The sequence below is a fragment of the Centropristis striata genome, chromosome 6 (assembly GCF_030273125.1).
Source record: "Centropristis striata isolate RG_2023a ecotype Rhode Island chromosome 6, C.striata_1.0, whole genome shotgun sequence".
In the NCBI taxonomy this organism is placed as follows: domain Eukaryota; kingdom Metazoa; phylum Chordata; class Actinopteri; order Perciformes; family Serranidae; genus Centropristis; species Centropristis striata.
The window spans coordinates 13,296,190-13,436,129 of NC_081522.1; the positions used below are offsets into that span (position 1 = coordinate 13,296,190).

At 38.9% G+C, this 139,940-nt stretch overlaps 4 protein-coding genes across 7 annotated transcripts; 2 read left to right on the plus strand and 2 right to left on the minus strand.

The window, feature by feature from the left end:
* The first annotated feature begins 1,343 nt into the window (after window positions 1-1,343).
* st8sia2 (ST8 alpha-N-acetyl-neuraminide alpha-2,8-sialyltransferase 2) lies at window positions 1,344-13,470 on the plus strand. Its single transcript, XM_059335033.1, has 6 exons — window positions 1,344-1,629; window positions 3,015-3,071; window positions 3,812-3,952; window positions 4,047-4,304; window positions 8,529-8,822; window positions 13,024-13,470. The coding sequence occupies exons 1-6, from the start codon at window positions 1,532-1,534 to the stop codon at window positions 13,334-13,336; spliced, it is 1,161 nt and encodes a 386-aa protein (XP_059191016.1). The 5' UTR covers window positions 1,344-1,531; the 3' UTR covers window positions 13,337-13,470.
* Window positions 13,471-16,135: 2,665 nt separating this feature from the next.
* On the minus strand, window positions 16,136-21,177 carry fam174b (family with sequence similarity 174 member B). Its single transcript, XM_059335034.1, has 3 exons — window positions 20,607-21,177; window positions 19,706-19,837; window positions 16,136-18,497 (listed from the first exon to the last, which is right to left on the minus strand). The coding sequence occupies exons 1-3, from the start codon at window positions 20,882-20,884 to the stop codon at window positions 18,494-18,496; spliced, it is 414 nt and encodes a 137-aa protein (XP_059191017.1). The 5' UTR covers window positions 20,885-21,177; the 3' UTR covers window positions 16,136-18,493.
* Window positions 21,178-27,391: 6,214 nt separating this feature from the next.
* chd2 (chromodomain helicase DNA binding protein 2) lies at window positions 27,392-56,053 on the plus strand. Of its 4 annotated transcripts, XM_059334269.1 has the most exons (43): window positions 27,393-27,552; window positions 28,951-29,011; window positions 29,156-29,224; window positions 32,106-32,162; window positions 33,590-35,543; window positions 37,040-37,074; window positions 39,403-39,640; window positions 40,611-40,697; window positions 40,903-40,964; window positions 41,429-41,557; window positions 41,869-42,048; window positions 42,442-42,581; window positions 42,692-42,917; window positions 43,009-43,109; window positions 43,215-43,256; window positions 43,410-43,588; window positions 44,057-44,181; window positions 44,278-44,494; window positions 44,579-44,668; window positions 45,320-45,510; window positions 45,614-45,802; window positions 45,923-46,085; window positions 46,256-46,408; window positions 47,734-47,805; window positions 48,158-48,307; window positions 48,400-48,551; window positions 48,636-48,732; window positions 48,823-48,915; window positions 49,018-49,191; window positions 50,199-50,368; window positions 50,477-50,518; window positions 50,660-50,799; window positions 50,884-51,022; window positions 51,118-51,268; window positions 51,420-51,542; window positions 51,647-51,769; window positions 52,232-52,372; window positions 52,475-52,591; window positions 52,699-52,877; window positions 52,967-53,066; window positions 53,151-53,343; window positions 53,827-54,067; window positions 54,154-56,053. In XM_059334269.1, the coding sequence occupies exons 8-43, from the start codon at window positions 40,611-40,613 to the stop codon at window positions 54,437-54,439; spliced, it is 5,157 nt and encodes a 1,718-aa protein (XP_059190252.1). In that variant the 5' UTR covers window positions 27,393-27,552; window positions 28,951-29,011; window positions 29,156-29,224; window positions 32,106-32,162; window positions 33,590-35,543; window positions 37,040-37,074; window positions 39,403-39,640; the 3' UTR covers window positions 54,440-56,053. The 4 variants fall into 4 exon arrangements, with proteins under 4 accessions (XP_059190251.1, XP_059190252.1, XP_059190249.1 ...); XM_059334268.1 differs by having other exon boundaries at window positions 27,392-27,552; window positions 33,590-37,074; XM_059334266.1 differs by lacking the exon at window positions 37,040-37,074 and having other exon boundaries at window positions 27,394-27,552.
* A 1,679-nt stretch (window positions 56,054-57,732) lies between these two features.
* rgma (repulsive guidance molecule BMP co-receptor a) lies at window positions 57,733-70,786 on the minus strand. The gene is made up of 4 exons (XM_059335443.1): window positions 69,913-70,786; window positions 65,486-65,601; window positions 62,979-63,496; window positions 57,733-60,705 (listed from the first exon to the last, which is right to left on the minus strand). The coding sequence occupies exons 1-4, from the start codon at window positions 69,924-69,926 to the stop codon at window positions 60,001-60,003; spliced, it is 1,353 nt and encodes a 450-aa protein (XP_059191426.1). The 5' UTR covers window positions 69,927-70,786; the 3' UTR covers window positions 57,733-60,000.
* Window positions 70,787-139,940: the final 69,154 nt, after the last annotated feature.

The following is a 139,940-nucleotide window of genomic DNA, read 5'->3' on the forward strand; positions in this document are numbered from 1 at the left end:
AACAGTTAGGTAGACTGCAAGCTACAACCTGATTTTCATCAATGTCATAAAATGAGCAATAAACACAATATCTAACGTGTAAACATAAATGAGCTATTCTTGGTAGTAGGTTACCACAACGATTGTTTTGGGAAAATCTGCTTTCATGTCATTTATGTTAATTTTTTAGACATATTGCAGTCTACTTTACTGAACTCAAAAGGTTGACTTTTATTCTCATCATTTCGCCTTTTTCTCAAAGTGCATAATACATTTTTTCCTCCCTCCTCGCATTATTTTTTCTCCTACCTGGCCCTAATCCTCTTCCGTGATTCAAGCCCTTTGGGAGGAGTTATTTTTACTTATGTATGTAGGTTAACTTACATAACGTACTTCACTTATGTATACAACTTAAGTTATATAGCGTATTTATTTTACACCCAATCCTGATCTTTTCCTAAACCTAACCAAGTAGTTTTGTATCCTTCAACATTCCAACTTGCCCCCCGAAACAAAATGAAACCAAAGCCCAGATTTACTCTTGTTTAGGAACGAGCTTTGTCTACTTGGCGTTTTTCAGCGATCTGGAACTTTGTGTCCAAAGGTTCATGCCCAGAATAACTTTTGTATCAGTCCATACATTGTTTTACATTTTCTCAATAAAATCGTGCAAACTTTTAACTATGTGTTTAACTTCGACCATAATTGGAGAGAAAATACCCCTCGAAACGCAATTTAAATTTTGTTGTAGGGGAACATCTTTTTTAGGAGGCAGGTTTAGTAAAATTCTAATATGAAAAGTAGGCCTAAGTGTTCTCTCTACAGCTGTCGGTTAGGCTAAATAAAGTGAAGTGTACAAAATTTCTCTCTGACAGGAAGTGGGGTAGAAGAGTAAAATTTCACTTAGGTAGAATGTGCTTTGTTACCCTCCACCACTGGTGACCAGAGCTATAAAAAGATGTCCCCATTAAAGTCAGTGTTCTGGGTCTCACTCACTATTTGGTGGCCACATGGGTTTTGTTGAGGCTTTGACCTCTATTTTGAAATGTAGGCTATAAGACCACACATCCCACTTTGGATAAAACTACACTCTCTGTGTTTGAGTCTACTTGGTGCAAGCCTCTTTACACCTGTCTGCTTATCGCCACACTGCGGTCTCAACACCTGGTGGAGGAAATGAAACCGGCTGGTGTAGAAGATGGAGTTGTTGGCCGCTGCGCCTTTAAGACTGCATGTGGTCTTCATCTCTCTGCTCCCATGGCAGGCTGTGTAGGTGCACGCTTTCAAAGTTTGACTGGGGAATAGAGGGGGGACAACAGTGGAGACGGCAGCAGCATCGCCCCGCCGGGAAACAGACACCAGGAAATGATCATCTGAAGAGGGGGGAAAGGACCGCAGCTCGCCTGGGAGTGTCCAACACCGGCGATAAGAACAATGGGAGAGATGGCTGAGCGGATTTTCGATTAATAAATGGGAAACACAAGAAGGTTAATGTAACACAGTGTTTGCTGGAAGGAGGGACTCCCGGCTGCAGCGTCCCCCCTCTTTAGCCATGCCGCTTGTATTCCGCACGCTGTTGTTCGGCTTTGTAACCCTGCTGGTTGTGGTTTTGATAATTGATGATATTGCAGAAGTGGAGGAAGAAACTGCGTAAGTAGCCCGCCGTAATTTACCCATACATTGTGTGTATGTGTCCATTGTTTTTTTTTCTCCAGCAGGTTATTTCCACACAGGACTGAATCAGCAAGAGAGAAAAAAGCAGCCTAAATGAGTGAAATAAATTAGTTTATCTGAATTGAATTCAAGTTTGGAGTAGATTGTGGAGTGTGTGTGTGGTTTGTTTCTACATTTGTAACACTTGGGTGCAGCAGTAGCAGCTGTTCCGACAGCAGCCTGCCCAGGGTCTCCAAGGATTAGGCTATTTGTCTTGCAGCAGCCTGCATGCGGGATAGGATACATTTACACTATAAGAGAGTAGAGTGTGTGTGTGAGGGTGAGACGGGTAGAGTGAGACAGATAGAGGAGAGAAAGGGGGGGCAACAGATAGGAAACAAAAGAGGCTTTCCTCTTTTTTTTTTCTTTTTCATATTCAGACTTTGAAATGTTGAGCAGTGCAGCAGAAATCTTCCAAGTCCCACACATGCCCCACTTACATTTGACCCGCAAGAAAATCCATTCTTAATTTAGCACCGAAATACTTCAGTCACATGTAAAAAACCACCAGATCAGTACATCCTCCTCTTCCTCTCATCATTATCAGTGCAGCTCTAAAGATGCTGTGCTACCTGAATGCCAGATATGACTTTTTTTTTCTTTTTTTCCCTAATTTTCTATGAAGCTTTTGGATTCTCACATTTCCCTTTCAGCAAGAACATTTTGTTGTGAATGCAATTACCCGGCTGTGGCTCATGTTGTAATGAGGTCATATTGGTTTGTGATTCGCCGTGGGAGAAGAACCAGAACCAATTCCACTTCTGCATAAATGCAGCTTAACACAATTATAACAATATATTTAAAGCCACTGGGATTGTAAAAATGAGTGAGAACAGCCCACCTGCCTATTACAGCAGCACTCCTCCATTTCAGCTTCTCTTTCCTTCAAGACAAGCTGGCAGCTTGTCACGATTTTATCACATGTGACCAAGGTCATGATTGCAAAATAGACCGATCTGAATGCACATACAGTACGTGTGCTGTAAGTGCATATTGTCTGGCTTATTCAACGCTCCTGTAAAACCATCCTCACTTCCCAGAGAAAAGAAAACCTCCTTTCAGTATAATGGGGCTCCATTAAGGCCACATTTCTCCTCATTACATCAGCAAATGGGCCCACAGTGGGTTGCTTTAAAAATACCTTGATGCACGCTTTCCAGCTTCATTCAAAGATGGAAGTACAGTACGCCTGCTATTGAATACAGTGGTGCATTATTGTTACAGGATATGATTACAGAAATGATTTGAAGCATCAGTCTATTATCAACCACGGCTTCAGGTATCGGATTATGATTCATAATTCAATCTTTTTTTTCTTCCAGAAATACTGGACATTCAAAGAAGATGACCTTGCACAGACTCATCCCTAAGCCACACAGGTCTGAAATCCAATTATCTCCACACACACACACACACACACATACATAAATAATCGTATACATATGCAAATAGCTGTAGACCACCAGTGGGGAGCTCACTGGTCTTCCCATATCATTTTTATGGTTGGCATTGGTCATTGGATTCCTTTGCAGCCTTGATAGTGAGTCATTCACAGTGAGCCACTTATTACTTTTTTACAGCGAGAAGGCAGCAGCTATAAATACCCATCAGTGTAGTTGTATCCATGTGATAATGAAAACATCTGCCATACGAATAAAGCTCAATTAAAAATGCTGTATTTCAAATAACATCAACTTTATTGCATTTAAATGAGTCTCTGCCTCATTGAAGCCAAGGGAAGTCAGCTTTGTTTATATGCAGTGGTGGAGGACTTATTAAGATCCTTTGATTAATCAGGAAAATACTCAATTACAAGTAAAAGTCCTGAAAAATGAGGTATTATATTGTCATTAAAAGCAAAAGTACTGATTATGCAGTAAATGAGTGTTCTATTGTGTTCTTAGTATGTCAAATCCTAACCTAGATGTAGTTAGTAGTTAAAGCTTTGGTGTATAGGAAAATTATAAAGTTGCATAAAAAAGTTAAGCTTTATAATAGTGGAAAAAGAGTGAGAAATTGACAACACGTGGAGCAAATATCATGACTTTTGTTTTCATTGATCAGTACTTTAAAGGTCAACAACAGTGTGCCAGTAACATTATTTCCCATTCTCATTTAGAAAGGCTGCAGCACACGTGGATCCGACTGCTTTGACAAGACTGAGCAAAAATGTGAATCCTCTGGAACAGAGCTACAACACCACTGTCAAGCTCTCGTCGAACAACTGGAATTTCAACAAGACCCTCTCCAATCTCATCAGGCAGGCTCATCACTCCCCACAATTATCTCGACACATTTTCACTCTCCACCAAGCACAATCTTTCATAACCATCATGTATTTTCTCTTCTCACAGGAAGAACATTCTGAGATTTCTCGATCCGGAAAGAGACATTTCTATTTTGAAAGGCACACTGAAACCAGGAGACATCATCCACTATGTGTTTGATCGCCACAGCACCACAAACATCTCAGAAAATCTCTACCGTCTTTTGCCAACTGTATCCCCAATGAAGAACCAACATCACAAGCGCTGTGCCATCGTAGGGAACTCTGGGATCCTGCTGAACAGCAGCTGTGGACCCGACATCGACTCTCACGACTTTGTTATCAGGTATTTTTTTCCCTGCAGAAACTGCATAAGTGATTTCGGGGTTGGAAGTCTTCCACTCGAAATAAATCATAAAACATGCAAGTCAAAGTGGACCGTAATTGAAATGGATTAGCACATTAGTTTCAGTTTTAGGTTTATCTCACTTTACTGAGAGTATAATTCACATTGGAATGATAATCGCTGTCTCGAGTTCCTGGTTTAATTCAGGTTTAGGGTTGGTGCTCACACAGCTGGAAATATATTAATTGCACTTTTGAAAATGCTCTCAAAGCTTTTTAATGATTGAAAGTTTGAAAAAGAGCTGCCGGACAAAGAGCAATTAAATGCATGATTCTACATTAAAGTGACATTTTGAAAAGCCTTTGCATTCAGCAGAAACGCATTGTGCTTTTGAGAGAAACACCGGCGCTCTCAGGGGTCCTGCTCTCATTTACCACAGAGTTGTGTTTGTGAAGCCATCAGCCCGCTCTGTTTTGTGTTTAAGGAGTCGCTGAGTGGGTTATTTATCACTATTCATGCTTGTCATTGGACGAAAATAAATCAGTCTAGGGTTATATTATAATGGAAGATGCAAAAAAAAACCCATTCTGGCCGGTGTTCTGCGTACAGCCCGGAACAATCTAACAAAACATCCACTGTCTGCGGAGGTATCGGCTGTGAGGAACATCCTCTCATAAATCAATGACTTTAATGTTGTTGTATAAATGGAGCAGGAAGTAGCTGTCCGTCGCAGCACCTCATTGAGTTGATTGATCGATAGCTGAATAGGCCTCAAAATCCTTGCATGTTCCTTTTTTATTCTGAAATGGATTCTGTTGTCGTCACATTGTTTCTTTTCCAAGTGCTGTGATGTTATGCTGATGAGGGAGAGGTCATGATTCCCAGACCACGGCAGCATGATAATAACTCCGGCCGGGGCATGGCGGCAGCAATGGTTGGCTGAAGGCAGGCAACAGGGAATGTGGCATTTTGAGAAGCTGAGGAATTTGCTCTGGTATACACGTATCAGAGAGGGAGATAATGCCTCAGCTAAATATAGTTCTGTGACCTATGTGCGCTTTCCACAAAGTAGGTTGACGGTATTTTGTATTATAGATTATTTCAGCTCAGTGTGTGTGATGATTTAACAAGATAATTTTGGTGCCCTGGAGCAATTTATTGGAACTTATAAAAATAAATCAGCAGCTGATGCACATTTGTCACGTGTTTGTCACCTATTTGCATGTGATCTTTGAACCAGCTGTTTACTAAAACAGGTGCATCAGCTGTCATCAGCAACCGTTCAAGGGATACTTTTTTAAAAGTGGGATTGTATGAGGTACTTATCCATAGTCGGTGTATTATCTACAGTCGGCACATAAGTTAAGCAATGCACTGCTGAGGACAGGGGCAGCAGCTAAACATAGATTTTTTTTAGGCTGGCCTCTTTTTAGGAGGCTGTAATATATCACTTCAAGTGTATGACGTATGACATATTTAGAATGTTTTCACTGTTTTACTTTGCTGTCAGACAGCCCTGTTTAAGTTACAAGTTGAGTTTAAGTAAAGCTGTTATGTTTTCCTCAAATTACCAGACTCCATTGACAAAAACATCATCATTTTTACGTCACAGAATACAATCACTTGTGAGTCTGGTGACTGAAACCTACATGAACTGCATATGATTCTCATCATCTTCTTATTTATCTAACCATTCACCTCATGCCCTGTGTTAATTTCATCTGCATTAACCCTTTATATGGCAAATAACTATATTTGGCATTTTTACTAGATTAAAGTGGCAAATCTACAAGAAAAAAAGTTGCAGATTTATGAGATTTAAAGTGGTGAATCTGTGCGAAAAAAGTCGCAGATTTACGAGAAAAAAGTGGGGGGAAAAGCAACTTTTTTCTCCCAGATTCACCGCTTTAACCCTTAATAGGGCACTCACTGAAATACTTGCAAATTTCAACCCCTAGAGAATATTGGAGGATATTACACACTGCCAGAATGTGTAAAAAAAAAAACATACCAAATAATATTTTGAGAAAAAAGTTGCTTTTGTGTGACTTTGGTGTTAAAAAGTGTAAGTTCAGATTCGCCAAATACGTTATCCTGCTGCCTCCAGAGCATTACATTGCTTAGCTTTTGTTTCCGTACTCGTGCCTGCTTCTCCAAACTGGGGGCATGCCAACTGCCATCTACTGTAAGTAATACACTGACTACAGACCTCATGCAGCCCCACTTTAATAAATCCAAACCATCCCTCTGCGAAAGAACACAAAGTCCCAGCATGCATTCTCAGATGAAGTGTTCTTTGACTCCTTTGTATTCAACAAACCGAAACATTGGATTATCTGAAAAAAAATTATTTTTGAATGCTTGCTTTTCACTAGACACCGGTCATCAGTGTATGTGTAAATTAGAATATGTTCAGTTATTAAAAAAAAAAAAAAACAAGCACTCCGAGTTTGTTTTCCTGCCACACTGCAGGGAATAGAGATGCTTCATTGTGAAGATAATTACTGGCTTTGTGTTTTCTGCTATTTATTTGGAGGCCGAGGTTAACGTCAATAAACAAAATGCCATCCTGCTTTTCTGGTGAATTTCAATTGTTTTTCTGCTCTATTTCACTCTAGAAAGAAATGTCTGCCGGGCAAATGGTTTGACTAGCTCGAGGACACAAACAGATGGGTGGTAAATTGAAGGGAAGAACTAAATAAAAGTATCCTACTAAGGAATGAGCTGAGAGAAGATTTAAGCTTTTTGGAATAGGTATACATCTTCATTTTCTAACCATTGTGGAGTGGCAGCTTTAGTCGCTGTTATCAGCTCATGAAATTAAAGAGTGTCCTATCGCAATAGTGCTGGTGCGTATCATCATTTGGGGCGTGTTTTGGTTTTTATTTAAACTCACTTGTGAATCTGGTGACTGAAACCTACTTCTTATTTATCTAACCATTCACCTCATGCCCTGTGTTAATTACATCTGCATTAACCCTTTATCAGGCAAAGAACTATATTTGGCAACTACAGGAAATATTTCGAGAAAAAAGTTGCAAATTTACTAGTTTAAAGTGGCAAATCTACAAGAAAAAAAGTCGCAGATTTAAGAGATTTAAAGTGGGGGAAAAAAGCAACTTTTTTCTCCAGATTCACCACTTTAACCCTTAATAGGACACTCATTGAAATACTTGCAAATTCCAAATTTCAATCTCTAGTGATTATTGGAGGATAGTACATAGAATGTGTTAAAAAAAACATACGGAATAATATTTTGAGAAAAAAGTTTACGAGATTAAAGTGGCAAATCTACGAGAAAAAAATGCGTAGATTTATGAGATTTAAATCTGGGAGAAAAAAAGTTGCTTTTTTCCCACTTTTTTCTCGTAAATCTGCAACTTTTTTTCGCACAGATTTGCCACTTTAAATCTCTTAAATCTGCTACTTTTTTTTCTCGTAGATTTGCCACTTTAATCTAGTAAATTTGCTACTTTTTTCTCAAAATATAACGTGAAGTTACCAAATATAGTTCTTTGGCTGATAAAGGGTTAACTCTTTTATTCAGGTTTTCCCTTTAATTTGTCACCGTCTTTATATTCAGTTTCTGGAATTCTTGAGTGAACTAGCAGCCAGGAGCAACAGTCTGTTGAATTTTCTAAATTCCTCTGAGTTTTTCTTTTTAATTAAATGATTAACAACAGTCCACTACACACACAGGCTCCTTCTAAGCACATGTGTGTTAATTCAAATAAAATGCAAGAAGAATATTTGCAAGTGCTCGCTCTAGATGGCCTTTCATTCAGTCACTGAGTCTGAACGAAACGGGGAAACTTGAGAGAGAAGTTGCAGTGTGAACTATATGATTGACCTATCTCCTTCAAATAGATTTGTTATTAACTTTGGTTACCCTAGAGGTTAGGAATTATGCTTGTAACCAGAGGGTTGTCTGTTCGAATCCCAGGACTGACAGGTCAAGGTCTGGAGTGCCCTTGAGCAAGGCACATAACCCCCGCGCACACACACACACAACACACAAACACACAGCTCCCCAGGCACGCAGAAATGTGCTGTCCACCGAGGCATGGTGTGTTCACTGGCATGTCAAAAAAGATGGGTTAAATGCAGTGGTTGAATTTCCCCATTGTGGGACTAAAAAGGGAGTCTTAATCTTAAAGAATCTCACATCAAAAGGAAAGTAAGGAAATCATTTCATGTCTGCGGACACTGTGTGCTTGTTTTAAGGTGTAACCTGGCTCCGGTGGAGGAGTACTCTCGGGACGTGGGCTGGCGGACCAACTTGGTGACCATGAACCCTTCAGTGGTGCAGCGGGCCTTCCAGGACCTGATCAGCGAAGAGTGGAGGGATCGCTTCCTGCAGCGGCTGCAGAGCCTCAGCGGGAGCGTGCTGTGGATCCCGGCGTTCATGGCCAAGGGGGGAGAGGAGCGGGTGGAGTGGGCCCTCCGACTCATCCTGTTGCACACTGTGGACGTGCGCACCGCCTTCCCCTCGCTGCGCCTTCTCCACGCTGTCAGAGGGTAAGATGTAGCTCAAGCTGGCAGCTGCTGCTCCTGGTGTGCTGCGTCTCTTAAGAACACCTGTGCGCAGCATAATGAAGGGGTTGGCAAACTCTAATCTGCAGCCCAGGTGGCTATTTTTATACCGAGCATTAAAGCTGATCTCCAGGGCCAGTCTGAGTGAACGCTACACGGTCTCTCGTCACTCTGTGTGCACCTGGAGTCGCTCCGCCAAATCCGTCTTGATCAAGTGTGAAATGTGTCTTTGTGTGTGTTTGATTCTAAAATGAAGGACATAGTTGAAGTCGACATCAGTCTGTTTAATAGTTTATTTGTGTGCTGGGATCAGTCGTTTCTCCTTTTCTCTCTCTGTCACTTATTTGCTTTCTTGCAGAGAGTTCAGGTTCAATATCCCTCTGATATTTTTCTGTTTAAAGTACAATCTAGAATATCTCAGTTTCATTTCCTTTGGATGCACCTATGGCAAAAAGCAGTAATTGCAGCTGTATTTGTGGATCTCAATTTCAATAGTTTTTGAAATTTCATCATCTGTAGTCATTGCTCTTTTCTTTTTTCGTCCAGTCACTGTTTACTCAAAATGCTAGTAGAGACCAAAAAAATTACGTGCTGAGTGAGTTGAGGAGCAATTCTGTTTGCATTAGCGCCATCTAAACCTCAATGGACCAACCATACGTACAAGACACGAGGTTCTAAGTTTAAAAATACGCCTACCAACACTTCTAAAGCTCATTAATCATCACATTGTTTCTTTATTTAATCTGCACACAGGCAGATATGTAACGAGACCAAGAACCAACTGTGTGTTGTTAATTTGTTAATTGGCACTAAACACAAAGTGCAGCTGATGAGTGTTAGTTCTGCAGCTCATAAACTAAAGTAGTGGACAAATTAAAAGTAGCCCTAAATTCATTCTGGCAATCAGTGGTGGAATGTAACTAAGTACATTTACTCAAGTACTGTTCTTAAGTACAATTTTAAGGTACCTGTACTTTACTTTAGTAACTTTATACCTGTAGTCCACTACATTTTAGGGGCAAATATTGTAGTTTTTACTCCACTTAATATAGCTGACAGCTTAAGTTACTTAGATATAACTGATTACTAAGATTTAACATGAAAAAATTATGTATTAAGTAGTTAAAACGAGCCCTACCTGAACAACAGTAAATGCTGCTTACATAAATGCATCAAAAATAATAATATATTTGAATATATAAAACAGAGTACTTTCACTTTTGATACTTTAAGTACATTTTGATGCCGATAAATTTGTACTTTTGCTGAGGCAAGTTGTGGATATTGTAGTGAAGTCATTTCACAGTGTGATATTAGGGATTTGAATTCTTCTTCCAACCACTGATGATAATCCAATAGTTGTTGAGACATTTCAGCCATATGATGGAGGAAAAGTCAGGGGACCACAAAAGTCAGTAGTGCTTATCCTCTCGGGACCGTAAACGTCTGTACAAAATGTAATAGTTTTTAAGATATTTCAGTCTGGACCAAAGTGGTGGACTGACTGACATTTCCTTCCCTCGAGCTGTGCCAGCTAAAAGCAAACAAGTAATGTTTTTACGGGGAGTTACATGATTTGATCAAGAGCCGTGTCTTCCCAGAGTCTTGTCATCATGGTGAGGTTACCAGGCAACCAGCAGAGATGCTACATAGAAGTGCTAAGGGGAAGGATAAACTGCTGTTAATGGTATCGATCCTCTCATTTAACTCTGCAAGAAAGCAACACGTTTCTCAAAATGTCCATCCCCTCCTTAAATTAAACTTTTAGCTCTTTAGTCTCACCTCTGTGATCAGGAGTTGAATCTCAGCTTTTGTGCATTGATTTGACACTGATTTTCTGCCAACTTTCATGAAAATGCATCATGAAGGGATCAATTTTGCTTAAATTTTATGGAAAGTATTGCTTACTTGTTTGCTCCAGTTGTGCTATGTAGATACTGATGCCGATAGTCTGCTGCAGTGGCTCAGTAGTAGCACAGATAAAAAGTAATGATGTTAAGCTGTGGTATAACAGGACTTTTATGTTCTTTTAATCCTTATTATTTGTGTTGATTTATTTTTGAAAGATGTTTTTAGAGGAATGTGTTTCGCAGATCTGTCAAATCAACCTTGCCTGCCTTCGGGCTGTTCTAAAATCCCTCTGTGCATTTTTTTGTAGCTGTCCTTGCTTCTCTCTCATCACAGCCAGACTCTGCTCGAGATCTTTCCCACTTTGTTAAAAGCTTAACAACCGCTGCTGGTCAGTGACCAAATTATGCCGTTTTGTATGCCTCAACTAACACTCAGTATTGCGATGGGGTACAACTGGGCCATTATTTTGGTAGTTAATGGTCTGTTTCATCAGTGTTTTACAAGACAAAATAATTTGCCTGAAATCTTCTTGGAGACTAAACATGTGCCTTTGTCTGTTTTTATAGTGCAGTCTGATAAATGCTCCCCCTGACTTTGTCTTTTTTCCTCATAAGACTGAACTTTAGATCCCCATCATGTGCAGCAGAGGAAAAATGATCTGCTCATATTCACTCCAAACTAAATGCCACATCAGATCATTTCACTCATAATTAGACCATCTCCCCTGCTTGTTAAAATGCTGATCACCTGCTCTAGTGTTTGCTTGGACTGTAAACCTGCCCTCTGGAGTTTGCCCTTCATGGCACACCAACTGCTTTAAATAGTACAACCTCTGCATCCTAACACGACCTTCCACACTAACCGCAGAGTGCACAGCCAGAGGAGGCAACAATAGCCTCGAGGGCTGGAGAACTGGGCGAGTGACTGGAAAGGAAAATGAAGTTGGGGCAAGTGAACGTCTCACTGCCCGTCCCAGGAGCTGCTCCTGAGGGGTAGCATGTGGCTCCTAGGTCACCCAGAGGAGAAGAATGCAATTGTGCAGAGCAGCGCCAGTGTGCAGTTTTGTTTAAAGAACTATGTACTCAGCAAACATATCAACCCGAACAAATGCTTAAACTAACATTCAGTCTTAAAGAAGAAAAAATGTACAGTCAAAGCTCTACCAATGTGGGGAGAGAAATCTATTTTTTCACAGTGTAGTTTCCATTACTGCAGGAGTGTCTTTGTCTGGAAAACAGACAAATAGAAATTGTTTGTTTCCTGTGCAGATGGCTGCACTAGACTGAATATTTTCGAGCCAGGGAAAGTGTGGAATAATCTTGTTTTGCTGTGTTAAGAATAGTGCTGCAAGAAATCATTCTTTTCATTGTCAATCTGGGAAAAAAAGGCTTCTTCAGATTGCTTATTTTGTCCAAATAGCAGTGCAAAACCTTCCTTTTTGAGTGATATAAAGGAGAGAAAAGCAGCAAATTTTTACATTCCACAAGCGTGAACCAGAGAATGTTCGATGTTTTTACTTGTTATAGTAAATTACAAACAATTAATTTCCTGTCAGAACTGATCCGTTAATCAACCAATGCTTCAGCATTTGCTAAAACAAAACAAAAACTACTAGACTAAATGAGTTGTTAAGAAGGAGATTGTTTCAGCAGGGCAAATAGAAGAGACAAAAAGGTCACTTATTGATTATCTGTCCTGCAGACGGTCCTTGAAGTGCAGAGAAACATATCCGGCGAGCTCTTAATCTTTACATCTTAGGATTCAGCTCCACTCTGTGTGCTCTGGCATACTGTATATCCTGATTAATATCGAAACCAGTAGGGAGGAAGGTCTTACTGAAAGAGGTAAGAGTTGCTTCGTTGTGAATTCTGACCTAAGTTTGCTACCTCTAAAAGAGCCATGAATATTTTTCCTTTTGCTCAAAGTTTTGTGTCCTTGGATGCAGCTGTTCACACACTACTTGTATTTTTCAACAGATATTGGCTCACTAATAACGTCCACATCAAGCGTCCTCTCATTTAACTCTGCAAGAAAGCAACACATTTCTCAAAATGTCCATCCCCTCCTTAAATTAAACTTTTAGCTTTTTAGTCTCACCGCTGTGATCAGGAGTTGAATCTCAGCTTTTGTGCATTGATTTGACACTGATTTTCTGCCAACTTTCATGAAAATGCATCATGAAGGGATCAATTTTGCTTAAATTTTATGGAAAATATTAGATTAATATTAATATTAGGTTTGCTACCTCTAAAAGAGCCATGAATATTTTTCCTTTTGCTGGAAGTTTTGTGTCCTTGGATGCAGCTGTTCACACACTACTTGTATTTTTCAACAGATACTGGCTCACTAATAACGTCCACATCAAGCGCCCGACCACTGGCCTCCTCATGTACACGATGGCCACTCGCTTCTGTGAAGAGATCCACCTTTACGGCTTCTGGCCCTTCCCGCTCGACCCTCAGGGCAAACCAGTCAAATACCACTACTACGACACTCTAAAGTACGAGTACACGTCCAGCTCCAGCCCTCACACCATGCCTTTGGAGTTCAGGACCCTGAGCGCACTGCACAGACAGGGGGCACTCCAGCTCCACACTGGGACCTGCGATGCAGAGAGGAGACCGCAGAAGGAGCTCCAGAGCAAGTAGCTTAATGAAAACCACTCTGAGCAGACTTTGAACAAACACTTTTCTTTTTACCGTACTTTTCCGAAACTTGAATTAACTTATTTTCTGTAACTGGAATGAACTTTTTTCTATTACAAGCTCTTTTAGTGACTTGTTTCACTGGTGTGTTTTACCTTTAATGAGATTTCTATGGCAACCTTTAAAATAATGAGACCCTTTTTCTGCTGGTGTACATGGAGATCCTGTCATGTCCATCTGCTGGCCCCTTAGTTTTCTCAAACATTTCAGCATTTCAAATGTCAATCCAGGTTTCCAGTAGGGTTACAAGTTATAAAGTAAGGATTTAGAACATATTTGTGTGTTTTTAAAAATTGGTCATGAGACGCCATCAATATATATAATACCAGTTTATGATATAATAGGGCTCTATTAATTGGACAGTTCACCCCAAAATTTTAAATATATATTTTTCCTCTTGCCTGTAGTGCTATATATCAATCGTGAGCTGCCATATATATATATATTTTTTTTTTTTCTAGAATATGATGGCACTTGCCTTGTGGTGTTAAAAGCGTTAAAAAATACATTTTAAAAACTCAAAAGCAATGTCTCTTTCCAGAAATCATGACCAGGTTACTCAATTACGTAATCCAGAGACAGGTTATATTGTTGGTGGGTGTAGTTCGGCAGAAAGAATATAGTTCCTACTTAAAACTGCTGACAACAGGGTCTTTGGGTTATCTTTTTTTCATTGATTGGCCCCAACCCATGATGACCCGAATTAGGATAAGTGGTTAAGGATAATGAATGAATAAATTAATATTCAAGAGAAGGCAGACGCCTCTACAAACTATATCTCCATCACTCGCCAACTCACACCAAAACAATCTAAACTGAACACTACAGGTCAGAAGAAAAAAAAAAGTATCTTTAATTCTGGGAACTGTCCCTTTTTAAAGATTCAAAACATATTTGTGTGTGTTCACAAGACACCATCGATTAATATTCCTGTATGAATATTTATGATATGATAGGGCTCCATTAATAATTAAGGGTGTGTTGTAATTTACCCAGCATGTTGTGAAGAGCTGTTGAATTAATGGCTCTTGTGAGTCACTATTTGGGCCACAAGATGGAAGCACTTAATAATCAGGGAGAATAATGATGACAGAAAAAATGTTGGTCCAACATTTGTTGTTTTTCTTAACATGATGTTCAGCTCGTGATAAGAGATTTCCTTGTGATCGAGAACATGTTTTGCTTTTGTAGCTTCCTTATCGTACCATCATAGGCTTTCACAGTCAAACAGGTTATTCATGAGCAAGAAAACTTGAGCTGCCACGTGATGAAGTTAAGTAACTATGAGAGCCAAATAAAGAAATGGAAGCACGCTGAATCATATTCAGCTTCTGTGAGGATAAAGAGGGAGTGTACCAGCTGTTCATATAAGAATGTTTACACACTTAGCCGGCAGTAAAGTCACTTTGTAAACTTTTCTCCCAGAACACCAGCCCTGTTCCTGCACTGGAAACATTAGTAGCAAGGTCAGACTGTAGTAGGAAGAGCTTAGCTGTTATTATTATGAATGTATTAGTGATATTCTTCCAAATGCTGCAAGAAAGTAGCCCCTTGATGTGCTTTAAATGAATCCCTGGGTTAGAAACTGTTTCAGTGCAATAACACTGAGAGGAGGACAAGCTTTTATGCCTTCATTCATTCTAAATGATGTATTATACTTGTACAGTGTGTTTGGATTAGTTATAGGTTGGTACAAACTTTAGTGGATTTTGATCGAAGTTGCCAGTATTTTGTGTTTACAGCCAGTAAACTGGACCGTTCACATGCACAGAAATATAACTGTTCAGGGATTATCCAAGTTATTATCAACAGGATGGAAAAAACAGAGTTGCATGACTCTCTTAATTGTTTTATTAACTTCTGAAACCTAGATATGAATAAATGCAAAAACTTGTTAAGCAATTTCAGTCAGGAAATGGGTCAATATGTTTATTTTAAAGCAAATACCAGACTGATTTGTCAAACCAATGCATCACTTTAATGCTCGTTTGTGCTATATTCTTGTACTTTCAAGCTCCACCTCAGCAAAAGTCATAAAGTTCAGTTGTGTTTTTCTGTTTTTTTCCCCAGAGTTGTCATGTTACTGTGTTTTTTTGCCAAACACTTTGGGTATTTTTCTGCAGCAAAATGCCTCCTTTAATAAAAATTAACAGAAGTATTCGAATGATTCCAAAACCTCTGCAGCCAAACGAGTAGCCTCTCATGTGCTTCCAGCCATGTGATTTGTCCATAACAGTGTTGTTTTGACAGGATGCCCCCGTTGACTTGCATGTTGGCTGACGCAGAGAGTCAAGTTAAGAATAGACACGAAAGTTGTACTAGAGACGTGGGCAGTCTGAGGCAATGAAAGGTTTGTTTGTTAAAGCTCATCAGAGCTTGGCAAAAATAGAAACATTCTGTAACCAACACAATTAAGTTTATTAGCCCAGAATGTGGAATTTGTGGAACTGACATGTAGTTTCTGTTGAAAAACTAGGCATTGTGCTGTATAGTTCATGCCATGTATACTGTATGTTATTATATGTTTAATGTCCATATTACAGCAGACAAATGTACGATTTTGCATGTTCTTGTCTTGACACATACAACTTGAGCATATTTAATTTTTTTGGTTCGGAAAGTATTCACCGTGGCTCAAGGACACTTGAATTGTGCAGGAATGACAAATTGAATGTATTTTTCTGTTAGAGAAAACACAAAAGCTCAGAATGGAAAAAAAAACACTTCAGGCCTCTCCCTTAAAACGATTTAACACTTCAAAGGAAGTAATTTTATTTCAGTAGTGTTTCAAAGAAATGGAAACTGGGGGACAGTTGTGGGTACACATAACATTTCTGTGTCAAAAACCAAACAGACTTGTTTTCAATAAACTTCCAAAACAGTTTGAACATTAAACTTTTTTTTTGGTTTAAACGTGGGATTCGGGAAATTAGCTGCAGTCCTCAAATAGCTACCACAATGACTTTGATTCATTTTACGACAGGAACTGTCTGTAGCAGATGATGCAGTTCTAATAAAAGTCCAGAATTAGCATCTTTGATGAGCAGGGTTTTTCCACAATTTCACGCACAAGTAAAGATAAAAGATGTCAGCATGATAGAGGAGAACTGTACAAGGGTGAGATTCTCGCCTGAGACAAACTGAGCAGAGGCACAAAAATGGATCTGCAGTTTTCTGCACGTACAGTGAAAAACTACTATGAAACATGACAATACTGCAATAAACAGTGGTCAATATAGTCTGATGGAAAACACAGGAAATAGCCAGCAATTTGCTAAACAACATATCAAAAATATGGTTAAAAGTTTGACTTACATATGATTCATTCACACACACTCCACAGTGCTTGTATATCTAACAGTGACAATAAATGTATCCAGTCTTCTGTGAATGTCAATAACTTTGTTAGGAACAAAGATTAGCACAATGTTCTTTCTCCTGGAAACAAAAAAACTGTTGGGCATTGCAATCTTTTCTATTCTCTACATGTACAGAGGTCATTCAGAAACAGCTGCCACCATTGTGCACTATCAAGTAACAGTTTGGATTAAAACAGAAGGTCACCTACAACACCCAAAGTCATGTTTCCTGCTGAAAGCTAATCTAGCCGTACTCCATGCCATGTTGTTAGTTTACTGTAATTACATTTAGGGCGCAGGAGGAAGGTTGTCAGCTCCTTCTTGCTATTTCTTATGTCTACTTTCTACCAGACTTTTGGTTGATTAGCCTGTATTTGTTATTCAAATGAAATATATTACAAATTTGACAAACCAGTGATGGGTTTCATTGTTTTAAATGTTACTTGGCTAAATTGTTTTTATTGTTTGTTTTTTCAACCCACATGTCAAATAATTTCCACCAAGATACGGACACTTTTTAAAACTAGAATCTGTTGGTCTCATAGAGGAAACTCCTCAGGGGGAAAAACAGCAGTATTCAAGTTAGATATTAGAAGAATCAGTGAGCCATTCATGGAAAGTCATTGCGGGAGGTTTTCCTCAATACTTAACTAGCTGTTCACCATCTCAAACAAGAGATACCAGATTTTAGGGATCATTTTTAATCAAGTAACCATCTTGACTAAGGTGACATTACATTGTTTTGATATATAAAATAAGACACTGGGTGCATGTTGAACATGTTAAATACTGTAACTACATCACTATTGATGTCATTCACTGGTTACTTGATTGAATGACATTGTCATGATTGAACATGTCCGATCGCAACAGATTACAGCGTTCACATTCATAGCAAATGGAAGTATTCCATAAACACCATACAAATATACCCTGACTATATTCTTTGAGCTCTTAATCAAATTGAAACTCGAAAACGTAAAAATTCAGCTGAGATAGCAGCAAAACAGGAATGTCTACAGCAACACACTGTAAAAAAATATACGCTTACTCCATACATAAGGACGGACAACAGTATATATATGCACAATAAAGTGGTTAGTAGGTAGAAATATATTTGGTATGAAAGTTTAGTTAAAAATATCAATTACTGTATATTTATAGATTTTTCAGAGTGTGCATTTTTTTATATTTGATAAAGTTATCTCTGCACAATGTGTTGCATTTTAACATTTTATGCATTAACTGTTGGTCTTTAGTTTTAATATGGGTTTATATCGTTGCTTCAAGCAGTCATTGGTTCCTTCTATAAACTCCTCAGCCCCAACATACTGTAGCTCAAGAGTACAAATTAAATGACAATAAATGTCAGAAAATATATGTAAAAAAAGAAAATGTTATTTTCATATAATTCTTCTGAGTTCTTATAAAGATGATTGACCTCAAAGTCACTAGCAGCCTGATTACTGCGTGACATTTGCGGATAACATGAAGCATCCTGATCTTTAACATCAGGAAGCATTGTGCAGGTTATTTGTGCCACATGATAGAAGCGCCAGTCAAGCAGCAAACAATGATATCCATGCGGCTCCAGTCCTTTTAACACAGATAAAAGCCATGCACAAGCAGCTTATGAAGTTGCTGATTTGATAAGACTTGAACAAAACAAAAAAAATACAGGAAATCGCTTGAGTTGTCCTGGGTGCAACAGGAGTTCAAATATTGATGTTCATGCTGGGATTCACCTGCAAAAACATGAAAACTCACAGTTACTAGACAGAACAGTATCTGGTGTAACTGATCACTAAGTTATGAGGAAACATGTTCGCCTGCAGAGTCCTGTCTAACTTGGAAGTCAAGAATGTCAGGTAAACAGGACATATCTCCCTTTGAGGAAGTGGTTGTGTGTTAAAGAACAATGGAAAGGACGGAAGGGTGAAACCTTGTGTAAACATCAGATCCACTAAAATAATGTTTCTTCAAAATTGTATTTTTCTTCAAGAAGAGAAAGCAGCAAAAAACACATTTTAAATGTATTCCTATTCTGTCAGTGTGGTTTCATACTGCGTATAATTAATTATTATTATTATTATTGCATTAATGTTAAATGCAATAGATGTTTACTAAAAGCAGCAAGATCTACTTTAGCGTCACAAGCTAACTAACTGTGGTGCCTTCTAACAACGTTTAATAGTCAAAACTGAGTCACAAGTTCCTTTATAGATAAATAAAAGCTAAAAAAAAAACATTTTATGACTTCAACTGTAGTGAGATAAGTAGAAGCAGTGAGGAAAAACTAGGATAAGCAAAACCAGGCAATAAAAAACCCACAAAGGGTGCAGTATTTTTTTTAAATAGACACAAATATTTCAAATTTAAGTTTGACAGTCAACCCCTTACAAAGAAACCCTTAGAGCTGCAAAATAAAGAGTTGATTTACCAAAAAACACTAAAAAGTTTTTTTTTTTAATGCAGAACAGGCAAAAATTGCTGTTTTCAGCCTCTAAAATTTGGATTTTTATCACTTTTGTGAGCATTCTGTGCAGGTATATTTCTGTATTAATAAAGGACCAGACCTCATATTTTTTTCTGTGGCTGAGCTCTTTACTGTTAAAGTCACTGTATCCACTTCTCTCATAGAATATTCTCATTGGGATTAGAAAGGTTTCACTTAGTCTGACTCAATGACTTTTCACACTGCATATTCATAACTCAGTTAGTCTGAGTCCTTGATCACACACATGTTGTTTAACCAGGTTAACCAGAGCCCAGGGCTATATGTTCACGGAACAAGCCCTAAGTTAATGTCTGGGTCAGCCCACTGTGGAATATACAAGGCCTGCTCCAGTGTGCATACTTTCTTATAGACCCAGGCTAATGCTGTTAGTCCAGAGTTAAAGGGGTGTGAAAAGCCCTTATATGTGTTTTCTTTTTTTTTTTTAAAGCAACAAACCTGTATTTGACATCAAAGAGGGTTGAGTCATCCTCATCATCGTTCTCCTCATTAAGAGGGGCCATCTCCACACGCTCTGCAGGTGTCGTTATAATGTCATATTTTCGTGTTTTTCTGATCCGTCTCCCAGATCTGTGTGGGGAAGAAAACGTTGCCAAACATGAGACAAACACAAGACATATAATCTCACCAATCAAGCAGACAGACTAAACCACCACATCAGCTGTAGACCTATTTTCCAGATGGTGAGGATTAAAGTTGGAACATTTTTGAGTCCCTACGACCATGTTAAGGACGAAACTAACGCTTTCCTCAAATTAAATCGTGCTTAAACGATTATTTAAAGGACACAAATTGTGACAAATTCCCAGATCATTCTCTGGTTAAACCTTTTTGAGTGTACATATTTGCCTTTTTCCCTGTTTTATATCTTTGTAAAGCAATTTGAATACACAACACTGGGCTCTGGGAACTTTTGATAGCCACTTTACAAGATGCACTGACTGATCCAAAAATATCCAACAAATATATTAGCAATGAAAATTATCATTAATTGCTGCCCAAATAGGAAATATCATCATAATATATCCTTTGTGATAATTGCTAACATTATGGTTATTATCAGAACTGTAAAACATATACTTAACACAGCTTAAAGACAAATAAAGGCACAAAATAGCCTACATAAGGTTGCTTCCTCAAATTCCCTGTAGGGACATCATTAATAGGCCGAGACCTAACACAACCGCATGCTCCTAATCGATTAATTTACCAGGAACACCACAAAGAGCGACATTTATACCGTGATCACACTGTGACTGCATCACTGTACGGCTGTTTATTACAGGCCTTATAGAGCCATATAAGCGTCTAAGGGACACATTTGCTTCAACCTGCCTACCTGATTACTTTGATGACTAGGCATGTGATGAGAGCAGCTGTTAGCACGCAGATGAAAATAACAATGTTTTTCAGAGTTGGAAGATGCGTCATTAGAGGTGAAATCCTGGACCCCACGGCGGCATCTGTGACATTATGTGTCGGTTCATCTTCGCTGATGATGGATGATGATGATGTTGTATTCAACTGCGTCGCGGGTGAAGAAAGAGTTTCTGGTTCGCCACTGACCCGCCAGAGAGCCGCGATGATAAAAGTTAAAACCAGATTGTATGCCACCATGGTGCTGAGATAAAGAAAAGGCGAGCAGTATGTTCTTTCAGTTCTCCAAACTAAATGAAATGCGACAGCAGCTGTCACATTATCGGCTTATCACTGACAGTTTGGGCTGTTTACACAATAACGTGAAACGCAAATATCCATCTCCCTCCGCGTCCAAGCTTCTCCTAAAGGCGGACTTCTAGGTCCTAACTTGCATTTGCTCCTCAAATGTGTTTCCTTTAAGGTTAGTTGTAGCAATTCCTTCCTGATTGCATTAGGGCTGCGTGTAGAGATGGGGATTATCCGCCTCCGGAAGATCTCTGCAGGCTGGCCCACTGTTCCCGGTGCTGAAGAGGAGCATTATGTGGGCTTGTGGTGCATTCAAGGCAAGCTCGTACTTTCTAAGACATACAAACCTGCTGTCAACAGTAATGTATATCCATTGGAATAATTTGGCAAAGCCTTTTCTTTTCTTTTCTTTTATACTTCTGTAGTCTTAGCTATGCGAAAGAACAATCCAAAAAAAGTATTAGTAAGATTTAGACATTAATTTAACATATTTGCAGATTCTCAGAGTTATATATTATTATTATATTATAGATCTGTTAGATTGAATAGTAGGATGAACTATTATAGATTCAGAAATAAAATATTTATATATCTTATATGCATATTTTACCATTTTTATATCACAATAGTTTAAATACATGAGTCTGACACTTTTCATGGACCTCACTCTGAAAAACACAGGACAATGTTTTTTCAGTGGCCTATGCTTTATTACTCTTTTAAAGAATACTACCATTATAATAAAAGTATCACAAAGGTGTATTTAAAATGTAGATATCTTAAGATAACAAATGGTCTAGGCAGTGGTGGAAAAAGTAGCCTACTTGGATCTTTTCCTGTATTAAAAGAAGAACTACCACAGTGTATAAACACAAGTTTAACACAAAACTCCTAACTTCAAAAACTAAGTAGAGGTAAAAGTAGAAGAAGATGTACTAATATACTTCAAGTACCAAAAGTTCTCATTATGCAGAATGTCCTTTTCCCAAATGTATTTGACTGATATGGATGGATTATAATTGATGATGCATTATTAAGTAAACATCATTACAGTTGCTGGAAGCAGGAGTGGGGCTCATTTTTATTATGCTACCGGTAGTTTAATGCATAATTCATTAGTTAACTTATATTATGTATTATTAATGTGAATCTAGAAAGTAACTAATGATGTCAAATAAATGTAGTGTTGTGAGAAAATACAATATTGACTTCCAAAATGTAATGAAGTATAAAATGGCAAAAAATGGAATTCTTTGGTAAAAGTGCCTTAAAAGTTATAGTTAAGTATACTAACTGAGTTAATTTACTTTCCATCTCTGCACCTCCCTTTGAAGTTAGGCCAACATGTTTAATATTTACTCCTATACTCGCATTGCAAAGCTTACATGAATATGTACCAAACGGTTGTGGGACAGCAAGTTAACTGTAAGACTGCCCTTATATTGTGTAATTTGTAGTTGGCATGTATTTGATATGTGTGTATTTAACTACTGATTACTTGGTGGTATCAGCCTAGCATCTGTTAGTGCTCAGCTGCACATTTGGGCTCCACTGGTAAGTCATAAATTTACAACAGCATGTGAAGGCAGCATTTTTCTGTTTACCCATGGGCCATAGCAAACACAATTTTCCAAGGGCAGCAGACTTCACGGGTCATGACCGCACATTCCAGAGAAATTCTTGACCAGACAAGACACTGATAAGCAGTCAATTGATCAGTGATGGAGATGATCATTTAGCGAATCTATAGGTATAACGCAAACACAGAATCCATCTTTGTCTCATTCACACAGACACAGAGGGACAAGTGATGATTTATCTCCATTTATACTATCCTAGGCTTTGGGTTTACAATCTGCATACTCCTATTGAAAAGTAGACCAACACTTATATTTACTACTTAAAAGTATCCCTCTTAATGCTGGTGAGTATAAAGGACTTGCTCTTAATATTGATCAGAGGACATCAGACATTTCTTACAGTGTCCAAGCCTGTAGGGGCTACCTTTATCTGAAATAAAAGACAGATTTGTCTGTTTTTGATATCTGGTCTTATTTCTGTATAGCTACTACTGCGCATGTGGGCCCTCTCCTGTGCTTCTTTATGTGAGAGCTATTTAATTTGATCAAAGCCCACCAGATGGCAGTACAAAATAACAACGGGAGCCTGCATTGTCCTTCAGTGCTGAGGTTGAAATTCGGCACTGACTGGTTTGAGTAGGCCTTAATGACCTGTAGCCTTACACTATTGACTGTGTAGGTTAGTTTAAAGTGGATCTTTTATAATACTACAATTTTTAAGAAAGTGAAGAACATATTATCCACGGACAAAATCATAAAGTGCCACTGCATTAGCTATGTCCAGGTTTTGCATGGACTGGAGATTTTTTGCTCATTGAGGATGTTCATTTTACCTTTTCCCCACAAGGGAAGATAAAAATGTTAAGCTAAAGGGGATTATCACATTCTGAGAGGCTGGCCTGAACTTTGCACACAGAAGCAGCTCTGAATGTGACCACAGTGGTCAGGTTACATTTCTTTAAACTGGCTTACACCACGGTTTGTTGTTTTTCAGTTCAGTTTCAGTTTAGCTACTATTATACACACACATAGTAAGAAAAAAACTAGGTTCAGACAAAAATACAGTCATGAACTTTAGGCAGGTTAATTACAAGACGTGTAATTTGTGTGCCTCCAAAGAACTCCCTTGGCAAACTTCACCATTAATCTCTACTATTTGTTGAACAACATTACCACACCACTATACTGAATCATTTGTCATGCTAATTAAAAAGCAAACATAAGAACATAGCCTTCCTGTTCTTGTGTCAACTGTTAAAGGTTATTTCCAATGTAAGATGATGTTTGGCATAAATGCTTTCATGTGAAATACAACACCCATGAATGCAATCCTGCCCCACCCTTCTGCAACAGTGGTTTATAGTTTTCTTGTTGCAAAACCTGTTGCTGCTTTTCCACCTTCCTGTTCTGACAAATAAATGTTTTATGTGACATGCTGATCCTTGCTGCAGGTTAGTGTGAGTCCAGACTGTGCTTATGTGTGCTTAAGTGGTACAATATTGAAAAATATAAAGGGCATTTTTAAAACCTCTACTGCTGAAGACTAACTGATTCTCCACTTCTATATGAATTGGTAACATGCATTGGTGAAATACGTATTCACATAATGTATTTAAGTACAAGTAATAATGCCACACTGTGAAAATACTCCACTACAAATAAAAACCATGCATTTAAATCCTTACCAAATAAAATATGATATTTATTCATTGATTTATTATCAGCAAAATGTCCTTAAAGTATGAAATGTAATTGTATTCACTGTGCAGTAAACGTTCCTTTTCTGTGATTTAATATTATACCATGTATGATGATTTTGGATTAATAATACTGCTGCATTGATTTTTATTTGTGGTTGTGCTAAGTTTAACCCCTTTATGTATTGTTGGGTAGTTAAACCTACAGAAATGCATCATATGTAATAAGATCATAGTATGTTTGTTGTGTTGCTGTCCTGTCAGAAACCACATATTTCTAAAAAGTAATCTTTTCTTGGTGTCATAAAACAGTTTGCAGCATTGTGATAATGTATTTTCCAGCTGATTTCAAAGGAGTTTTAAATCACTCAATACTTTTTCAACACACACAGGAATCCTTGAGTTTATCTCAAACATTCAAAATCAACACATCTAGAGATACATGGTTTTTACTGGACAGCATGGCTAAATTGTAATCTGTAAAGTAATTAAAGCTGTCAAAAACATGTAGTTGTGTAAAAAAAGTTGGCTAAATGATTTCCCTCTGAGATGTAATGGAGCAGATGTATACAGTTGCATTAAAATGGGAATACTCAAGTAAAGTACAAGTACCTCGAATTTAAACTTAAGTACAGTTTTTGAGTAAATGTACTTAGTTATTACACCACTGTCTATATATTAATGCCACATTTGTTTACAGTGACTACAGTGTAGGCCTAAGATAATACTTAACTTAAGATCAGTTGAACAGCTGTTTATTTACCTCTACCTTTCTTTTTTCGTTCATGCAACACCAACAGTAATAACCTGCCTTAAGTTCAGCAGAGTACATTTCCAATTTTTAATCACAAAAAACAACAAAACAATTTTAGATTGTACTAGATTGTATTTTAGGTGACATGGAAATATAAAGGTAACAGATACTACTGAGGTTATTTTGGGATCTTAACAGATTTGTTGCGTAAGCACTTCCCTATCCGAACCAATATAACCAGTCAGTCAATATAAGGCTGTGTTCACTTCCCTTGTAATGTCTGGTTTTGTACTGCACTTGCAGGGTTCTCCTGTTGCTAGGCTGAGGATCTTTTTAAAGACATCTTCCACTGCAGAGAGCATGCGCTGTTGAGTCAGACATCTCATTGGTCACTGATGGGGGGTGGAGTGCATACCACAGACTGCAGAGACTATCCAAGAAAGGCTGCACTGACTGAGCAGCCAAAGTTTGCTAAATTTGGTTGTCCCCATTAGACTTCCTTCAAACTCCTTCAGTTATAATAAATATTGCATACCTTCTCATTGATTTTGATTGATTTTCACAGGTGGGTCAGGCAGTCATGGTTAGTTATTATTATCCTTATTCAGAGGAGCCTTAATGGTGCAGCTCTACAATATCACTTTCAGCACACATGTTTGTATATGTATGTAATATACAAACATTAAAAACAAATAATCTCTCCTGTGCATGGCATGTCTTCATATTTTGTAAATTGAGTAGTGCATGGCCCCAATCAATCCATTATTGTGAATTGGTGGCACTCAGGGGCCAACTCAATGAAGCCAGTTTACCAAATAAAATTATATTTTTGGTAGCCTGTCTCATTTATAGTTGATTTGGTTCCAAATCTTAAGGGAAAATAGTTGAATTTGCTACATTGAATTAGTCTTCATAACCAGGAACAACGCCTGATCTCTTATTATGTTATACTGTAAGCCACATAAACATGTTATTGATAATTTATTGACAGTGCTGCACATAGGCCGACTTCATTATTGAAAGAAGTGTGTTTATAAAGCAAGACACAGAAGTTACTACACAGAAAATAAGCCTAAACTTGACAAAAGTATGATAAGGAAGTCTGAAAGCAGGTAGCCTACACCAGTGCCATGAGAAAGTGTTTTTCTACCCCTTAACAAACATCAACACCTATATTCATATTTACAGTAACATGTACCACTCAATGTGACAGGTATGTTTCACTGTTTCATAAAATTCTCTTTATTTTTTTATTAAAATGTCCTAATTTCGTATCAGTAGGTCACAGAGGTTAGTTGTTTACAATAATCATTGACTAACGTCCAATTCAAGTTTCAAGGTTCATACACTTTTTCAGTGGTCAAATTCAAGCACTTTTCAAGCTTTTCCAGTACCTTACAATGGTTTTAAGTCTCATGTTTTAGATGAGTACTTGCATGCTAAAAGGGGTAATTTCACTCAACCATACCAACAGCTATGGTATTACGCTTTTAACAACCAAAAGTACAGTTTGCTAATCTCAATATTCAATTTAGTATTTTTTTTATTGAACATGTGATTATCTATAGTCAGATTGCACGAGAAATACAGTAAGAATTTCAAGCATTTTCAAGCACTTTATCCAAAATCCAAGCACTTTTCAAATCTTGAAAATACAACATTAAAATTTAAGCATTTTCAAAGATTTCAAGCATCCGTATGAACCCTGTAGTTTGATTTGATTGGTTTACTGTGCAGGCTACGGTGATATGTGTAGCAATTCCCCCATAGCCAAAAAACAACATACAAATTGTTTTGTTAACCGCACTAATTGTGTCGAGCAAAACGTTTCAAATGTATAGCCGTGAGTTTGGGCTCAGGAAAGAAGGGTTTCAGCGGCAGGGGTGCACGATCTCAAAACCGACCTCAAACCGATCTTATCTACCTCCTCAAAGGTCTGAAAGTGCTCCTGCAGGTACGCGTCCTCCTGCATGACTGTGTTGTATGTATGTTGTACTATAACGAAACCAAAAACTCAGGACACTTTATTTATGGTTGCAATTCTTTTGTTAGTTTGTCCTGTAAATTGTTGCTATTTATTTTAAGTTCAATATTTTATTAACTAACTCCGACATTGTGATTTCCTTTATTCTTTTAAAGAAAAATACTGCTATGTTATTGTTTTTCAATAAAAGAAGATTCAAACATTGAAGGTGTATGCTGTCAGTTATAAAAAAAAAATCGGTATCGGCCAAAATCGGAATCGGCAGGTCAGGCTTTTTAAAAATCGATGATCGGCCAGAAAATTGCAATCGGTGCACCCCTAGTTTTCAGGTTCAGTCGGCTGCTTAGAGCTAGCTCGATGGGGCTGGAGAGGAAGTGGAGTTTGGCTTACGTTGAGAGGAAAGTGGGCAGAGCCGCTGAAGGATATGAGCTCAGGCAGAGGCAGAGAGGAGGACACACACAACAGAGGAGCAAGGCGTCGAGAACGGAGAGGAGAGGAAGGGCGGAACGATGCGGCCGAAAGACCCACCAAAACGACCAAAATCGCCCAAAATCGCGACACCGACCGGGGTAGACGACGGCGGATAGACACGACATCCGAAATGGGTAAGATCTTCCGAGTAATCGTACATTTGTAGCTGTAAAATACGATTCGGGTGTCTGGCAATATGGTGGATAGAACGACAGTGAGACGCAGTGTTGTAAAAATGGCCATGGTGTTTGTCAGCGAAGAATACATAAAACGTTGAAGAGAGTGCAAACTGCATTGAATTATGTTTAAGTTGATGGAATTTGGATGTTTGTTAGCGCTGTTTCGAGTTAACTTAATTTGTATTTGAACAAGTACATTTATTCTCGACCTGTTTGGAGTTATTTCAACCTACGCATTTAAAATTTGCTTTGTCCTTGAAAGGGCAAATGCCCTTGTATGAATTTAATCGACAAAAACATCAAATATAAGCAAATGTTTTGTCTTTATATGTTGTATTGAGAGTGATTGGCAACAACAAAACAAGCTGAAGCATGTTTTTTTTGTTTCTTTTGACTATATTCGTTTTTTTAGGTTTTTCATCGAACTGTAAATCAAAAAATATTTTCAAAATGATCTTTTTTGCATTATCTTACCACTGAGTGTACACATGTAGTTACTAAGAAGATTTAAGTAAGTGTAAGATGCTTCATACTTATTAATTAAAAATAGTTATATTAATTAATTGTGATAAGTGGTCTAAAAGCTCAAAATATTACTATTTATATCAATTCTTCTGTTGTAGACACTGTATATAAACTATAATTGATTTGTTTGCCATATGAAGGTTCTATATGTGATAAAAGCTTAGATATACTTCGAAATACAAAATAGGGTGTTGGCTTTTAACCCTTTCATGCACTGAATGGAGAAGTAATTTAAATATGTACATGAATTTTATTTTCCATTTACATTACACCTGCAAGACATGTAAAGAAATAATTTTATGTTAAAAAGCCTTACTACAATTAGTATTAGAATTTGAGGAAGCTCAAAATACTGTATTTAAAATTAAATAAAGAAATAAATTCATCTTTATATCACAGTCTCACGGACATGGTTGTGGATTTCTCATACATGAAGGCAAACACTACATTTAATAAAACTGATTATATACAATCTTTTATAATAGATAGTTATATATTAAGCTACATTGTCAAATCCAAAGGATTAGCACCACCCTACACATTACAAAATGTCTTTTTGGGGCTATTCTCAATTGGATGTTACTGTTGAAGATTCATTTTGTTGCATTTTGACCAACAAAAACAAACGAAAATGAAACATTTTTTCCAGACTTAAAATGCTATGACTTTTAAATGATTTTCTTAATATGTTAATGAGCCCTGAAACATTCTCAAAATATATATTTTTAAATACTTTAGCCAGTTAATTTAGGCTTTCATGCCAACGTAAGTTGCGATTTTGTTAATTGCGACTACAAAAAGATCATAATCGTGTTTTGTATTTTGCAGGGATTCCCTTGATGTTTCACGAACTGCGTCAAAGAAGAGATCATCTGACCCAAGCTTAATGGTATGTTGTTTTTTTCTAAGCAGTCCAGGCTTCAAGTGCGTGCAGTCTACATAGCTTCATTGGCTTTACTGCCACATACATGTAGCCAGTAGGGTGTGCTGTTGTTACATTTAATCTCTGAACCTTTATTTTTCTATTTTAAAGGGTTGAAATGTAGCTGCCATGGAGTCGTGAATTGCAAGATTTGGGTGATTTGCACGGCAACGGGGAATTGTAAGTATAATTTTAAGGTTGATTGACTGTGTGCAGAAACATCAGTTAACTGTGCACTGAACTCTTAAAATCTGTCAAATTAAATCAACAGTATTTTATTAACTTTTCATACATAACCGAATAAACGGCAGAGTAAATCCTGCATTTCATTATTATTATTGTATAAAATAGTATTGTCGTAATTAGGAAATGCAGATTGACATTATGTATTATGTGGGGGTTTTTTGCATTAGTGGTCAATTTCAACTAAAATATGTGTTCGAAGTTTGGACATGACTGCCCCCTAGTGTATAACGTGGCAAAAAAAAATATGTGTCTGTGGTCAAACACCAGACTATGCGGGAGATGGTTAGTATTAAATAATTATGTAACTGCAGCTCATGTAAATTTTAGACTACTTCAACTGTCAGAACTCTGTCTAAACTTAATTGGACCACTAAAGAGTTAAGCATACACTAAAATCATAGGATCCGCCCATTAGTTGTCTTCAGTATCAAACTCTTCATACAGTTTTTTGAAAAGTGTTGAATAAAGTTTTAGACTCATCAAATTTAAATGTGTTTATATTTTTAAAGACTTATCGTAATAAACATTCAGTTGTTTAAAAAACAACAACAACATATTTGTAATATGTACATGGTGGTCTTTAGACTAGCTTGCTAACCTGTAAAGCACACAAATTCTTTATGATTATTCTTTTTGTCAGAACATATCCCATGTAATAAACAAACCCAAAACTGCCCATCATCACATCACAACTATCAGTCATAAGTAAAACACAGAATATATTAGAACATCAAACACAATGCAAGCGGCATGTATTTACAAAATGCTACAAACGCCAGTGCCGCGTTGAGGTACAGAGCGCTGCATGTTTGCGCCTTTTCATTTTTTTGGTCGCCAAGACCAGATAAGTTGAAAATGCCAACTTTGGGTAAAACACTGCGTTTGTCACTCTCACCTTCACCTAGCTGTCCAATCACAGTGGAGGAGGTCAAATCCTGTACCAGCCCTGAACAATAGTGGATAACTAATAGCTTAATGCTGGGATGTTTCTTAACCCACAAAATCTCAAATACACACATAGTCCTTCGTCTCTCCTTATGTCCATCAGCCTTCCGTTCCTCCATCCAAACCAATGACCAATGCCAACATTTTTACTTCTGCAGATTTTATGTATCATAGCAACCGAAGCGTTTCAGCAACAACAAAAAAAGTGGAACCTAAGCACTCTCAGCAGGCCGTATTCAGTTGAGAGTCTGGTGTTTTAAGCTGGGGGTAAAAACCCTTTGGCGGACACACCCCAAGTTGTGGCTCCTCGCCAACAATTTGTGGTTTTGCTATCTCAAAAGATGCCTACGATCATGCTTCCATTTCCGCCATGTGAAGAGACTAACTATTCAAGCTTTTGGCACAGCATCATTCATTACTGCTTTGACCAATTTACTACTCAAGAAACTTCTGACATTACTTCTCCTTGGTAGAGTTTACTCAAATGAAAGAGTTGTACTAAGACTCCACTAGTACAAGTCAGCTTTGACGGACAGCGCTAAACATAAGTCGTACTGCCATATCTGTCAGTACAGTTTGAAATCCTGTGCAAACATTCCACACATTTTTTGATTACATTTTGTAAGTTGACAAAACAGTGGCATTTCGTAAGTGTATTTGTAAAATAACTATTGGCTAATTTGACTACACAGTTGCACTCTAGAAATTTAATTAAAAAATTACCTGTAAAGTGCATCATGAAAACGGCCAAATTAATTAAATTAATAACAATTTGTTCAACACAATAAAATAATTAGGTGCCATGGGGTGCATCGGACCGTGTTGTTCATTATTCCCGCGTGCCAATTTTGTTGTGATTAGAATTACATTTCTCAGACCACCCCAAAGTTTCAGCCGAATCAAAGTTTGATATTTGGTGCCCAACTAACGGCATTGTAAAAACTTTTGCATTTATATATAAGTAAGAGAAGAATTGTCTTCACTTGGGACATAAAAACAACAATTTTCTAATAGTTCAGGATGCACCAATAAGGAAACTCTGGAAGACTAAAATAAAAAACCTACTTGTTTTGATCAATATGTATAGCACAACATTTACACTTACTCATAATGCGGAAATTTTAAAATAATCTAAAGATGGATCATTGATTATTTTCCATGGACCTTGCTCAACTAAAAAAAAAATTTTCTGAAACTTTTTCTTTCTAAAATGTAAAAAGTAGCCATAGAAACTTTCAGGAGTCCCGACAACAAAAGGCCTCAGGATAGAAATCCCCTCCCCAAAGAACTTGCAGGCAATGCCATCCAGTTAGCAATGTGAATTGCTCAATTTGAGAGTACAAATGCAGTCAAGGGACAACTCTGAGAGACACAAATTTCCCCAAGGGCACAAAAATGCACCACAGCACATGGCCTGTCAACGGCAGTTAAAAAAAACACTGACGTATGTTTCAGTTCACGTCTGCACAAGTTAAAATGCAGGTAGTCTGTTGCAAAACCCCTCAAAAGACTTGAGGACAAATTGTAGTAATTATTGTAATGAGTTGTTATTATTGGTCAGATTCCATTAATGAAGTAATAACGGTTGGTTTGTATACTGTATTTGGCTTCCCATACACTGTAAAGTCCTATGGGATAGTTTTAACCAAACAATGTTGATTTGACCAAGATAACATGTCACGTAGGTAACAGTGAATAGGGAAGTTGTAGTATTGAAACTTGTAATGAATGTATCCTCATCATCTTTAATCCATTGCAATTACCATTCAAACACCAATTTAGCCACACAGAGTGGTCCACTAACTATTTCTTTGTAAGTATGATGTATGTTGATATGGGTATGATTCAATGTTTCTTATTTTTTCCACAGTGGAGACCACGACTGGGATGAAGATTCTCGAATTTGGAAGAAAAAGAAGTCAGCTCTGTAAGTTTACCATATTTGACTTGAATTCACATGCTAACTGAGCTCATTGTAATGAATAGAAATTTTGATTTGTTCCCTATAACCAATACCGATATGTTGAGGATACATGCTCTTATTTTAAGTAGACCTTACCCTATTTGGAATATTTATTGCTGCCATTCACTTTTAGTTCTAAAGGCTAGCCAAAGACCTAGGTGTTAACTTTGTAGAGTGCATAAACAAGGAGTAGGTTTGTAAATGTAACTTAGAGTGGTAGCACATGTGCAACAATTTCCAACATGTTGCTACTTTCATTATTCAATAATATAAGCTAATATACTATGGCTTTATAATCACATTGGTTGCCATGCCTCCTGTTGGTTGTCTACTGATGAGCCCAAATTTCTCAAAGAGGTTCTGTATTCTCAATTTTGGCTAAAATTTCTGATAGTTTTTTTGCCCTCAAAACTAAAAACATTTTAAAACATGGCTGTGTTACAATTTTAGTTTACCGCCATATTTCAACACTTAGAGAGTTACACGGGAAATGCTTTCTGATTTTATTTTTTTGAGCAGCAGATATGTGAAAATTGCTATTGTTTGGTGGGTTGCTTTATAGGTATTGGATGCTATTATGTTATTCATTTGTTGGTTTTTCATGTATTTTTTTGTTGACTTGGATAAACTTCTTGTCAATTACGACAATGGACCTTAATTTGCATACAGCACTGTTGCTCACATGCCAGTGTTTTGTTGTTTTGATTGGAATTTGTTTGAACATCACCACTATTGCTGCATAATTAAGTTTTATGCAAAACACATGTTGTGAATAAGGCTAACTGTAGGCTCATCGTACCCCTGGTGGACAGTTGAAGAATTTATTTTTAAGTTGTTGCAGCATTTAGCCAACTCGGACATTTTGCTGATTTCTCAAATTTACTAAACAATGCATCAATTCAGAGCCTTACAACTCAAAACCATTTAACAGATCTTACATTGTCAGTATAGCTTCCTGCACATTTCGATTAATAACTTAGAACTAAGAATTCCTATGGGCGAGATTCCGACAAATCTCTTCCCCTTATTATGTGATGCATAAAAAGTTGTATATAATGTCCAATTGCAAAGTATACCAGCTTTTGTTTGCAATATTGCAACAGCTTTGATTCTTAAACAGTTATGACTCTGGAATACAATAGCAATTTTGTCACGAAAAAAACCCAACAACAACTAACGGTGTGGTTACACAAGCTTATATTTCAGAATCGCACATGTACTTGCCGATGCTAGCTAACGCAACTGAAAGCTATCCGTATATATGTTACGAAACGATCATAATTTTAGTGTACTTTAGCATGCCTTCTCTAACTGCTGGACAGTGAATCATTACGCATTTCAGTTGCACTGTGGGCTTACAACTTTTCCTTGTTTTTTTTTATCCTATCAAGACGCCATTCAAGTGGATATTGCTGAAGTGGAGACAGCGTTGTATAACGTGAAGATGGCAAAGTCATTTGGCAGTTAGCCAAATTTTGTCAAGACCAAACCTTTTTCTGACTGGACTTTGGCGTTTGGAATTTTTTTTTTTTTTTTACGACAACATGGACACTGGAACATCTTTGCTGGCTGTGTAGTGGACTTTAAAAAATTACACTGTTGTTTTTTGGAAAACACAAATTCAGCCTTTGTACGATTGATATTCAAATGTTGTTTATAAATAAAGTGTATGTCCTCGTATTTTTTTTCCTGGCTTTGTTTCATTAGCTAAATAATCAGAACACCACAAGTGGATATTTTGCGTAATATTTTAATAACGTTAAAGTCCATTAGCTCGGTTGTTGGTTTTAATATTTCAGCTAACCCGTACAACAAATAAATTTGATTAGCACTGACTTCGTACTCATTGATGTTTGCTAATGTATAGGCTAGCACAAGTGCTAATGATAAGCTTCGTATTGGGTCGATTAATCTCCTGAAGTAATGCTCTCTTTTTCGTGTGTTTTTACAAACAAAATTTGACTCAATGAATAAGAAAAAGGAAAAGTGGTTGAAAATGAATCAGTCTCGATTAGTCACACTAGAAAACCCTTAACATACCCAATTAAAACAGTGAACAATACACTTTTTTTTGCAAAGTACATTGCAACTATAAAGGCTTTTGGTCAGAACAGAAATGGTTTCCAAAGGCTGTCTAAAATGGCTCCTGGTTGTCCTTCTTCCTGTCTGAGCAGGAAGTGATGCAATTGGTGCAACAAAAATTATATATACTTTTAAAGCCTCTAAGTGTTCTTACCTTTTTATGAAGTGTGAAGTAAAGGTCTCAACTTCAAGCCTAAGGCAGAAAATAATTGTAAATTTATATAAAAGCAAAATTTAAACATAATAGAAGGGGTGGGACTTAAACATCACCTGAGTGTGGGGTAAATGGAAATAACGTCAATCAAAGGCAAAGCTTTCAGAGCTAGGAAGGAGCTCTAGATGGCGGCTGAGCCTTGGGAAGGGTGCCATGGGCTTTCGTCAGACCGTTTTTCTCGCCCGTTTTTCGACCGAGACCGCTTGATTCTGATTTAAATTGAAGTGTAGTGATATTACGATCGGTGTTTTAACGGGAATTTAGGCGTTTTGAGTGGTTTTTGGGCTGATTTGTCGAGCCGTGCGAGCCGTCTGTGCTGAGGGAGTCCTTGTCGTTGTTTTCCATACTGGGCTCTGGCAGCCATGGCGCGCCTCCATTTTTAGTGTGCTGCTCGCCTCTGTCGCTCTGAGTCTGACAGCAGATGCAGACTTTACAGGCCTAAAAGCTTTACGAAACAAAGCTATTTTTTGTTATTTATTGTTAAGTTATTATTTTTACTGTTATTTTTATTCGAGTCGGACAAAACCCTGTGATAGAGCGAACGTGAATCTAATAGTTCATTTATAGGTTACCACCTTTCTTTGAACTGAATTGGTCTGTTTACATTGTGCATTGCTTAATTTACTCATTTTCTCATGCTTAAATCTTATTTTTCTAACCCTTCATGTGATGACGCAGTTAGAATTAATTGCATGCGGCTTGATCCGAGGACTATGATATAAGACATACGTTGGATATTTAACGTATTGTAGCAGCACCTGTCATTTTTCCTAGCTATATTTTAAATTAGCGATGTAAATAATGATACTTAAATCTTTCGATTTAATGCCTTTTTCTTAACTCGTGTCGCACCGCCTGGGTTTTAACTGCCACCTGAGCAAAGGCAGTCTTGTGGGACTTGTATGATACTTCATGCTCCCTCTAACTTTTTGACAGTAAATACCAGGACAAAAGATCATCCTTTCAAAAGATTTTCAGGATACTACCATGATGAAGAATAAAAGTAAAAAACAAGAGGATGAAGGATCGGCTCAAAGCAATGCATCAAGGTATGATCCTTATACTTTTTCTTAACTTCTTCATATTTGGTGTGATTGTTTACCTTGTCAAGCATGGTTGATCACCTGTGTATACATTTACGACGTGGTTTTGATGAAGTGCACCACTGTCATGAATGACCTTGCTATTGTTTAATAGCCACACCCTGATTTTCCTACCATTTCTTTCACTCAATACTGAGGTTTCAGGCCTGTGTTAACAGATCATTGCCCACAAGATGTATGTGTTAGACCACGGGAAAACTCATTTGTCTTGCAGTATGTTGCTAGTTATTTGTCACAAATGTTTGATGTGCTATCGCTATAATGTAATGACCTTGTCTAACTAGTTGGTACTGCATTGCACCATTTTTTTTATCAACGTTGTTGCTCGTTTTTTTTTATTTATTTCAAAAACAATGTATTGTTTTGGTGTTATTTGTGGTCAGTATTATGCCCAGTATTTTAGATGGCTAATATATAACATATGTTGTCATGAGTAAATAAGGTTGCATGTGCTTTTAATTAATACATTTTTATATTAATATGTACGCTTTTATCTGGACCTGTGCTTAAAGTTTTGACCAAGTTATTGACTTTTAGGAAATACAAGTTAACTTGCACTTCATAATTTCTGCTTATTTAAGCCCTTTATTCCAAATATTTCAATGCTTTGTAAATACTTTCGTTTTGTTTTAGATGGAAAGCAAAACTTAAAACTACTTCACCCCTGTGTATTCTGACATTATGTCACTGCTCACATGCTTATGTAATATACCCTTTTAACCTCCAGCTTTACATTTGTTTTCAGGAGAAGTTTTTGTTTTAGGGGCCTTATTTCAATGGAAAGCTTTGATTTAAATATTTATCTTGACACACGATTGTTTAATATAAAATTATTCAATGATTGCTTTCACCTGTCAAGCAAGATATTTTATCCATTGATTGCCCATATCACATACATTTGCTATAATTTTTAAGTAAGTTTAAAATGCATTTGTATTAATATTAGCTATATCAACATTAATGGTGTTAGTTTAAGCATCTGCATTGAACATGTTTTATGCTTGTGAATATTATAACAAAAAAATGTTATTTTTAAATTAAATTTGACTATGTGTATTACTTGTCAGGCAGATTATAGGCCTACAACAAAGACTATTTACACTTTAATATGTTTTTGTCTGCTGTTCTTTTTCCAAGAAAGATGATAAATATTTGCAAATGTGTATCTATCATCCTCAGGTATCTGAATCTACAAATATCAAAACGAGTGGAAACACTATTCTATTTTCATCAATAAAGATGTTTTTTAAAAACTAATATCAGGTGCATTTGCATGGTGTCAGAACAATGCAGGAATTCAGAAACACCACAAGTGGCTTGCCATTATTTAAAAAATGTTTGTATTTATTGCATAGATTTATTGCATAAATGCTATGGCCAATGCTGCCATGTTGTCACAACAAATAATGCAGCCTGATCACAATAGACTGTTGTGTTTTTAGATAAAGACACAGAGAAGTTTGGATACTAAATGCAGGTAATCACCCTCACAGCATTTTACTGACTGTACACTGCAGCAGGTTACATCACACTTGTAGTTTTTCTGTGTGATCTTGTGGCAGCCATTTTAGTACTTTCAGCTGTGTGTGTAATATGTCCTCTGCTACTGATGACAGCCCAACTTTCTCATACTGATATATGAGCACAGTGGGCATGCACCGCAGCAAAAAGGGCTACAAAAATCTGGTGACTGAGTGCAACATTGCATCTTACTAAAGTACTATATACATGCTCTCATGAGTCACAAAATGGCCCTTGCTTTGTGTGCCCAGCTTGCTCACTTATCTGTATTAAAACTCAGCTCAGAACTACATGGAGGAGGAACAGGAAGAGTTCAGACAGTGGAAAGCCTGCACACTGCTCTCCTATAGGCCGGAATTCCACCTAGCAACACACCAGCCAATGATAATTCGAGAATTTGTATATGTCCCGCCTACTTTTGACCTCATTTAAAGCGGAAGGAGCCTTGCACTTCCGAGTTTGATCTCAGTCTTGAGGAAGAAACGTAGAAACAGTCATAATATAAACATTAGCACCAGTTAAAGACTTGAATAATGAAGTGCCAAAAAATTAGATATAGTTCTTATTCAAAAACATTCCCATGTAATTATAAATATCAATACATATATGGTTATTCTTCACACAGCGAGGCAAATAAAAACCTTATTCATTTAACAACAACCACACAATAGATAAAATAATGATAAAGCCTGTCTACTAATTTTAATCTTTGCAAGACGAAAAGTCATGTAAGGCAGTGATTCCTACAGATTTATTTTGAGTGAGAGCAGCGCCCCCATGTGTCCAGACGAGGTAATGCACACAGAGGAACCCAGACAGGAGAGGTCATCATAAAAAAGGATGTTTTATCCACTGGTGACCCCCATCACTTTCATGTATTGTCATCTCACATAATCAGCTAATGTCTTTTGTATTTATAGTGAACAAATTATACTGTTGTATCTAAGTTAAACTTAATTCCCTCGGAATAAACCCCTTGAGATTTACCATCTTGTTTTCAAACGGATCACAAAAACATTTAACAGGGTTCCTATAGGTGCTGGAAAAACACTTGAATACTAATGTTGGCTTGGATTTTTAGCCTATATTGGATGCCAAGTCTACAGGTGACACATTTTAAAACATGAACCGTGTCACCCTGCTGTAGTATGCTGTCATGAAACATAATTTTGGTTGTTTATTCCACTTCATCACATTAAATTATTTGTTATTGTGCTGTAATCAGTGTACTGTATAGAAATATATAATTCATCACAGCTGTAATGTGCTGGAAATGCTTGAAAGGTGCTTGAATCTCACTTTGGGAAAAGTTATAGGAACCCTGTTAAACTGTTTAAAGCTCCTTTTTGAGTAAACAACATGTCCCAGTCATTACAAACCAGGGGGTTTTGACATCCAAAAAAGCCCAAGATTAATCTGAGGGGTCATAACGTGATTAATATTGCCTCGTCTTTTTAAAGTGTTTATTTAACACATACTTATGGTAATTTTTGAGACATTTATCGATAGTTTTCATTTTTTCTGAAACAATCAATGCTTTTTACCTCTAAAAAGAATCCTAATAAAACTACTTAAGTACAGATTTGTTTAACTGCTCACAACTAAGGCAATAACCTCTGATGAGGGACCACGGATGCTTTGATTAAAATAACTATTTGTTAAAATGGTTAAACATTTCCAAATCTTAAGATTCTTATTCCTCCATAAAAAGTATTAAGTTTACTGAGGATATGAGTGGGGATACCAAGTGTTCTTCATTTATTTTTGTTTTATTCCACTCAATTAAATAGAACTTCATGTTACAAATAATTGGAAGATTAGCAGAGAGGAAAGATTTTAATACAGAGTAACCACTCAAATAAATGATGTCTTGTTAAATTACAGTTTAGCTCAGTTTGAACTTGTTATTTTAGTGGTAAGCATATCTTAAGCTTTTTAAAAGGTCTCTTAAGAGGATTTGTGTGCCTTAGAGAGAATGAGGTTATAATTAGACTGTTAGCTGACTAAGGAACATGCTGCATGATGTAATTAGGTTTCTGTTTCCCCTCGGCCGACAGTCACACCTTCCTCATGCCATCAAGCTCTTGTAGTTTTTCCATGTCCTATTGAGAGTGTGTGCCCTTTGAGTTTCAGTTTTTAAAGACATTTTTAAGTTTGTGCCACAATTCCATTCACATTTTTGCCATATTGTTGTTGCTGTTGTTGGGTGTACAATATTGTGTAAAACATAGTTCAACATATGCACTGCAAAATCGAAAGAATGAACATGTTCTTGTTCCTGTAGCAATTCAGCCTCAGAGGAATCCAACCGCTCTGCCTCGGAGTCGGGGAGTCAGTCAGAGAGCGAGCATGGCAGTGAGAGGAGGAGATCCCACAACTCCGAGTCAAACAGCTCCTCAGAGTCAGAGAGTCACTCAGAGTCAGGCAGCGAGTCCGCAGAATCCAAGTCACAGCAAACCACAGCAGAAGACAAGAAAGACAAACCAGTTAGAAAGAAGGAGCGTCTGGCAGATGTGAAGAAGGTAAAGGTCACTGAATGTTTAGAGAAGGAACCCAAGTCTTCTGTGGCAACTTGCTGCTGTTTCCAATACACACTATGCTTCCTATCCTCTAATCATCTAGATTGAGTTAACTTTGTTTGCGTAATCAGGCTCCTGATGAGATTATGAAGGTTTAATTTTCAGAACAGTTGTAGTTTCAGCCTGCTTCAGCCATTTTGTCTTTGCATCAAAGGTAGATTGTTGCTGTTTTTTTAGCAGGTTTTGAGCGTGTAGTGTGTTTAGAAAAGCGACGAGAAGTACACTTAGCATACTAGAGAAATCTATACGCTATGGGTTACAGCTGCTGGGATAGTGGGCCAGTCACGTCACATTAAATCAAAGAATACTTGTAATAGGCTGTGAGCAAAACCATATAAGTAGACTTAAATAGAACTGGACGCAAAAAAGATGGAACGCAGACATAATTTAAGTGGACAAATTTCAATAGAACTTGGTGCTGGGTCATAAAGGTATCAAATACTGATACCCAGCACTAATGACAATAAGTATACAGTAGAATAATCAATTGAGGGACCGAATAAAGAATATTTTGAAAATCGATTACTAATTTCATTGTCATTTCTCAAGCAAAAATGCCCCAAAATACCAACTTATAGCTCCTCAATTGTGAGTATTTGTTGCTTTTCTCTGTTTGTAGATGTAAACTGAATATAGTCTGTTTTTCAGACAAAGTATGATATTTGAAAGCACCACCCTGGACTCTGGGGAAACGGGCCACTCACTGTTGTCCTGTGTTTCGTAGACTTAATGATTAAATTGATTTATTGAGACCACAATCGGATGTAAAAAAAAAAAATATTATTATTATTATTTCGAACCTGATAGCACATAGTTACAAATTAGAATGCAGAATGAAATTGTGACACATTACATTTGTACAGTGATACAGATAGTCAGCAGCTCTCTCATAGCTGTTGCTCTTTGTTTACAGATGTGGGATGAACATCCAGATGTGTATGGGGTCAGGAGGTCAAACCGCAGTAGACAGGAGCCGGCTCGTTTAAACATTGGAGCTGGGGTAAGCAGATGTGAACAAAAGACTACAGACAATGAGACTATGAAGACAAACGATAGTGCTATGCCTCCTGGCTATGGCTTTGCTCTGCATAATTATTCTGTTGGCATCAACAAGCCGCTTGTGCCACCTAGTGGATGTTATAAAGAAGTGCTGCTATCGAAAGAAAGCTCTTACTGAAATCTGCCGTGCTTGACTGTATTTGCAGGGCAGCAGTGACTCTGAGAGTGAAAGCCCCAAGAGAAAAACATCCAGAGCCAAGAAAAAAGAGTAAGTGTACTGACTGAGAACATCTTTGGGTATTTGTGTGACTTTATTATTCTATTTATTTATCATTTATTTATTAGTACAGCACCATGTTCTTTCAATCCTGCCATGTTTAGACACTTGAACTGAACTCTTTTGTTGTTAAACACTTGATCCATACAGTAGTTTTGCACAATTCACGTGTGTTTTTGTCATCATGTTGCCAGTCTGTGTTCATATTGTGATTCTTATCATTTTGAACTTGTTTGTAAATGGGTATCTGTTTGTTCCAAATGGGCTCAGTTAGTTTCAGTCAGCCAGGTGTTGTTCTACATTTACATCAAATTTGATTGCTCCGATCATCGGTTTATCCCGGATAAAATTGGGTTGTGGTGACCACCCTGTGGCCAGAATTACATGAAATTATAATTTGGTGATAGCAGTGATGGGGCCTTGAGGGTGAACTTGTGGCATTTCTTTGTTGTAAGAAATATCTGGAAAGATGATGACTCAAATGATGATGAAGAGGAGGAGGAGGAGGAGGAGGAGGCTTCCGACAGTACAGACAGTGAGCAGGAAGAGAAAAAAGTTAGATCCAGAAGACTTCCTGCTAGAAGGTAAGAGTGTAGCGAAGCCTGGCCATCAGACAGCTACCCACTGGTCATCTCCAAATCATTCCATATTGTGTGAGATGTTTTTTTCCTCCTTTACTTTGGTGTGAAGTTTACACCTGAATGCTGCAGCCTGAAGCATTTTGTCTAAAGCACTAAAAATTTAAATCTAATCGGAAAAACATGATACAAAATATTTTGAAATTGTAAAGTCAAGAGAGAACAAAATCGCTGTGATGATGATGAATATGATGATGATCCAGAAATTGGATCCTTATCTCTCCCTGTGCTTCTGTGCTTAACTTTGTGTTTTACAGACCTCAAACCAAATCATCAACAGCCAAAAAGCAGCTATCGCAAAAAGGCAGGAAGTCAAGGAAACAGGACTCATCTGCTGAAGAAGATGACGATGATGACGATGACGACGATGATGATGAAGATGATGAAGGCACTCCAAAGAGGCAGACTCGAAGAAGGGGTGCAACAAAAGTCAAAAGGTGCTTTCCTGAACCCAAAGTGTTGTGTTACATTGAGTTATTAGACATTTAGTCTGTGTTTACACTGCAAGCCTAAGTGCTCAATTTTGTTTTACTGCTCAGATCAGATTTTTGTTTGGCTGTTTGCGTTATTTTTGAAATGTCGGCACAATCAGATTCCAGTGTGATCCACATGTGCTAAAAAAACAATTATAATGTCACGGGGCCACAGCCAGCACGTTATCGAATGGAAGTAAACACTGAGTCCATGTGATATGTGTTGTTCACACTGTTATGAAAAAAATGATCTGAGTACATGTGAGCAAAAGAAACCCATCAGATTTTGCCTTTGTTAGGTTTTTCAGGATTCCAGATTACTGTTTTCCATTTATCCCCTGTTCTGTCGTGTTACAGTTACAAAGAGGACCAACATGACTTTGAAACCGACTCTGATGACCTCATTGAAATGACCGGGGACGCCGGCGAGGAGCAGCAGGACGATGACAGTGAGACCATTGAGAAGGTTATGGACACCAGGATAGGCAAAAAGTCAGGTGAAGTATTTTCACTTGCCTGTTACAATTTCTGAAACCATGTTAATTCAAAATACATTTTTTCATGACCTGTATAAAGTCTAAAAGTGTTTGTTTTTTTTGCTCTTTAGCCACCGGGGCTTCCACTACTATATATGCTGTGCAGGAAAATGGGGACCCAAATGAAGGTTTTGACCCCGAGAACGATGAAGGAGAAACTCACTATCTGATCAAGTGGAAGGGCTGGTCCTACATCCACAACACGTGGGAGAGCATGGACTCTCTGACCCAGCAAAAAGTCAAGGGACTGAAGAAAATGGACAACTACATAAAGAAACAAGATGAGCTCAATTCATGGTAAAGATCTTTGTCTTTACATTAACATTTTTTTTAGGAAAATGTACATCTTTTACATCATTTTCACTGTTCATTCTGTCCTTGTTTGTAGGTTGAGGAGGGCGTCACCTGAGGATGTAGAATTTCACAACTGCCAACAGGAGCTCATATACGACTTGAACAAGCAGTTTCAGCTTGTGGAGCGTGTTATCGGTGAGAATTTATTACCATATGTATTTGCTTTTGTCTGGTAGTGCTGCAGATAATCTTGTTTTATTTTACTAAAATGTATTTTATTATGCACTTTATTTTTAACAGCAACAAAAACAGGAAAGACGCCAGGATCCTCTGACTTCCCCTGTAAGTCCCTTTTCTAATTTTTCCCCATCACTGTTTTATTCTGTTGGCTGTCCTTTTTTTTTTTTTTTTTTTTTTTGAATGACCTCCTTTGCTTTTCCTTTTTATCCCAATCATCCGTCTCCTTCTAATCATTTATCTGCTTTTTTTAAACAGCTCATAGTCACAAGTTACCATCCTCCAATGAGCCAGAGTATCTATGCAAGTGGATGGGCTTACCTTATTCAGAGTGCAGCTGGGAGGATGGAGCTCTGGTTGGAAAGAAGTTTGGGCACTGCATTGAAAGCTTCATAAACCGAAACTCCAGCAAATCTGTTCCCTCTAAAGAGTGTAAGGTAAGAGTCAACTCAGAGTTACACACCATGGTTTAATCTTTATTCTATATTTTTAATTTCTTTACTTTTATTTGATACTGTTGTATTTCCCCTAGAGGTGGGGGGGAAAAATCGATGCAGCATAGTATCGCAATATTCTGGATATACTGAAGATACTGGTATATGAAACTAGAAGATCTAAGGAATCTATAGACCCCATGTGTGTCAGGATATCGTGTCGGGAAGTTCTCGAAATAACGCTCAAAGTTTTTATGTTTCATTCAAAAAAATTCAGAGCAATGAAGCTCTGTATAGTGTAACAGTTAAATCTCAATATATTGTATCGCAATACTCACCATATCCCAAAAAGCTTAGAGTTGCAATAAAATCGTATCGTGACTCAAGTATCGGGATGAAATTGAATTTGTTTACAATTCCCATATCTAATTCCCCCCTCATAGTTGAAGACATTCGTTCATATCATTTCAGGTGTTAAAGCAAAGACCAAGGTTTGTCGCTCTGAAGAAGCAGCCATCATATATTGGAGATGACAACCTTCAGCTGAGAGATTACCAGCTGGATGGGCTGAACTGGTTGGCTCACTCCTGGTGCAGGTATTGTGTAAATAAATGTAGACATTTTTGTTTGCTTTGATTTCCCCATTTTAAAATGTGAGAAAAATTTGCCTTTTTCTTATCCTTCATCCTCAGGTGCAATAGTGTTATCCTGGCTGATGAGATGGGGCTCGGAAAGACCATCCAGACCATCTCCTTCCTGTCGTACTTGTTCCATCAGCATCAGCTTTTTGGACCTTTCTTAGTGGTGGTGCCTCTGTCCACACTCACCTCCTGGCAGCGGGAGTTCGTCACATGGGCCCCGGACATGAACGTGGTGGTCTACCTCGGTGATGTCATGAGCAGGAAAACGGTGCGTTGATTCTGCTTTTTTTCATACTGTCTGTTCGTCTCTGAGTCGGTTACATAAACTGAAATTGTTGCTCGTGTTTTATAGATCCGTGACTATGAGTGGGTGAACCATCAAACGAAAAGAATTCGCTTCAATGCACTATTAACCACTTATGAAATTCTACTTAAAGACAAGGTAGGTGCAGTGAAAAACATTTCTTTGATTGTGTTTATATTGTTATTATACAGTATGTTAGAGGGTGTAACGATACATAGAAGTCATGGTTTGGTTCATACTCTGGTTAAGGAGTCACGATTTGGTGCAAGTCTGGTGCAGCCAAATGCGTAAGGATGTATTTGTTTTTATTCATTTTGAACAGAAAGTAGTGCAAGTGTCAAAGACAAAAAAAATCATTAATAAAAATTATTATTAATAAAAAATAAGAAACATTTCAAATACATCAGAGTAAGAGGAGTTGACAATGGCAATAAAATAAACCGTCTACAGATATAAAGCAATGCCGACGATTATTTTTTCTCGTAAATTGTCTGGTGTAATTGATTGGCACAAGTTTACTTACTTGAAAATTTCCTCACCAGGGCATCCCTAATCTAGATGATGCTGTCAAATGTGTGCAAATTATGTCCGGACATGATTCTCTGGACATTGTCCGAAAATTTGGTCCCACATTATGTGCAATCAACCTATATTCCGTTTATTCTGCATATGGCTGCATGCACCAGACCGTGACCCCTATACCGTACAAATACACAAACTGTTACAGCTCTAGTGTGCATGAAGAGAACTGATCACTTTGGCTTACAAGGACTCAACATTTTTCTCCAGGGGGTGCTTGGGAACATCAACTGGGCGTTCCTCGGAGTGGATGAAGCTCACAGGCTGAAGAATGACGACTCCCTGCTGTACAAAACCTTAATGGAGTTCAGGTCCAACCACAGGCTGCTCATCACTGGCACTCCACTGCAGAACTCCCTCAAAGAGCTCTGGTCACTGTTACACTTCCTTATGCCTGACAAGTACGTCCTGGTTTTAGACATTTAATATGAAAAAAGCAGCTAAAGACCCATCAATTTGAATTCCATCCAGTGATGAGTGACATTTGTTATCTGTCATGCTCAGGTTTGATTCTTGGGAGGATTTTGAAGATGAGCACGGGAAAGGAAGGGATAACGGTTATCAGAGTCTTCACAAAGTCCTAGAGCCCTTCCTTCTGCGACGTGTCAAGAAGGATGTGGAAAAATCTCTCCCTGCCAAGGTGGAACAGATCCTCCGAGTAGACATGAGCGCACAGCAGAAGCAGTTTTACAAGTACGATCTGATTTCTGTCTTTTGCTACCCCTTTTTTACTACATCCGTCTTCACAAACCTCTTGTACAGTTGCTGCATTTCTGCTCCCCATTAACTTATTTTGTTCCTCAATATTTCCAGGTGGATTTTAACGAGGAATTACAAAGCTCTTTCTAAAGGCACTCGAGGCAGCTCCTCCGGCTTCCTGAACATCGTTATGGAGCTCAAAAAGTGCTGCAACCACAGTTTCCTCATTAAACAGCCTGAGGATGGAGAGACTGAAACACAGCAGGAGCACCTGCAGGTACTGTATGTCTCCTTATCAGCCTCCTAAGCTTACAGCAACACCTCAGGATGTCTTCGCTCTTGAAAGGAAACTAGTTGTGACAAAACAAAGATGAAAAGATAACAGTATTAACAAAGGGTTCAGTGCTACTTCATTTTTCTTGACACCCTAACTTTGTACCTCTTCAGGGTCTAGTGAGGGGCAGCGGGAAGCTGGTGCTGCTGGACAAGCTGCTGACCAGGCTCCGAGAAAGAGGAAACCGAGTCCTGATCTTCTCCCAGATGGTCAGGATGTTGGACATTCTGGCTGAATACCTCGCCAAGAATCGCTACCCGTTTCAGGTAAGATTTGCACAATTTTCAGGGCTGCATTCTTCATTTCTTATACTACACAGGACCTAAATCCACATATAGGCTCTCCTGAATACTGCTGTGTGGCTTCCAAGCTTCCAAGTGACAATTATTGCATTGCACAGAGCAGATTGAGCTTGTCAGGTACTAATCACAAATCCATAACTAGATGTTACTTTGTCTGTAGGCAACAGCACAACAAATAACACTAAACATGATAAAAAATCGAGAAAAAAAAAAAAGCATTTAATTATGAAGCCCTCTGTCTTACTTGTGGTAGAAGCACAAATATCAAGGAAAATGGCAAAATCAACAAAACCTGCAAGTCAACAAAATCAGGAAAGGCAAAATGCTCAGTTTTTAAAACGCCTCCATTGTGGTTTGGAGCTGTGTGGAGGTCACAGCCAGAACATGGCGTAGCTGTGCTCGGTGGAATCACTGTTCTGCTTTTTAAAAGTACTCAATCCTGTGACCATTTCTCCCTCTCATGCTGCTATGTTGTCATCCATGGACAAAATTAGCTTAATTTAACAAGTTCAGAACTTTTGGGTCAATCCTAGTTTACATAGAAAACAATATGCTGTGTCAAAGCAACATTCAGATCCAGTGTGTGGCACAGTCGGGACTCTGAGTGACGCTGTAGTTTCCATCAACAGGAAACCAATTCAACCTGATAAGAGTTTGTTGTTATTCAAATGTAGACAGAGGAACAGTCTTGTGTGGAAAGACATTGTGCACACAGTTCTCTGCTTGTTAAGTATTCATAGGGATAAATCATCAAAGGGATAAATGTCTGTCATGCATGAAGGTTTTGTCAAAACATAAAAACTGTTTGTTTACCATTTTTCCCGTTATTATTAGCAGTAAAATGTTTAATTTGGACCATAACATCCTGAAGATCGAGTGCTTTTTCCACTAACCGTTCCTGAAAAAGTGTAAACCACTGCAACAAACTGTCTATACTGACAGTTTGCAGAAAAAGTCTTTATTTTTGTTTACAGTGCAAGGGGCGTTTGGGGTGGTTGTGTTGGGTAGGTCGGACTCCGATGAGGATCAGATGTCAGAGTTGTTGCACACATACTCTGCCAGGCTGAGCGATCAGCCTGTGGTTATTTATATCAACAAGTTATTTTCTGCTGAAGACCAGGCAGACTCCTGCAAGTCATTTGATTTAGGATGTTTTTGCTGACTTCTGTCATGAGTCTGAGCGTATAGACTAGTGGCATGTCAAGCAAAGAGATGCCAGGGTTATAGCAGAGAGTTGACTGGAAGTCTTCAAAAGCTAATTTCTCTCCATTTGTCTGTGTCCTCTTCAGCGGCTGGACGGCTCCATAAAGGGAGAAATCCGAAAGCAAGCACTTGACCACTTTAATGCAGAAGGCTCAGAGGTATGCATTCTAATAATATGTTATCAGTAATTAATTAGGTCATATAAGTCATTCTTTGTTACTAAATAATTCATCTGAGTGTTCGTAATAAGTCAAATATATTTTCTTATTGAGAAATTGTAATCAACCATGTGGTATTTTTTCTGATTGTTTTAGACTATTTGAGAGCAATAGCAAATGCAAAAATTATAAAATATACATGATGAGTTGAAAGTCTCAGTTTGAAGTGCATTTATTTTCTAATCACCATTTACCCATTTTGCTCTTATTATTAAATGCTAGATGTATTTACAAATGTGTGTGTGCGTTGCTCCATGATATCTGTAATAACATTTTTTTCTTTGTGTTCCAGGACTTTTGCTTCCTGTTGTCCACCAGAGCTGGAGGTTTGGGGATAAACTTGGCCTCAGCAGACACCGTAGTTATCTTTGACTCTGACTGGAACCCTCAAAATGACCTGCAGGCACAAGCCAGAGCTCACAGGATCGGCCAGAAGAAACAGGTAATTAACTCAAAACAATTTGTTTTCACTGCCGACAGAATATTATTGATATTATTGCTCAACAAATTGACATCTATGGTTTCCTTTAACAGGTGAATATTTATCGACTTGTCACCAAAGGAACAGTGGAGGAGGACATCATCGAGAGGGCAAAGAAGAAGATGGTTTTGGACCATCTTGTCATTCAGAGAATGGACACCACTGGTCGAACTGTACTGGACAGCAACTCTGGCTCAACCACAAAGTAAGATGTCAGAAATCATCTTGTTTGATATTGAGATGCTGATGCTGACTATGTGTTTAACGTTGCTCTTTTATTTGTGTGCAGTTCAAACCCATTTAATAAAGAAGAACTATCTGCCATCCTCAAGTTTGGTGCAGAGGAACTCTTCAAGGAGCCAGAAGGAGAGGAGTCTGAACCACAGGTATTACTGCAGCTGATTATCTCCTGTGCAGTAAAAATACTTGTGTTTATATAGTTGGGAAATTAAACCAGAGTTTCTTTGTGTCCGTAGGAGATGGATATTGAGGAGATCCTGAGGCTGGCTGAAACAAGAGAAAGCGACCAGGGCTCAAGTGCAACAGATGAACTTCTTTCTCAGTTTAAGGTAGCAGGTCGTTCCTGTTTTGTACTGTTGTTTTATTATTGTAAAGTATCTAAAGATACTAAAATATATTCAAAATATTTTCTTTCTTTCTGCTTTCTGCAGGTGGCCAATTTTTCCAGTATGGAGGAGAGCACTCCAGATTTTGAGGACAAGCCCTCACGTGAATGGGACGATATCATCCCTGAAGATCAACGGCGCAAAATTGAGGAGGAGGAGAAGCAGCGGGAGATGGAGGACATCTTCATGCTGCCCAGAAGCAGGAGCTCTAATAAGAGGGTAAGAGCAGCATTTTTACACATCGAATTAATAAAGGAGAAATGTTGTTTTGTTTGTCCATTTCCAGCACTAGTCCTTTCAACTTTCAACTTTCAAAAATGGGCATAAAAGTTTTTTACGCTCGCCGATGGTGTTTTTTTGTCTTTTTTAGAAAAATAGTTAATGTGCTTAACAGGAGATGGAAACGATTTTTCAAAATAAGTGGCTCTTTCCGCTCTGCCAGTCAAGACGAGCTGACATAAAAGAACAATTACAAGTTGCCCAATTGAATCCAATTCCTGAAGACGTCTGTCCATTTTCTCTTCTGGGTGGCTGAAGATGTCTGATTAGCAACCTCTTTTTTGTTTTTTCTCTCTCGCACAATCTTATACTGTTTTCACTCACTTCAAAATTTGCTTCGACTTTCATGGAAACACGGCTCCTGAGAGCTTTTGGATTCTCTTTCGACCCCATTTCAGCGACGGCCCAGAATCCAACTTACAACACCACAGAAAAGCAAACCGTTTAAATGCCCCAAATTTCCCTCAGTCATTTAAGTAAGGAAAAAAATTAATTGACTCAAATGTTCACCAAGACCCATATACCTGTGGTGTAAATGCATTTCCTAAATTAAATTGTATGTTTTAACAATGCATTTATGGTATTAATTTAGCTGTGATAACAAATCCTTCAAGAAACTGGAAAAAAATGTTCTTGGTACCTTGAAAGTGCTTGAATTTTACTCTTATAAAGCTGAGGTTGAATTGTTTTTTTTTTTTCTGTTTTTGTTTGTGCATTTATAGACGAGAGTTAAAGGAAACCAATTTTTTTTAATTTTTTAAAAGTCATTGAAAATAAAAATAATTGTTACAGCATCTCTAATAATTAGGTTCACTCAACTATTGCTCTAATTAGTTGGAGTTGAATAATTGAAATCAGATTAATTAAAAATCATGTCAAATATCTACTTCAAATGCAGCTTAATTGAATGAGATCATAAGGCTGCTGTGGTTCCCCTTCTCTTTCAGGCTCAGGCGAATGATAGTGACAGTGATGCGGGCTCCAAGCTGAAGCACCGCTCCTCTGGCTCTGAGAGTGAGACGGATGACAGCGATGACGACAAGAAACCAAAGAAGAGAGGCAGACCCAGAGCCCGCAAAAACAATGTGGAGGGCTTCACTGATGCAGAAATCCGGAGGTAAAACATTACATTTATCTTCTTTTTTTCTGTTTTATTTTTGTATTCCAGTGAAGTTTTCTTTTCATGAACACAATTTAAGTGAATTCATAATATTATCATTAACAGGTTCATTAAGGCATACAAGAAATTTGGATCTCCACTCGAAAGGTGAGCAAATTATATATTTATTATATATTTTTATATTATGATATATTAATATAATATCTGTCTACATTGTTTGCCTGCATGGTTTGTAGGACAAATTAATTGGTCATACTTTAATAGTCAAGTGCTCCTTTTTGTGTCCAGGCTGGAGGCCATAGCCCGAGACTCTGAGCTGGTTGACAAGTCCATCGCAGACCTGAAGAGACTTGGTGAACTGATTCACAGTAGTTGCGTGGCTGCAGTGCAGGAGCACGAGGAGCAACTGAAAGAGAATCCAGTTGAAGGTATGTTGCCCTTTTTTGCTCATAGAGTTCTTTCAATAATAGTATTTTTTTTCACCCAGATGATGCATGTTGTTATTGTTCCAGCCAAAGGTCCTGGGAAACGAAGAGGGATTAACATCAAGATCTCGGGAGTGCAGGTCAACGCCAAGTCCATCATCCAGCATGAGGAAGAATTTGAACCTCTGCACAAAGCAGTGCCCTCAAATCCTGCTGAGAGAAACAAGTGAGACCACTGCAGATATAAGGAGGGGAGCTGGCAATGTGTTATGATAAAGATAAGATTTTGAAGATTAAATTTGACATGTCTGTTTCCCACAGGTTCAATCTAACATGCAGGGTCAAGGTAGCCCACTTTGATGTAGACTGGGATCTACAGGATGACATTCAGCTTCTGCTTGGCACCTATGAGCATGGCTTTGGCAACTGGGACCTGGTCAAGACGGATCCTGACCTTAAACTCGCTGATAAGGTAAATGTTTGATTTCTACCTTAAGAAAAAAAATATTTTTCAAGTCAAGAACTGGTCAAAAATGCAATAATGAAGCTATAATTCTCTTGTGACCATTATCAGCACATCTGTTAATCACGCATCAGTCTAACATTCACTTCCCTCTTCATAGATTCTCCCAGACGATCCGAGCAAGAAGCCTCAAGCCAAGCAGTTGCAGGCGAGAGCAGAGTACCTACTCAAGCTGCTGAAAAAAGAACAAGACAATGCAGACCTGTCCAAAACAGGGGAGGAGGTATGTCGCCGTGAATCAGAGTAACTCATGCATACTGCTTTCAACATGAAGTTTGCTTTTGACCTACCACCCACACAGCTCACCCAGTGTCTCTTCCTCCAAAGGTCAAAGTGAGGAAGAGGAAGCCTCGGGTGAAAAAGGAGAACAAGGTTCTAAAGGATGAACAGGGCAACGACATCTCCTCCCCACGTCTGTCTGACAACCCGTCAGAGGAGGGCGAGGTCAAGGTCAGTGTGGCCTGCTACTCCGTAGGGTATAAGCTGAGTTATGCTTCGGGTTTTCTACTGCCTACAGTACATGTATTTGTGTGTAGTGTCTCATTGTAGCTGATGTGCTCCTTCTAATTTGTTTTTACCACAATTACTAGTTACCTTTGGCAAGTGCAAGTAATGTTCATTTAGATGAGAAGCAAATTCCAACTGCAAACCTTGTCCTCAGTGGATAAATATCATACGTATATATCAGGCCCAGTATCAGTAGGAGAATACAGAGAAATCACAGCAACACCTTTACAAAAACATTTAATTCACCTTTTTCTTTCAATAAGTGGAGAAGTAGTACATTTCTTTAAATAAATTAAATTACTAAATTACTTTAAATAACTAAAACAGCTAGATCCTTGTCCTTTTTCATTGTGTGACCTTCTGTTATATAGTTTAACGCAATCTTGTCTTGTCTCCTTTGAGCAGGATGATGGAACAGAGAAGTCCCCCGCCAAGAAAAGACAAAAGAAAAAGGATAACAAAGAGAACAAAGAAAAACAGGGAACTCCTAAAAAGGAAAAGGATGGGGACAAAGAAAAAAAGGGCGCCAAGCCCAGAAAAGAGAAGGTATTTTCAGGACCTTATCTTATGTGTTTTGCTGAAAACTGTTGCACATTTCAGAGCTTCAGTCTAGTATTAATATTCATGTGTGGTGTTTTTGTATTTCAGGCTAAAGGAGCCAAAGGGAAGAAGACTCAAGGTCCCGTTCACATTATGGCCGGGGCTGACCCCGTTCCCATTGAAGGAAAGGAGGATGATGAACTCGACCAGGAGACTTTCAGTATTGTGAGTTTCTTTTTTCATTCAGGTGCAAAGATTTAGCTAGTGGTGTTCGATAAGTATTTTGTGGGCATTACATTACAATAATATCGCAAATTTGTGCATGTGTCTAGTGTAAGGAGCGCATGAGGCCGGTGAAAAAGGCCCTCAAGCAGCTGGATAAACCAGATGAGGGCCTGTCTGACCAGGAGCAGCTCCAGCACACTCGCACATGCCTACTGAAGATTGGAGACCGAATCACAGAGTGCCTTAAAGCCTACAGTGATCCCGAACATGTCAAAATATGGCGGAGGTAACATGATTAGATATAACCTTTTGTAAATTAATCATGATTCTCACCCGTGATTCTGGTCATCATTATTTCTTCATTTTTTTTGGCAGAAACCTCTGGATATTTGTGTCAAAGTTTACAGAGTTCGGTGCAAGGAAGCTTCACAAACTTTACAAAATGGCACAGAAGAAGCGATCGCATGAGGAAGAGGCAAGTAGTGTCTATTTCTAATTGTCAAATCTTTGATTTACCAAGTGTTAAGAAGTTGTAGTAAATATTCTGTGACATTTCCAGAAGGAGCAGAAGAAGAAGGAGGATCCCGGAGGGAGGACAAAATCCTTCAGACCAGAGCCCTGTGGGTCCAGTCGAGACTCCACAGGAACTCAGTCTTCCTCCAAACCCTCATCCCACTCCACTCAGCCTGGCCCTCATGGACACCACAGAGAGCCGTACAACTCATCTAATAAGCGGCACTTTGGCAATGATGGTACGTGCAGATAGAAGTAAAAGAGTAAAAGCACTGTCTGAATAGATGTAATGTAGCTTGAAAACTGAGACCTTCCCCGACTTTTTCAGTTGCCTCTAGGCAGATTTCTGCATTAAGGACTTGGTTCTGGTTTTGCAGGGAAACTCTCTTCAGCTCCCTAAAGGGCCAGCAGAGTGTAACACTAGCTAACATTAGCTTCTAAATTGATTCCGCTATGTCAGCAAACAACTGACACCCACCGCAACACAGAGTCCAATGCAAAGTTCAAGTAAGCACACACAAAAAAAGTTGTAAATAGTGAAGCCTGTCTGGCCAAAGCAGTGTGACAGGCAGAGGGCGGGAAAAGTAACCCCAACATCAGCAGCATTTAGATCATGGATCGACCTTCGTTTGGTATTAGGGATCCAAACCGACCTGAGCTGTCTTAAAGTTGTTGTTTTTTGCAATATTTTTTAACATCCGCCATTACATGTTTCGTTACAGATAGAGGAGACTGGCAGAGGGACCGTAAATACAATTACCCAAGTAACAGCAACCAGTCTTGGCAGGGAGACCGACATCATCAGTATGATCGCTACAAGGATCACTATAGTGATCGACGTCCACACGGAGACCCGTACCGCAGCTCGGGCCCTTACCGCAACAGCAGCTCGCCTCGGAAAAGGCCGTATGAGCAGTACAGCAACGACCGGGACCACAGGGGTCAAAGGCCTTACTATGACAGGTGAGAGTTACTGTGATTACTGTGATTTGTCTTTTATGTCTTACTACTGGTGTTTAAAAAAAAAAATGCTTTAAATTATATTTCAGGCATTCCGACCCCAAACGAAGACGTCCTGATGAATTCCGTCCCAACTACCACCAGGGAAGAGACGGCCCTCTTCAGGACTTCAGGAGGATGCCAGAGCACAGGCCATCCGGTCCACCTGGGCCGGAGCACTACAACCGGCCCTTCCACCCTGACAAACCTCCTCCGCTGCTGGACCCTCGATCCCCGCAGGCTCAGAAGTCTCCCCAGGACTCGCGCTCTCCACTACAGCGACCTGCAGAACCAAACGCAGCGGAAGATTCTAACTGGAACAACAGGAAAACATAAAAGTATGCCATGTGCATACTGTGTTGGCTAAGGAACTGATCTGGGTGTTTTTGTCCAGGGTCAAAGCCACATACATGCTGCTGATGGACAAGTCAAGACTCGCCAATCATAAGCTCACAGTTGGAAAGGGAATCAACATTTACCCTCTTTACCAGCAAAACTATTTTGCTCTTTTCCTCCAGTGGACTGTGGATGATTTGTGCCCTGAAGGAAGAGGTTTGTGTTGCTCCTGTCATCTTCAAGATGAAAAACTTAAACAAGCATCTTTATTTACATGAAATGACTCAAATCAGTCAACCGTGGTAAGACTGAGTGGAGTGGATGCTTAGTCCCATGGACTATTTTCTAAGGAGAATTTAGGATACATGAACTGATGACTGATCTCAATCCTAAAAGTGCCTGAAGGCTTTGGCCTTTCTGAATGGTAAATGTATGGGATTATTCCCAAAGGAAGCATGACATGGACATCATTTCTTTTGTGTTTAGCTTTAAGTCTTGAAAAATGATGTCATTAGAAGATTTCAGTGCAAAAGAATGTGTAATGTGTTCATCTGCACCTTCAACAATGTTTATCTTGAACATGTAGCGGAACTGAAACACCATGTGGGTTTAAATAGTGGTGTGACGGCGCGGCCTAATGAAATTTGAATGATCAATGAAGCCAGTATGTTTCCTCTAAACACTCGTTTTGGAAAAGGGTTTTTAGCAAATTCACCTTGCTCATGTGTACAAATAGTCATGATTTCTGTAATTGTGTAGCTATATAAATCATTGCAATCGTCTTGCTTTGTTCACTTTAACCACTTTCCCTCTTAGTAGGCCCAATGAAATGGAAGCTTTGTAAGCAGTATTTATTGCAACAACTTGTGCAAAGGCTCATAACACTATGACTTAGAACAATCCTTTATTTTTGCCTTTCAGTATTCTGATGGTTAAGAATAGTACTTAAGTGTAGTTTCATTTATTCACCTGTCCACTTACAGTATTTAAGCACTCAATTCTGTCTGAAAATCTTACGTGATAAAGCATTTTCTTTCCTTTTTCAATGGTTTGGCTGTTGCTGGTAGGTTGTTAAAGGTTATCAGGAAGTTGCTGATGACATTTCATTATGTTTATTACCTTTGGTCACTCTTTCCCTGTGCCAAACCTGCTCTGGTCCTCAGTTGTTTTTTTTTAAATGCTTTTCCATTTGTGCCTTATTTATGTGTATTCTCATACTGTATATTGTTCATAGACAGTACTGGGGCCTAACACAGGCAGGATGTAGTATTACAGTCTCGTTTTAAGAAAATTGCTCTGAATGAACTGGTTACGGGACCACGTATTATTCTGGTAATTATCATGTGGTTTCCAAAAGAGTTGATGATTTATGGGGGAAAAAACATAAACACAAAGAAATCATGTGTGTGTTTCGTCCAGGGCACTGAGCCGACCTGTTACAGTGAACAGCCAGCGCATCTTTACTTCCATGTTAAGCAAGCTACGGTTCCTGTATCATATGTTCTTTAAGAAAGTCTAAATAATTTATATTTGTGACAAAACCACTCTTCATGAGAAATGTGCTGTACATATGTTTGGACATATGTAATAATAAACTTTGTTACACAATGAAAATGGGTCTACTTTAATTTCCTTTTGTCTGACTTGATTAAAATGAACCTGATTACATTAACATGATTGCATTATCATACAGTCTCTTCCACAAAAATATGCAAAAGATTTTCAGGGCTGGTATGTTTTTGGGGTCCCATATTGTGAGAAGTGAGCTTTCCATGTCTTTTTTTTATGATAAAGCAGGTTTAGGTGATATTAAAAATACTATCAAAGTATAAAAATGCTCCTGGAAACACTGACTAATCAGAGCAGACAGGGCTTTTTTGTGAGTGAGGTTTAAACAGATAAGTGTCCCAATGGAGCAAATAAGACATTGAATAAAGGTATATACACACCGTATAAGATGTGTTTTGTGAACATAGTCATGGAAAAAAATTATTAGACCACCCTTTTTCTTTAATTTCTTGTTCATTTTAATGCCTTTTCCATGGTTTTCTTGATAATAAATCATTATCAAGAAAACCATGGAAAATGGCTAGATATCAGCAATAGAACCTGCAATTTGTAATTGCTAGATGCATAAACTTAAAGGTTTCATTTACAGCAACTTTGGTAATAGAAAAAAAAACATTTTAACATTTTATTTGGCTCTGCAGATTGCTCAATAAAAATACTCACTGTATCCTTTACCTAACTTAAGATGTTGAATAATATCTCAAATAGAATATTGATAATGTAATAAATGTAGGGAAATTATTAGCTTTCCTCTCCTCTGACCTACATTTTATTGAAGCATATACAGTATAATGGTAGATATATTGTCCTAATTATGATGTCTATATGAAGCTGGCACTTTTGGAGCTCTGCCATTGGCTGATAGTGCTTAATTGGTAAATGGTAAATGGGGTGCACTTATATAGCGCTTTTATCCAAAGCGCTTTACACTACACTCATGGTAACGTTTTATAATAAGGTCCTTAATAACCATTAATTAACAAGTAAAAAGGCATTGTTCTCGCTTTAGATCCGGTAGTTGCAAAAAGCATAGTTAACTTATAGTTAATAGTTAACTTATAGTTAACTTATAATAGATGAGCAATAAAGTATATTTTAATATCTATAAGCAAACAAAATAAGATTAATAAAGGCATGGCAAAGACATAATGGGTGGGTCATGGGTGTTTGTAATGCCGTTATTAACACTTATATAAGCTTATAAACACACAATAATGTTAACAAGCATCTTGTAAGGGCTTACAAGGGCCTTATTACTTGTTAATTAGTGTTATTACAAGGACCTTAATATAAAGCGTTACCCACTCATTCACCCATTCATACTGGTGGCTACCAGGGCACACTGGTGCCACCTGCCACACTGATGAACACAGCATTGGGAGTAATTTGGGGTTCAGTATTTTGCTCGATACTTCGACATGTAGCTGCTGATCGAACCACCAACCTTCGGGTTACTGGACGAACGCTCTGCCAACTGAGCCACAGACGCCCCATTGCAGTCATTTATAGCATTTATATTCACGGAATAGTCACATGTAAATTTAGTTGAGTCACTATTAGCTTCCAAAACTTCTTTAATATTCCTTCTGAAAAACCATCTGCTGACATTCACCGCTGCAGCTTTACAGCAGGGGGCAGACAAACCCCGCAGACTGCTGCCAGGGATAAAAGAGGGTGAATTTCAAAAAATGCTCTCACACCAACTGAGACAAAAGGGCACGTCAATAACAAGACATTTTCTTTTATTCAATAAATAATTTACATTATAAACAGCTGGCGTGTGGCACCACATTTGCTTTACATACAAACACAGTTTGATCTTTCTGGCATTTCCCATTCAGCTATTTTTTTTTTTTAAACTCTTTTCTACCATTACAAGTCTGACACAGAATCTCAAACAAAGTAAGAGCTAAATGGAAAAGAAAACATAAAGTGCTTAAAACTCAAAAACATGAACACCACAGAACATGTTCCTACATTCCCTTTCTAGATTACGTGGGCTGCATTCAGGATGTTTTATATAAAGTGATGACAGCCAGCATTTTATCACTTCCTCCACAAAGACAAGGTGAGTGTACTGTGTATAGTAAAGAATATTTCCTTCTGTGCTGTTCATGTTTCTGCAAAAATCCCTTTTCAAATGAAAAAAAAGGTTCACATTCACCAAAACATTTGATGTACATAAACAGGAGTGATAAATTCAAAACACAACTGGTAATATACAAATTTAAACTCGCAAAAACATATGTACAATCTCACATTTCACGTGTAGAACCATATACTGTAAAACTCACAACACAAATTACATCTATTAACACAAGATTCAACATTACAATCATTTGTTTGTATGATTTTTTTATGTTATCAAACTGCACCAATACATGTTCCAAATAGCAGTAGTAAGGCCTGCCAAATACTTCAGTGTAAAGGATAAATGACCGTAAAAACTGTGCCCGAGTAGTAACTGTATCTACAGGGAGGACTTACACATTACCAGATACTGCAGCTCAGAGCCAAAGTTCAAATGGGAAGTGTTATCGTGAAACACAAGAAAAGCAAAGGTGAGACGGCGGGAAACTAACGCTGCTTTTACAGTGTGTTACTGTACTGCGAACTCACCACAAACACAAGTTATATACAGTTAAGAATCCCCCTAATGTGAAGTGTTTAAGACTGAAAGATGGAAATTCAGCTGTTGGGAAATGTTGGCACAAGGGCTTGTTCTTTGGCAATGACTTAAGCCATGAAATCACGTCTACAGACATATGCTTATCATTTACGCACGAAGCCACAGTCAGGTCAGCACACTGGTAGTCTATAAAATGCTGAACTGACTAGAGTTGACGTCTTTACGGCTAGTACTAACAGCATCTACACCACTGTGACTTGAAATGGAGAGTTAAATTCACAAAATGCTATCAAAGAGGTGTCTTAGTTTGATTGGCTGATCTACATTCTGTAAACGCTATGAGTGCCTTAACTAAGGTTGTTCTTTTGCTTTTCTTGTTAGCTACATTCACATTACAGACGTAAAATACAAAACACTGTCTGATCAACATGTCAGCTCAAACAATGGAGTGAAAGGCTGTATGACACTGAGAATGAGAACGATTATTTTTTATCAATTCCCTTTTGGGATTTGCTACTTGGCTGATAGAGGCCATTTTGACAGGCTGTGAAGCGCCTGATCTTTTCCATTTCTGAAATTCTGGGTGCAACACAAAGACATGGGAAAGACTTCTCCCCATTGGAGGTTTGTTATCTCATTTCTGGGGACTCCTGCACCCACAAACACACAAAATTAACCACAGATGCTGAATTCTGCACACATATTGTACTAATGCACACATACACACACACACGCACACATACCCTAACAATATGACCCATTAATCTCCACAGCAGACAACTGGAGACGCTGCTCTGACATACTTTTGGCTGAGTGCTTCCTCCAAAAGGCTCAGGCTTTTCCAAAGCTGGAAACTAATCAAACATAGAGCTGCTTCTGGCCTTAGGTTAACAAAAGCCCCTGTCAGGTCCTCTCGCTTCGCCACATGAGCCACGGAGAGCTTCACTGGCTTGGCACCAATGAGTGGATCAGGGGAGGGAGGATCAGCAAACTCTTCTTTCTGCAAAAGATCATCTTGTCCGGCTTCCCATAGGCATGCAGGCCCGGTGAGAATGTGGGATTTAATCCCAGGTGGATATCCTGAGCTCTGGAGTAGCTGGGCTCTCTCATCAAAGACCAGTCCTATGAACCAGCTAAATACACGTGATGATAGGTGGGAGCGCGGTGACCTCGTCTTGTCATTAGACTCAAGTCAAGACATGACAATACTACTAAAATGAGACTCGTCGCTGCGATGAGCCTATTGGCAAGCCACCAGTCATGTCACTGAACCAGAGCAGAGGAAAGGAGCCGATGTACGACACAGCGATGGTATTCTAACACTCACTGACAGATACACCATGAGGATACTGTTGTAAAGAAACTATAGATGAAGTGTGCAACATTCAATCCACAACAAGATAGCAAGAATATTGAGTAGGAGGAGTGACAGAACATTTTTACCCCTCTGAGCTGCATTTCTCATAAAAGCATCCTTTTCATAGATGTGGTATCTCTTGCTGTTTGAGTGGAGCATTTTTACGTCCTCAAAGGCGTAGTAGGCTGCCATGGTGAAGTTTATGTCTCCAGAGGAGAGGAGGTCAAACACGCAGGACTGAAAGTACAGGTCCTCCACTGGGAGCCGTTCTTTGCACTTGGACTTGGCGGACTGGTAGGTGAAGCCATGTGCCGCGGTGCCGCTCCTGCTCCTGCCTGCACTGTGGGCCTCCGCTGCTCGCGCCTTGAACTTCGTGAAGTCGATGCGCTGGTTGGCAGGACAGCCGTGAAGACACAGGTACAAGTCCTGGTTATCACCTTCCTCCACAGAGTTCACAACTTCCTCCGGCATCCGCACGGCGAAGGTCAGATAGCGGCCTACCTGCCGGACCACTATGGTTGTTCCAATGTACCTCGCCTGAATCTCCACATGTTGCCCTGGAACCTTCTCCACCACACGCAGGGTGTTCGCCCCGTGCCGATCCCCTCCATTCTTGGAACCATCTGCGAATGCAGCTGGCAGCTCGTCTGTCTCTGCGTGGTACATCTTCTGGTCCACACATTCCTGGAAGTTCTTAAAGATGATTGTCAGCTGCAGGAGGAGAGCAAAAGTCTTATTAACAACAAATAATCATATGTGTTTGCCTTTAGGATTCAAGCTTGCAATCATTAGTTGCTGTGTTTTTCTGGTCCCTTATATAATCCTAGTAAATTGCAGTAAATGTAAACATCAGATTTAAAAAAAAAGAGGAAATTGTTATACTTTTGCACAAGTTTGTGCAAATGTGCCATCTACCCCACCACCCCACTTAAGTGTCATGTTTCAGCACTGGCTCAACATGGGGGAGGCCAAGGTAAACGCCCTCAAAAAACATGAGTCTCGGCCATGTAAAATCAGGCCTCAGTTTGCAGACACAAAGACGATCCATTCATAGCGCTGAAAAACCTGCCTGTGAACCCCAGAACTATGCTCCAGGGAGTGGCGTCGGGCCAGGACAGAGCGATATACTCTGCAGCTAATTAAGTGAGACTGGTCAGGACTCTGCAAGCTTGGTTTCATCAGGACACCAATGAGCCATTGTCAGAGCAGCGATACCAGGACAGCCCAGGGACTCTGATGTCTGCTCGCTTGGGACAGAGGACAGGGAGAAGTCTACAGCATACTCGATTAGCCTGACAATTCATCTGTTGCTCCAGTTCTATCTCAATGCCTCCAACCCTCGGCTTACATTTCCCACCTACATTAACTTCTGTTTTTTTTCCCTGGATCATTTCTAAAGCTTTTAATGAAAACAAACAAAAGAAAAATGCCTATTTTATCCCTTCATCAGAATGAAGATGAAAATAACCAGACAGTTTTATTTGCTGTAGTGAGAGCAATGCACCAAACACAGAGCTCTGCTAATGCAGATCTTTTACCAGAGGGGCCTTGTTTGCACAGGTGGCATTGGCTGCTGCCTTGTTTTTCCTTTGTCCAGAATCAAGATCTTAAAAAAGCCGTCTGATTTGCTTCCAAGAACAGCAATATAAAAAATGTCATTACTTTAAAAGCTAAAAAAAGCAAAACACAAATGCTTAATAGAGTATCATTAAGAAACCTTGATTGCAGAAAATTATACTTTCTACGAATGTGATTAGGGACAAAGTCCTCTTATACCTCAGTTTAAATACTTCAGTTATGATACTCTGCAAAGTGGCTGAGGTCCACAATCACTGCTGTCAAAACTTTGCCAAATCTCAACCAACTCTAAGTGAATTTGCCAACTACAAATACTCCTACTTCTTTGTTTTTAACCTCAAGTTCTACTGAAAGTCATTCCAGGGACATCCATCCAAACTAACCAACGTACCATTAAACAAAACAACAATAATGAGGAATGCATTGCTGATAATGCTATGAAAGAAAATATCCCATAATGTAGAGAAAATATCTACAGTTTCATGCAGACACAACACATCTTAACATAATGTGCTCAGTGTGGGCTCCACATCAACCTGAGCTGTCCACTGTGAAAAGTGAAAATGGAGCCTTGTGCTAACATCTGACGCAGCACTGCTGTTATAATACTAACATATAATTTATAAAGCTTATCAAGATCTTTGCTATTGAGGGGGGTTTGGCTTCTTTATCTGTCATTATGGACCTCATCCAAACACTAACCAGAGTCCACAGTTTGACAGAAACGCAGCCCTGCAGCAGCTCTCACAAACAGACCACATGAAAGAAGAGACTCAAACAAACAAAAATACCAGCAGCAAGATGTTCTGATGCAACAGTTACAAAAAGTCACCAAAAACTGACATATCAAATCAATTCAGCAAGGCACAACTAATGATAATCTTACCATAAATGAATGTATTGAGTTTTTGAGAAATGATTGAGTCTAGATAGAGAATGTCATGAAATATTCTTGCAGTCTTCCCATTGCTTTTTTGTCCGACCCACACTCCAAAACTCAATTTAAAATTATTTTTTTAAAGAAAAAAAACCCAGAAAAACTTCACATTCAAGCTGCTTGAACAGCTCATTTTGGCATTTTTAAGTTCACAAAAGACTTTGTTTAATTTAATATCACAAGTGTTTTAAGGACAATCCATTCATTCATCAAGCAAAAATACCCCAAATAAAATACTTTCAGCTTCTCAAATGAGAGAATTTTGTGCTTTTCTTTGTCTTATGTCGCAGTAAACTGAATAGTTTAAGGTTTTGGACTGTAGGACAAAATAAACTTCCATGTTTGTCAACATGGAAATTGTGATGGACATCTTTCATCGATTCATGGAGAAAGTTAAAAATGACAAGAATTGTTAGATACAGCCCTAGTTGATTGACTGGACAGAAAGATTGACAGAAAGGATCCCCACCTTGCTTGTGGCGGTGGCCATAGACCCCGGCACTACAGGAGTGTTAGTCACCTGGACGGACAGGTATTTGTTGTGGATGAGCGGCCAGGCTCCTTCCACCTTACACGTCTGGAAGTCGTCGCCAAATGTTCGAAGGTGTGGGTCTCCAAAGAAGCCACAGTGGGTGTAGTTGGGCGGTGCTGTGTTGCGTGGAAGACTGCGCTCATAGTGGCACACTTCCGGGCCGTCCGATCGTTCCTGGCTGTCAGGCAGGAGCGGTGGGGGTGGAGGAGGAAGTGGGGTGCGGGCACGTGGTTGGGATGTTGGTCCCTCCTTGGAGCAGTTGTGTTGGCTCATTAGATCCTCTATGCCATGCTGGGCCGAGTGGTAGGCCAAGTCCCCCCTGCAGGTACGTGCAGTCTTGCGTACACAGCTGTTGTACGCTCGCAGTGCTGTGCAAAACTCCTCCTCCGGTCCAGAGTTTGAGGTGGAGGCCCAAAATTCGGAGTTACACTTGAGGATCTTGCACTGCAGACTCACTGTTAGGGAGGAACAATAAAAGGTTGAACAGAAGAAGCAAACCACCATGTCATGATAATGACCCAGAAAAAGTTTGAAATAAACTTTGGTTGTTATTGATGATAGCTAAAAACCACTGATTGACATAAAACGGAATATAAAACAAGAATGATCAAGAATTAGTCATTAATGCCTTATGCCAATACAGATATGGTTGTTAAGCTGCAGTGCCAAATGTAGTCTTTTTTTACATAGTATTTTTCAAGCGCTACACATTATAATAACAAAACAGTGATTTTTAACTTCCGTCACAGACTTTTCGTTTTGTCAGTTATCTAGTTGGTGTCTATTCAAAAGGAAAGCGCCATTATATGTTGCTCCTAAATTTTGTTTAACCATCATTAAAAGTGACAAAATACATATATGTCAATACATTATACAGCATGAAACTTTGTATTCTTGAGCAAAGAGACAACAAACCTCATGAGGACAAGCAAAAACCAGGTATGAACTTCCCCTGACTCAACCTTGACATCAACTAACTTTGCTGTTCATATTAGAAAAGTGTACTTCCCTTTCACACCAAGAGCCATTTGGGATCCTAATCTACACCTTGAGTGATAATAAACACTGCTTGACTGTGGATTGTTGTCTCCAGCTTTATTGCCACATCCGGCAAACTCTACACAAATGTTCCTCAAACATTTCTCAGGGTGCCCTGTTGCCACACAATGCTTGACTAGTATTACCTTCAACTAATAAAGCATTTATTTGAATGGGCTGTGAGAAGTTTCACCCAGTGTCTCAAGGGAGGGAAGCCATATCAACACTTTGAAGTCACACTTTAAACAGTATCCCTCCTGAAAGCTTCACCACAGCTCTCTCCAACCCCCACACCGCCTCTCCACTTACCACACATTTGATAGATGGCAATAAACTAATCTTGATCTCACCTATCAGTGCATTATCACTTTGTTGTTTGACGGTAAGTGACTTAAGAGGAAAACTGATAAGGGTTTGGCAAACGTGCAAGGTGAGGTGAATGAGTTGCCCCACTGCAACAAGTGACTCACTGCAATAATCTCATTGTCAAATTACAAGGATATTAAGTGAATTTAAAGGCAAAAATCTGCATGTCTAATATAACATTACACTGCTGCTTCTACAGTCCAATGGACCTTTTGAAAAATCTTTTGAAAAAATGTTAGTGGAATTTAAACATTTCAACGGGCACATACCAAAGCATAATCCCAGCACCTCACCCTCTACACACATAAAAATACAATTCAAGGGCAACAATCACACATCTCAAAATGCAAATCCTTGCTTAATTAATAACGTAACTTAAAAGTTGAAAAATAGTTACTTTGAAGAAGCTAATGTTAAATACTGCGGCATGCACCATCCCCCAAACAAAACAAGGGTTGGGGGCTGCAGCAGCCCCATAAAGACCTCTAACTTTGTTTTGTCCTCCTCTAATGAAATCGTAAAATAAGACACTGACCAAAACTAATCACATTTTGCGCTCTAATGGCATGGTTGTTCATTTTCAAGGCTGTTGTAATATTTTCCAAACATTCAACCCTTTCCACACGTCTGCACGCAAGCACTTCGCTCGGAATCTCAACGTCTAGTATATTTTAATCATTTTTGTATCGACTATGGTGGGATTCCAACTTATTTGCTACAGCGAATTATCCATATTTTGCTATTTTAAGACAATTTGCGGACTTAAATAAAACCCGCATTGTTTTAGGTGCACTATGTAACTCTAGTTGAATTATAATATCACTAAAACATTTCGGCTAATAAACAGTGATCGAGGCTGGCAACGTTGCTGCACAATGTGGGGAAAAAAAGTTAGTTTACGCATAAGGCTAGCTTACCTTACATTGTGATTTATTAAGTCCTGGTTTTAGTATAAACGTTGCAGAAAACACATGCCACTGGATCGCCTTTTTCAAAACTTTTACATTTTAATATAAAAGTAAAAAAATGTAGCATCTTACCGGACGGGAAGAGTGAAAGAAACACCGCGAGCACTCTGCACACGTCAAGCGCCGAGAGTCTTCCTCTTTCCCCCATAACCATCCATCCAGCTCGGGGTCGCACTTCACTCCTCTCCCTGCTCAAACCGGATTAGGAAGGACAGAGAAGAAGAGTTAGAGCCGCCGAGTCCTCGTTGAGAAAACCCACAGAAAGTCCATAAAGGAGGTCTGAAGTCGGTCCCGTCTTCTCATCACTATCTGGTAAAAAGTTGTTGTTGTTGTTGTTGTTGTTGTTTAACTTTCTTAGCTACGAAAGTTAACGCTCAGTGCGGGACAAACGGCTGAAAGCAGCCAGGCAATCTATCTTCCTTTTAGGGAGTGTCGAGAAGGTGCAGCCTCTGCGGGCCAGCCGACACACTAAACCAATCACGGCTGCCTGTTCTGCCTTTAAACCCCCTCTCCAAGTTTCAAATTACAACTCAATGTGCAGACTTGTTCGACGACGACCGGGTCTTCACGACCCACAAAAGTGGTAGTCCACAATAAGAAAAAAGGTTTAATTTGCGGCTAAGATCACAACAATAACCTCACTGTTGAGGAAAAAAACTGGAAAGAAAAACAATGTCATCCCTCCACAGAGCATTTGTGCAGAGATTAAGAAGAAAGGGGAGGAAAACAACCAACAATACAAACTAACCCCACGTTAATTCTCAGAGAGCTGTAAGTAATAGGCCCTGTGTTTTTTCCTTTAACTTCACTCATGTTTAAAAGTACTGTCATGTGTAAATCATTAAAACGGTGGCTACAAGTTAACCTTTTCAACCGCACAGACCCACTGGTAGATCAAGTAAAACCACCCAGTGCAGCCAAAATCCACATAACTTTTTTTTAATATTCTGGTGGAGATCCCAATGTTTCTAAAGATGCCAGATTTGTCAGACAGTATGTTGGATAAATGTAAACAAAATTCACATTCGGTTAAACCCAAAAACCATGGAGTCTTGGATTGAATATTTCACTCAAGTATAGAACTGGAAGAAGCTCTATTATTAGGAATGTAACTCAACAATTATTTTCATTATCAACCAATCCCCCCATTATTGTCTTGATTAGCCTGCTGTCTATTATATTTGGGGGGAATAATAGTTGGATATCACAGTTTCCAAAGCCAAAGCAGACATCTGGTCAACTATCATTCACAAAGAAAAGCATCAAATTCTGCCATTTGAAAGGGAGAAGATCCAATTATTTATTATAAAATGGCTTAAAACCAATCAACAAAATAGTTAATTGATTAATAGTTAATCTCTATGTCAGACTTATCTTGACAATGATATATCATGATATACCATGCTTTCTGATCATACAGTAAATAAATTGTCTATATTAAACAACCACACAGTATTTTTGTATACTTCATACTCCATTATGTGAAACAGCACCTGTGTTCGCTCCAGCTTTTCTCCGATGTGCAAGGTGTTAATTTAAAGCATCATCCAAATGGCGTAGATATGGCCGTAATGTAGCTCTGATGCTTTTGTGTTGTTTTGATATATATCCTGAGATTGTCCAGCCATATGTCTGATTTTCAGAAATACTGTCAGCTAGGTGAAGGGGAAATATAAAATGATTTTTTAAAGGGTTATAAAGGAATTCAACCTCCAAACTATAACCTATCAAATCAAAGTGAATATCACAGGGTGGAAGTTAAAAAAAAAAGCTAATTTAGAATTTGAAAACCCACTTTTCCACAAAATAAATATACTTGTAATTATATGACAGTAACGCATCCTCAAGTTGTTAAATTACGAGAAAAAACATTGAGATGATGAAATATGTGAATGCTACAGAACTGGACAGAAATATTAGTTAACCCATAAAATGATTAAACTTGCAAAACACACCATGTTGCCTTTCTTTAGTTTAAATCACCCACCTGTACATGAAGTAATCAAAGCGCAAACCAAAGGAAATGTAAGTAGGTTATCACATTTCTATTGAGAAAATGACCACATGGAGTGGTTTGACTTTTGATTCATATGGCCTACGTTAACTGAAACCAAGAATACAGGACTTGAAATAGAGTAATGGTGCATGTTTGTTTAAAGGATTTGAATACATTTCCACTACTGATCAAGAGAGCCGGCTGTTATCCCCTCCTCTAAAAGCTACAATACCACCTCTTTTGATTATCTTGTACAAACGACACATTGCTGCTGTCTTTTTCTGCCATTTAAACCAAAATACTACCACACAGATGACTGCACACTCAGGTTGTGGCTGTCTGTACAGTATTTTTCCATAGTGCGGTGAACGTCTTTGTGAATGCTGTCCCTCTTGTGGATGATGGATACGTTCGTGTACAATGAGGTCTGAGCCTACACATGTTTTCAACAAGGGTGGCCCTGTGCAGACTGAATCCCGGCTCTAATATACCACGCATTTCCATCTGAAGTGAATGACTGCAGCTGAAAGGTATAAGCTGCTCTCTGATGTGTTCTGATGAATTGTGGAACATTTTTGGCTTTAAGCAGCAACACTGTCAATGTCGAAGCAAACTCAGGAATAAAATAGTCCTGTAGGGGCTTTGATGCAGATAGCTTTCAGTGTGACTGACTCACATGTGAGTTGACTGTCGGGTAGAAAAGCTCAGAATCTTTCATTCTGTATCACATCCGGACAATACGGAGCATATTGTAGCCTGCATTTGAAACCTGTTGACAGGACATTACAGACAAATGTGCAACATGTTGATATACTAACTGCTATCAAGATGTGCTCCAGCTTATATAATTAGTTAATTAATTGTTAATTAGTAGATATTTATTTACTCATTTTTGAATCTTTTTCAAAAAGAATCTTTTTCTTGTCATTCATAATTGAAAGATTTTTGGCATTGATAGTCATTCATGTGCAAAGCATCATTTACTCTGGAGAAACAAATTATTTTACAGATTTTTCATAGGCCGATGTCAAAGAATAAAGTCTTACTTTGAAGTCTATGACCTATTTTTTTCGTCACGAAAGCCCTGGTTGTTAGATTATTTAGAAATATTATATTATTCTTATTAATATTCAAACAATTAGTTGATTAACTGGTTGATCAATTGACAGAAAATTATTTAGCACCTATTTTGATAATCAATATATAATCAGTCATTTATCTGATTTTAGCTTCTCAAAAGCAAAGGTTCACCATTCATCCCCATTTAAAAAAAAACATTTTAAATAAATGTCTTTGGGCTGTGACTGTTTGGACAAAAGAAGCAATCTGAAGACATCAACATGAGCTCTGATAAACTGTGATTGAAATTTGTTTTATTATTTTCTGACATTTTATAGGTTTAATGAGTAATCAATAGTTAAAGTAACGATTAGCTGCAGCCAATCACAAAGGCTAATTTTATCAGTTTGACTAAACCATCCATCAAAATTAGGTTAGGACCTCTACCTTCAGTAGCCTGTCCATCATGCCATCAGCTGTATTCTGGCCTTTGGATAATAGTTAATGACCAACCAATTAGCTGATTCCTTGAGTGAAATATTTCCACAGACAGATTTCTGTAGACACATGAGGCAGATCATGTGTTCCACATGCTGTGACAGGTAAAGGTGACATAATAAAACCTTTCCATAAATCCAGAAGGTAGCCTAAAGCCCAATCACGTTTTATGACGTGCTGCTTTAAATCTCTCATATCACCTGACAAACGTGACACAGTTTTGACATTTTCATGCAACCCACTTAATATGATGTCAGTAATATTGGTGAGCTGTTACCTGTCTTCCTCAGTGTTAAATCATGTGCACTAGCCTACATTTCTACATGCATTTGTCTTGACGGCCACAGCGGATTGATCCTCTTTTCCAACAGATGGCGCTTGTTATGAGCTCTGATATGAAACCTCAAATCATGACACAGACGCACATGGCATTATAAGGACAACCAAACCTGTCATTAAATTTGAGCTTTATGGACAGCTCGGTTATTGCTCTAATTACATGCTGTCATGCAATTAGGATTTAAAAAGGTGTAAATCTGCAGCCAGCAGGCGCATTTGTCCTGTTGCACTGCTCTGAAGAAGACCATCCTTTAAAAAAATGTTAGATACAAGTAGCCTCAACTGCATTTCAGGATGGGAGTAACATTATTAAAGCTGACACTGATAATTAAATAGTGCTGCATCTTTAAATATGTAAAAATGTGCGAGTCAGGTGAATACAGTTTTATGTTCATTTCTTGTGTGACACCATTAAATGGATCAAGTTGTTAATATTGCAGGAATCCAGCTTTCCTGATAGCACATCTGGTTGGAAAAATAGTCATTTTAAGATTTAGAGATGCAGTTTGAAGCCCCATCAATCAACGTAAAAGTGGCAAGACTCCTGCGTTAAATAAACTCACATAATGTTGGTTAAAATTTAAACGAACTAACTAGACAAACCAACCTTGGCGACTGCATGGGCTCTCCGCGACTCAGGGAGTCCTGCAGGAACCCGGAGGACAGCGAACAGGAGCGAGAGGAAGCAGACTCCTTAAAAAATCTCAACCTTTTAAAAAAAAAAAAAAAACTCGTCCTGTGTGTCACTGTAATCCGAAATCAAACGCACCCAGCAGCTTTCTGAGTGTTAAATCCGCCAATGTGTGCATGGTGTCCACCCGATCTGCTTCTCGGTGAAACGAAAGTGCTCTTTTTGTTTTTTAGTTCATTTAAACAGCCGCTGACTTCTCGCACCCGGAGGGAGACTCAGATCTCTGCAGCCATTGCTTAACTCATTTGACTATCGGTCGATCGGAAAGGAGACATTATGATAGATTAAGTCCAGTAATTGCCCTCATCCGCGCGTTGAATCCAAATTGTTAGTTATGGTCGACGTCGGGGAGAAGAAAGCCCTGAGGGCAAAGCTGCTGCTGCTGCTGCTGCATACAGCCCGATCCGCTGTCTGGATATTGTGAAATGGCTAGTTAGAAAGTGTGAGAGAGACAATGATCGGCTCTGCATGACGCCACTGGGAGCCCCAAATCTCAGCTGTGAAGCCCCCCTGTTTTTTTCCCAACTAGTTTTTCTCTCCTTGGGAGATAGGAGTCCTCAGATTAGTGCTGAAACAGTGAGTTGTACAATTTTTTTTAAAAGTCAAAGCAAACTATACTCCTTGTCAGCTTCCATAGAAATCAAATGTCAATTTCTTATGTGCCCTATTTTCTGAATACAAACTATCCATTATGCAGGGTTTGGATAGAAGTCTATGCATCTTTTAAACCACAAATAAGAGTTTGAAACTGAATTGAACTGCTACATTTTCAGTATCACAGAATTATTTTGTGGTGTTGAATTCCAACAAATAGCCTCCTTTGTCAGGTCTACACCCTCGCCAGATATCCTAGGCTATAGCAGACCCTCATCTCTGCAAATCACAGGTTTGGAAGAAGACAAATCCATAATAATCAGGATTTAATGGAGGATCACATAGACAAACACTTTGCAGCAGGGAGGAGGAGGGGTGGGGGTGCTCAAAGGCAGAGAGAACTGCATGGAGGCTGCACCTGTGTTTTAGGATCAGACTGCACGCAGGAAAATACCACCACTGCCTCCCCTTCCCTCTTCAGCTTCTCCGCTCTGTATAACATAACTGGTTCTCTCTGCTCCAGTTTCCCCTCTGATCAGGAAAATCCTTCACACCAGAGAGACTTACAGTGTCTGACTGAAGCAGCAGAAGGACCAGTTTAGTGTCGTCCCTGTCTGCAATCCAGCATAAAATGCCTAGCCGATAGTTAAAACCTCTGTGATTTCACCTTCTATTAACGCTGATGCAGTAGGCGTTATTAGCATGCAGCTACCGGACAGAACTGTCACATTACATCATCCTTTTGTGCATCCAGCAAGAAACTGACCCCTGTAATCCACTCGTTTACTATCACAGCCCCAGACCTGCCCTCTCCAGATGGCCACTGAGAGGCAGCATATTTTACATTGATGTAACATAAGAACATGAAAGAGTGACACCCCGGTGTGAAAAGAATGGTTTTAGAGGTGCCGGATGCCGGCCCCATCTCAAACACAGCTGGTGTACTCGCTGCCTTGCTGAGGTATTATGGCCAGTTAACACAACAGATCTGCTTTACATATCACCAGATTAATAAACCACTTTGATTTTTTGTGTGTGTTGCAGTTCAGTGTCTGCTTCGTTTCACAGAGCAAATCAGTGACAGTCAGCCATGTAACTATTACAGGCTCAAATGAAAGAAGCATTCAGTAATGTCTACCCTTGGGGCTCTCTCTGATTTCCTTTAGTAGCCTGTGATTTAGTCCATTATAAGAATCTGTTAAACTCAGGCTGCCTCAGCAAATAAAACAGAAACTATATAGAGGTAAAACAACCAAAGAAAAAGTGCCAGAGAGCTGAAAAATCCTGCGAGACCAATGCAAAAAGATTACAAGCTCCTTGATCCTGGCAGAGACATTTTACATTTATTTTACAAAGCTTGTGATATACTGTAGAAAAAAACAGTCAAGCATTGATTGACTCTACTGAAACTTTCCTGATACACAGAATTTTAGGAAGTTGCTGCAGGATTTCTGCAACAAGAGAAATCATGATGTCTTCAGATCATCACATGCTGTACTTCCCCACTGTAGGGTCGAAAGTTCATTTTTGTCTTCTTTTTACAGGAAAATCATGATTTCAGATGCCGATCGTCAGTTTATCATAAATCCAGCTCGCCAATGACAAATTCTGTTAGTTTTTATACTCAATCATATCGTCATCAGCTGACCACATGTTGGGAGTGGATGACATTATGAAAGACATGCGGGAAACTAGTCAGCAATTGCAGTATTTCTGAGTCAGACATGGATTAGGAAACACTGTGTGCTCTAACTGACCTTTCCGTTGCCTTTTGAACTCCTGCAGCATAACAATTAGCTTGTCACGGAGCGCCGTGGCTCTTTTTTCTGAGGTGCCACATTGCATTGTGTTTCAGACGCTCCAGAAAGATTTGATGGGGCTGTTTGAGATCATACAGACGCATCCCCTGTAATCAGCGTGTCACCTTAAAGAAATATGTTAGTTTTCTGTTAATTGTACACCATTTAAAATATATTATCCCTTGCCGTGAGGAGTTGATTGAAATGTTGTAAACCAAACCTGTAAGAGAGCCGTAAAGTCCATAAATTGATTGTTGGCTTGACATTGCGGTCCTCCAATCCTTTTCCATTTCTTTAATTAACATTATAGTATATGTCTCTTCTTTTTAATATATATATCTGACTAAGCAACCACTTCTAGAAAAGCCTTTATTTGATTGAGTTTAAACTATTGTGAATAAAAAATACTTACATCTTATGCCAGTTTACAAATATAACTCTTACGTAACTGTGCCATAACATACTGGTGCTTATGTACTGCTGTATGTGCGGTATATATTCTATCCTCTCCTTTAAATGACAACCCTTTATTGTATTCTCCACACATCATAAGACCTGACCTTGGTGTCAAATAATATCCCTTTATGTATAAGTCACACATATCTGCATATCCCTCAGTGTGGTATTGTATTGCTGGCATGCTATTATGAACTCAAACATATCTTGCAGACCCCACTGAGTGTATCAAATATGACTGAAGAGTAGCTTTTAGTGTTAAAATTGACCTGTTATTGCCACAGGGTTTTCTTCTTCTAAAGGCTGCTGAATGGGAAAACACAGTTAAGCAGTGAGAGTCTCCCAATATTCAGTGAAAATAGGAATAGACTGAGATGTATATACTGACATTTAAAAAGATGGGGGTGGTGCATCCAGCAGCACCGTCTTTGGTAATAAGGTGTGAGCATGAATTCAAAAAATTCTATTAAGAGGTGATATGTGGGGCTCACGCTCTGTGTGGAATTACTGCCACAGTCAGTAACAATATGAATGCAGGAAGCTTGCAAATTGGCCCGTTCGTGACCACAGAGGAATGGGCTTGAATGTGCAAACCCTCATTACCGAATCGCCTTTATCATTTTAAGCAGACAAGAAGAGTTTCTTCTTTTTTTTCTATTTCTTTCTAAAGCTAGATTGCAATCCAGTGAGAATTATGCACCCTGTTTAATTCCAGACATGGACAGAACTAGACAGAGTGTGTACAGACGTCAAGACAAATGATTAGCTCCGCTGCTAAACAGCACTGATCTCAGGGAAAGACACAACACATCAGGCCAAATTTTAAGGAGGACCATTGGTGAATGAATACGTGTTTAAGACCATGAATGATCATCACAATTTTGCACCTGACAGGGTTTAAAAAAACACGCACACATGATGTTGGTGAGCAGCCATGACTCCATTAGCATGCAAGATGCCATAAATGCATGCAAGAAGACGGCGGCTTATCTCAATAAAACAGCTGGCTTTTTTAATTTCCTGCTTCTGAAATTCTGTGCGAAAAAGTCAAGGTCTATCTAAATATTCATTTTATGAATATAGAATTAGATAATGAATTTCTCCACAGTGTAAAATACCTTTCTAGGAATTTAATTTATAGTAATTCACAACTAATCACTCTAAGCAATTTTGGCATTATGCCTTTATTTGTCTTTTGCTGCCATAAAACAATATATTATTTATTGTTATTTTCTAAAGTTATTTATTAGGCATTTTACACAGACAATAGACATGGGTGCTCCAATTATTTTTCCCAATCAAAGAAAAATAAAAAATAAAATTCAGAATTTACATTTGTTCTTCAGACTACATCGATTAATATAAACATGTTTAAGCTAACACTTTTACCTGAAAAACCCTATAGTATTCTTCTCTGTCACAGCTGTAGTAGCAGCACACAATTTATTCTTCTTTAGCTGAAATACAACACAAGGCAATTCTCTGTAGCTTCCTATCAGAACCAATAGTTCTCCTCCATCTAAACGCTGGTTATCTATCCTTAGCCTGTGTAAATGCAGGTCAGCGATAACAGTGACAGAAATACGAGTGCAGACAAAGTGTAGACGTTTATCACAACAAGCTGATTCACAGTCTCACTGCTGCATTTTCAGGTGAATGCTGCCAGCCTGAAATCTTCACAGCTCTTTTATGTCTTGGCTTCTTCTGCTTGGTTGTTGAACTTTACTAGAGTTCTGTAGTGTTTGTCCTGTATGCACAGCTGCAGGGGCTACGTCCTGCCCTTCCTTTTGTCCCATCTTGCCACAATAGCTGCAGAGGAAAAGCTCAAGTTTTTGCAGGTGCCAGCAAATTATCGGCAGCCCCAGAATCACTTTGCAGCTTTCATGCTCTGCCGATAGTGAGAAACAGGACTAAGACTGATTCTTTAAGCTGCACAGAGAATCCCATGCATGCAGTGTTTGCTGCTGTTCTATCATATGAATGAGCCCGCATTTTGCTTTTAGAAAACATCACAATGCTGAAATCCAATAAGACACAATTTGAAATTAATTCCTTACCCGTCTAGCCAGTAAATCTTCAGCATTATGACACTGCTAGCTTGCAAGTTTTTCATTGTTCACCTTTAGCCCCAGCTGCTTCTAGCTCTCTGTCTTTATTACTTTGACCACACACATTGACTTTAAAGTACCCCAGCCAGGAGAGCTGCTCCTACAAATCCCACAACTCGCTCCATTTCACATTTTAATGCCCTAATTCCCTTTTTAAATGTTCCCCTTTTTTCAAGCAAATACGACCATTATTGCACAAAGGTTTGGAGCTTTTCCTAACAACACCCGAGCAGGAAAATAGATTTCATTTGCAATATAAATTGCCGGTCCTAATTTAGATTTAAATGATTATCATGGGTCAGTCGCTCGATAAAATTTCAGAACAATCCGTCCAACTGCATAATTGTATCCTCAGTGGGTGCATGGAAATGAATGCACAATTCTAGGGTTGAGAAAAAGATCATTTCTATGCTGAAATATTTATAGTCTCCTTAAAACTGTTGGAGAGTGGAATTCAGTGGTGGCTGAAAGCACAGATGAATCTGAAGCTCATTAAGATGTATGCTATCTCCTCAGCAGGCCGAGGAAGAGCTATATCCCCTTAGATGCTCCCAAACATTTAGAAGTTATTCTTGTTTTGTTGCAGCAGGACCACAGTATTACTAAATGTCATTTGTGTTCATATCCCCGTGCAGCCTTGTAGTCCACTCCATCTTTGTAAAGCGTGCGGTTGTTCATTAATGAGATGTTGAAATGTCAGCGCTTTGGGTTCAGATTAATGAAGAGCTCATGGACTTCTAATTACAGGAGAAATACTTACAGATATCCCCAGCCCTCAGAGACAGGGGACCTTTCCCCCCAGGGCTAAATGATGGTGTTATTGATCGTCAAATGTAAAATTATACTGTAATTTTTCTGTCTCGGCTTTTGCAAAAGAAGCAGGTTAATTGGATCAGACCCTCAAAAGGGGGAAAAAAGAAAAACATTGGTGTTCAACAAGCTATACAGATTTGATTTGTTACCCCGTAGCTCGAGGATTGTGCTTTAATATGCATTGAGGTTAATTAACAGTAAGTTGAATGTTTCTCAGTCTGGCCCTGCTCTCGTGGTGCTAATGGCGGAGCCCTGGTGTTTAGTCAGGTGTTTGTCGAACAGTGGAATGGTGATGGAGGCTGTTGATGTTTTACTGATGGCTCTTAGGGGTGAGCGCCTCACACAGTGCGGCTCGCTTGAAAAGTTGTGAAACAGGAGGAGACTCGAGGCAACCCCCCCCTGAAGAAAATCCCAATGCCAGAGCCAAAATAACATCAGTGAGTCATAGTTGCCTCCAGGCCACGTTGACTTTATCTCCTCTGTCTCAACACGCAGGCTGGTCCTCTCACCAGTAACTTTAATTAAAGCTAGAGTAGGAGTCGCTGCATATTTAACCTCATCGTTATACTTTGTGCGATTTTTGATCTGTGGCTGGTTCACCCAAATTGTGTCGAGCAGATTTAGATTTATGTCATGGTTAAAAACTATATTCAGATAACCTGACACCTTTTTGTAGTACAGATGAAATGTTATGAGCAAATTAATTGCAACCTCCATTTGTCATGTGGAAGTCTGATCAGTCTATATGCCTCAACATGCCCATGTATCGTCTACATTTCCTCTCATTTGCACCAATCAAAGCAAACCAAGGAAACCAAGGAAGCTGCATACCTTTGGCTAATGCTGACCCAATGATATGACGAATGATATATTAGGTAAAATAGGTTGCCTTTTATGAAGAGCTATCATGTGTCCTGACAGACACTTACTGTAACTGTTAGGGCACGTTAATTACCTAAACCGCTGGCAGCAAGAAGAAAGAAGGAAGTATAATAATCTTAATTAGAAAGCACTTTAGAACCAATTTAAAATCAGCTTTTCAATAGATTGTGATATATAGCAACAGTGGTATAGATATGATACTTACTATCAAACACAAAAGTCCTGTGCTTCTCTTTTAACAGCATGCACTGTTCTTGACCTGCAAAACCACTGATATAGTGAGCTGCCAAATTAGCTTAGAGGGTAGAAAAGCATCCAAAAAGGCATGTAGGTACAGTAACCGAGAATATCCATGACAGGAAACTGTGATATCACAGACTTTGCATCAGTTAAAGGCACACTGCTTGAATAAAGCAGCACACCGCAATAAATTATGTTCATGGAAACATTTTCAATTTAATGGTTGTTTTAAAAAAAATAAAAATAAGATCAAGTGCACAGATTCCAAACTCCCGATCAAGGAAATCACATTTCCCCTGAAGCCTCAGTCGACATGTCTTTGCCGGTAGCAGAGCCCAAAGCTGTGCTGCTGCTGCCTCTTGTTAGTTGGTTGGAGGCACCCAGCCATCCACTTAGCACATGGCTATTATGTCCAGCACCCTGATAGGAGCTGGAGCTGCCACTTCAACTTTACTGCAGGTGTGTGGAGCCAGGGAAGAGCCTGAAAATGAGCTCTTTGTACTTCTTGGCTGCACATTCGAAGGCAAGCAAGTTGTTTTCCGTGCACTGGCTGAACAAGAACATGAAGACAAGATTTTCCTTTTTTTTAATCTCTGATTTAATATCCCTTCGAGTTAGTAGCAAAACTGCGGAGATCGTGCAATAATAATCTCTGTGATGAGCAGGAGATAACATTTTTGTGCTTTCAAGGGTCGTGGGGGTTTCTAGTTGCCACTAACCAAACAAACAAGCAGCAGAGAGGTGAGGAGTTGGTGACAGATTAGACTACATTCCTTACGAAGGAGGAAAATATGTGGCCTTCCTGTTTCCTCTGAATATCAAACCACACCTGGATGAGCTCAAGGGCTAGTCCAAGTATAACTGGTTTCCACAGCCTCAGGGTCCTTTTCACTCTGACAATAACAGTGCGATGCAAAACACCGGCTTCCTCATTCGTTTTAATGAGACCACTGCGCTGGCACAGCAGGTTATGCTCAAGAAGCCCTGGGCAAAAAAACCACAGGGTGGCACAGCTGAAAAGTTAGTGTCATTCATGTGTAGACAGCACTGAACACCAGGTAATACCTCATGATGTGTTACTTAAAGCATTTAGAGTGAGGGGGAAACTATTGCTGTTGTGATTAGCTTCCCTGAGTTGTAAAGAGTATAAAATGCTCTGCAGTGTCTGAGCTCTTCATAAACCTTTTAATCTTGACTTATGTGTTCAGATTTCAGCCTCTACTTGCACCCTGCAGCAACACACCATCACCAATGCTGCACTTTAGGTTTTGTTGGAGTGAAAGTCTGATTACAGAGGAATTGAGATTTAACCTTAGGCTACCTTCAGACTAATACATTTCACTTTAAAATGCATAACTTTTAAAGCCTACTGTCCACGCTACTTCAGCATTTGGGAACCCCTAAAATAGAGACATTCTGTAACACCGCTGACCCCTTTTAGTTTGAAAACTCTGGGATTGGGCTTTTATTCTGGATGGGCAGAATCAGAGACTTTTGGAAATGATGACGCATGTTATTCGTCACGACCTGTCAAAACATTAAAGCAACAAGTACATGGTTAGGCTTAAGAAACGATGATTGAAAAAGGAAAGTAAATGTAACTACTGGAAGTGAGGTAGATATGTTGGTGATGGAAAACATGAAGTGGACCCTGACGTAGCTACACATGGCCTACGTTATGTAATTGTCTAAAAATTTGACTTTTGTTGTCAAACGTAAATATGGCTCATAATAAGCTGATGTACAAACAACCCATGGGGTCATATTTTGAGGAAGGACAGTACCTCTTGCTACGCCTATACACATTTTGTGACTCTTGACTTTTGTACCATTTTTCTGCCACTTTGACCGCATTAAACTTGTGTTATTTTCCCTTTTTTCATTAACCATCATTGTCGTTCTAAGGTTACACATCTCTCTGTGATAAATGATTCGATACGCATCTAGATACACAGGTTACGATACGATTAAAAAAACGATATACTTTTATTACAGACCGATTCGCTACAAATCAATACAGTGTAAGAACGATACGATTTGATTTGATTCTATGGTTAATATTTGTTGAAGATATTTTATAGTGTGTCACTCACAAGTTTTATATTTTATTTTTCTTCTGATTCGCAATGGAGTTAAAAATCTGTTTTATTGTGGGTCTGAACAACAAAAGACCACAAACATCTTTCTACATTTATAATAATGTAAAGAAAAATTGTTCTACAAACTTTTTTTCCCTTCATAATATGTTATTTCCCCCATTAAGATTTATTATGGATACTATTAAAGTAAAAAAAACAAAAAACAGTAGAGAGTCTGTCTGTTAGCAAGAAACACTTTTACATCGTTTGTCATTTCCATTCAGTCCCACATGAGGCTGATCATTCCTGAGTGTAGGTTTGATATGAGTGACATCATTTACATTTTCCCTTAATCAACAAACCTAATAAAACATTGATCCTCTGCTGCCGTCATTAGAAACGGACGTCGCTTCACGTTATGCTTTGGAGGGAAGGACGTCTCATGTCTCTTGAAATGTCTCCTCTATCCTCGCTTCGATTTCCTGTGTCTCTCCATGAATCCCCAGTGGGCGGGACAAAGACGCAAGTAAACGGCGCAAGTGAGGGAAGCAGGGATGCAAAATAAGAGACTTGTGAGAAACCGGAGAGACCCATGGAGTTGTGCAACAACGGTTTCGCGGGCAGATTCTAGAGATGCTGACGCAAACTGTACATGTGTGAAGCCGCCAACCAATTCCAAGTCTTGCGATACCCGATCCATGACAACCGATTCATCTAGGAATTAATGGCTGAGTTGTATCGATTGAGGAGACTGCTACCTACGCAGTCGTATCTCTCACTTGTTAAACCAAATATCCGGTCACATCAGTTTATCGTTCAGAACCCTATGTCGTTCCAAGCTAATAAATCACTGGTCTTACTGTTTGCCATACTGTTCTTCTTCAATAGAATTTTCAACCACAGCCTCACGTTACACAATCTGCCTGTTTACACTGGTATATGCATGCCCAGTGTATGTGCATGGTCATGTGATATGCCAAGGTGTGTTCCTATGGACGGGGATTATTTTTAATATGGTGCTAAAATGCTTGTGTGGATGGAAATTGTGTTTAACATATTATTGTGCATGTAACCCTTAATTGCCTCCTGACTACAACAACCCACAGATCTCATCAGTGACTTTTAATGCTACATTCACAGAAAATTGTCAGAAAGGGACCAGGAAAAGATCTTTTATTCCATCTTGAAAGTGTGCACAGAATATTCCAAAATGGTCACCACGAATTAGCCTTGAAGCATTGGCATCCTTTGTTGTGTAATTGTAGATCACATTTTGCTCTTTTCAAATGACCTCAACTGATTTTGTTCATGTTTAAATGTAAATGTGTGATAGAGACTTCTCCACCGTGTTGCCAGGGTTTTTTGGCACTTCTATAGTTTCTTTTTTAAAATGATATATTTTAGTTTTTAGAACTACATCTGGGAGGCTGACATGAATGATCTTTCCTACTTGGATGCTTGCAGAATAGCCTGAATGCAGCCGAATCCCTTAAAACATGCTGCTGGAGTCTCTGTGAAGAATGGTGCTTGTGGTCATGGGGTGAGCCTGAATCCATCTAGATTGTATAACAAAGCAAGTGTTGGTGTTGTGAGGCATGTTACAAGCTCGCAGCTGTTCGCTGTAATGTTGTCAGCATGCTTCAACCGTGAGTGCTTGTTGGATGGTCAAACTGTGTCTGAAAGCCCCTCTATCCAAATCTTTCCCATGTTGGAATTGGGGGAAAGTTGCATTAGACAATTTCTGAAACTTTCTGAAAGTATTAATCTGTCAAGCAATGCCCATGTCATGCAGTTAACCCAACTACAAGACACAATTCATTTGGATAGTCAGTACGCTTATGGTATGGTAGTACACTATACACACTATGTACTTACTTGCAGAGTGTGTGAATTCTGACTAGTAGAGTAGTGTTTCCTGAAATCGCGCACTACCATGTCAATGATGATTGCAACATTGGCTACTTCTTTTTCTTCTTTGAATATGGATTTGCAACCTGGTGGAGCATTACCACTACCTTTTTCCGCCCGCCAAAATATCTGCTAGCTTGTTTTCTCAATTCAATTTCATTAAAAATTAATTTGCTTTTACTGTTTCCTGCTTGTTTGTGCCCCCTGTTTCATGCACAGTGGCGGCATCCATTTCAATCGCAACTGTTGCAGCTTCCTCATCTGCTGTTCATAAATTTGAAATAGGCTGGTGATCCCTCCTCACTGACTATAGCGAATATGGCGACTTTTGAGGGAGAAAAATGTCCAGAGTTCCACAATCAAGTTTTTGACCGTTATGAGTGCACGATCCAGGACCTCAAGCACTTATGCAATCAAAATAGACACAGTTAGTGACTTCCTTTTCAGAGCTGTTAAAAAGTTTACGCCCTCTTGCCCCTTTCTATAACAGAACCCCACCATGGTTGTCACACAAGATGTTAGCAGCTCACCTCATCTTAAGATTTGCTGTTCTCAGTTGTGCTTGGGGCTGAGCAGTTGGCCCATAGAAGGGTTTGAAGCTATTACCAGCCTGGCCTGGACAAACACAAATTAACTTTACTAGCTAGTTCCTACAACCTGCCAAATTTAGCTGACGGCTTTTGACCTTAACAGCAGCAGGTGCAGCTCACTTAGGGTGCAGTAGAGTCTGTAGTAAAGGTGAAGGCATGTGGACCAAAACATTTTAGCTTAAGTAGCTCAATTATAGGAATGTGCACATTTTAGGCTTGTTGAGTGTGAGGGGGCGTGTGTTAGATGATGTGCTAAAGCTTACATTTGTTATATTGATTGTGACTAAAAGGGAACTACAGTTGTCTGCTACATCTGCAGTGGAAAAAGGGGGAACAAGTCTTTTTGTAAAGTAAAATGACTCCTTTGTCTCAGCACAGAGGATGCATAGTGTTTTGGGTGACTTTTCCAGATGGCTGACACATGCTCATTTGCTTTCCAGCTGCTATCAGTCTCTTTTTCACAGTAAGGTGATCCGCACTCGTGATCCCAGCTGTATCTTTGCAGCGAATTCCAGGGCATCAGCAGCCAAACACTCAGCTCTCGTTTAAGACCCAACTTTACCCCATTTGGAAAACTCTACCACACCCGACACACGGGAGAATAAAACAGAATGTGGGGCAGACAGATGTGAATAAAGTTGGGACAGATTTCATTTTATTTTACCAACAATATCTTTATATTAGATATGTTGAGAACTGGAAGGAGCTCTCAGTCGATCAGTGCACCCTACGCAGAGGAAATCTGAAATCACTCTGCCATTTTAGATAAGACACCCAATTTCTGTCAGATCCCAGAGCCAAGAATGAATTCTGCTATGCAAAAACCCAGAGAATGTGCCCGCACTTGTCCTCTGTTGCTTTTTAACAGTATTGATTGACACTATTGACTGCTTTTCCAAGTAGATTTAAAGCAGTCGAAGTAACAGAGCTGGTCGAGAATGGAGACTTTTTGTCCATATCGCTTATTTTTCTGTATAAAATACCCTCATGAATTTTTCAAAAACTTCACCTATGACCAACAAACATTCAGTAAAATACCCAGAGGGCTCACATGTATTATTCTAAAACATCCTGAGTTGCTTGTTATTTTACTTCCTCCTGCTTTCTCTCTCTGTCTCCCAGATTCAGCCTTTCCTTTGGATTTGCAATCAGACACATACCTTTCCCACCAAATTTTTCTATTCATTTACCAAGTCCTTCCTTTTTTTTTTTTTGCACCTGCGATTTTTCTGTCACAATGCAGCAGGCTGACAAAGAACTGAAGCCCTGGTTTCACAGAGGCAACTGTCAGCCAGTATAGTTTTAACACAATGGAGGGTAGAGGGAAAAAAAACTCTTCTAAAGCATCCAATTGGAACCACACAGGCAACCGGCTCAAATAAAACCAGGCAGAGAAGACTTAGACAGATACAGAAAGCATGAAGGGGGTATGAAAAGAGAGCTGGAGGATCCAGAGATGAGCATAGACAGGCCTCACAGCGATCTACAGCGGCGCTGACATCCATGCAGCTGGATTCTTGCTTTTATCAACACAACTAAGCAAATACGTCTCACAGAAAGGTTTATTTGGCGTCCAATCATTCATTACATTGACAGCCGTGCAAGCAGTGGCAACATCAGTCTTTATTCTTGCTTAATCAGTGCTTTTAATGCCATGTTTTAACTTTTTCTCTCAAGCTTCTCATGCAAACACACATCAGAGTTGATAAACGACCAAGCAGAGAATTACTGTGAGAATAAGTATTTATTTAGTGAACAAATGAGAGCTTTGAGAAATGAGAGCATCCTTCAACTCCAAAAAATTGGATAAAGAAACGTTTAGCTTAACAATTTAACCTGTTTCTAAAGTATATTTCTAACTACCTCAACATGCTTTAGAGGCCATTAATCTTTTCCTGCTGCTCTCAGTCCGGCACTCTGCACCTCTTGGTTGTGACATGAGAGTGCAACACTGATTGGACTCGACAGCTCGTGCTGTTCTTTGGTTGAAAACCTGTTAAAAACAACTGGACGTCCTTTGTGCGGTGCTTAGCTCAGTGATAAAACCCTTAACTTGTCAGGCTAGTTAAATTACTCTCCGACAGTCTACTTTGTTTGCTAATAACACTCCGGATTATCGGTTTAACCATTTTCCCCTCGTGACGGCTTCTATATACTGTAATTACATTTCACTTTTTAAACCCTGACATCATCGGCTGCTGCTGATACTTTCCCTTCTCCACGTGGGACGATCCTGTGTCGTGTTCTCAGGAATTTTGCCTGCCTAGTTTCTAAATGAGCTGGTTATGTGACAAAAACGGAAGCAGTAACTTTTCAATGTGTCTCTCTGCGGCTGCGGCGTATCTGCTCTCTTAATCCCCAACACAAAGCCTGGATGAGCAGCACCTTTGTGTGTGTCAGAATGGCAGGCTTAAGAAACAGGCCTCGGCATGCACGGCTCCTCGCGCAGCAGCAACACGGTGGAAACTTAGCTGACACTGAGAACATCTACAGTAACATGGTGGAATAATGCTGTCAGGGATGAGAACACATCCATATGTACACAAAAATACATACCCAAGCGATAAATACATTACTGTCTGTCTGTTTACCTCTGTGAATGTGTTTGTGTACGTGCTTAGCAGCTTTCTCCTGCAGGTACCAACAGAAAAAGAGGGATTCATTTTAAGTTGTTACAGGCCATGGATGTGTTTATTCCTGCATGAACTTGTGAGTGAATGATGAAGGTAAAACTTTTATTGGGTTTAGGGAAAAAAATGTAGATTTGGTTTGGTTTCACTGGTATGTTATAGGGCGCTTTAACAACCCAAGTCTGTTTGTTTAGTCCGAATCAGAGTGAAATTGATTTTAGTTTGCATTGTATTTAGTCTGGTTTCACAGTGCATAAATGTGCATTAAACCATTTGCAAAGGGGCATGTAATAAGGCCGAGGCTTGGAAATATACTTGCAGTATTATTTCTTATTGGTCGGAAAGTTGGCCGGGGTAAATGTAACCATGAAATAAACAAAGCACCATGGAGCCGAACGCACCATGAAATATTGCTGTTGAAGCTTTGTCACCTTGACTAGTCTGCACTCATCTATCATGCGCACGAATCCTTTCTCCTCCAGTTGATCTCAAACAATTTTTTAAACGTTGTTTTATTGGACTTCATTTAGCATCTCCTGTATGTGTTCTTCGGGAAAAATATCAATCACCACAGTATGACTGAAGCGTTCACAAGCAACCAAACAAACCGTAACAAGGATTTAACCGCACCAGAGTTCAGTTGAAACGGACTAAACTTTTGGTTGTGAAAGTGCCTTTGGAAGAAGAAGAGATGTTCTGAGGGGCAGCAGTGATGGAAAATATCTTAGTAAACCAATTGTGTTTGAGCGTGCTTTGGTTGAATGTAGGTAAGCACGTAAGCTGAAATGACATCTTGAAACCAATCGGTTATTGTCTGACAAAAGCTTTAGCTTTAGCCTTAGCCAACTTAGCTTAACTACTTGTAAAACAATCCAGTCATAGATGTCGTCCCTCTACTCCAACTCCAATTATCATCACACTGATTTCAGAGTATTGAGCATTTACATTTTCTACTACTTTCTACAACTGCTTATCAACATTTTATTGCAAAAGAAAAAATCTGTTTTACGCCACTACATTTATCAGATTTTCAAATTAAGAGTTTACTACGGTGGCCCTGAAGTGCAAACCACACCAGCAGTTCGCACAACACGCCAGCAGTTCACACAACGCGCCAGCAATTCACACAACGCGCCAGCAATTCACACAACGCGCCAGTAATTCACAATGCGTCAGCAATTCGCCACAACACACCAGCAATTCATCAAAACGGAAAGGGTAGGTACATATTGGACACTGATCCTCCTCCTGATTGGTTCCTGCCTTCATTCACTTCTCCATAGTCAAACCAGCCGCCCCTATATATGTAGTGCGCACGTATTGTGGTATTTACGGTAAATTCATTGAGCCTGTTCAGAGTGAGCTGACATGAAGGATAAACACTTTACTGCCATTCTTTCTCACTTTGCAGTATAAAACTCTTACCTTCAGAGAGGAGATGAAGTATTAACTTTACATGGACACACCACAGCTGACATTGGGCGACAGGCGGGGTACACCCTGAGCAGGAGCCGCTGAACTGGTGACCCTCTTGCTGTGAGGCAAGAGTGCTAACCACTACACCACCGTGTAGCCCAGCAAATATTTTATTATATTAAAAAATAATCTGTTTCCAATCAATAATTCCAGTCTAATATTGGAGCACCTCGAGTATCTTCTCACTCACAAACTTACAGAACTTGTCACTGTGGAATATCAGAATAAAATAATAATAATAACCTAAACGCATTTTATTGTGAATTTCGCCAACACAACAAATACATTTTCGGTGCGACGCAATTTGATTATATCACGTGGTGTGTCCATGTGAAGTTAACACTTCATCTCCTCTCTGCAGGTGAGAGTTTTATACTGCAAAGTGAGAAAGAATGACAATAAAGTTTTTATCCTTCATGTCATCTCGCTCTGAGCAGTCTCAATGAATTTACCATAAATATCACAATATGGGCGCACTACATACATATATATATATATGGGTAACTGGTTTGACTATCGAGAAGTGAATGACGGCAGAAACCAATCAGGAGGAGGATCAGAGTCCAATATGTATCCCTTTCCGTTTTGATGAATTGCTGGGGCGTTGTAGCGAATTGCTGGTGTGTTGTGTGAATTGCTGGCGTGGTTTGCACTTCAGGGCCACCATAGTTTACATTAAAAGATACATTGTTGAAGATGAAACCAGTGTCTCCCAACCTTTTCTCAGCCTTGTGACCTCTTACAAAAAGCAGTCTCCACAAAAAAAGTTTTTTCCCTCTAAACTTCTTCAACTTATTTGTATAACCGTTTGAGGCCCTGTTTTTTTTTTGTTTTTTTTACAAGATCTGAGTATTCTTTCAGGAGCAGGGAGTGTTTTGTTGGCTGATGCTTTTATGTAAATGTGAAAGAGTTCACAAATGGTTCTACATTAGAAAAAAAGCCTTTCCTTAAAAAAAAACCCAAAACACAACACCCAAAAAAAAAATGTTCTTTGCATGTTTCCGTGCTCGCATGTGTGTCAATCTTGTATTGCACCTGGGGGTGTCTGTTTCTACTTTCTGGGAGCTATGCGGTATTCAGAGAAGCTCCCACAGAGACTCCAAAACATGCAGAGGAAGTCAGGTTGCAGAAATCTGAGTGCTCTGCTGCTGCGTCAAAGAAGCCGCTTTTTAATGTTTAATCTGTAACAACAGAGCAAAACTTTCACACCAAAGTGAGTTTAATATTGGCATCTTTTTCGAACCTAAGATTCATTTTAATCAATGCAATACATAAATCTAACATTAATTGACATCACTTACAGTAGATCACAGACAAATGTGCAGTCAGATCTTAAGAGACCAAGTTTAGAGTTGGAGATTTTAACTGAAAATCGTGTGAACAAAAATATTTCCACAGAAGTTAAATGCAGTCCAAAAAAAGCCCTCTCCCAGTTGCCATTCATTTCTATTTCAGGTATTGTCAGACTTTTTCTTTATACTTTCATAACCTTGGGATGTGCTGTTGTGGAGCGTAACACATTTAGACGCTGCCATTTTCATTAACACTGTCATGTTTCTCTGGAGCTCCCAAAGGCAAACTCATTTTGGCAGCCTGGCGTTGGATCAGGCCAACCACCTGTCATCTTATTTCTGCACATGGCCTCTTCTGTCAAACACTCCCTCACATTCCTCACTGCGCCCCTCACAGCACCTGTGATTGGCTCGCCTATTGCCATCACAGCTGTCAGGCTCACCCTCAGTGTTAATTAAAGTGATAGACCTCCCAAAAAGCTGTTTATTCCAACAGCTTGGTGTTTTATGGCCAAACATATTACAGCAAAAATGTTAAGTGTGAGCATACCAAATATTGAGGAATATGATCTAATGCATGTAGCTGTATATGGGGCTCCAGTTAATGACTTTACATTGCACAGTGTGTTCTCAGTGGCATTATTTCACATTTAAGCCATTAATCATGGTAAAATACCAAATATTAACTGGTTCCAGCTTCTCAAATGAAAATATTTGATACTTTCTTTTGTCATATATGAATGATTGAGTGAATATTTTGTGCGCAGTTAAAAAAAGACATTTAAACATATAAGTTATCCTTTCAAACATGTAGCACACAGAAGGAGAATGTCCGTGTTTTTGGTTTAGACGAGGGGAAACGGGTAGTAGGGATGGGCATTTCAAACAAAAATACGATTCCATATTCACTAGTCGATGATTAAGATCAGGTTAAGTGAAGAAAATTGTACTGTGTATTGTAATGTGTACTGTGTTGCTGAAGCAGAGCTATTCCAGCAGAGCTGCATCTGCATATCTGTCTCACCGCCAAGCGTTAAACAGGACTGAGAAAAATACGGACATAATGGACACTATATAAGTTAACGATGCACGACGTAACATTAAATATCTCTGGAACGCTGCATGGGAGAGACATACTTCTTTTGGTTTACTGTTATGCTGCTCTAGCAAACACTTTGAAATTGTATACCGTAATAAAGCTTTGTCCAGCCTTGAATTGCTGTCTTTGTTTGCAGACTTTGTAAAATCAATCCATAATGATAAATCTAACACAGAATTACTTTTCAGATAACTGTTCATGTCTCCATGTCCATTAGCTTCCCATGCTGTTAGCGCCCGCTAGCAGTCTATGATGCCTTGGACTGTCGGCCAATCAGAGGCTGTGTTTCCAACCTGTTGACCAGTGGTTGTATCCTTCTGTGTGACAGTTTGGCTGTCTGGTTAACGGCAAACATCTCAAAAGCATCTCAGCCTTCTGACAGCGCTGTAGAAAAATCTATACTGTCCCCCAGAAACTATTCAAATATTTATAACTTACCACAGAAGTTCCTGAATCCTGTTGTGTCTCCTGGTATTTTTGTTTATGTCTTTGTGCATAATATTACCAATGTTTGGATTCTACCGGTTTTGCGCCAGTCGCAGGACCTGCTCAGTTCATTCATGGACTCGCTCGGACATTTTACATAAGTTTAGCATTGCAGTGACTGTGTGAAAGAGGCTAGGCTTAAAGACCTATTTGATTAACTGATGATGAAAATAATCATGAGTTGAAGCCCTTGCTGAATCACATCATGTTTATTTCACACGCTTTCCTTTCGGAGCTTACATAACATTACTCCAACATGATCTAGCTCCATTCCAACAGACACAAATCAGCCACAGCAGACTGAATGAAACACAAATGTGCAACGTCCCTGCACAATTGGTGTTGTGTCAACTTCTTCTCCAGGGACTTTTGTTCCCAGAAAGCCGTAATATTTAGCACAACGAGACAAAGTCACTTAAGACACACTGATTCAATTCATCCAGGCACTAGAAACTCATTTGGAAGTAAACAAAAGCACATTTCTTTTATGGCTCATTTGCTGCTCGACAGAATCTCACCAAGAGACATCTGGGCAGGCAGTAAAATAAAAGTTTGTGAAGTGAATTTGTTAAAATACTTCTTAAATTAAAGAGTATGAAACTGGCAGGGAATAAAAATAGCTGCATTAGTCATTTTAACATAAGCAACATTAATATGTAAAGTATGTGGGTGATTATGCAACAGGCTCACTGAAAGCCTCGCTGCCATCACCGAATAAACCTGAACAGTGTCATTAGAAGTATTTAAATTTGGATGCAGAAGACAAGACTCAAGCAAAAGCCGGCAGGAGGGAAAAAACAAAGAATCTGGGGAAAACGGAGCCAAGATGGAGTTTGTATTCAAAGCCACCCTCTTACTGTCCTCTGAATCTGGGCATTAGACGACATTATAGATGGTTTCTGCTACAGTGTTATTGGAGTCACCTCATTATGCTGCACCGGCAAAGCCTCTGCAAATATCATCCTTTGATCCGTTTCGTAGTGCTAATGCCTCACTGAAAATACAATCTGTGTGTCAGCAGAAAATACATCTTTTCTTTTTTTACTAGGTGGAGTGTGTGCAGTTTTTTAAGGAAGAAACCTATGGACTCCAATGGCAGCAAACAGTTGTTCAATTGTTAATGAAAATGTTTGCAAATCAGACGCAGAACGAATGCCTGTAAAGTTGCATAAGAGATTTATATGATAAAATGTGTTCTGTGCCACAGGAGTAGAAAAAAAACATCCCAATAAATGATGTGTTAGAATAACAAATTAACCCAATAACCCCTGAATGCAATGCATTATTCATGTATGTGACAGTTGAACTGGTCCTCATGAAAAGCCAATTCCATGTTGAGTTTAAAGGGACTTCTGAATTTTTTTTTCTCTTCTGTGTCCCTTTTTCTATGATTCGACTCCAACAGTGACTAACTTTGATGTTTTTCAGAAAGTGCAAATGGAAGCCGAGTTGAATAAAGCGGCTGGGTATCACTGTGTGACTGACTTCTCTTTTCATTTCTGAACACCAGTAGCTAAGCAGAGCCTCAGCTGTGGATAAAGCATCTGATCTGTGCCCTCTAACATTGTCAGGCCTCTAACATATTTACTAGATAGGCTTGTTACAATTATTATCTCGATAAGACAAAACGGAAACAACAGAGGGGGGAAAAGACTTTAAATGAGGCAAATCTTTTATCACAATGACACTCAATCAAATTAGCCAGTAATGAAGCTTTATTTTTCCTGAATGGCTGCAGTGTTTTGTTCAGCTGACAGAGGACGAAGCCTGAAGGAGTTCCTGGAAAAAAAAAACGCCTGGTTTTTGAAATGCCCCCATTCAGGCCAAAGGAAAGGATTTTTTCCCAAGCCCAGTGTTCTCACACTTGTGCTTGCATCTCAAATAAACCTCCTATGGATTCCTAACTTCACAGAATGGCAGTGGGGGGAGGGGAGTCAGGGGTGGATGGAGCTGGGAGAAGGGAGGTGGGGGGGGGGCTGCGTGCCAAAAAGAGCGTTTTATAGAGATGCTGATTTCTTATTCAGTGGCCCTCTGTAAGAACAGAAACCCAGAGGAATGCACATTGAAAGCTACAATTCTCATTCAGAGGCCATAATGCATCCGTCGTATATGAGCTGAAAAAGAGTTTTCCCCCGGTGGGAAAATAGTGACCCCCCGAACCCGGTGGAGAGATAGCGGCTGTGCGGGGGGCTCGTGCTGCAGAGGTGCATTGTGGAGCGAGCGCTGCCTCTCACCTGCACTGAAAGATAGTGAAAGCCCTCTCGAGGTGTTTACACCAAGCCCTCCTCTGCCTTCCCAGTGGAGCGGAGGAATAACAACATAAGTCCTGGCTGAAAGTGCGGAAATGCCGCTGTTGCTAGATCTTAATCAAGCCATTTATGAGAGGCATGGATGACAATTCCTTCTGTGTTCCCACTTATTTTTTTACAGATATTTCTCCTTTCATCCTTTTTTTTTTTTTTTGGTCTGCGGTAGATTACGTTGAAGACATTATGAAGCATGAAGATCGTCATGACAAAAAGAGCTGTAACACCTGATAAGCATCATAAAAACACGAACCAAATCTAAGAAGTTAGATGGAGTGAACACACTGAGCAAACACAATGAGCAGATAAGAGTTTTTAAATGTGTTGAGCGTTTCTAACAGCCATTTCGACAACATCTGAAGTAACTGACAGCCTGGTGGCTTCAAAAAAGCACAAAATATGGGTCTGACCTAAAAATAACATTTCAGCCAGTAAATAAAATATAAGCTTTGCTGTTTATATTTTGGATTTCTGGAGGCACAGTGATACTGTAAAATTCTGCATAAATAAGAGGCAGTTGCAGCTAATCTATATCTTGGCCAAGCTGCTTGGATGTGCATTTATTTTCTTATTTTCCCCGAGTTGGAGCCAGCATTATGCACGACTCGTGCCACATTTGGAAGAATTAGAGATTATCCACTGTTCCAGCTGACAGGACTGTTAAACAGATGTTGAATTGGAGACAGATATCCTCAGTGGAGTGAAGCCAAGAATACCAACTGGATTTACAAACTGAACTGATGGACACATGACACTTGGGTTCTGTGTGTTTGTGTGTGTGTGTGTGTGTGTGTGTGTGTGTGTGTGTGTGTGTGTGTGTGTGTGTGTGTGTGTGTGTGTGTGTGTGTGTGTGTGTGTGTGTGTGTGTGTGTGTGTGTGTGTGTGACAAAGAGAGAAAATACAGAGTCCACATTTTACATACGAACAAAGCACCTAAACAACAAGGCCCTGAATGCAGCAGACTCATCCTGTAGTCTAGTTGGAGAATAATGACAGCTCATTGGCAGTTGCACGGAGAGAGTTTCCTGGGTGATATTAGTATTTGCGGTGAGTTGTGCATGGCAGTCACATTAGAAATGCTCTTTATATGAAACCTCTGAAGAACCTCCATTCAATGGGTCCGCAGTCTGGGGAATGCTTTGTAGACAGCCAAAGGTCAGGGCTTTTCTTCCGACCCCCCTCCTCTGTGTGGTTTTGTTGCTGAGGCCATATGCTACATTTGTACCTCGAAGACCTCCACATTGTTAATGTGGTAAATGCGATTAATCCAAGAATTCATGTAGCTCTATAATGTAATTACGCATTAATTTGCATATAATCATATATTAATTAAATATTACTTAGAATGGAAATCAACTCAGACAGCAAAAGCGGCTGAAACAATGTTTCCCTTTTTAAAGCAAATGTGTATCACACTATAGGCTGGATTTAGTGCTAATACAGCATCTTCAGCCATACAACCATCACTGATCATCATCTGAGTGACTCTCCACACCACAGACTGGATGTAAAGATGGACAACACATCTCCACTACCTCTAACTGTACAAAAATGGAGTCAAAATATAGCCATAGAACTTAGTCAATTTGTCAATCATGACGTCACGCCCCCTTTTAATAGCACCAGATAACTAATTAAAACCAAATCTATATAAAAAAAGCACAGTTGATCATAAATTAGTGATAAGAACTACCTTAAATGTCTTTCACATGAATGGAGGAGGGAAAGAAACTATGGATTTGGGTATTAGTTAACTCAAACAAGACCTTTTTAAGTGTTTGTACTGGGGAGTTCATGTACCGGAAAAATAATAATAAATAAATAATTTGTTTTTTAATGTAAAATGTAAGGCTGCAGTGTTAATCAACTGCAGCCCTTTAATGTTGATGGTTCATCTCATTAAATTAACACCTCATCCTCTTCATGTTGGAGGTTGTAGCTGTTGAAACTCCACGGGCAAGTCCAGGAGGTGGAGTCAGACCTTATTAATTCCACAAAAGGACAAGACGCGAGAACACTCTTTTTCACCCGACTGGTGGGTGTGGAAATCTACAGGTTAATTACTTAACATTAATGAATGAAGTAAGAAAATAAATAAGTAAAATACATAAATCATTATTATTATTATTATTATTATTATTAATAATAATAATAATAATACATATTTATTTGATGTTAAGTGGCTATATAGAGAGATAAAATGTCTTATTTTTAAGTTTTGAGTATCAGGGGAGAGGCCTAGATAAGTATTTTATACTTCAGCCTACTCCCTTTTTTTTCGAACCAAAATGATAAAAGGAAATGCGTGTTGAATATTAAGTTAACTGGTTCTTATTTCTATCTTATTACAGATGCATGTGTATGTATAGGGCTATATATACTTTATGTGTGTAAATGTTTATATGTCTATGTACATCTGTTTAATGGTGCCTATGTGAGTATGTGTATGAATATGTATATGCATCTAGCCTATGCTGTTTTAGTTTATGTTGTTTATTTTTTGGGTTCAAAAAGAAGAATTAATAAAAATAAAAAATAAAAACGAACAGTGATTTTACATTTTTTCTTTTGTCCGACACGTTTGACATACATTTGATTCTGTTTGATGCAGGACATTTAAAGGTGCAAATGAGGCAAAATCCAAGTCACAGTAGATCAAGGAGAAGCCACTAAAACTTAACTTAACATAATGCTCCATTTCAAATTCTACCTGTAACAATATCCACTTGGTTTGAGGTTGATGCATCATGGCAAATGACACTGATGTATGAGTATGTACAGTGGAACAATATTCTTGGGGTTTATGATGCCAAAGTTGTTTTTACTTTTAACACTTTAATTCAAAATGTATGATAAAGCCTGTCATTGTATCTCTTTGAACAGGGAGTTGACTGTTAACTTGTGGCATGTGCATAATGTATTTTTTATGCATTCCATTTTGATTGCATATTTATGAATACAATATTTCGCTGCTCCAATGAAACAATCGACAATCTCGCTGAGCCACAGTTTTTCTGGTGATAAAATTACAACTTAATGTTACAAATAGCTGTGATATTGTACTGTCTATATTCATCATAAATACTGTCCTCAGGAATCTTCCAATCAATAAGCAATTCAGGCTTTGAACATATTTTGCAAATGCTCATATATCTTGCAGAAGCAGAAGCATCAAGGACTTGAGGTGGCATTTCATATTATTTTACGCTGAAACAATTAAAAAAGGGAGATTTTGTGTGTCGACTATGTGGGTGGTCTTAGATCCCCGAACACTTGTTGCAGGAGACTGCAAGTGTTTTTGGTCTTTTTTTAACAGTCCAGCTGTCTTCTAAAATACTGACAAAACAGTTGAGTTCACTCATTTCTATTGCTCTCATTTTGTATGAGCCTTGATTTACTAAGCCATGTCAGCTTACAGACCTTGAAGTGTTATTTGTGCCAGATGATGTCAAAGTGTGAAGAATATATTTGCTTTAAAAAGATTAAATGTCTCCTTCCTCTTCAGTTAAAACTGTACAAGCAGCTTTAACAAAGATGTTGTTACAGCTGAACCTGGCATGGATTCAAAAGTTATAATTCTTAAATACAAACATTTCAAGTTTGTAGTAACAGCATGTGGTTTTTTTATATTCAGCATAAGATAATTAAGGTACAAAGGTTTTTAAAGGAACAGATACAAATAAAAAGCAATAAACACAGTCACACAGCAACATCTACAGTAAAACAGAGCTTGATATCAACACACTGGATGCTTGTTCGGATAGAAAAGCCTGTGTTAGTTGTGGACGACCAATTAATCAATTCAGAGACAACCACAGAGAATTAAAGTATTTAGAGTCCCAGAGTGACGTGCCAGAGAGTCGCTAATGATTTCAGTGCACATGGCAGTGCTTGGCAACTGACTCCCCAAAACACAGAGCAGAAAATAAGCCCCCGGGGCGGTCGCAGACCTCTAATTGGGCTCTCACCAGTGACAGCCTTGGCTAATACTGAGCACTGGTCACATACAAATAGAGAGGAGAGAGAGAGAAAGTTTATTATTCTTAGAGACGGAGGAGAATGAAAGGTGGCCTCCTTTTTTGAGGTACCTCAACGGGACTGGTGCCAAACTGGGAAGATACATCCGTTCCCAGCATAGACGCATGGCTGACATTCAAACTGACAACAGTGTTCATTGTTGAGACATTCCACTGCTGCTGCCGTTATTGTTTTCTCAGGCGCTTTATTCTGTAATAAACTTAGATCAAGATGATAATCAAACCAATATGTCCTTCTTGGAAAAAATTAATAAATAAAAAACAGATATTGGCGGCGTACCTACAGTTCTTGGATCAGTGTTTTTGTTTGGAGATGATTTTTGTTTTTGCAGCCACAATAGAGTTTAATTCATGGTTTCCCACAGTGGTTTATAGCAGTTTTGTTGATCCACCCCACCATAAACACCTCCTCACCTGCACTAATTCACAGTTTCTAAATCTAACAGTAACAGTTAGCATGTAGGTGCTGTTTTATATGTCAAAAGTCATTAAATTGAGCTTGGAAATTGTTCGCTTTCATCAACTAATTCAGTTTATCTTCTTACTAGGAGTCAATTACTCTTTTAATGCTCTACTGTTTTTAAAAAGGTAGACTGCAATATATATTTATTTCTGTGATTCATTACTTGCAGTTGTCATTTACATTGACATGAGAGACTAGCCTCATTCTATACAAACAAGAGTGTTCAGACTATAGTAAATTTGACACAGTAGGTAATTTAAGAGGTCAGAGTTTGAGAGTTACGTCCCTGTCAGGCACTGTAGTTCAAAACCAGAAACTGGAACTGAAACAAGAAAGAAAAGTGAGACATTAAATATTTATTTTTCCAACTTCAATTTTTTTTGGATCAGACATATGAAGATGTTTCTGTTTAACAGCAAAGGAGGAAAGTATTAAGAAATTATTCACTATCAACACTGAAAATAACTGTGTCACATATAAGCAACAGATTAACAGGAAAAGTTTATGCTCATATTTCATGCACTACAAAAAAGCCAACTTGTATTTTTTGGCCTAAAACAGTGATGTAAGTTGGTAAAACTTGGAAACTTAAATTACTGACATTTAGGGCAATAATGTAAGTTAGCACAACAAAGGAAGCCAGTTGTCGGCTCAAAAAGAAGTTTGTGAGTTGTTGTTACTTATATCTTTTAGTTGGGGTTCACAACAAGGGACAATAGTTCTGCTAACTCTTATTTGTTTGTTGTGAAATGCGGGAAAGCGGTGAAATTCGGTAATTAGCGAAAGCTAGCGGCTAATTGATGCTAGCGGCGCTGCTTGTTACAGCAACAAGAGTAGCCATTAGCGTATAAATGCTAACTCAAAATTGTGGTCGCAACATTCGCTGACATTTCATAGCAGCGTTACAATCGTGCCAATTCAGCACATTGCAGAAGTTAGCAGAAGTAAGGATAAAAAAGTTATTACAATGGAAAATTATAAGTTAGTACAAGTTGACAAAAATCTGAATTTTGAGCAAACTCAAAAACAAAACTTAAAATATTTAGTTTAATTGTCCAACTTAAAATTTTATCGAAGTTTGTTGCCTTGAAATTTTGAGTTCACCAAACTTTTCTTTTTTTGCAGTGTGTCGGAGACCAATGGCAGGTTGGAGGGAGCAACAAGTGGAACATTACAGCTTTGATGGCATCAGGAGTATTCACAGTTGTGTTTTTGTGTTTTCTCTGTGGTGTTTTTGTATGCTGGTGGTCAACCCTCACAGATGAAGATGATTCTCCTGTTAAATCAGTTCACTCTGTTGAGGTAAAAGATCAGTAACAGAGTACAGCAGATGGCCTAATACCATACCTGTCAGCAGGCATGAGGGAGAGCAGGGAGCCCCGCTGTGGAGCAACTGAGCACGCTGAGACCTCCCAGATTTGTTTGGAGTGGTCAAGTCATTAGCAAAAAGAGTGTTTGTGCTGCAAAGTGACACAGTCACCCATATGGGATGCTGACAGGTGGTCAAAAGGAGGATTTAAAACAAACGGAAACAAAACCCCTTGTTATTTAACCACAATGATCAAAGCTAATAAAGTTCATTTTAATTTTTTAACTGAATATTTCTTCTATACCTAACCATATTTTTTGGGGGGAATGCTGGTCAACAGTCAGTGATGGAATGAACAACAAAAATATATAAGAGGAAAAAAAACAACTAATAACACTATTCAACATCTTCAAGTTAAATCTTTAAATTGCAAACAAGAATAGATAATAGATAACTTTGTGGACATGATAATATAATAGATTACATTATATACATGAATTAGGTTGTTTTGTAATTAAAGAATTTTTATGTTTCTTTTGTAACTCTGACATCCATTTTTGCTTAGTTAGCCACACATATTTCATGTTATACATAGAGAAATAGTCTGTGGTAAATAGTTTTTATATGAAGTTTTACTTTCTTTGCTTTTCACAGAGCTTTTTCTATGTTATGACACCTGAAGGCCATTCTCTGAAGAAGGCCCTGGAATATCATCAAAAGCTCAGTGTGAAGCCAAGTAAGCGACGCTAATTTTAGACATTTTATTTTATCACAGATATGTGGTCTTAAGATAAAGTAGAAAGCTCAATGTTCAAGGCATTTTAAGAGGTTTATGTAAAAATGCAATACATCCAAATGAAGGCACACAGGTTGGGATTTGAAAATCTCTCCTGCTAAAGACAATTGTGATTTTATCCAATTCAGAAAGACTTCATGGGTATGCATTTACTAAAAGTACCTGAAATATCCAATAATTACTGTATCATGTATTTTAAAGCCAGTAAAAGTATGAGATTGGAAGAAGAGACATTATTCCAGGGAAGATGATGAGTTCTTACACATACAGGAAATTATGCTGGAAAGTCTGAAATATAGTTCAATATTTCTCCTCTTAAACCATCTTATTTAATCCACTCCAGCTCGTTCTCAGTGAATCTGTTCCTATATCTTTCTTGAAAAGCATTATAAAACAAGCAATGGTGCACATTTGTGAATGCAAAGTAGTGATGTGATAACAGAAACACAGCTGCAGAAGATCACACAAAACCTGTTGCATTCACTGACAAAAATTATAAAAAGAATTTCTACCCGAGTAAGAAAAGGGGTTACCCATTTGCCTGGAATTCATCACACTCACATGTTGTGTTAGGCGCTGGTTTAACTGGCTGGGTGAGATTACACAGAGAAAAATAGTACAAATGTCTAATCAATCAGACATTGCTTCATATACCGTTTGGAGCTCCTTCTATTACATACCTGACATTACTCTGCATAGTCCTAACACTTTTTTTTTTTAAACTGCTTGCTTTCTTAACTCGTGTCAGTCTCATGAGTGATGGATGAAACAAAGACAGGCGAGGAGGTGACGGTCCAGAGGCGCAGGCCTCAGGTGTGAACAGGTGTGTGGGTTCACTGCCATGCTGGAATGGGAGCAGTTCCAGGTGCACAGCTGCGGGGTGTGGCTCACACTCATATATATATATATATATATATATACACACACCCAGCCTCCCGGCCTGTGTTGAAATACTGAGTCCCTGGGAAGGAGGGAGAGGCGGGCTGGGTGGAGTTTCTGTGTAAATTCAATCTTGCATTGCCATAACTTTGAACAAGGAGGAATAAAAGAGTGTATGTTTGGAGCTGAGGGTTAGAGGGCGATAGAGGGGGAAAACTGTGGGAGTAGAAGGGGAAAGCACAGGTTTTTGAATTGTGTGTGTAGGCGTGAGTGATCTGTGTATATTTAAGAAACAGTAGGGCCATAAGCAAACACACTGACAAAGAATGACGTTTGGGAGGTTGCATGTCTGGGAGCTAAATGCGTGGTAGTCTGGTCTCCCGGGAAACTATTGTTCTTATCAATCCGTGATTAAACAACTTCTTTAATTTGCAATCCTGCTGTAGCACATCCTGGTGAATTTTTGTTGAAGGAACACGTCTGTATTGAACTTCTCTAAGCCCTGGACGGCATCAATCTCAGCCTCAGGACAGATTAGTTTGGAGACAAGCTCTCTGTCTGCAGGGTACATAATCTCTAAGTCTTCTCCATCAAAGGTCAGAGCAGCCGAGTGAAGAGGAGCATCGGGGCGTTGCGTTGGCTGGTAAATATGAAAGGAGAAATGGGTCAGTAGCTGCTGTGGATGGGCTCGCTTGTGCCTCAAATAAAAGCCCACACATGCCGTCAGGGGACACATATATATGTATATGTGGACAGCGATGCAGGGAAGCCATCACAGATTGTGTGTATGGATTTGGAGCTTGCCATTCTGCTGCTTTAATCCTCGATTTTTTTTGTACAATGTAGTCCCAAAAGTCCCATTGACTGCTAGACAGCGTGCCAGACGAGCAGTCTGACCTTTCCTGTCCTTGGAACAGTTGATGCTGTGTAATATATTCTGCAGTTGATTCCTTTTTTCGTCCTATGAATTTTAACAACTTTTTTTTTTTTAACCTCCTCTCTGCAGAAGCACTGAATCTTTCACTCTGTGTCTCTGCACTGCAGGATATTATTCCTCCTATTACCTTTCAGAGCTCCAATCACCTCATGTCCTGTGGAGAAACAAAGCTGTGAGACACCGTCAAAGATGGAAACAGCGCAGGGAATGTCAATTTCCTCCAATCGGCTCAGAGGAGAGTTTTTTTTCCTGCGGGGTAAGATTAGGTTAATGTCAAATCTGAGATCCAATGAGCTAAAATGTGCTGAAGACAACCTGTGCTGAGACAAATGGCGGAGGTGGGAGTGAATATCAAAATGTGCTGAATTCACCAGCAGACAGCTGTTCTAAAATCGATGTCAACCTATTTTAATTCAGCTACAATCCCATGATATGAATACATTTGTTAGGCGCAGCTGCCATTGATATTCCTCTAGTATCAAATCAGCCGACGATAACTTGGAGGATGCCAAGAGTGTCCATCAGAATCCATTAGTCGTCTGTTACTAATTACCACTGACTCCGGGGTTGATTAAAAGAAATCACCAAGCAGCAGCACACAACATTATGCTAATGAAAACTCATTTGGAGAGGCAGAGCGGGGGCGCCGGCAAGTATTTGGACGACTTCACTGTGCAGCCAGGCTGGCTGGAGCAAATGGCTTCTTGGACAGCATATCATTACAGGACTGGAGGAAAAGGAGCCTTATGATGATGATGATGACGATGATGATGGCAGAATTTCAATCATGTTTATCTTGTCCAAAGACTATGCCAATGGATCCATTCCCACACTGACTTTTATTTCTCCCTGCTTTTCATTAGCATATTTTTTTTTCTGCCTGTACTTGCCCTGTGGCACAAAGTACCAAATAACTTCCTGGCAAATGCAGATAAGACATGTTGGGTGTGTTTTTAGACATAATTGATTTTCTTATCTAATTAGAAACCCTTCAGGGGGAAAAGCGAGGAACCAAAACAAGCTCCTAAATCACCAAAAGGCGACTGCTTGCTTGCCAGTAGGTTTCGATAGAGAAACGTCAGAAGAAGCCGCGCCGCACTGACAGCATGTTACAGACACGTGTTCGCTAAGAGACATTGATCACTCATTACACGAGCAATTCAAAGATCAATACTCCATCAGTGAACAGCATTAAACCCACAACCAGCTCTCTGCGAGACACATGAAGCATACAATTTGGTTGAACAAAGCAAAATATTTTACCTATCTTAACAATGAAAATGAATGGATCAGAAAAGCTCACAGTATTTCATTATGTTCGGTACATGAGGCCAGTATATGGCTTATATAAAGGCAGTGAAAACCTTTTTCCTAACCAATTTTCTCAATCATCACCTTATTACACAAAATATCTCTGTGTTTTGTTCTTTTGATTATGCTTTGCTTGCCACATGTTTTCAATCTGATCACAGCTTATGGACTCTTTGCTTATGAAGGATGCTTTTAAAGAAATTAAGAAAACATTTGCTTATTTAGTACATTTTATGTCACAGAAAAATACTTTTTTTTACTACTTTCTAGGTTTTAAATACACTTTTCAGGGGTTTTCCATACATTGTATTCTTGTCTTAGTCTAATTTATCTTGCAATATACCCTCTGAAATGATTGTAGCACACACTGTAAGTACTCCTCTTAAGTACAAATACCTCAAAACTAGGGTTGTAACATTTCAAAGGACCTTTATTCATGCTGTATTGTTCTGATTTGGTGCACAGAGCTGCACACTGAATATACATTATTTAGATTGATCCACCAAATGTGGAACCTTTTGCTGCATGGCGTTAGCTCAAGTTGTGTCCGTTGCTCCACCATTGTAGGGGATGTGAATAGAAACACATCCAGCAGGCTCATTGTAAGGCCTCACCCAGATGTGCCAATAACTTCACTGTGCTGTCATTAACCCTGAAGTATTTTAGTAAATGTACTTAATTACTTTCCACCTCTGTATTTACTCCAGTAATAACAGGATTAGTTTTCCATTCTTTCACCCAAAAACGTAATCATTTTTCACATGCAACTAGAAATCCAGTGGACTTTATTGTAACTGCCCTAATCCCCTGCTTCCTTTGTTTGATGAAAAATAGCCCGGGGCTTTCCAGAGGTTCATCCTCATGCAGTTCAGACCCAGATCCACCATCCAGCCCCTGAGCACCTGTTAAAGGCTGATTTCTCTTCTGCATCTAATAAACAGCTCCAACTCTTGATCCTCTCACATGGCTTCCAGGCCACTTTTCATCCCTCACATCTGTGATTCCCCGAGCATTTCCAAAAAATCCCCTTGGCAGTTCAGTGATCTTTCTCAGCTGTTGGCGTGCCCTCGGGCCAGGGCAGCCTCACTATGTGCTCCAGCTGCAGGCTTTGCTATGGTCATGGGGCCCCACTGAAGGGCACTATTGTCCATTCATGGGGTTCACTGTGTGAGAGGTCAGATGAGGGAGAGCCCGCGCTGGGGCCTGGCAGGAAATGAAGGTGGAGTGGCAGTTTGGGCGATATGTGGGGCTTGAGCCTGAATAAATAAAATAGTCCAAATAAACGCAGAATAAGTTGAGTCACTATTTTATACTGCGTGTGCAAAGCTATGAGAATTGTTGGTTCAAATAAACTTTATACAAATGAACTTGTGCTTGAACAGAAATTAAGATTGTAATTTTTCACTTACTGTCAACTGTGTGCAGTGAGTAATTCAGACACACTGTGTGACTAAGAACCCAGAGCGCCACACAGATGTGCAGATAAATCTTCATTTCTCACCCAGTTAAGCAATTCAGTCGGCTTCAGAGGCAGCTCCAAGCCAGAAGCACCTCTCAGGATCCAGAGAAACTGCAGAACAAATTGGAGAACAAACAGTCACACTGGGTCATTCACATTATCCTTTATCTGAAAAGCCAAGGATCTCAGGAGGTGGGCTGGCTGCACCCAACAATGAACAATAACACACATGTTGCTATACATCGCTGACACTTTTTAAAACTGCATTTCTCACATAAATCTTTTATAAGCCTTGCTCGCAGTGCTACATCCAGAGGCAGCTAAAGTGGTTTTACAGGGGACAAAGTAGTCATCAAAGACCAGTTCAAAGGCTTTGTGATGAGACTGCAAATATCAGCCTCAGTGAGAGCAGAGGCCTGCAAAAGAAGATGTAAGTAGCGAAATATAGATAGATCTTTTTTTGTCCAACGTACTTCCACAGATGGCTCAAGTACCCCTTAGGTGGAGGGGATAGCTGGAAACTTTTAATATTTTATCCAGATGACAGTGGTGGTATGGAAGCATCTATTTTTGGGCTTAGTGTCATCTTTTCTTTGGGTTTCACCATGTTTGCATTCATACCATTGAAGTAGTATGATATATAATTATTTCTTCTGTACTTTAAGTAATTTATTTAAACTTTTCTGCTCACTTGCCAAAGTTGCTGTGCAATCCTAATATCAGCACCTGGTCTTGAAATGTTAAAACTGACCAAGGTTGGTAGAAAACTGAGGCATGTCCTGTAGCAAGAAAATGACTAATTGTGGTAAACAATAATACACTCTGTGCTTTTATTTTCATCTTAAACACATATATACATAAAAGAAGATGATCCAGACTCTTTCTAGGTAACTCCTGGTGATTGCAGAACTAAGTAAAATAGTTTTGATAAATTGTAAACATAGAAATAATAATACATATCCCCATTTAAATCAAAAATAGGAGGACGGTCAGAGAGCCGTGGTCATTTTTATGTGTGCCATTGTCAATGCAGAGAACCATTGTAGCTGACTAATTTCCATATAAACCCCCATACAACGAGCAATAATCATAATTTTCTTTTGAACTATAACCATGACAAAGAGTTCAGTGTCCGTTCTACATTCATTCAATATCTATTGGTGTAAATACATATTTAAAAAAAGCATCAACCTTACAGACAGACAGAAGGACAAACAGACAGAAACACGTAGGCAATGTGCAAATTCTAAATAAAGTCAGTTTGATACATTTAGTCCAAAGTATTTACTGCACAACAATACTTCAATGATATTCATTTGAATATGCTAAACATATACGCATAATGCAAAATGTCTTGAATAAAGACACCGAAATAATAAAGACAGTGAAATATGCATCACACTGTATCTACTCTCCATGTAGTGATGCCTTCAGTGCCAACAAGCTTAAGTCTGGAGATACGGTGGCTTCCACAAAGTAAGATGAATAGGAGGATTTTCACCTCAGAAGGGAGATGCATATATCTCTACACATAAAACTGCTAATTATTTCTGTACAAGCAGTCCCTTTTCAGCAGCAAACAAAAGCTGGAATTAAAAAAAAGGAGAAGAATCCCTCCATTACGGGAGAAAAACACTAAGGAGGCTTGAGGGAATTTTCAAAGCCCTTACGAAGCTTAACGAGAGGCGAAAATGAGAAAGAGGAAAGAAGCAATTTCTTTCAAACAATGTGTCATTGCAATGTCTATTTTCTTAAACAAGGTCACATATTTTCAGCCACAGATAATGAGCGACCTTCAATGAAAAGAGACCACATACATGGAACTAAGGCTTCCACATCAGCTGCAGTATTCCTTTGTTTCTGTTTTCTAGCCACTGAACGGTGAAGGGAAAATAGCAACAATTAGGATTCAGACAATAACAGACAAAAGTGATGATCCAGATCGTGCTCAGAGGTGTGGAGGGGGGAGGGGACGACACAGGCACGGGGTGTTGAGGGATTATGGGCCAAAAGGGTGTCTGAACAGCAGACCAACTGACCTTTCTCTACACTGCACTGGCAACTGGTAATCAGGGGCAATTATAAAGGCCTCATGGCCACAAATCACCTAATCCTGTTGTGGGAGTGGGAGCCAAATGTAATTATGGCACTCTGGTACACTGACCCTGCGCGTAGCGGAACTAAGCCCAGAAGCCAACCAAAGTGATCCAAACCGCCAACTTTAGCTCAGTCCAGGGCAGACGACCAAAGTATTCTCATTGGGTCTGAAAGCGAGAACCACCTGTTTCCTGCAGCTACTGCTTCTTTATTCCCCTGACATCGAGCTAATCAACATTCTGCATAATGTGACTACATGCAAATGTGACATGGACGGCACGGTATGTTCATACAAAGTAAGATCAAGTGTGAATATTTTGTGTATATGGACATGTTTGTGTTTTTTGTCTCTATTGCCATTTTCACCCAATCACATGAGCATTTGCAGATACATTTCAGAACAAAACCAATTAATTTTAATGCAATACAATGGATTCACTTGCAAGGAAATCAGTTTTTGATTAGAATTCACCTTTTTAACTTTTGACCTTTGAAAAAATAGAGAATTGTAGAGTCGAAAATTCTGAAAACTGGCAGTCAGTGTTTAGACTGGAGATGATGGTTAAATACATCACATTAAAAAAACTGTTAGGCTGGTGTTTTCTTTCTTATTGCAGACAAATTCCACAAGAACACCCAAACCAACAATGAATTGATCTTAAATAACAAGCAGCCAAAGCTATAGCTTATTCATACATGCCACAAACCTCCAGACTGTTTAAGTGAATGACATGTTCCTTTATTATTATTCAATAGTCCTCAACAGTCCCCACTTTTTTTTATTTTTATTTTTTACTTCTCTTTGAGTCATTTTTGTTTAAAACTAAAGTGTCCAGTTCTTTTAGGAGATTATTTAGTCAGGATATTTAGACAGGAAGTGAGAGAAGTATTGAGAGATACTAAAACAAACTTTTGAAGATTTGTTGTTAAAAGCTTCTTTTGACATGTATAAACCCTACAAAAAAATAGAATTAGTACTGCTATAACATACCAATAGAATACATTACTTTCAAATTCACTGATTGTTTTCACATCCTTCCTAAATTATTGTGACAATTCACTCCATTTGTCACACAAACACAGATTTACTAAAGGATACAAAAACAGATAAACAGCTAACTTATATAATATATAGATAATATATTAATTGTTGAGATCTACAAACACAGTGACATTGCTAAAAAAAAAAGTAGAAATGAGTCATTAGGCTGCAGTGAAGTAAGTAACTCTTTACTCTGTGCAGCAGCTGCTCATCAATATGTGAGTCAGGCTGCACAAATTTAGTCTTAAAGTCAGATGGCCAACTCTATTACCAACCTCCAACTTCAGCAACAGATTGATCACTCAGCAAAACGAACTCTGGCAATTAATAATGACTGCAGCCTTTATTTCCTCACTGACTTCCTCCCAGACAACAAGTTAGTTTCTACACACAAGAGTGATGCCAAACCCAGACTTTGCTGCAGCTTTTCTACCACTAGTTCCAGATTTAATACATTTCCATTCATCTTTACAACAGCAAGTCGGTCGATAATCAGTGTTCCTGTCTCATTAGCATGTCTAAGCACTTAATTTTGCATTTAATTCCATTAAGAAAGCTCATGATAAAGTGAATGTTTTGTAGAAAAATGCTACATATCCCGTATTCTCTCTGGTCCAATTAAGGGATCAGGATCAGTTTAGAGCAGCAACAGCGGCACCATGTCGGATTAGATTAGAACTAATTCCAACATCACACTTAACACCATTTATTTAATGCACCTTTGACTCAACAACATCATTTATTTAACACGCTATTGATTTTACCTCACAACATAATCATTTGATGGATTTCTTTGGCATTCCACTTGGAATGACCTGAACTCCTGCAACAAGCCAATAGTGGTGAATCACTCTTCACTCTTCCTTGTAATATTATACAGATTGCCTGTCATGCTGCAAATTAAAAAAGTTTCTGGCAATTTTAATAGATTGTCATGGACACTTTTCCTGAGTGACACTGTAGAGACTGTTCTTGGCGGCGCTTTAATTTCAGTCGCTCAACCACACTAGGCCCCCATACACCTGAAATAGAAAAATTATATCAAAAAATGACAAAACAATATGTATCTTACAAGAATTAGACATCTATTTCTATTTCTGTGTGTACCTGGAGTGTTCGGTTGTCATCTGTGACAGAATCAAACTGAGCCAAGCTGTTCGGGAGGGAATAATTGTAATCTGTCAGTAAAAATAATGTTGGGGTATTAAATGTCAGTCAAACTGTGATAATTTATACGTCGTATTCAACATCCCACTCATAGAATAGATGCACACACCCACAATTCATTTACCTGTTCTATTGCCTGGCTCCTAAATGAAATAGAAATGGCAATCAATCATTATGTAGCGAGTGAAAGCCTCTGGGGACAGAGCAGGCTGAGTCTTTGAGAAGTGGAACAGATCAGGCAGTAAAGTACAGAGAGAAACCATCAGCTGGGCAATTGAGTTTTAGCTGTTAGTCGTGCAATCAGACTGATTTATTTAATCAGATGTAAGCAAGGCAATTTCGACCGCATCTGCGATTGATTTTCTGAGGTTTAACAAGCATTTTAAATGAGTTTTTTTTTTTTTTTTTAAACCCAATTTACTGACTGTGGTCACATCTTGTATGTAGAATAAAAATGAATGAAGGGAAATGTTGACATTAAGACCTATAACTATGTTTGTACACAAGACAATATTTTCATTAAATGCAATAAGTAGTTGAGAGCACACACAGAAAATCAATTGGGCCAACAAAGTACTCATTAAGTACTCTCTCTCCCTCACACACATTCTCTCTTTCGAATCATCACATACGAATGCTTGGTTAAGGTCTAAATTATGACGCTCATCAACAGTAGCAGATTAAGCATGTGGAGAACATTGTTACTGTTGTGAATTGAAGCAAAACGTGGCTATGTTTAGGCAAGACAACTTCTAAGTTAAGTTTAAGTAGTTAAGAGGTCAACATAATTAAGTCATTGTCATTTTTTGGTTTTGCAGAGGACTTCCTAACAGCGGTCCCTTTTGGGGGCCCTGTGTTTATCCCCGTCCTCCTCCCTGTGTGGACTTTCTCACCCTTTATACTATGTAATCTGACTCCAAGGGCACTGAGTGTCTAATTGTTGCTATTGTTGTTTTGTGTGTTAGTTACCTAGGCTGAGGGCTATAACAAGATAAATACAGATACACAGCAACAGTAGCATTCATTTTGAGTTGTGTGTCTGGCAACCTGACAAATATAAGACCAATATTCGCTCTCTTTAGCTCTTATTTTAATCTCTACCAGCTTCTGAGGAAAATATTTGGCGACTAAATGATGCAGCTAGTGGCTAACTTTGTCCGTTGGTGCCTTTTTGCTGAAAATTTCAGCTGCTGCATCTGGAACTGATAAGAGAGGTGAGAATAAACCAAAACAATAAAGTTGTGGGTGAAAACCAAAATGATCTGAAAGACATGAGCATGCTCCATATAGTTGAGGAGAACTACATAGTTGCTGAAATTCTGTGTGGATTCATCCCTATGAGCTGCATCTTTCACTTGCAAGTAGCAATATGATCCATTGCTTTTATAGGAAATTGTTTATCATAGCCACTTTAATGATCATGACCTATAAAATGAGATCACGCTATGCACAGAGGGTATTTAATTTGCATTTTATTGCTCGACAACAAAATCTGTTGTTTTCCGCATTTGAAAACTTTGAGTACATTTCCTTCGTTGAGGTGAGTTTATCAAAGCATGTCTAGACAGAAAATCAGACAGCATGGGTCACAGTGTGACACAACAAAGAGTTAAACCTTTCTTTTAGATTGCAGCATCTCCTGTTTCCAGCAAAGGTCTTTGAGGGGTAAAATAATGAGGGATGAAGATGCAACGGATGCATCTAGCGTTACAGAGAAGTGCTCCCCTGAGCAAGCAGGGCAGGAGGAGAGGGACATGTGCAAGTACAGGCAGAGGGCAAACTGCCTCTCAACTCAGACTGATGACTGCAGGAAAAACCTGATGAGGCATTTAAATACAGCATCAGAGAATTAAAGACATCAAAGTACGATTTTAAGGAAATTCAAACAATTGAAACTATCTTTTTATTATGTCAAAAGAAGGTATATTCATTTCCCCCAAACACCCATTTAATCACCAACATGATTTATCTGAGGATCAGTCATTGTTTGCACCTCAGATTTATTACTCTCAGTGTGTTCAGAGGAAAGTCACCTAGATGTCACAGAGCATACAACGCTGCCATGGAGCAATATAAAGTGTACATAGAGTCTATTTTGTATGTTACTTCCTACAATATAATCAGGTGTACTAATATCATTACACCTCAGGGAAATCACAGGCTTTTTGTTCTCGCTGTCTCTGTAAGAGGATTTCGAATAAACTCCTCTGAAAGGGAACGTGGAGGTTATCAGATGACTGCAGTGATTCTCCTGCGAGAATTTCCAGTCAACTGACTCCTAATGAGTTTTCTGCAGAAACAATTAGATACCAGCCAAGCAAGACGTAAGGAACTGGGCATCGTGCCACATCGATTCAGCGCAACAATTCGTAGTCATTACATTTCTGATAAATGTCATTCTTTTGTTTCGCGCTGACAAATAATGGGACAGTTTATCGGACACTGTGTTGCATTTTTGTATCCGTGGCACGAAACACATTAGGGTGTTCAAATAATGGCCGCCGGTTATGAGATTGCAGATCTATATCCACTAGTTTGATGCTGAAATATGAATCTTGTGGAAGCGAAAGTTGGGCTTTTTTCTAATGCCAACACCCACTTGTTGGCCCCTTATTTTCTTTGTTCCTGCTCTGTTTGGTTTGTCTGTGGTGCTCCTCTGATGCCCTTTTTGAAGCTGATATCAGTCAGAAATTTTGATGATGTCTTCTGCTTCTCTCGCTGTTTATATCTAAGGAGCTAAAAGGCTCATAGGAATATTTGTGACGCTTCAGAAGCTCGTTTCTAAAAGAGACGGCGGGTTCATCAGAGGAGCAGCATTTATGAGGCTTGCTTACAACATGGCAACGTTTTTGCAATTACAGTACCACCATGGTGTTTCTGCTGGCTAGGCTTCCTGACATCATTCATACAAGGCAAATAAAAAATCAGCAGACAATTTACACTTTGGGATGAAATATTGATAGTGTCTATCCACGGCGTGTATGAAGGTCAGGTCTTTTTCTTTATTGCAGTAGTACAAAGGCAGCTATGTTAGTGAAGACTTTGTCACTCTGAGCCAAATCAATATTCTTTGACATTTGTAGTGAGGTGCAGGACAGCAGGGGTGAGACTGGAGCAGAGCTGCTACAAAGGATGGGCTTTGGAGAGGGCTGACAGGCCCCGGTGTGACCATTTGCTTTGTGAGACACCCTGAGGTGCTTGAGGAGTGGGAGGTTGGCGAGCCGCTGTGGGCTTTTTTATTTAGGAGACACGACAGGAGACCCAGATGAATAACTCAGCGAGGGGACGGAGGATAATAGTAGGTTTCAGTCTTCAATGCAGAATTCAACGGGCATAAACAAAACAAGGCTTAGTGTTGCATTTGAATTGAGGGCAAATAACCATATTTTCCGCGCCACATTCCCCTGGCTCAGCTCTACGTGAGACGATCCAGTGTAGGCTGTCAAATATACGTGTTGTTTTTTCTGTAGTATAAGCACTCAGGGTAAAGAATTCATGCTTCGTTTTGACTCTAAATGCATCAGTCACGGAAACAATGTCTCTGAGTGACACATTCAATAATGCCTATACAGTAAATGTCACACTGATAGAAAAACAAAGCATATTAGATGAATAGAGCCATGAAAAAAGCCACCAATCAGTACATAATTTATAAACTTTATTGGTTTAACTTTTGTCTTAAATAATGGGTTTCTTGCTTTGTTGTGCTACAATAGGGAAAGAGCTTATCTTTTCTCCCAGAAGATTCACAGAGTATTGACGGGCTCGCATTTAAAATTCATTAAGAACAATGCACCAGTGATGAGTGCAGCAACAACAATACACAAAACTGCTGTTTCCTGCAATAAAATCTGCATAATTAGATGGTGGAACATAGATAACAAAACAAATTAAAAAATCTTTAGGGAGGTGACAATCATAGAATTTAAAGTTGTTGAATGTGATTTCTTCAAATGTGCCTTTCGGAGAAAGGGTCAGTTTCGTCAGCTTCGCCAAGATGATGCAATGTCACGATATTTTGGAAAAATCTCTGTTCTCAGTGATTGCACCTTCAGAAAAGGACACTTTCTCTCAGTACCTGCTGTGTCTAATTCAAAAGAGAGGACAGCAAGAGTGACTCATGGATCAGAATATTGATTTTAGCTGAAAAGGGGTTTCATCATAGTTATCATGCACAATGCGTCTCTGTGAGCCGGTCTACTGTGAAGACTCTGCCGCCTCGTCCTTTGGGACTGCCCCCTAACTGGTACTATGAAATAATGAGGGATTTGAGCCAGTGGATCAATAATTGAACAGTTTTTTTCTTCTCTTGCACTGTCGTCGTCTGACTGCAGAATGTTGCTGTATTAACATGTTGCAGTGATGCTGCTGTCAGTTTGTTCCTCCCACTGTAAATCTGAGCACAGGGCAGCTGCAGGGCAGCAACACATGGGATGACTTGGGATGCATTTCCATTTAATCTAGTCTATATACACTATTACCTGTAGTGACCTATAAATATGGTATTACATGCTGTTCCAGGTCTATTTACCAACACAACATGAATTAAATTATTCCATCCAAACAGATATTTTGTATCACTTTGCACAAGTTATTTGTTTTCTAATTCTTTGTGTGCAAGACTGTTGAGGCTACAATATTTCACTCTCGCCAGTGAAACCTAGGAGATAATCAATAAGACATGCCAAACAATAGAACACAATGATTTGAGTTTAATACCCTTGGCTCGAGAATCACTAATGTTCCTGTTGCAGAAAATCGATCTCCTCCACAACGGAGCGGCTCTAACTGAAAGGCACAGGAGTGAAAGTACATCAAACACATGCAGTGCTAACAGTGTGCACATACAGTGTGACGTCAGCATGCTACACACACACACACACACACACACACACACACACACTGCCATTATCTGTCTGTCTGATAGTCTTGCTGTGAAAAACAGAAAATAACATGCTGTTCAAAGAATCTCTGATTTCATAGCATGGTATGGAATTTCAATCAGTTTACTGTAGTGGATCAGATCAACACTTGTTGTTGATAGTTGTAGATTTGAGATGCACTTTGATAAAACACACCAAAGACATGTTTTTCTTGTTTTTACACAATTGAAACAGCGGCTTAAAAAGCAACGTAGATGTTAATATTTAATACGTCTGAATAGATCTACTCATATGTATGACACACACTCACACTTGACTTGGCCTGATGGACTTTCGATGACTTTTGGATCTTTGCCATGAAATCTTCTGCAGATATTCATGTTTTCTGTATGATAAGTCACTGTGACTTTCAAAAGCCATGTTTTCATTCACATATGTTTATGCATTTACAAAATTTCGCATTAGAAAAGATGAATGGAAATGGAAAAATCGAATTAAACATCCTCAATTTTGGAAAAAAATGTTTTCACTCTATTCTCGTAGTTTTCGCCTTTGTCCAGCAAAGAGAAAAATGTGCTAAATGGAATATGGAAAACCATTCTGACAGCAAACATTTAACTCACACGACTGATCACTGTCAGTGTCTTCCTGGATAATATATTACGCCTAATTTGTTTTTGTGTCTGGACAGCATGAAACACAGCTAGTACTTGCTGATATGAGAGAACAATTAAAACTAATTGAACCATATTACTGAAGACCTCTCTCCATTTTTCTCAGATATGTTACATGGCCAAGACAACTTGTTTCCTATCCAATTTGCAGCCTCTATTTCTTCTTCTCTGTTTACTGAAAGGTTACAGCCATGTCACTTTACTTTTATTATGTAAAGTGTCTTTGAATACCTTTAAGAAAATAAGAGTATATGCGTCATTAACAGCTATTTGGGACTATTTCAGAACTACTAAAACTAAAGCTAAAACTATTTGAGGGAACAAAAGCATTCATTCCATAAGTTAAATTACTGATACTTGACATGTTTGAGCTTCCTACAATGTTCCTCTTTCATCATCTGTTTTAGCAAGTGAGTGAGCTGTACCCAGCATGTCATTCAGTGGTGTAACAGTTAATAGGCTACACAGTGTGTACATAACGCACTACACTCAGAAATGTGTCCTGTAGATCTCGACACTGCACTTCCTTGGGTGCTCAGCGAAGATGTGAAGTCGATCGGATGAGCAGTTGTCATGAAAATCAAAGGGCAGACAGACGTTCGGACAAAGAGACTCCTTCATTTTAGTTTGATTAATAATGGCACAGAGAGAGATACAGTCTGTTGGCTGACAGTCAGAGGAAATGTTCAGGCTGCTCTGCGTCTTCTCAGGATTTGGGCTACATTTTGTATTCCCTCAGATGAATACATACAGTATTACACACTGTACCTCACTGGCAGAGTTGGGACAAACTTGTGAAATAACGCGGAAAGGTTTGCTCATGGAGTTAAGTGTAGAGGCCAACATGTAATTAATTAACCATGTCCCTGAGGCAGAAAATGACAGCCACATTTTAAGGCTTCTATTACAGGGTGTTGAGTTGCAGGCCTCAGGGGGCGCTGCCACATCTCAGGAATCTCTCCCCCTCAAATCAGATACATGATAAATATTCAATGACACATGGGCTTATGGGTAACAACGGGCTCCGTTTCCCTGAACTTGATGGAAGATGGGCTTGACGGAGCAACGTAATACAGATCCTCAAACCAAAGCGCGAGTCTGCATCAACACCCCCTCGGGATTCACCCTCTGATCTCCAAAACCGTAGACGCCAGTGTCAGTAAATGATCCCCGCAGCACACTCCTCTCCTTACAGGTAAAAGCACGCTGAAGGACCGACACAAATTCACACAGAGAGAGGGAGGTGTGATGTTATGAAAGCAAATTTAAGGTTTAAAACGCTTTCATGTTTGGGTAGCATGGGTATAACCTTTGTCTGTCTCCTGTGCCTCAGAGTAAAGGGTTAACGTTCGCTGTGTTTGCTTTTGCAGTTACTGAAGTCACTGTCTGACAGCATGATCAATAGAGCAGATTACTTCACACTGTCAGCTATCACCTTTCTCTCAGTGCAGGGTAAACGAGCCCAGTGCAAGCTGTGTGCGTGCGTAAACTGTTATAGATGATGTTTTCTAAACCTTTTGGCCATCACAAAACAAAAATATCCAATTAAATTTAATCTGAAAGGAGCCTGTTTCAATAATACACATTGGCATATTCAGAGGTGTAACACCGTGAGGCTGATTAACTGTAAATCATTGCCTCACATCAGCATATTGAACAAAGAGGTATGTTAATGAGGCAGAGGATGGGCAAACTGTGCTCTCAGCCTGTGACCTTAATTAAGTCATCAGACTCGGCTACTTGACCAGCGGTCAGGATGCTCCGTCACACTGGCCCGCAGCTCGAACAGAACCAGCTTTTACTGGAGACAATCACAAGACCCTGTGTCTTTACAAGACAGTATATGAATACACACTGGATTTCAGTAACTGTGTCCTAGAAAGGACAGTTATATTCCTTTAAATTCTTTTTGACAAATTTGTGTTATAGCAAGCATCGTTACTGGCAACGTTTTTTAACCTTGTCAACCTTGTACTAGAGATGTAAATTGCAAACAACTTTGCTGACAGAAAAATATGTATGTATATATACAGTACAGGCCAAAAGTTTGGACACACCTTCTCATTCAATGCATTTTTCTTTATTTTCATGACTATTTACATTGTAGATTATCACTGAAGGCATAAAAACTATGAATAAACACATATGGAATTATGTACTTAACAAAAAAGTGTGAAATAACTGAAAACATGTCTTGTATTTTAGGTTCCTCAAAGTAGCCACCCTTTGCTTACGAGAATATAAGACATGTTTTCAGTTATTTCACACTTTTTTGTTAAGTACATAATTCCACACGTGTTCATTAATAGTTTTGATGAATTTACAATGTGAATAGTCATGAAAATAAAGGAAACGCATTGAATGAGAAGGTGTGTCCAAACTTTTGGCCTGTACTGTATATATATTTTTTTAATTAAGTCTTTTTTTTCAGAGGTTAACACCCACATTGCTGTAAAAAATGCATTTCATACTAATGAACCAACCTTGTTTATAAAGAATTATGTTGCCATACAACAAAACTGCATTTTAAGGGAAATGTTTTTTGTCTCTTAATACTGTCACAGTTTTAAACATGTGGCTAATATGAATTTAAAAATATATGTATTTGGTTAGGTTTAGGCAAAAAAAAACTACACGGTCACCCTTTAAGTTGGAATATAGATGTTTTCACACACATCCTCTGTTAATTGTGGTTTCATTTTCATTGTGATATATTTGGAAGAGATTGATATATACATTTTGGAGAAGATATACATTTTACCGGTCAATGATAAGTCACATTGTCACAATAATTTCATGGAAAGAGGTTAAAAAATATTTTATTCAAACTTTATGGGCAACTGTGTACTTGGTTAGGTTTAGAAATGATCATGGTTTGGGTTAAAATAAGTATGTTTGATACATAACTAAAGTCATATAACATAAGCTAAGTATGTTACATATGTTAACTTTATGTACATAAGTTTTCACCTTACACCTTCTGCCAATGCAGACTTTGATTAGAAACACATTTGTGATACGTCTAAAACAAACATAATCAGTGAGGAAATACATCTCCCTTGATACATAATTGACAAAGCAGTTTTTTTGTATGGGCACTTATTTCATCTGGTCTTCATTTGGTGGTTTCTGAATCGTCCTGTAATGTTCAGTTCCTATATTGTAAACCAAATCAATAATACACATCCTCTAAGTGCCTAAACATAACCATGTAAATGGTATATGGTATAATGGTAATGGTATCATGGTATAAAGTTAATACAAGTAAGTGGATTTTGTAGGGAAACAAATCGCTGCTATTGAGCATTTTGAAGAAATGTTGTGTATGAACATTTCAAAACTTTTGCAAATACATTGATTGAAAACTTTTCTCATCGTGTCAATAAAATAAACATAATGTGGGCGGTATTACATTTTTCTTGAAACACATTTGTTGTTGCAAATTAGTCATATATAAACACAGTTTCAAGGAGACGGTTGATTTGAGACATAAAAAATGCATGAAAACATCAAATCCTGAAAACAGCAGTGATCTGATAAGTGTATCAAAACAGAGTTGGATCACTATATATTAATGAAAAAGATATTCATATTAGTGCTGCTGCATAGTCTCATGCACAGGTAGTGTTTTTCCCACTCAGTGTTGTTTTACTCGCTGACAGCAAAATTAGCATTCGCCGGCGGCTGAGCTGCATTACGCACAAACTCAATTTAGTTTTCAATCTTCCAGAGACTGATTGCTGAAACAGAGCGGCAGAGATATGATGAAGGGAAACAGCATCGGTAATGAAATGACTCTGCATAGTCTTGAAAGTTAATTAGTGCCGTATGATTTGATTGGCTGTCTGGCGCTGCAGCTCATGAGGCTCAGACTCAGGTAATCGTGAGTAGACAACATTAGCTCTTGAGCCAAAGGTTCAGACATTAAAACTCTGGGCTGCTCACACATTAAGAGTCCTCATACAACATGCCTTAATCCTATTAAAATAGATCGCTTACATACTGTATAACACCAAGTCAATAGAGATACATGTAATCTCATTGCCTCTGAAAAAGAAAGATTGCCCTAAAGATACTTAAGGTGGTATTAATTTCACTCTATTGATGGGGCCCAGGGAAGGCAATGAGGCTGATACTGTGTCTCTGGTGAGACATTTGACAGAGGGAAACGGGTTACATGAATACTTCATGGGCTTTGGGTGCATATTCCCACACATCCACAACCTGTTTGTCCTGCTGGAAATGGCACATTTTAAGAGTGCAGCAATTTAAAGAAACATGATATTGTAAATTGTTGAAAAGAAACACGCTGTGGTTCAAAGTAGAGTTTAAATAAATTTCACATGCGACATGTTGACACAAACATTAAAACCTGGAGTCTCGCTGCTCCCACCTGCAGCGACACTGACAAATCTACAGCCATCTCCATGGCAACCGGTGACTGACTATGGCAACCTGGTGACAGATGATCATGCAGAGGTCTGAATGAGCATCAATAACTGAAGTGTAGACAAAATAAACAACAAGAAAATGGTTTTTAAGTCGGGGCACTACAGGAAAAAACATATATCCACTGGTCAATTTTGAGGTTTGCGACTATTTTTCTCCCATAACATCCAAATAAAACATTAAAAACAAACATTTTGGTGTATATTTTACAGAATGCTCCCACTCTCCTGCACAATATAATGCATTGGTGTTCTGTATTGTTGTTGCTATGGATAAGATTCAATATTTTGTCTTCGAATAGTCATTTCCATTAAGAATGTATGAAATCTTTAAAGGGAGTTTTCTCAAAATGAGTTTTTTCTCATGCTCTGAGCCATGATTCTCAACTTCAGCTACACTTACATACTCCAGACTTTCCAGTTTCATTCCTAACTATATTCTGAAGGTTTTCACAGAGGGGCTTGTCTATATATAATCCATACAATGTTACATAATCCTGATTTATGTAACATTTTGTTCCTAAAAACATGATTTACGGTTTCTGACAGTATTTTCTGATTTATTACATGATAAAAGATGATATCCCAATTCCCTTCTGTGTAAAACTTTGAATTTAACATATCAAAAAAATTAAATAATACCTGTGAAATTTTATTTATCTGATGTTCCAATGTTTCCGTACTGGAAATCTATGCAAATTCGCACATATTTAATGAGTTAACACCTCATTTGCATATCTAAACAGAACTTTTCAGAAAACTTGCAAAAAAATTATTGTCTTGGTTAAATAAAAACTGGTGAAGTTTCATGGTGATATCCATAATAAAATAAATGTAAAAAAAAACCATATCACCTGCTGTGTCTTCCCTCAAATCCATTACACACTAATAAGATGCGCTCAAATTCAAACTGCAGCCAATCACAGAGCGGGGGATTATCCTGTGCCCTGCCTTCATTATAGTGAGAAATAAACTAACTCACTTTCAGCGGAGCTTGTCAGCTTAGCTGTGACCTAATTAACACCAGAGAGCAGTGCCTTGGAGAGCAGTGTTGCAGCGCTTAACTATGTTAATGAGTTCAACCTCCTCGTCTGAACCGGCAGTAGCTTCACTGCTGCTTTGTAAGTTTGATTTAATTTATAAAATGATTACAGCCTAAAGGAGTCAGTATCTACAACAACAGAGGGAAACAGCTTCACCATGACAGTATAATAATACTGTACAATAACAGCAGTGTAAAGGCTGAAATGGAAACTACCACTACAGAAACAGATAATAACATGAGGTGTCATTCATGTGCTGTGTGCTGAATGTGACTCCTGTCATGATGTTGAGCTGCAGCTGACAGCCAGTAGAACAAGGTGGATCTTACTCTACTGGACAACATGGTTGACCTTACTGAGGAATAAGTGTCTTTCATATTAAACCTCACAGTAGATGGCTTCACTAAAGCACTATTTTACACAACTTCTTAACTTAATGGCAACTTAAAAAGAAGCTTCAAATAGCTGTGGCGGATGAAAACCGGACTGTTTTTCAGTTATCTGAATAATGCTGTAGAACTAGAAAAGTGACAAGAGATAAGAAATCTTTTTTGTACAGGCCGACCATTCAGCGGAATTATTCACCAGTAACCAACTGCAAAATCTCTGAATTAGACTTTTTTTAGCTGAAGGAGATTTATTTTTAGTCACAAGTAGCCTACTTTATTTCATTTGTATTTAATTCCCTGTTTTAAAACAACTGTACATGTATCTGTGCATTAAGATATACATGTGCACATAATGCTAATAAATGTGTGATGTTATTTGTGTACTAACATATTATTAGCATGTTATAACAACATCCTGAGTTGGTACTTTGGACTCCTGGTTATAATAATATGAGGTACAATTTTACTTGGAGGTGCAGAAAGTGATTACTAATGTTCAAATAGTTGATAATTAATAAGTCTTCACTAATTTTGGACTGCTCAGAGGCTGATTTAAAATTAATCAGGAACTGTAATAGTAATTTTCATCTCAGCCCATTTGAAATGCCAGACTCCTCTTCCCCCTTTCCTGCCAACACTTTGTCCCCTTTTGTGTCTCAAATTTGATATGCAGATGAGATTTTACACCTGAAAAGGTCCCCTTTGTATTTCAAATGGGATGTCCAGACGAAGTTCTCACACCTAGCAAGGTCCTCTTTATGTTGTAAATTGTCATATGTCCCACACCCTGGGAGGGGGGCAGGATATCGTAACCAGACCCCTGGTTTGCATATAGGTGCGCCCCACACCCTAGTGGGCGTTCTCCAGGTATAAATTGGGCTATCTCTCCTTCATTCGGGGTCTTTCTCCACTTTGACCGCTCGCGTGTTGATCGACCTTTCTTTGCAAAGAAATAAAACATTTGTCGGCCGGCAGAAGTCTCTATTTCATTCTTCACCAGCAGCAAAGGAAAATTTCCACAACAATTTGGTGTCAGAAGCGGGATCCCTCGTGTGATCGTCTGGGACGGGACGCGGACAGTGATGGGCCATCCTGGAAGAAAAACTTTCAGTCTCCAACCTCAAAAATCTTCTGAGAAGGGAGAGCTGACCGCAAACGCCCCGGATCGTCACCGCTGGGATTTCCAAGAACGCGATTCAGCTAAATTCATCTGGTGAGCACTGAAATATTGAATCTTGACTTTAAAAATTGGGTTTAAAATTGGCATAACATTTTCGTTTCTCATCTTATTCACAATACGTGCTTTTTTTTCGCTTGTAGCATATCAAAACGAAGCGATTGGGTTCTTTTATCACTAGTCCCCTGGAATTCGAAGTGACTGGTTTTTTCCTTATGAAATAATCTGCCGCTTGTAACATAAATAAAGCGACTGATTCTTTCCTTACGAAATATCCCTGCTTTTTTCTTCGCTTGTAGCATAAACAGAGCGAAGCAATATAGAGACGTCTGTATTGTTCAATAGTCGCGCGGTCTCCATTGGAAATGGAGGGGGTGATTGTGGATATTATGAGAAAGAAATGTGGGGTTAAAAGTCTAAAATATTTAAACGTCTGGACAGCTGAGTTTGGATTCCCAATAGGTGGATCCCTCAGTTTAAAAAATATATCGATATTAGAAGAAAAACTAAAGGAAAAAGAACAACAAATGAGAAGAAAAAATAAGATTTCTGTAAGAAAATTAGAAGATATGGAAGGTCAGAAAGAATGTTTTCAGTTGTGGAAGGGGGAAGCAGAGGCGCAAAATAGGAAAACAGTACAACTCCCTCTTTCATGTGAAAAAGTTGAAAACAATGAAATACAAATGTCACACAGACAAAGAACACCAGACTCGCAGATTTCTTCTCTGTTTCCACAGTTGGCGGCTTTGAAGCTGGATCCAGACCTCGATGGCAATCCCTCCATTCATCCATCAGCCCCACCACCATATGGAACACCCACCAGCTCAAGAAGGAAAGACTACTCCACCAGGCCACCACAAATGACCATTCCAACGACCATTCCAGGAGCAGCTCACTGTGCCACTGACGTGTCTGATTCACCACAACAACCTACGACTACCCCACCTTCTCCAATAGCACATAGACTGCGCCATCCAAACCAAGATGCAGTTTTCAACATGCCCATGGTTGAAGTATCAGGACCAGAAGGTGTAACGTTGGTTTTCCGCCCATGTACTTCTGTTGACATCACAGCAGCCTCACAACATCTGCCTGACCCAACAACAGCAGAGGTTTGCAACACCTACAGTGGCCTTCAACTACCTGATGAATTAACCAACATTCCAGATGTGTGGGAAATTCATCTCTGTAATCATTTCTTAAACGGACTTAAACCAGACATTGCTTCAGCTGTCAAAATTTCCTGCATTGGTTGGAATGATGCACGTCTGCCTGAACTTCGCAGACACGCCATACATGCACATGACCAAATGCTTTCAAAGAAAAAGAAAAAAGGAAGAGGAGGACGTGGCCGACACAGGCAATGGGAAGAGAAATTCCCAAGGGATACCTGTCTCCTCTGTGGTCAACGTGGACATTGGAAACGTGAATGTCCCAATAATTCACCAAACACAATGGACAAATCGGACTGAAAATGGATGGGGGTTGTCGGAGAGAGATGGATTCCTGCTGACGAGCTAAACCAACCTGTGGGACCAGTAGAAGGTACTGCACCTCATTCACACAAACATATTGAACAGATTGCTTTAACATATATACATTACACATCCGATAACTTCAAGAAGTTTCCACAATATAGAGCTCACTACAAAACTATCACAAACAAAAGGTTGCAACTCGTATCACAATCAAAACAAACAAAACAAACAAAACAAACAAACAATGCATTCTATAGATTTAGCAGGCTATTGCCGTCCATGGATTTAAAACATTTTTTGTGGAGATCTCCCAACCCCTGTGTGACATCACACATGGGGAAAAACATTTGGCCATGACTGACTTTTTTGACTTGGACTACTGCAGCGGGCGCTGCTTTCACTGACCTAAACAAGCTTTGTCTACCTCTCTTTGTTTAAAGACTTCCAGACCCGACAAAACCTTTTTAACCCTTTTCGTTTCAGAAACGTGATTATTACATGTACTGTTCTTAAAAAACCAATCATTCATCATCATCACATCAATCATCACCTTCCTAATTCTGATGCTATGTTGTATGTGGATGCACAGGCAGCTGAATTATCTGCATTAACATGCTTTCATTGAACAGGACAGAACATCACAGTCTACACTGACTCTCAGTATGCTTTCAATGTGTGTCATAACTTTCATGCTTTATGGAAAAACCGTGGCTTTCTTACATCTACAGGAAAGTCAATTGCTCATAAACCTCTCACCATTAACCTCTTGTCTGCATTATTCCTGACTGCCAGCATCTGTTGCTGTGTGTAACTGCCTTGCCCATACTAAAAACTCAGATTCTGTCTCTCTAGGAAATACAAAAGCTGATGCTGCTGCAAAAAACAGCAGCTCTTCAACCCACCACCCATCCTTTGTTTGTTTCTACACCAGTATCTATTCCCACTTCCCTTACAGCAACACAGTCCTTTGCCACACCACAAGGAAAGCCATTGTGGAGACGCTGCAGAGCCACACAGATGGAAGCAGTGTGGCGGGGACCAGATAACAACCCTTGCCTACCCAAACACTTCTTCCCTTCTTCCCTACCACTTCTTCCCTCACAGAATTGACACATGGATTGGACCATGTGTCAAAAGGGGGGATGTTGGATGCAGTAACTTAACATTGGTTCACCAAAGGTTTTTCGGTTCATTCGCGGAAGTATTGTCAGTCATGTATGGTTTGTGCAACACACAACGCAGATAAAACCAAAACAATCACACACGCTACTCACCCACCACCAGACAGACCATTTGAACATTTGATGATGGATATTGTCAATAGATTGTGGTATGCAAAATTTTTTTTTTTTGTACAATTAACCATGCTCTGCAAGTTTATCTTTCCAAAGATGAAAGCTGCCTTTCCTGAAACAACCAGCAACTCCACAACATCCAGCCTGTAAACTGGGTCGTTGTCAAGGACCTCAGGAGGAAGCATTGGTGCCAACCCAGGTGGAGAGGACCATGAGGTGCCACCGACAACCAACCAACTGCTGTCCCAGTAGCTGAGAGGGACGCCTGCTTCCATGTTTCCCAGTACTGATGACTCCTCGACCAGCCAGACGACGGCTTAACCAGCGGGACCAGAAGGAACACCTTGGCCGTGGGATCGTGGCTGCATTCCCCAACATCGGACTACCCGTTCCAGCCCTGGTCATCAGGCGACCAGAGAATAACAAGGATATCATCGAGGGCGAAGGAAGATACAGAGGGCAGAAGTGACATTGGCATGTCACCACCGCAGGGTCAGGAGACCCCAGAAGTAGACGGACACGGGTGACACGGGAACACCCGACCCAGACGCAGACAACGCAAGGACAAACAATGCAGAGACTGACAGTGCGAGAGGACAACTGTAGGAGTAACACCATACATTCCAACCAACTAGACAACAGGATTAACAACGCAGACCCCCCCCCCCCAACAAAACTACACCATGTAACACTTGATCATTATTCTATCATGTTGGACGATGCTGATAGAAACCTACATCTACAAACCCACCAAGACCACCACCCTGACAGAAGGACAAAATGCAACATTCTCCTGCACTGTTTAACCAGAAATTTGGCTATCAGGACAAATTCACTCGTATTATACCAAATATGACAATCAAAAGACTCATTTGACATTTCTGATCCCCATCATTACCCCAGCTCAGAATCGGACTCTGATGATGACATCTTTTAAATAATGTTGATAATGTTTATTTTTATTTTATTTTCATTTTTATTTATTTTTGTTTTTATTTTGTTTCCTTCCTCTTCTAAACAACTGCCATGATGATACATTTTAAAATCTAGGTGAATTAATGTGTCAGATATTTAAGTTGTGACTATGTACTTTATTTTGTTTCATTTTATTTTATTTCTCTGTTTTATTTTTTTATTTACTGTTAGTGATTAATCAATAATCAAAAGGAGGGATTGTAATAGTAATTTTCATCTCAGCCCATTTGAAATGCCAGACTCCTCTTCCCCCTTTCCTGCCAACACTTTGTCCCCTTTTGTGTCTCAAATTTGATATGCAGATGAGATTTTACACCTGAAAAGGTCCCCTTTGTATTTCAAATGGGATGTCCAGACGAAGTTCTCACACCTAGCAAGGTCCTCTTTATGTTGTAAATTGTCATATGTCCCACACCCTGGGAGGGGGGCAGGATATCGTAACCAGACCCCTGGTTTGCATATAGGTGCGCCCCACACCCTAGTGGGCGTTCTCCAGGTATAAATTGGGCTATCTCTCCTTCATTCGGGGTCTTTCTCCACTTTGACCGCTCGCGTGTTGATCGACCTTTCTTTGCAAAGAAATAAAACATTTGTCGGCCGGCAGAAGTCTCTATTTCATTCTTCACCAGCAGCAAAGGAAAATTTCCACAACAGAACAACCAATGAAGAAAGTGATATTTATTAACTAATTATTGCCTAATGATTCATTAATATAGTATTTCCCATTGTGTTCTATGGTAACTCATCATTGTCTACTGTACAGTCAATGATTAATCAATTATCAGATCACTCCTGATTCCTTCTTCACTTGTGCCTTGGAAACTCAGGATTGTTTCACCATTGTATAATAATGTTATTATAGCATAATAACTCCACCTGCTGATGAAGGCATGTGCTTGGGTATGTAACAATATTTCAAGATATTCTAGATATTTTATATTTTATATTGTGGAGAAAGAGGTTATGGAATGGAGGGAATGCAAACAGTTTAATGTGTATGTTTGTTATATCATATTTTAGTGTGACACCTGCACGGTGTGCATGTTTATTCATTGTAATCATAAAAAGGACCAGATAAGGTTGAAAGCACCAGAAAAAGTCAGTGGTTGGACTTTACTAGGACTGGATTTTATTTTAGATGACTTGATATCATTTAGTGTTTCCAGCTAGAAGATGGGAATCTGTAAGAAAGAGTGAATTAAAGAGAAAATAATTGTCATATTTGTGTCGGAGAAACTGAAAACCTCAGCCTCAGTTAGATTGAGATATTATTTTTCCTGGAAGTATGAAGTGTAGATGTGCTGAATGTTGCACTGGTTCCCTCAGAGATTGCACGAGCTGCCTTCCCCCTATTACATCCAGTGAAGCATCAAATGGATCTCAGTGTGGGATAAAATGATCCGTCAGCTGGTGCGAATGTAGATGAACTTAAACATCAGCTGTGTTTTTTCATCGACACAATTTTCAGCACTTTCACAAACAACAAGGCAGCTCTTTTAATCTATTTGAAGAGCCCTCCAATCTGTGCTTGACTTTTAAGAGCTCCGTCCGACAGTCAGGAGTGCAGAGCCGACTATTATGTGCGGCTCTGCTCCAGCAGGCAGAGTGAGATGCAGCCACTTGGGAGGAAAAAAACAACCGAATATACGTCTGTATCTATGTGGCTCCTGTCGTTTGAAATTTACAGCGTGTGTGAGGCAAAGTGCAAAACAAAATGACAGAAAATGGCTTGTTTTCATGCCACTTTGAAGCACAGCCGAGGAGGAAGACAGAGCTTTCATCTGCAGGAGAACATATGCTTTTGAAAATAATTGTTAATCACTACACTAAAAAACACTTTTTTTTGGAGGGGGTGGGGGGGAGCTGCTGCAGTGTCAAGACTGGAGTTTAGTCATGATTGTTGGAACATTTCCAATGATGTACCATTATATAATTAATCAGCCATGCTATAGAAAAGAAAGCTTATTTTAGTGAATTTCAATAATCAGAGGTCGACTTGTGCACATCTGACTGATTATTTATTACTTATTAAATATAATTTTAATGATAGTAAAATATCACTTCTATAAGCCAACATGCATGCAACTTCTGTCCATTAGCTAGGTCAAAATACCATTTCTTCTCATACATAATAACTAATTAGAATTATTACCTGCACTTACTGTAAATTGACTGATGTTAAATGGTCTCATCATCGTCATCATCGGAGATTACAAATAATAATAGCAGATACAATCAAAATCATTCTGGGACTTCTGCTCTTTGGAGTGCAGACGCAGGTAATTGCAATCAGTTGGACAAAATTGCGTAGGTAATTGGTCGCTTCAAGGGCTATTTGGTAACTTTGTAAACTATTCAGCTCACAAAACACATGCTTGTATAAAGAGTCGATTTATTTTCATCTCATGTAGACAAAAAAACTGGAGCCACAATAAACAGATTATTATAACACCACGGAAAAATGGACTGCCCTGACTAAACCCCAAAAGCCAATAATAATGATGATGGATATAAGAAAGATGTATATTGTGGATTTAAGCATTATACTGTATATAGCTGACATTGTGACTGTGAACCTCAAGCCTTCGTCTGTGCTCAATGAAACAGAGGATTTATTATTCCGCCGACACTTGTAAGAGACTGGCAATTCTCAGTTTACTCTTCAAAAAGGCACTTTAAAATGTAAATGACTATTTAAAACACTGTTCTTCCTACTGGGACAGTTTAATGGTGTGAAACTAAAACACGGCCCTATTTCCATACAGCAGAAGAAAAGAAGCCTCTGCCACTATATTCACATTACCTTTCTGACAGACGATTGTTTGAAATTGCTCTCCACCTATTTATGCCGAGCTGAGTCATAATGACAACGACAACTTAAATGTGGACATGCTGTTGGACGGTGTGAAACAGAAAATGTGTCAATTGTGATCACAAGAAATCGCCTCGAACAGCAGAAAAGCAGGTTAAAACTGTTTTTTGCAGTCTGCCCTTGACATTGTTGAGGAATGTTGAAGCGGCTTGACAAAGTGTTTGTTGTAGCTCAGTGTGAAAAAAAAAGAAACCCCCACATCCTTTTACAAAATAATCTCCCTAAAGACAGCTTTATCATGAACAGGAAAACATCCTCTGGGTTTTGTCAGCATCTGTATTTGTCACAGTGGGGTATTTGAGCATGCTGAGCAGAACTAATGTATTAACTATCCGCTGCCAAAACCGCCATGAATATCCTGTAGACATACTTTTATACATCCACTGTAATATACTGCATGCATCTATTGAAACTCTGCCTATACTGTAATATTTTAGTTGCATTAATATTGTACAGTGGCATTAAAGCATTAAAGCAACTACATGAAACTTTTTATTTTGTGTGGATTTTGGCGACCCCTGTGGACAAATGCAGCAATTTTTCCATGAGCATGACCACCTCATGTGGTAAAGTTCTTGATCTGGCAAAAATGTGCATTTGTTTTGGAAATTAGGAAAGAAGTTTGGTTTTCAATACTATTTTTCTTTTTTTTTTTTTAAAACACAGCTGTTTGCAGGATGCATTATGGTGAGGTAATGTATCTATTTGTGACATACTACACCAACATAAATTCATATATTGTTATTAAACCACTTCTTGCTATGTATTTCATTAATACAATAAATACATGCAAGTTCCTTCTAGTCCCACTATTTTCTCCATTTGCTGTCATCTGTTTTTCGGTCAATTATTTTATTTTCTCTTTGCTGATCATGCCCCAGTATCAGTCATAAGTACAGAATTTAACGTAAAAATGAATTTCTCCTGCTTGTTTTTAACTGGCTAATGTATTACTTACTGCCAAACTTTGCCTGGGAAAATATAAACACAGGCACACAGGCTTTAAATTTTCATCCAATGTCGCGGGGACTTGGACCTGGGAACAGGCATTAAGAATAACTGTATAGAAATACCTTCTTGCAGAGATCATACAGAATCATCATTATAAAAAAAGACTTTTATAACCAGTTAAAAACTTCTTAAATTGAATATACAGTACGTTTAATGTAGTGTAATATCTTAAATCATATCTACCTTACTTTGTATTACTTTATGCCATCCATCCGGTAGTTTGTCTAGTAGACAGAATCCCCTTAAATAGTGCAGTCCCGCAAATGTCCCACTATATTGCCGGAAAGATCTGTGTCAGCTCTTCACCTTAGGGCATTCATAGTGAACCCGTAAAGGTTTGATATTCATGCCCTTTCATAGTGCAGTCCAGCGTCGCACAACGAGGTGTGAGGATAGTGGGAGGAAACAGTGCAGCAGTGCTGCGCAGTAGCACAGTGCTAATAAGTTGCAGATTTAGCTCTGTAGCAGTACAGTGTGTATGTGCTGCAGCAGCATGTGTTCAGTTAGCGACCTCCGTTTGTTTACAACATGCACCAGACACTCCGTGGACAATTACCGAAGCTGGTTTCTTAATGAACGATTAGTGGCGGACACTCTGTACAGTTAGCATGCCGGTTTGTTTACAATAAGTGGCAGACACTGTGCACAGTTAGCGATGGCGGCCACAGTTGTTGTACATGCTGCTGATTTGATGACTGTCGGACCAAGTGGGAGGCGGGTGTTAGACGTTATGCACAACGTCAAATATTCCGCCCTGCTGGGATGGCCTATCTATAGTGGTCCTGCTTCCAACAGTCCCATCAATTTCCCGCCTCTGTGACTTACTGTGGCCCTGAAGTGCAAACCACACCAGCAGTTCATACAACACACCAGCAATTTGCCACAACACACCAGCAATTCGCCACAATGGAAAGGGTAGGTACATATTGGACACTGATCCTCCTCCTGATTGGTTGCTGCCATCATTCGCTTTTCCATAGTCCAACCAGCTGCCCCTATATATGTAGTGTGCACGTATAGTGATATTTATGGTAAATTCATTGATACTGCTCAGAGCGAGCTGACATGAAGGATAAACACTTTACTTTCATTCTTTCTCACTTTGCAGTATAAAACTCTCACCTGCAGAGTATTTGGCACAACTATGCTGTCCCAGAGTACAGCCTTACAGAACCAGTCTGGCTGCAGACTCTTATTTGTTGTCTAATGCCAAATGCTTGTCACTTGAGTTTTCTGTTTGCACAAGATGTCCGTTCTCATTTGTCCTCTCGTGCTTCAGTTGCCAGGAAGTCAGACCCCTTGTGCACAATGTGGCTTGGTAGTTTCAGGGTATGATTCTCCCTTTGGGTGTGAGAAATCTGGGTTCCAAATCCTGAATGAGCCCTTGCTAAGAAAGGTTCGTGAGTCTCAGAAGTAAAGTGGATTCGGATTCTGAACGGTGTCCATATCTTTGCATGATTAAAAAGAGGAAGAGATTGACAGAAAGAGCCTTTGGTCTGGATAACCACTGGGAATATTCAAACCTTATTTTGAGATTGAAAACATGCCGTCTGAAATGTGCGGCAGGATCATCAGCTTGGGTCCTTATCTCTCAGAGAGAAAAAAAATAGATGGAGGTATTTATCTCTGAGAGGATTTCTGCTTTGATACTCCTTTGCAATAAATCTGTCTCCATTCTTCAAAGAGACAATTCAGTCTCTGTGGAACATATTCTGTCAGCGTGACGCCTCACAACCTTCGCACAGGCTTTGTCTGACTCACTGACTTAGTGTCTTTAATTGTTTCTCCAACCTTTGTGTAATAAAGTAAGTGAGATCCTTACGGCTGCTAGTTTTTGCAATCAGCTACCCTCATTGTTGAGTTCAGGCATAATACTGAGCAGGTATTTTAGTAATGTCAGGAAGAGAGAGAGCAAGCAGTACAGCAAATCTATCTTTTTTAAACAGATTCACTTTTCAGGGAACAAAGGAAAAAAAGAGCCAATCACAGGTTTGTGATGAAAGGCGGTTATTCAAGAAACACGCATTGGCTTTAGGTTGGCTAATTACTTTTCAAATTGACCCATTTATCTTAATCTGAAAGGCTTCAAGATAAGACGGCTGTATTACTTAGCAGTGCTGAAGATCCTTTGTGAGGGCCGGACAATGCATGGCTCCACCTACACTTTGAAAACACATTATAATTGTATGAGATTAAAGCATGAAAAGACAGTTAGCTGTCAACCATGGGCACATAAAATGACCCATAGTACTGGGAATTATCATTAAAATGTATCATTGTAATTCAGCTTTACACTTTCTCCATCACCATCATTAGGCTGCTGCACCTGTAGGCTCTTTGTCTGTAGTATTATATATTCTACTGGAATTATTTTACATTTATCAATTAGATTTTCAAAGCCTGCCATGATGTTTATATGCTACTTTGTTTTGCATTTAGCATTTTGTTCAAATATTTTCATATTTATTAATGTTCAATAAAATCTGTATGTCACCTGAGCAACACCTAAGGCATTTTAGAAGTCACTATAATAACAGATTGTGGGTATTTTGATGAGATGGCAAATAATCTTTATATTTGGTGATGATTAACAAGACAAGATATTTTTAACAGGTAAGGTCTTGTATTTGAATATTTATGCACACTGGGGTCCCTAAACAGTCTTTGTATGCAAATTGGATATCACTGGAAAGCTGAGACTATGTGTAGCTGTATGTGTGTATATATATATATATATATATATATATATATATGTTGACCCCCCTGCAGTAACTCTGAGGACACAACTGGAAGATCCAAGCTCTATTTCAAAGGTCAGCATTCAAATTTTAGTAAATAATAAAATACTCTTGGTCTAAAGCATGCTGGAGTTCACAAACAGCATGAAATAGCTTTGATCATTAGAACATATACGACTGCCGTACACTCCACTTTTCATTTATTCATCATCAGCCAGTTTATGGTTAGCGTAACATGTTTAAACATGATAACAAAGGCAATATGTTGTAAATGTAATTGGACATCCAGGATGATCATAAAACATTTGCTGAAGCTCCAGGGACGCTGCTCTCCAAATGGTCCTGCTCTTTTAAAGTTCTGTCAGTGTTTCCCCACGCATTACCGTAACACACACATAATAATGAATAGAAAAGCTACAGAAGTGCTACAGCTTTGGCTCAGAACAGGCTTGGAGCTTGACATGGACCGTGCCAATTGTGAAGACAGGCTCATTAAAGACTGCCTCCCCTTGTGTGACAGCGGCCATTTGTTTAAGAGCCTATCTCCTCTCCAGCCAACCCAGATGCGATAAGTCAAAGCATAAGAGCGCTCGCAGAGACACCTGACAAATGACAGTGTGTACCTGCTTCAGATCAGAGCAGCATCTCTTTGGAAGAGTAATGTCCAGGAGGAATCCATTTCCTGCAATGAATCTCAGCTGAGACAAAAATCTGCAAGATGTTCATGGGAATATGTGTGTACACATATGCTGCGACAAGGCGAGAGAATTTAATATGTGCAACAACAGATGTGGGTCAGATAATGTCATTCAATAAAATATATCTATGGCAACCTAACTGAGAGATTTTGTCATTTAGAATAACACCATAGTCATTTTTTCTTATACTGTTGCTCAGTGCCTCAATACATATTTGTTTACTCTGTACAGAGGTCCACAAAATAGTTTCTCAGTCAATGTCACCTTAAGGCTCCATTAAAAAATGATATTGACTTGTAGAAGCAGACCCTCAGGATCAAAATTCTTGGAAGGAAAAGTTTGACTTAAATTATTGAGAATCGGTGATAAATCTAAATTTTTAATGGCTTCTCTTGAAGTGGTTTAACTGATATCATGTGATAGGATTGAACAAGAACATGAACAATAAGTCCAAAAAGTTTTCAGAAAAAAACATGGAAATGTATTTTCCTTGAAAACCAGACATCATCTGTTGATGGTGATTGCATGTCGGATCAAAAGGTCAACAACTTGAGGTGCCAAATGGGTAAAAAGGAAATATTCTTACATTTAAGACTGGTTCATACATTAAAAATAACTTTTTACCACCTTGCGGTATGGATGATATTGTCGCAATCCCCCACTCTGGTCCTGAGTTATAGCATTCAATAACAGCCAGAAACAGTGTTTTTGCAGAACATTATGTTGTCACAATGAAGTTGACCTTTGAACTTTTGGATATAATATATCATCACTTCATAATTGTATCCTTACTGACATTTGTCTGAAATTTTGTAATAATTAGTGTGTGATTCTAGGAGTTATGGCCAAAACATGTTTTGAGAGATCACAATGACTTTGACTTTTGACCACCAAAATCATATCAGTTCACATTTGAGTTTAAATGAATGTTTGTGCCAAATTTGAAAGAAAAAATCTCAAGGATTTCCCGAGAGATCGCATTCAGAATAATGGGATTAATGACCCGAAAACTTAATGCCATAAAAAGGTCCCTGGTGCCAAGATACATCATCTAATATAACATTTAAAATCCAGTTAGACTAGATACTGTATGCACAGATACACACAATATTGCCTCTCTCCATAAAATGTATTTTTCTCTCTTGAGATCTTATTGTGATGCAAAGCGACCCACACAGACTAAAAGTGTTTACCATAAAATAGTCTTAGGCAATCAACAGTTTACCAACCTGGGTCTCATCCAATAATCCTGCAGGGTTTTTTTTCTGTATTTAAGACACAAATACCACAGTAATATTTGGTAACAAAGCAAGAATAGATCTCACTTGCTTGAGAAGACAATCTATTTGCAGTATGTATATTAGACAGCTTGTAGTCATAAAACTTGCGATTTCGGAGCTGTGAGGAAAATACCAATTCAAATCAAGAAGCAAAAAGTTTAAATTTAGCTACACATTTTTTTTATACAACCTCCATATTAACAACGACAACTTTATATTGGAGCTCTCAGCTGTAAAATTTGGATTTCATAACACATCATTGACCCCTGAAATGCTTTTGCTTCTGAAAAGCCATTTTACCATCATCCTTCATATACATAATGTCACAGACCCCGGAGCCACAAAAGGAACCACAACCTGGAAGGATTTCACCTGAAAAATATAACTTTATAAACTGGAATACATCACATAAATGTCACTGTATAAAATTCATTTTGTCTATTTCAAATATAATTTTCAGGGAAAAACCAACCCCTGGTAATGTCAACCCATGCTGTAGCTGATCCCTGCAGTCTCTATTTTAAACTTCTGTTAGTCTTTTAATAAGACATTAAACAAGTGCTCGGAGCTGTGAAGGGTTAACCCGCTATAGCTGTGTGCTGTCTGTATTTCACTTCCATTATAGCAGTCTCCCTCTGGCTGTATCGAGTGTCTGCTGCTCAGGATGTGGTGCAACAATTAATCCTCAGATTGATTCACTTCCTATTGAATTGCCCCCAAACTGAAGCTGTAATTCAACCTGTCCTTGTTAATCCTAGACCATGCTTCACTCACACAACTTTAAAAAAGGGGCCGAGACATGTAGCGACTGTTTATTCATCAATTTCAACTCTATTGAAATCACTTTTGTGTAACACGGTAGAGTCACTTGCATTAAAGGTCTTAAGTGTAGTCAGTTAAATGTTAAGAAGTTTTTTTCAGTCCTACCTCCAGAAGAGCTGATAAATGGATCTTGGGGTTAGAGTTTGTCTGTTTTCAAGACTAAACTTTCAGTCTTAACTTTTAAGCCAACATGGCTGAGAAGTCATTAGAGAAATAGTTGAACATTTTGGGAAAAACACTTATTTGATTTCTCGCCGAAAGATACATGAGAAGGTCGATACCATTCTCATTTTTGTCTTTTTAATTATTGTGTCAGACTATAGCCAGCAGCTGATTAGCTTAGCTTAGCACAAAGACAGGAAACAGGGAGGAACAGCTGTCCAATGGTAACAAAATTCCACCCAAAAGCCCCCAAATTTTTGGTTTTATTGCAGGTTATGAGCTGTACTATTTTTAGGAAGTAGTTTTTGATCAAAAAGATAAAACATTAACAACGTTAATTTGTTACTTTTAGAGGTGCTGCTGGCTGGATTTGCTACATTTGGATGAGCCAGGCTAGCTGTTTCCCCTTGTTTCCTGTCTTTATGCTAAGCTAAGCTAACCACTTTATGGCTCAATTAGCATATTTATCAGTGGTATCTATCTTCACATTACAGCAAGTCTTCTCAACCATATGACCACATGTGCCGTTTGTTCCTACCCTCACAACAGGAGCGTTTCCTAATGTGCTCCCCTGTTGGTCACAGTCCAAGTCACAGTCTCTCTTGTTAAACATTATATTAAAAAAATACTCTTTTTCTGTCTCTTATTGTTCCTAAATTTAGCACTTGAAGCAGTTCATCATAATTGATGAAGTTCATGTACTTGCATAATTCTTGCAACTTTGGGGTTATTCACATGGTTGAATGCACTTAATGTAAGTCGTTTTGAATAAAAGCCTCAGATAAATGAATTTAATTAAATGTGAAATGCTATTTCCCAAAATGTCAAATCTATTTCTTGAGTGCTCAGACCTCTACAATCCATTATTTGAAAATCTATCTTGTGTCAATCATGAGATCGTTGTCTTGTTTACCCTTTGTTTGGAGTTATTTCAGTGATGAACAATACAATACCTGCAGTAGCTGTAAAAAGTGACTGCTGTGATTAGCGGTGCATGATGAGCTTCCAATTCTTCCTCTGTCTGGAAGTGAAAGGTATCCAAGATGCAGCGGAAGATAATGTGATGATATTCAAGGTGAAATAAACATTTTTTTCCTTCTATTAAGACACAAATATTGAACCGGTTGTTCAGCTGTGTATACTGTAGCTGCAGAATTTCAAATGTGCTGCAGTCTTAGATTGCCTCTGATCACGTTTCCATTGATAAAGTGTTGCAGCAGCATTTTTCAGAGTGCGATTTCATATCACTGTCAGGAGATAATATATTTATATTAAAAGGCTCTCAGTGCAATCAATCTTACCTCCGGGACATGAAAAAGAAGCTTAATAAGTTTTATCAGCAGCAGCTTTTTGGGCCCTATAGAGGTCCTGTTCATTATGATTATAGTGCAGCACTATAGGGCTCAAGGGGCCACTTTGAAATGGTGAGAACAAATATTTCACAACTGGGAAATTTGTGTGGGGTTCAGTCGGCCAGATAGTTCTGGGGACAGTGGTGCAACATGAGACGGTAACAATACTAATCCGCTTCAAAGGCAATGTGCTTGTCACAAGTCCTTTAAAGGCTCACTCTCTCAGTCAGAAAGTGCCAGAGGGGAAACCACTAGGCTGCACTTTGATCTTGCCAGGTCTATCACTTTTGATAAGAGCTTCTGAAGCAAATGAGGAAAACATTGTCATTCAAGAAGCCAGCTCGGCTGTATGGCACGTTAATTAATGTAAACTGCTGGAAGCTTAAGCTGCACTGCAAGGGGTCCAAGTGATGTATTTTTCTTGTTTGTTTTTTATTCTTTTTGGCAAAGACAAAAAACAACAACACGCGTCAGTGCTTTAGGAATATGTGGCTCTGAACTTTAAAGCACCCTACATTTCTCAAAGAAACTGTCAGATGAAATGCAAATATTAAAATGATCAGAAATGGAAAGGCACAGAATACATATATGGGCAATATAATAAAACATTAGAATGATCCAGCTGCAAAGCAGAATTTATTTCCTGTGCATCAGAGGTGAAAAATATTTCATTCATTAACCACACTCATATTCCCCACCATTCCCTTAATGTGTAATGCTAAATTAAGTTGCTTCTTGTCAGCGGTCCAAGAAAAGCCTCCACAATTACAGGATTGCAATTTGTACGGATTCATGTATTATGTGAACAAATTACATCTCTCTGTAGCTTTTGTTCAATCCATCATTGAAACTGCTGTGCAATTAACCTCCTATCCTTTAAATAGTCAAATACAACAGTGTGAAACTGAGAGCTGCTTATTTCTTCATCACTGCAGACACATAATGTCACATAAATATGTGAAAGTGGATAAGCAGATAATCCTCAGCAGAGGGAAAGGTTGTATTCTTAAAATACCACCTGTGCTCGCTCTACCTGTTTGAGGAGCTCGTATTGATTCTGAGAAAACATTTCTCTGAGCCCTTTGATGCGTGAATCCATTTGTGGCTTTTTCTTTTTAGCTCCGCGGCTGTTCGCTGCTCCTGACATTATTAGAATTATGGTATCTCACTCTCAGATTGTAGCCTAAAGACAAGCACAATAAAGACAAGCGTGTAATCTTATATCCTGTAGATAAAGATATGCAGAGGGCAGTGAATACAGTAGAGTCACAGCTTTGAAGAGTTCCCCCTCACTGTAATAATAAATAGGTTGTGGGATTATTCCAGTGGGAATACTAAATAAAGCATACTATAAATAATGTTCCTACTACTTCTCTCAAATTGAGAGAAAAACAAAACTGGCATTGAAGTGACATTCCCCAACCGCAATGTAACCTGAAAATAAACAGGAGAGGCTGTGAGAACATTTACAGCTCATTCTGCTCGTGATAATGAGAGCCCGCTGAGTCAATCAGCAGAAAGCTAACATGCCAGGGGGCGTCTCCTGTGGAGGCACCCCGTGTCTACTGAGCCCGAAATCTAAATACTCTGGAGTTGTTGACTTATTTAAATGAGATGGATGTTCCTTTCATGCCACATAGCAGTCCTCAGACATTTGCAGGATGATTTGAGACACTTGTACGGGGCGTTTTGTTCGCATACTCACATTCTGGGTACAATTTGGAGTAATTTCCTGCTGCTGTTTGCACAGTGAAGCGCTTCGGGCTGCGTTTAGAAGGTTTTGTTGGAAAGCTTACAGTATATCCATCTTATTGAGAGAGCGCTGGGTACCATTACTGCCACAACTCTCATTTTAAATATTAAACGATCAACAGTGGCGGGATTAGAAGTTTTTGAATGAGGGGGCACAGACTCAGTTTTAAAGAAGGGGAAACACTTGTAAAATAGGTGAAAATGAGTTCATTTTGAGCTTTTTTTTTTTTTTTTTTTTTTTTTTTTACAACTCATTGAGGTCGTTTTGCATTTTTGTAGTCTTTTTGCATCCCAGTTTGGTCAATTTGCTCCTTTTTTGGCCATTTTGTATCTGTTTGCCACCTCTTTGTGGTTGTATTATACCTTTTTATGGTTGTTTTGTGCCTCTTTTGTACCTATCAGCTTCTGACTGGGGTACAATGACAACAGGAGTGGCCGGTCGGATTCCAGGGGGGCCCTGTGATCCTCGACTGTACGTTTTGCTCCATCTCTTTGAACCACTGGAGTTAAATGAAAATCATTTATCTTCGCCTTCTCACAAAACCCATAAATAAAGATACTTGAACTTCAGAGTGTGCTCAGTATCATAGTACTAATGTTTTTATTGTTACTGGAAATCATACTTGAAGATCCTGTTTTATTTTACAGTTCTGATGCTACGCATATCACTGTGCAAAGCTCACATAAGAGTGATGAGGATACAGTAGGAGACAACTAACTGTGAACATGAGACGCATCAGTCTCTGATCAATAATGAGCTTATGACAGTGATGGACTGCAGGAATTGCGGAGAAATTGGAGAGACAAATTGTCCAGAGCTCAGAATACACAGCCCCACCTTGTTTCAAGGTCACTGCTTAGTAGCTAAATGTGTCAAAATGTTTGCTCCAAAGGTTCCTTTTACTGTTTCAAAGGTTCATTAGTATCGAATGTTTTAAACATGAATGGTCCATTGTTGCTCATTGAAAAATACTTTTTCTTCTGTTTGTTAAGAATTATGTGATTCTTATTCAAATGGCAGCCATATTGATTTATGTCAACTCTGTATGGAAAGCTGCAGAGCAGGTGGAAACATTTAATGGCCAATCTAGAGCTGGACAATATGTTGAAATCAACATCGCATACAAACAGCTCTCTGTTTTTGCATACATTTGCTAAGTTTTTATGTATTTTTGTAATATTTTTGATGGATACTTCTGTGGAGAAAAGGAGTTAAAGAGGTGTTTTCATGGTTGCCGTGCTGGTGCAAAAGTTAAGGCTCGGAAATGGAGATATAAGCCTTTTCTGCTGTCAGTCATCATGGGGAATATCAACTCTCTGCCCAACAAGACTGATGAACTGGAGATACTGGTGAAGACTCAGAAAGTATAGTGTGAGTGTAGTCTCTTGTGTTTTAGGGCAACATGGTTGATTCAAAACATCTCAGACTCCAATGTGGATCTACCTGGCTTCACTCTCATAAGATCAGACAGATATGCTAAAGCTAGTGGCAAGAGGAAAGGTGGGGGCTTGGCTTTATTTGTGAACCAGAGATGGTGCAGTCCTGCACATGTTACTGTCAAGGAGAAGATGTGCTGTCCAGACATTGAATTATTGGCAGTTAGTATGAGACCATATTATGTACCAAGGGAGTTCAGTCATATCATAACAACACTTGTGTACATTCCACCCAAGGCAACTGCTGAAGTTCAATGTAAAGTCCTACATGACCTCGTTGCTAGGATACAGACTAAATACCCTGAAGCATTCTTGATAATATCAGGAGTCTTCAGTCATGTTTCCCTCTCCTCCCACCTGACTGGATTTACACAGTTCGTGAATTGTCCCAGCAGAGAAAATAAAACCCTTGATCTGCTGTATGCTAATGTCAAACAAGCTTACAGAGCTCCTGCCATGCCTCCAATAGGACGATCAGACCACAACTTAGTTCTTCTGGAGACTTGTTACAAACCCTGTGTGTGGAGGCAGCCTGCAACTAAACTCACAGTCAGGAGATGGACACCAGAGGCAACTGAGACTCTAAAGGACTGCTTTGACTAACTAACTAACTAACTAACACCAAATGTTGGGGTCAGACTCTGGTTCATAAAGGTAACCTCTTGTCTCTACATCAAACGACATTTCACTGTTGCTGCCATAATCGTTAATTTTTATATTTCTTTATTTAATGTCTTTTCCATAAACCCAAACAGCTGATCAGCAGACTAACACAGTTGCACTTGCACCTAGAATAAAGGGCTGATGGTAAGGTAAAGTGGGGAGAATATTCTTGATAAAGTGTACACTTAAGCTGAAATGGATTTTCACCTTTTTTTAGCTGGCTAAAGTGCATTTTTCTGCTGCCTCCCTCCACTACAGTAAATCACTTTACTATAACGTTTCTGTGTTGGTAGTCCTGCCTGACCTCCATCTACTGTCAGTAATACACTAACTATGGATGAGAACCTCATACAACCCCACTCCAAAAAAATGAACTATCCCTTCAAATTATGACTCAATCATAATTACTAAAATACCATATTGCCACTATTTCATTAAACATTTCTTTAAATTTTGAATGAAGCCCCATATTTATTTATTGCACTGGATGTATATGGTCATACAAAAGACATGAATTTGTCACTAGAGACTAGATTATTGAGTCCAATCTGTGGTTGCTTTGGTTTCAGGTTAGGAAAATATGGTGGCTGTGGTTGAATGTTAATAAGCACATATATCTTGTGTTTCAAGTCCCTGTAGATGTTTTCTGTAGTAAACCAAAGCTATGATCTTCACCTCAACATACCATTAAAAAGTAGAATAAAGCTGTAGTTACTACAAGCAGATATTGTGTTGCAAGACTGGATATTTCAGTGGAAAATATGTTGACAATGAATATTATTACTGATATATTCAGTATCAAAATTGTTGTGACTTGCCAGACACATTAGGTAACATTTCCATTATGTTAATAGAAAACGTAATGAGGAATCGTGCTGTAAACTAAATATTCTTGCATCTTAATGGTTACATGTGTGACCTGATTGAAGCTGATATATAGAGGGCACAAAATATATCTCAATAAAACCTGTAGCATCATATGTGGCCTTCAAAGCATTAAAACATAATTTGCCAAATTAGGAAATTATTGGCACTCGTCGTTGACATCATTAACTCCTCATAGATTCTGTTTTGCTTCGTTTAAAAGGATAATCATGATTATTCCATCAGTGTTTCTCTTGCTCCATCTGCCACTGTGAGAGAATCTGAATGCTTCATTAGAGCTGGAAGAACAGCATCCTCCTTCTGTTTTATGTTGTAAAGCATTGAGCAGATTTCTGACAATGCTCAACCAGGTGGCACATAAAGTAAAACACCAAATATAGGCCGCCAGCCTTGTCCGTGTCTGTTTATTGATGCTAAAATGCTACAAGTAGCATATTTAAGCACTTACACAAGCAATGATACTTAACATTTGAATGTAATAGGTACATCATCAGGTTAAAGTACTGAAGAAGTAAAGCTCTTTACTACTCCACTTCTTCTACACTAAAAGCTGAAAAGATAACGTTTTATTGGCTGTTTTAACTCTGCTGGTTGCACTCGTCTCATTACACTTTCTACTCCCTATAAAGATACTATAAAGGCAGCCTATTGCTTATACAGCATTATTGTGCCAAGCAGTGGCAGAAGCACAGAAAAAAAATTGACTTGGCTTTACACTAAGCAGTTTTGAAAATACCAAGGCCAACAAAACAAAGCTGAAAATCAATACCAGAGCATGGTATGGCTACACTGCCAATCGGTATCTCACAGAGTTGTTCCTTAAGTGGACTAAACCTGGAATTACAGAAATGAAAGGGTGATTGATTCCTCGCTTGCCACCGCGGGAATAAGGGCAATAATGCTCACCGCTTTAAAATAAGACTTGTTCTACTTGACCAAAGTGGCTTTCTGAATGGGACCTATCTTTGTGTTCAAGGAAAATTGGGCTGTAATCTCACTGCAAGCCTGAAACCAATATAATATATTAATCACATGCTGGAGTCATAGCACACCTCCAGTTTAAAAATATAAACACACACACACACACACACACACACACACACACACACACACACACACACATCCTGTCTCTATTCCCCAGGTACAATAACAGGCTTCACATAAAAGACATGATTTTTTTCTCTGGAAGAAAAAGCAAGTGGAGTACAGTGTGTGACAAGGAAAAATAGCAAGCTCCCAGAATAGCATACTTTTGGCCAGATGAGAGGGATAGTGATGAGTGCCTGATACTTCTGGGTCTTTTTCACATTCTGAACTCGGGTTAATCATGAAGGATGAGACAGTTTCCAGTCCAATCAAGGGGAGAGAAGTTGTAACTAAAGTACTCCGCTGGAGAAGATTTCATCAGGCAGACAAAAACAGATTTAGGTGACAAGATCATTTCATTTGGTTCTGCATCTCCCGTCTCTGCACAGTCTGGTGGGTGATCTAATGCAGCGGGGATCTCATCTCGAGCTGCACTGTAGTTTGTGGGTGATACTAAAGGGCGTCAACCACACTCCAGTGAGCCATTAATTCACGTCACACAAATTAATCCAAGTGTAAGGCTCTGCCACACACAGAGAGGCCCGTCTGCTTTCCACCCGAACGTGATAT

Excerpts from the sequence above, each read along its gene's own strand:
- st8sia2 (XM_059335033.1), top strand. The coding sequence starts at position 1,532 with ATGCCGCTTGTATTCCGCACGCTGTTGTTCGGCTTTGTAACCCTGCTG. Across the intron at positions 1,630-3,014 it reads GAAGTGGAGGAAGAAACTGC|AAATACTGGACATTCAAAGA; the intron begins GTAAGTAGCCCG and ends TTTTTCTTCCAG. Across the intron at positions 8,823-13,023 it reads CTTCTCCACGCTGTCAGAGG|ATACTGGCTCACTAATAACG; the intron begins GTAAGATGTAGC and ends ATTTTTCAACAG.
- rgma (XM_059335443.1), bottom strand. Across the intron at positions 63,497-65,485 it reads TCTTTCACTCTTCCCGTCCG|TGAGTCTGCAGTGCAAGATC; the intron begins GTAAGATGCTAC and ends CCTCCCTAACAG. Across the intron at positions 60,706-62,978 it reads TGGCCACCGCCACAAGCAAG|CTGACAATCATCTTTAAGAA; the intron begins GTGGGGATCCTT and ends CTCCTCCTGCAG.
- fam174b (XM_059335034.1), bottom strand. The coding sequence starts at position 20,884 with ATGGTGGCATACAATCTGGTTTTAACTTTTATCATCGCGGCTCTCTGG. Across the intron at positions 19,838-20,606 it reads CTAGTCATCAAAGTAATCAG|ATCTGGGAGACGGATCAGAA; the intron begins GTAGGCAGGTTG and ends TTCCCCACACAG.
- chd2 (XM_059334266.1), top strand. The coding sequence starts at position 35,482 with ATGATGAAGAATAAAAGTAAAAAACAAGAGGATGAAGGATCGGCTCAA. Across the intron at positions 44,182-44,277 it reads TTGGCTCACTCCTGGTGCAG|GTGCAATAGTGTTATCCTGG; the intron begins GTATTGTGTAAA and ends CTTCATCCTCAG. Across the intron at positions 50,800-50,883 it reads GAAAGAGAATCCAGTTGAAG|CCAAAGGTCCTGGGAAACGA; the intron begins GTATGTTGCCCT and ends TTATTGTTCCAG.